Source organism: Wyeomyia smithii, chromosome 2 (assembly GCF_029784165.1).
Source record: "Wyeomyia smithii strain HCP4-BCI-WySm-NY-G18 chromosome 2, ASM2978416v1, whole genome shotgun sequence".
Lineage (NCBI taxonomy): Eukaryota > Metazoa > Arthropoda > Insecta > Diptera > Culicidae > Wyeomyia > Wyeomyia smithii.
Window position 1 is genome coordinate 108,221,526 of NC_073695.1, and position 139,259 is coordinate 108,360,784.

At 39.2% G+C, this 139,259-nt stretch overlaps 6 protein-coding genes across 7 annotated transcripts; 2 read left to right on the top strand and 4 right to left on the bottom strand.

The window, feature by feature from the left end:
* Positions 1–32,246: 32,246 nt before the first annotated feature.
* On the top strand, positions 32,247–35,671 carry LOC129725516 (pre-mRNA-processing factor 6). Its single transcript, XM_055681472.1, has 4 exons — positions 32,247–32,506; positions 32,573–32,632; positions 32,691–35,103; positions 35,171–35,671. Exons 1-4 carry the CDS (start codon positions 32,409–32,411, stop codon positions 35,393–35,395), a joined length of 2,796 nt encoding a protein of 931 aa, XP_055537447.1. The 5' UTR covers positions 32,247–32,408; the 3' UTR covers positions 35,396–35,671.
* Positions 35,672–36,737: 1,066 nt separating this feature from the next.
* LOC129725517 (uncharacterized) lies at positions 36,738–41,419 on the bottom strand. The gene is made up of 3 exons (XM_055681473.1): positions 38,443–41,419; positions 37,633–38,384; positions 36,738–37,570 (listed from the first exon to the last, which is right to left on the bottom strand). Exons 2-3 carry the CDS (start codon positions 38,373–38,375, stop codon positions 37,261–37,263), a joined length of 1,053 nt encoding a protein of 350 aa, XP_055537448.1. The 5' UTR covers positions 38,376–38,384; positions 38,443–41,419; the 3' UTR covers positions 36,738–37,260.
* A 9,059-nt stretch (positions 41,420–50,478) lies between these two features.
* LOC129725519 (HMG box-containing protein 4) lies at positions 50,479–52,076 on the top strand. 2 transcript variants are annotated; one of them, XM_055681475.1, is made up of 5 exons: positions 50,479–50,660; positions 50,715–50,884; positions 50,953–51,207; positions 51,262–51,810; positions 51,865–52,076. In XM_055681475.1, the coding sequence occupies exons 1-5, from the start codon at positions 50,636–50,638 to the stop codon at positions 52,039–52,041; spliced, it is 1,176 nt and encodes a 391-aa protein (XP_055537450.1). In that variant the 5' UTR covers positions 50,479–50,635; the 3' UTR covers positions 52,042–52,076. The 2 variants fall into 2 exon arrangements, with proteins under 2 accessions (XP_055537450.1, XP_055537451.1); XM_055681476.1 differs by having other exon boundaries at positions 50,724–50,884.
* A 31-nt stretch (positions 52,077–52,107) lies between these two features.
* LOC129725518 (ADP-dependent glucokinase) lies at positions 52,108–54,187 on the bottom strand. Its single transcript, XM_055681474.1, has 3 exons — positions 53,644–54,187; positions 53,362–53,526; positions 52,108–53,239 (listed from the first exon to the last, which is right to left on the bottom strand). The coding sequence occupies exons 1-3, from the start codon at positions 53,988–53,990 to the stop codon at positions 52,261–52,263; spliced, it is 1,491 nt and encodes a 496-aa protein (XP_055537449.1). The 5' UTR covers positions 53,991–54,187; the 3' UTR covers positions 52,108–52,260.
* Positions 54,188–68,897: 14,710 nt separating this feature from the next.
* Positions 68,898–105,217, bottom strand: LOC129725521 (phospholipase B1, membrane-associated). The gene is made up of 5 exons (XM_055681477.1): positions 104,825–105,217; positions 70,247–70,521; positions 69,857–70,185; positions 69,519–69,793; positions 68,898–69,457 (listed from the first exon to the last, which is right to left on the bottom strand). The coding sequence occupies exons 2-5, from the start codon at positions 70,466–70,468 to the stop codon at positions 69,015–69,017; spliced, it is 1,269 nt and encodes a 422-aa protein (XP_055537452.1). The 5' UTR covers positions 70,469–70,521; positions 104,825–105,217; the 3' UTR covers positions 68,898–69,014.
* An 8,293-nt stretch (positions 105,218–113,510) lies between these two features.
* Positions 113,511–116,393, bottom strand: LOC129725522 (uncharacterized). The gene is made up of 5 exons (XM_055681478.1): positions 116,167–116,393; positions 114,915–115,117; positions 114,616–114,850; positions 114,002–114,472; positions 113,511–113,945 (listed from the first exon to the last, which is right to left on the bottom strand). The coding sequence occupies exons 1-5, from the start codon at positions 116,267–116,269 to the stop codon at positions 113,521–113,523; spliced, it is 1,437 nt and encodes a 478-aa protein (XP_055537453.1). The 5' UTR covers positions 116,270–116,393; the 3' UTR covers positions 113,511–113,520.
* Between the last annotated feature and the right edge of the window lie 22,866 nt (positions 116,394–139,259).

The following is a 139,259-nucleotide window of genomic DNA, read 5'->3' on the forward strand; positions in this document are numbered from 1 at the left end:
TTTCTGCGGAAGAGCGGGGATTCACCTGTGGAGTTTACTAAACTCGAGCAAAGGATGGTCATGTTATAGCAGTTGACAAAACTGTCATGATTCACTGAATGTAGCTTTTCATAGCAAATGAGAAGCAGCTTGTGTAAGAAAGGATTCAGCCAGAATGTCAATAAACCTTGTATCAGATTATAGGTCAACGCTCTAATAAAAAGCCCTTCTGGATGTAACACTAATAGGTAAATGGGTCATTCAGCTCGTTTTTGTTTGAGCTAGCTTTTTCAAGTGTCACACGTGATCTCTTATTACAGGTAAACACAGTGACTTGAAATATAGCTTACAATTGTGCAGATTATTGTTCAAAAGCTGTTCATCTGTGTAACAGTATGCTACATACCGTGTTATCAATACTAGTGCTTCTGAAAAGCGCCTCACATGATGAAGCACTGAAAATTAGGACATTCTTTCCCTCGTGAGTATGGATACATGAACAAACACGAAAAGTTTCTTGCTGTCGCTTAGTGATGCTTCGACTTCAATCCTCTTAAGCGAAAAAGTGCTGCTTCACATCGTGCCTAGCTTTTGATCAAAAAATTATACGCCATCTTATATATATCATGTTGTACTCGTAACATGATAAGTAGTTGATACTAAATTTTCAATCATGGGATTTTAAACAAAAAAAAATAAATTTCATAAACTGATAAACATTCACAACTCTCATTCAAAGCATGGCTTGCTATTTAAGTACAAAGAAATTAGAATAATGAAAAGAGCAAAAAATAACTAACTAAAAAAGGCATTCTACTTCTTTACAAATATTACTGAAAACTCACTAACTTTGGCAAAACAATTAGCAATTGTAATTTACATAAAGCTTAATGGCCGCAAAGTTTCAATGTCTGCTTTGATAAGCGAGTAGTCATGCATGGGCTCAAATCTTATTAGAATCGGGCTATTCGATATCGAAGAACTTGTTTATTCTCAGGGTGCTCCACACGAAAACTTTTCTCCACTCTCAGGCTGAATGACTCTTATCCGAACCTTCGAAAATTTTATCCACCCATAGCACGTTATACCTCCCAATAACTCCTACTTGAGGCGATGATAAGGAAGATAAGAATAAGTGTACAGGGTCAAAGGAAAAAATAACAAAAGTGCAAACAGCAATAAAATTTCGGATAATGCCACAAATGATTAAAACTGCTGATCGCAATGGGGTCCATACAAAAAAAAAATCATATTATAGGTTCGTCAAACTACTTACAATTCAATTTTTTTTTTGATGTTCGCAAACATAAATCAATCAGAAGTATTCTTCCTGAACCCATAGTGCATGTTTTAATATGTTCTCGAATATCAATCTTTAATTAATTATGTCAATGTGAAAAATAAAAAAAGGTTCTAATAATCTGCCGCAATTAATTCTAGCAACAATACTCAGACTTTTGCATCTACACTCTCACATTTGTTAACATCAAGCTTATCTTAACAAAACTGCGGCATAGGCTTTTGATGTTTGAGGTTCACTTGTTTTTATATGGCCATAAAAAATGGCAATTTTTCAACCTCAGTTTAGAGTTATGAATATTCAATTACTGATCACTTGCGAGATTATTCGATCTTGGAACGGCAAACTCGATTGAAGTTTGACAATAATCAAAATGTCTGAATCCATGTGCTTTAGATCGAAAATATCACTTGTTGCGGTTGGGCAAAATCAACACGGTCTGTATCTCGGAAATTTCAACGGTTTGGTTTGGTTTGGAGACTGGTCTTTATGACAAAGCATCTGCTCCTGTATATGAACAACAACTCGGTGAACAAATGGAATTTCCTTGAACGAAGGAAACTTCTATTAAAACTAATTAATAGCTACATCATGACATGAGTGAATTACCCGCAATGGTTTGTTTGTCAATACTCTACTTGCTTGGATTCGAGGAACCTACCTTTAAGAGTCAAAAATCAAAACCCTAATTGAAAATTTAGAATTCATATTCTAGAAGCGGGCATTAGATCAATTATTTCGATCGTACAAATGATCACACTCGGCTGGTAAGTAGGAAGATAATTTGTATCATCCTTGCAGTTTATGCGACTGGGCAGCTAAATAAGGGCGGTGGGTGTGCGGTGAGGAGCCTTAAAGCCGTACAATGATGGGAAATAGTTACTTAATAATTTTGCTCTATATATTAATATCAGATCGGTGAGGTGTAAACAATGTGAAACAGATGACGATCTTGGAGCATCGCTAGACTAATCAGAAACCGGTGAGCTTGTATGAGTCGTAGCAATATATGCCGCACGACAGTGGCAAGCTTGAAGATCGAAAGTAAGTGTAGTACAGCTGAGTTACTGAGTTTACAGCAGCAGGGAGACAATCGTTGTTGACTTTGATCTGATAAGGCACACTACTCGCAATTTGCGATTATTTGATGCTAGAAATTCATAAGCTTTTTATTTATTAGAAACACTGCTCAAAACAATATTCTCTCAGTACAGTTATGAATCAGTTAGCTTGTTTTTATTACGGGTGCGATTTTTAAGATTAGGGTTTTTCTTATTGAGATTCTTATTTAGTGTCGATAAATTTTTACAATACGGATAAAACATTTTTTTGTTAAAATACCTAATTATTTCTCGATAGTGAATAGCTAATGAGCTTTCTGTTTAGCTACACACCTGCTCTAGAAGTACTTAGAATAGACAGGTCAGGAGACACCTTAGCAATATAGTATTGATTTCCATCTAACTTTCATTCGATTGTCGTATTCTTAGGTTTTTCTTTCAGTGATCTCTTGTTCCAGTATTTTTACATTCGCCTGACGATAATCCGATGTGTCGCTTCAGAGCAGCTGATTGCACATTTCATTCATGACCTAAATTTTGACAGACAGGAACTGATATGAAATTTATAGCTCATGAGCTTGAGCTTGAACGACCACACATTTTGTAGTTGTTGTAGTTTTCACTGTAGTTTTCATAAAATGGTTGACTTGGAATTCCTTCAATGAACAACAATTCAGTAGTTTCCGCGTCCTCCCCTAAGCGATCGAAAGGACGAAAGGACTCTGAAGATAACGGCGCCAACTGCGTCCTTAAAGTCGTTTAGGGGAGGAAAGAAGGAAGTGTTACAGTCGTTGTTGACGAAGATCTCTGCAACTCAATCGACTTTAACGGAAAGGAAAGTTACCTATTTAGTCATTGTGGTCCGTGATGGATTTTCATAATTTTACCCACTACACGCTTATATGTACACTCAACTACTGCTCTTTTTTACCGAGCACGAGGTCATTAAAACTGCTTGCAGAGGTTTCCATTCAACTGTATGTGACTTTTTCCTGGAATTCAGCGTGAGGGAAGGGTCTAGTAGGGGAATAGAAAAGCGCTTGAGAATAAACCTATGCGTTAAAGTTCCTCTGATATCGAACGGTCTGGTTCTACTAAAATTCGAACTCATTATCATTCACTTGTCAAAGCCTACGAGCTTTAACTTAGAAGTGAAATAATGGTGAGGTATTTCTCAAACGATCGTTTTCGGAATTGCAACATTATGAAAACTTTACGCAGAATAGGAAAAGTGCAGACACATAGGGCCGACTATCGCCAAAAGATAACCACACTAACGCCCTGGGCACGATGAATCCGGTTTACAATCTGGATATTTGACAGCGGTATAGAATACATAAACCTTTTGAGGTTGGGTTTTAAGCAGTACTAAATGCAAAATCGACCGCAAATCAAACTTTGCGGTTAGCTTTGCGAGAAAAAGAAAGCAAATCTTCCTTAATTCTTCCGAACATTATCACTCCAGGCAAACAAGCAGTCATTTTATATCATTTCACATATAAATATTCCGATGTGTTTAAGGCGAAACTTCCCACTACATGGACTGAGAAATCTTCGGTCTGACAAAGAGATGGGGTTGTGAATAAAAAATCTTTTAACTTCTCCCATGGTACCAAAGCTAGTTTACTTTGGTACCATAAAAATGTTTTTAAAACTTTGACATATTATTAACTCATTCTTGAGTCATTGCTTTCAAAGTAACGCTACTTCGGTTATTTCGTGTTTTGATGAAGCATTGCTCCCTGATGGGAGAAATACTGTTCAAGCGAAGCAATGGCTTGATAAATGTTACAAAATAGCTGTTCCAGCTAGGTTTGCTCAGTTTTGTCGTGACCGGGCCGCTATACAACCGATAAAGCTTGCTTCATTAGGAATCCGGAAATATTGTCAGTTGTAGAGAAGCACCTCTAGAAGCATAGAACAAACGCTTTGCGGACGTCATCGATATCGTCGGTGTTATTCGTAAAGCTATGAGGGAGGCTTTACGTCTCTCAGAAGGAAAGCTGTGAGAATTGGACTTACCATAAACACTGTCAAACCGAAGTACTGGCAGTTAGCATGGTAGTTCTACGGGCGTTGGTGCTGGGGTGGTGATGAATGAGGATACTTTCGAAATGATGGATTAAATTGTTTATCTTGGTACACTCGTAATGTGTGTTAAAGAAGTGAGTCAAGGGGTGAAGAGACGAATTGCGGCATCGAACAGGGTTAGCCCGCTTTGAAAATCGTTAAAACACTGAAATTCGCCAAATCAACTCTGTTTTAGCACATTAAAACGTTTCCGAGACAGTCTCGCAGTGGAACATACGATCGGTAACTTTAACTGGAATGTATTGAGGTCAATCAAGGTAAACCCAGGTTTTTCGGGCCGGAATATCGTCAAAAACATGGTGCTATCAATAGTATACTGTCCGGAGAATCCGTCTACGAGGCTATCGTTTTTACATACTAGTAAGCAACCCAATGCTTGCAACCGGAACCAGACGGAATCCCGAGCCTGGCCATTAAAACGGCCATAAAGGTTGCCCCCGGGATGTTCAAGGCGGTCATGCTTAGACGACTGCCTCTTCCCAAGTAAGTGGAAACAACAGACACTGGTTTTACTGCCGAAGGCCGAGAAACCACCAGGTGATCCATCGGCATATAGACCGATCTGTCTGCTAAACACAGCGGGCAAGGTGCTTGAGAGGGTAATCCTCAACAGACTTGTGAGATTCACCGAAAGTGAAACCAGTCTGTCAAGCAACCAGTTCGGCTTCCGCGAAGGAAAGAAGGCTGAGGTAGCACTCCAGCTCAAAAGAAGGGGCATTCGCTATTGCGCAATTATCACGCTAGACGTGAAAAATGCGTTCAATAGCGCCAGCGAAGTCTCGGTGTGCCGGTGCCACTGTACAAGATTCTGGAAAGCTACTTTTAGAATCGAGTACTGGTCTACAACACACATGAGGGTTAGAAATGCGTCCCGATCACCTCAGGGGTACCGCAAGGTTCCATCCTTGGTCCGGTACTGTGGAATGCCATGTATGGCGGTGTGCTGCAGCTGAAGCTCCCGCCGGGAGCGGTGATTATGGGCTTTGCAGACGATATAACTCGAGAGGTCGACGGCGAGTCAGTCAGCAAGGTCGAGTTGAAAGCCGCGCTATCCATACGCGTAGTTGAAGATTGGATGCACTCCAGAAAACTGAAGCTGGCGCATCACAAAACAGAGGTCATCGTAGTGAACAACCGTAAATTGGAGCAGAAGGCGGCGATTAGTGCTGGTGGGTGTACTATCGCCTCAAAGCGATCCTTGAAGCTCCTGGGGGTAATGGTCGACGATAAGCTCACGTTTGGGAGCCACGTTGAATATGCCTGTAAGAAAGCGTCCACGACTTTAGCGGCATAATCGCGCATGGTGTCGAATAGCTCGGCTGTATTAAGCAGCAGGCGAAAGCTGGTTAGCGTGCCAACGGCCATACTCAGGTATGGTGGAACCGTGTGTTCGAAAGCATTAGATACTTACAGTTACCGCGGTAAACTGGAAAGCACCTACAGGCTCATGTGCCTGAGGGTCGCATGCGCGTATCGAACCGTGTCATACGAAGCAATATGCGTCCTGGCTGGCATGATGCCCATCAGCCTCATTGTCAAAGAGGACGTAGAGTGCTTCGACAAACGTGACACGAGAGGTATACGAGCCACCAGTAGGTCAACTTTGATGGCCAGGTGGCAGCGGAAATGGTCCAATTCTACCAAGGGTAGATGGACATTAGGGTGGGGAACAGTTATATGGAAAAAACGAAACTTGATAGCAGAAGGCCAGAACCCATTTTTTTTGTTCTTTTTGGGGCCCCTAACAATCCTAAATTAATCGGAAGTCGATTGGTTTTGTCTCCGCTTGGCGCATTGCATTTCAACTTTATATGAAGATTTGTATGGAAAAACCAACTTTTTTGCATTTTCCATTCTAAAGAGCTCAAAATGGCTCAAACTAAAGGTTTCATGACTTCAAATGGTAGGTTTTTAGATGCCTAACAACTTGGCCGAAGACACTAAAGAGCTAGGGTGTTTCAAAAAAATACTAGAGCTGTTCAAAGTTGAGTATGTCCAAATTTTTGTTGCAAATCATTTTCTCTGCCAACACTGCCAGTGTACCGGCGTTAGTCAGGTTTCCATCAGGAGTAACTTCTGCAACACGTTGTAGATTCTACCTACGCCTAGAATATTGACCTGAATTTGTTTGTTCGATCCAGCTGAGTGTATAAACTCGTTACGACAGGTTGCTTCTGATGGGAATGCTACTGGCGCCAGTACATTGGTAATGTTGGCAGAAAACAAGATTTTCTGCATTTAAATCGACATACTCAACTTTGAACAGCTATAGCTCTTCTTATGGACACTTTAGCTCTTTAGTGTCTTCGGCAAAGTTGTTAGGCATCCAAAATCCTATACTTGAACATAATGTAGTGCATCATTAGAGTATTATTGAACTCTCTAGAAAGGTAAGTGCAAAAAAGTAGGTTTTCCCATATAAATTTTCATACAAATTTGAAATGCAATGCGCCAAGCGGAGACAAAACCAATCGACTTCCGGTAAGTTTAGGGTTGTTTGGGGCCCCAAAAGGAACCAAAAAAACTTGGTTCTGGAAAATCGATCATTTTTCCCCACCCTAATGGACATACCGACTCATCCCGGCGATAGCCGGATGGATCGAGAGGCACCATGGGGAAGTTCACTTCCACCTGACACAGATACTGAAAGGCCATGGCTGCTTTAGGCAGTACCTGCACAGGTTCGGGCTCGCGGAATCACCTATGAGCCCACAATGTGCGGGCGCAAAGGAAACCGCCGAGCATGTGCTATTCGTTTGTCCACGTTTCGCACAGGTGAGAAGCGAAATGTTGGCAGTGAGCGAGCCGGAAAACATAGTCCGAAGGATGTGCGAAGACGAGGGTACCTGGGGAGCAGTCATCACGGCTGCTTCCCAGATTGTTCTTACGCTGCAAGGCACCAATCGACGGAACAACCATCGAGATGCCACTTGAGCAGTAAAGTCAATATACTATCGAATTGTCGTAAGGTGCATTGAAAGCACACTCGCCCTTCTTCCTAAAGCAATGCCTAACGGCAGTACCCAAGAGATTCGGGTTCGAGAAAAATGGAGAACCGTAGTGTCTTGGACACACGCTCGAAGGTTGTACGAGGAGGTTCTGGCATATTACAAAAAATGTTTGCTTGTAGACGACGAAACATACGTAAAGATGTATTTTGCACAGCTTCCCGGGACAAAGTTTTATCGCGTCACAGCACGCCAAGTTCAAGTTTGTTATCACTGATGAATTGGAACGGACACTAAAGATTTGGCAAGAAATTTGCAGCTGGGGGCGGAAAATCAAGGTTAAGATCACAAACAAAAAGGTTTACAAGCGAGAGTGTCCCAAAAAGTGAGTTCTACCGTTTATTAAGGCACACAAAAGGCCAAAATTTTAGCCGGAATTTCCTAGCTGCCACTATATCCGGGATGTAGTTTAGTGGTACTGTGACAACCCAATTGCCCCAAATCCACCCAATTGAAAAGTAGTATAACCAAGAAGAAAATGGAGAAAACTGGAACCAGTGGTTGAAATTATCAATTAAGTTTCATAACATTGTAACTCAATATTTTCTTCATGTTGTTGATACACATTACCATGATAATCGGTTTCACTATCGGATATACGAGGTAAATCAAATTGTTCCTCGTTGCTTGACGTCTCAAAATGAATATAATACTCAACCAGAACGAAACAAAAGATGTTCAGATCAGTCCATTAATCAATTTAAAAATAGCAACAGAGAATATGAAACTCGAAAGATCAAAAACCAGCTTCGATTCGCGGTACAGATTTTTTTTTTTATTTCAAAGTGTATCTACAAACTAATCTATTAATTTCTAAAAACCCTTAAATTCTCTGCCCAGGCTCACAAGAAGGTGCTTTTCTCTCATGGAGTATCTCTTGGGAAAGAAACGCTAGAAAACATTTTTCAGATTCAGGGGGTGGTGCAGTGGGGCCTACGAGCTGAAACTAAATCTAATACTAAAACTAACATGGTTTTTTTTATTCGAGATTCGTTTCGCTGTTAAAGGGTCTCCTACGAAAGGCAGAAAATCAAAAAGCAGAATCACGAAAAGTAGAATTACGAGAGGCAGAATATTTAATGAGACAGAATAACGAATGGCAGAATCACGAACGGCAGAATCACAAAGAGCACGAATGGCAGAATCACAAAATGGTCTATTTTCTCTTTAACAACACACACTCGCGGCCTTTGGCCGACTATATTGTCCAAGTGTATGCTGTCCTTATTCGCTACCGCTCACTCGGACTTAACTAAGGGAAGGAAAACCTGTTTGAATAATCCTAGAAAACCAGTAGATCAGTCGTTTGTATGCGAGAGGCCGTCGCTTCCAACGGCAGGTCGGCGGCCGGGTCGGACCGCGGAAACCATGGCGGCTTTGTGCCGCCTCGGTTCCTTGCCCTCGTTTTTGCGTCTTCACCGCAGGAATTATTTTGTGTTAGTTATACCCAATAAGCCGTTGCGATTAGATATACCTAACACCGAAAAGTTACTCTCCGCGACGCCGTGAGAGTCTTGAGGATCTAAGCCAAACAAGTTTGCGCGTTTCGGATCTAATAATTAGGCTTGATTTGAACCTCCTATCAAAACTGGTCATTGCTTGCGTTGCGACCAGTTATTAAGTCTGGTTACAAATAATAATAAATAATAAATTTAGAGTAGCAGTTTTGGTACCGTGACCAGGACTCGCACCAATTTGCCATCACACACTTGGCTATCGTGAGTCAGGTTTTGCTTTCAGTGATTCTGCCTTTCGTGCCTTTCGAAATTCTGCCTTTCATATTTTCGCCTTTTGAAATATTCTGCCTTGTGTGTACCAGGGATGTTACGGATTTTGATCTGCAGATGCGGATGCGGATGCGGATTTGTAATTGCGGATGCAGATGTAGTTGCGGATGTCAATTTTCATGCGGATGTTCCGCATTTACGGATGCGAATGTGGATATCCGTTCCACCCCTTTTGACGTGGGACTACGTCTATCTTCACTATACTAAGGTACATTCTGGGAAAACTGGATTGAACATGTAACGTTTTTGGTTGGCGGAATGGAAGATTTTAGATGCTAATAGCGCTCAAACAACTGTTCCGATTTCAATAGTTTATATACCGTTGGAAAGCTAAAACATACAAGATTTGTATAACATGATAATTTTAGTTGCCATTCTCTCATTACTCCGTGAAAATTGCGGGAAAGTTTGAAGGTCGAATATCCACATACATTTTTCATACGATTGGTATATTTCCCTAACGCAGACTTCAAAAACATAGACAAAATGATTTCACGCATTCAATCATTGGCTAGCAATGCCAGCCAATTGGCATCGCATTCATCACCCAACGCAAGTGACGAAGAAAGAAAGCAGAGATGCTTCCACGTGATTGGTTCTTTCCCCAATCACCCAAGTTCCCCACACTGAGTGACGCTATAAAAGGACATTCCGTGTTGAGAGATCATTCGGCTTCCCTTCGATCTTAGTTGGACCCCACCAGTGGTAATCTAATTCAGATATCGTTGTTGGAATGCAGTCCGAAACTGGACGTGATCGGCACTGGGGACCATTGGAAGCCGTTGGAAGCCGTTGGAAGGGACCATTGGAACACTTGGAAGCCGTTTGTATGCTGCCGATAGTAATTTGTGTAGGTATAGTGTGTCGTATACCAAGTGTGTGTGTCTGAGTAGTGTTAGCGTGTGTATGTGTGTGTGTGTGTGTCTGAGTAGCGTTAGCGTGTGTATGTGTGTGTGTGTGTGAGTAGCGTGTGTATGTGTGTGTTTGTGAGTAGCGTGTGTATGTGTGTCTGTGTGTGTGAGTAACGTGTGTGTGTGTGAGTAGCGTGTATGTGTGTGTGTGAGTAGCGTGTATGTGTGTGTGAGTAGCATGTGTATGTGTGTGAGAGTAGCATGTGTATGTGTGTGAGAGTAGCGTGTGTGTGTGTGTATGTGTGTGTGTGTGTGTGTGTGTGAGTAGCGTGTGTGTTTGAGTAGCGTGTGTGTGTGAGTAGCGCGTGTGTGTGTGAGTAGCGTGTGTGTGTGAGTAGCGTGTGTGTGTGTTGATGTGTGTGTGTGTGAATGTTTGTGTGTGTGAATATGTGTGTGTGTTAATGTGTGTGTTAATGTGTGTGTGGTAAATTTATTTATGATAGAATACTTTTGTAGGCAACAAGTTAATTATTTTTCCTATTATTTTGTATGCTTTGGTTTATGACAGGTGTATGTGTTTTTTTTTTTGTTCATGGATTGTTGTGTATGGTATTTGTACGTTTGGTGTATGTTATATACTATGGCTATGACAGAATTAAATCTTCAAACCCACAATAGTCCCACGTCAAGCCTACGTTTGTGCACTCGAGCATATACCCTTTAACTTTTTGTTTTATTTTGCCTATTTCGCATGACCATGTCACTCCCCAGTGCAGAAGTTATTTAAGTGAGCAGCAAATACACCAAGGAAAATTTTTCTGCAAAATTTTATTAAGCGATATTTTTTCTCAACATCCGCATGGTATGATGCGGATGCGAATGCGAATGTTAATTTTCTTGCGGATGTTCCGCATTTGCAGATGAGGATGCGGATATCCGTAACATCCCTAGTGTGTACGGTTATAGAGTTCTGCCTTTCATGAGTCTGCCTTTCATGCTTCTGCCTTTTGCGATTCTGCCTTCTCTGGCGAACCCCTGTTAAAAGGGCACCTTGATGCTCTTCAAATAGCTATAAACAAGTAGCATGTATGTCAAGTTTCGCTGAGCGAGGATATCACGAACTGGCACATAGGGCTGAATTCCTTGGGCCCTGAGGGTATCAAAAACTAGAATTGAGACAAAACTGTCACAATATTTCTATAACCTTTCTTCAACTTCTATTTTTGTATGACATGTTCCTTAATTCAAATTTTTAAATACTGGAAAAGGGCCTCGACATATTACTTAGCCCCCGGGCCCACACAAGCCTTGAACAATAAAAAAAAATCATAGAAATACAGTACAGTACATTAATAAAAACCACTTTCATTTGTTTTCTGAGTATTCGTGATAAAATCAAGGGCAAAAATCACTTGTATATGTTTCTCGAGAGAAATTAAAATTTATACAACGTAAAAAACACATATCAAAAGTCGGCACGGAAAAAACTTATGATTCAAAAGTTAATTGAGAACTATCAACATACAAACTAAAAAACTAAATTAATCCACCTAGCGGTCAGACTCAGCCTTTCTCATTCAAACTTATTGTTTGTAAAAATAGATTTACATGAATGCTTAAATCCAAAAAGGTATATTCACTCTTTGGGTAATAAAATATTGATGTTGTAATTAAAGTATAAAATATGAAATTTGACGTAATGTTAGTGCTTCAGAAACAGCGAAATATAAGAAATGACTCTTAATTTCGAACAATTTATTCACAAGCGATACCGGGAACGTTCAAATAGTACGATACCACATTTAAATCATGTTGAGGCCATATATATTGATCAAAGCAGCTATAGTGTTGAATAGTCTTTGAATTTCTTTTCTTTACAAAACTTTTGAACAAACATCAAATTTTTATGAAGTTTGTTATTTGTAAGTTTGAGAGATGACTCGTTTGTATGACACTAGTTATGTTCAAATAAGTCGTGTAATACTTGAGATAATAGACTTTCGTTGTTTTACAAATTAAAACATATTGGTTGCTTAAGCTTGATTGCAATCAAATGAAAAGGGAACGTATGGGAGAGCCAAACTTTGAAACCACGTGTTCAATCATAATTTATCAGTTAACCCTTAACTATCCCGTTCATTCGATATCAATATTGTTCAAATCTGTTGTGTAGTTTCTAAGATAATGAAGTTTAGTGATTTTCACATTTCGATACATTACAGACGAAGTTACAGTCCGATTACAGCAAAATTCAATAGGGTGTTATGAGGCAGCTAGACCTTTCATTTGATGCTAATTCTGTGGAAATCGGTTCAACCATCTCTGAGAAAAGTGAGTGAGCCCAAGTAGTCATCAGAATATGTTTCTTTTCATAGCTGGATTTCACATTTTTAAACATAACAGGAAAAGTAATAATCCGTTCGCAAAAAAAAATCATTAGGGTCTTATGGGGCAGCAAGACTTTCCATATGACACTGATTTTATGAAAATCGGTCCAGCCATCTCTGAGAAACATGAGTGAGATTAAACAGTCTCCAGAGCACGTTTCTTTCTGTAACTTCTGAACCATATGTTCAATCTTCATAAAATTCAAAAGTTGAGAGTTTTTAGGTAGCCCGTTCATTTGAAACCAATTTTGTTCAAATCGGTTGTGTAGTTTCTGAGATATTGATGTTTCGTGATTTTTACATTTTGATACATAACCTCTAAACTAGAAATAAGATTACAATAAAATTCAATAGGGTCTTATAGCGCAACTAGACCTTTCATTTTCGATTTCATTGAAATGGATTCAGCCATCTCTGAGAAAATCGAGTGAGATAGGGAGAGCATTACACACACACACACACACACACACACACACACACACACACATGCAGAAAATGCTCAGCTCGTCGAACTGAGTCGAGTGGTATACGACATTCGGCCCTTTTGAGCACTTATATACCTTTAGTTTTTGCAGTGATTGCTATACCTTTCTAGGAGAAAGGCAAAAAGTGAAATGATAGAAATGACTTGTAATTTCAACTTTAATCCCGAGCAAGGCCGCAAACATTGAAATAGTACAATATTAAATTTAAATGATGTTGAAGCCACATATTTAGATCGTAGCTATAGTTTTAAACAGTCTGCGGGTTTCGTTTCTTTCTATAACTCTCAAACCACATGTTCAAACATTATGAAATTCATTGTTTAAGGGTTTGAAAGCCCATTTATTTTAATTCAACTATGTTCATAGCTTCTGAGATATAAGAGCGTTTTCCACATTCTGACGCAGCGCCAAAACTAAAAGTTTGATTACAATGAAATTCAACAGCAACCTAAGCGGCAAATAGACCCTTCATTTGACACCAAGATAGAAAGAATCGGTCAGACCATCTCTGAGAGAAGTGAGTGCGAAAAAAGGTGCACATACACACGTACACACCCACACTCTCTCACACACATATACACCTATACATGCATACATGCAGGAAATGCTCGATTCGTCGAACTGAGTCGAGTAGCATATGACATTCGGCCGTTTGGATCACTTTTCTACCTTTTATTTAGCCAGTGATCGTTAGGAGAAAGTCAATATGTTTACTTTCATTATATGATTTCACATTTTTAAGAACAACGGACAAATTTATAATCCGATTACAATGAAATTCAATAGCAACCTATGGGGCAACTAGACCTTTCATTTGACACTAATTTTGTGAAAATCGGTTCAGCCATCACTGAGAAAAATGAGATATTTTCGATATTTCGATTTTTAGATAAAATCGTTGCTGAAGCAAGGATTTGTTTTTCCTGAGCATACTTTATATGTGAGCTACTGTACTGGTTAAAATGAATGTTTCATTGAATTTTAGTAGAATAAACCTATGTTTAATAGCATTCACCATCAGTTGTTACCTATGAGTATCCAATGAGATTGCAGCTTCATTTTTTAACCGGATATTAACAAGACAACAGTTGCTTCCATACTTAAGAGTACTGAATCATTCTACTAACAAAGTATTCGAAGAGATTAATTATTCGAATCGTCCACTCCAGCCGTTCTGCCCGCATTGACGGTTAGCTAGTGTCATGCTACGGCAGTTAAAAATGTGCTCACCGGTAGACACTGGTGCCACAGCACAAGGGTCTTACAACTCACCGTTACATAATTTCGTGCTGTCTGTTCAGAACTGGAAGTGCTACACTACGAGGAAGCGATTAGATACCGAAAAGCTTGTAACAGCATCATCGTCTTGTTTCTACACTAGCCCTTATCGCGTCTTTATCTCTGTGCAAAGCCTGTCCAATCGTAGCCTGCATTTGTTATAACTCTAAAATAATTAACCATTCCTATCAACTGCAATCGTAAGCGTTATCGCTTTGTATAAACAGTGCGTGCTGCCAATTTGTGTCTTATTTAGCTTACGCACTCCAACACTTCCGATTCGTGATTCGGAAGAAGCTGAGCCGCATTCACTTTTTATCTAGTTTTGTCGGCTTTACCTGTTAGATGCTGGTACCGCCGGTTCCGCCGAGAACGATAATTGGAGAAATTATGTGCATAGACAATTAGAAGTTTTTTTTTCGCACTTTGACATGAGAACAATGCGCTTTCATTGTGAAGAATTTTCAGTACATGCACGCTAAGTGCATTGAATAGTTGTAACTAAGATCAACGGCTTGAACTGATAATTGATGCTTTGAAATTATTATTGCAAAATAGGCAAACTAAGTAGGACACTTTTAATCAGAATTCAAGTTTGTAAACTACGAGTAGTATCGTTATGTAATTTTGAATAAAAAAAACGTAATGTCGGGTAGTGGTTCTATTAGTGAGCAGGCATCAGAATCACTATTAAGGGGTTATATACCTTTTTAGTTTTCAAAAAACCGAAAAAAAATTTATTGTTTTATCTTCAAATACAACATCTTGAGAACATTTTCACAAATTTTCATAAAGATCTGAGCAATTGGAAGAAAGTTAGAGCGATTTGCAGCGCGCCTCGCCACGGCCGCATAAGCTAGACGTGAAACTGTACACGCGATAATCTCGGAATACTGATTTCCGAAAAATGACTTTGCCGTGATCCTGATTGCGGGAAAACTACTGAACCAATTTCCTTAATCTTTTTTTTTAAATTTTCGTTATTGAATTCGCCGGTCCTTGAACGATCGCTTTTCGAAACATACAGTTACATTTTACCGCAAAAAAAATTTTAATGCAATTTTTAGCGCTCAAAACGTGCATTTTTTGGGAAAAATGTTCCTATTTGCACTGAAAACAAGATACTCATAAAAGCGATCGTTCAAGGACCCGGCACACTTCTAAACTAATGAAATAATATGAGTTTTTTGATTTCGGTTGAACCGCTGAGTCTCTATCAGGATCACCGCAAGTCTCTGCAAAAAAATAGCGTTTCGGGGAAACGGACATTACTCCAGTAATAATTGGTATATCTGAAAATCAAACGTATTTTTTGTTGTTGATAAACTGTACTTTCAGAAAAATACCCCTTTGATGCAATGAAAATGGTGCTATGCACTTAAAAATAGATTCAAACTTCCCTCATTTTTCTCGACCAAAAAGGTATATAACCCCTAAATAAACTGATTGCCGTGAAAGTTTTCTCAATGGCATTATTTCTTATCAACTCACACTTTAGCTCCATCTGTATAGTGGAGTACAGGGTGATTCTGTCAGGCACAGAAAACAACAAATGGTTTAGATGTTAACAAAATAATGAATAATGGAAAATAATATGTTTTCAGTTTTGTCCGAAAAACCTTTATTTGTTAAAGCTTGAAAAACCATTATTAACTAAAGCTTGCCAATAGTGGACAACATCGCAATAATGATGTCTTCATGTGTAAGTTACACATTACTATTATTGCTTAAAACATAAAAGTAAAAGTTTTATTAAATCAACTTTATTCGCGTGAAAATATTTATTAAAAGTAGCATAACCATTTACATACATTTATTATAGGTACTTTCCTGATCAAAGTTCCATCAATCTCCACGGATTTATAATCGAGATGGATATAGCAATTATTGCATTATTGATTAGTTAAAAAATACGTTATTTTCACTCGAAGAACAAAATAATCCTGGAAAATAAATAAAACGGAACCCAGTTTCATTTTACCTGACACCACTCAATTGCTCACAATTATCAACGGAACCTGAACAGCGCACACGCACGCCCGAGCGTAATTATTTTCCTCGTCGCCTGTACATGCTGCTTTTGCGGTGCCTGTGGCTAGAGGCTGCTGGTCTTTCCGTGGGACACGTTAAGCGGTGAGGTGGCCACTTTATTCACAACAATAGCTTCAGGCGGGTGCAACTTCGACTACTTAGTCATGAATGAAGTTGAAATGATACTATTTACCAACAATAATTAAAGATTTCGTTTGAAACTTTTACATTGGTAACACAAATTTTCCCTGGAAAAATATTAACTCAGCCGGTAATTGATTGGTCATCACCTTGACGCTGATCGATAATGCATTATGCAGAATGGGAGCAAGCTTGCTTTTAAGGGTGCACATCTCGTGCTGTTTGCAATCCAGAATCGGAGATCTTTTGGCACTGGGGAACTAACGTTTAAACTATTATTTATCATAAAAAAGCAAAGCCTTAGTGTTACATTCCGATTCTGAACTCGACCTTCTGTTTATTATACACAGACTTCGAAGCCAACTGTTAAGTAAACAGGACAATTGCGGAGCCAGCGCTACGATCCTATTGACACTAACAGTCTCTCCTGAGTCGTAACTCGAACCTTCGACGATTGGCTTGTTGGGCCAGCATCGTACCTCGAGACCAGCTGGGAGGTCTATTATTTATCATGCAATCGTTCAATATCGAGGATATTTCTCGTAGCTATCGGAATATTCTACATGAAAGATTAAAACTGATTGGACAAAGTATAGTAGTAACCTAGCCACAAATAATAATATTACTTTAAAAAGCAAACTGTCATAAATTATTATTACTTCGAGGAACCACTCACAAAATAAAGGGAAACCCCACAAAATGCAATCGATGTTCAAGTAGCAGAAAGTTACATATTGATCGGATAAAGAAGTTCTTTGCCTTGTTCAAATAAACATGAGAAGAATATAAATTATATTTTTTCTCTATCTAGAAGCACACTTGTTGTTTCCTTTAACCAAAAACCTACGTCAAAAAATCAAATTTTAACACCACCTTCTGTACACTGAAGTCACTTTTATGATTTTTGGACTGGCTATTGTTGAGCAAATGCGGGATCAGCAGTTTTTTTTGCGAACTTCGGAGTGGCACGCATCCTCCGCATAAAGTCACTTTGGTGCACTAAGCAGCCCTTGATTTTTGCGCCCGATTTTTCAAGTTTCCGAACGATTTTATATGAAAAAATCCACTTTTTCAAAACTTATTCTCTAGAGATGTCCAGTTGACTCCTGAAATATATCAATACATGATATTTGTAGGAAATTTTCCTGGGAAAAACTCTTCTAAACGCCTTAAGGCGCAACGATGCTTGTAGAAAAAGTTATTCACCCCAAACTGATTAAATGTCTGACGAATAGCTCACCATTGCATTTTTCCTGCAACACTGCTACAGCATGCTGCTATTGCAAACTTGCATAAGGATGAGAAATCATTTCGCGTGGAAGTAAGCTTGTGTAAATTTCGTTCATAGTATCTTCGGAGAAGCCTCCAAGATAAATTTTACACGATATAATTTCTTATCACATGATTGAATTCGCAACAGCAGCATGCTGCAGCAGTATTGCTAGTAAAATTCAATGGTTCGAACAAAAACTTGCATTTTAAATGATTTAAAATTCATGCATCAATTTAACGTCAAAATAAGTTTATCTTTCCTGAGTTAATCGACTGCATATAACACGACAGGCTTTTTCTATGTCTAGAAGAGCAGTTTCAGATTTGTTAGCTTGTGTCATGTTAGTAACTGTATGTAATTGATGAGTAGTAGAATGCCCATGACGAAATACAAACGTTCATATGAAAAAAATTAACATACATTGATGTGTGACATTCTTGTAAGAATAATTTTCTCAAACAATTTACTTATCAAAAAAAAGCAAACCGAATGGTCGATAACTTTAAACATCAGCTGGATTCGTACATCTACATTTTTTCATACATTAGGAAAATGTTAAAGATTCCATCGTCACCAGGAGCTTTCATATTTTTGAAATTTTCAATAGTTGATTAAATCTTATTTCAGTTAGTTTCAATTGCTCCTGCAGGTAGAAATTTCTGAAAATTTTATTATGTGGGAGAGTTAATTAAGCTCACAAAATTTGAATTTTAATTATAAACACTCTTAAACTGCTGAGCAATTCTTAGAGATTTTCGTTCATTGTAATGAATTGGTTTTAAGTTTTCAACTTTAGTCTCAAAACTCAATTCCTCTAAAGAAGTAAATCTATGAAATGAAGGTCGTAAATTCAAGCTACCGTGTAAAGTTGATCAAGATATCCGTAAATAGTTATTTTCTGCCGTTACGCATACAAATAATTTAATACGATATATCTACTTATGCGTGCACTTACATGGATCTTTTGAGTTGTAGGAATAACAGTCACGTTGTTTTTTAGATTCGAGATTATAATATATTCCGAAACCCCAACACGAAAAGTCACATCGCTTGCTAGAATCTATTCCTGAACGGTGTAGAGAGAAACAACTAATCACAATATAATAAAAGGCGATTGCAGGTTATCAGTATAGCATTAATTCATCAAATTAGATTAATTAGTTAAATTTTGCACTGGAAACTGCACAATGTATTCCAGATTGGAACCACGTATGTAAAAGGTTTTCTTATGCAACTGTATTCGATAATGGATAATTTATCGGCTTCATCTCACGTCATTTTGACAATAAAAGTTTGTACTCCAAGCAAAATGATTGTTATGTATAATTGAACATTGAGCTTCGATCTAATTGAATAAAAAATACGACACATATTAACACTAATATTTCTGCAGCTTCACCATCTCGAAGCAGTATCAACTAATACTTCTATTTGAACTGCACTCAAAGACTTAATTTTTCTCTTGTTTGATAAAAGTTTTACCTCGCACTCGATGTTGACCCACCAGGTGCACTGTGTTTACTCATTTGCATAATTATAAGAGGCGACTATGATTCTCGATTAATTTCACATTATTGTTGGCGAATGGGATTATGATGGGATAAATCCTATGGCGTTGCGCCGTACTAAAGGAATAGTGCCCCCGATTGTTACTAACGTAGCGTAGTTGCTATATTATTCTACAGACCACTACAGTAACAAACACGAACAACTAAATTGTAAACAAGTATCTAGCACAACGAAAGGAAACTTCCGATGAGAATCGTAGATTCTAGATGAGGCCTTCATCCAATTAGGAACATCGAGAAAATCGTTAATCACCATGATCTGATAAGATCTAGCCTGATGTGATGCATAGTAGAGCGATATGCGGCAGAAACTAATGGAGAAATTTGCATCAACTGCGCTCTGCTCCGTATTGAGACAAGCTATTGTTTTCATTCATATTTTTTTTCTGTCAACAGTATGATGTTAGGGTCGCGTGGACTTCGAAGAGACTCAACTCAATGAAAAAAAAAAATTGTAATTGTTTACAGACTGAGGAACTACGAAATTATGATTTAGATATAGATAAGTTACGCAAGCGACTTCAAAGTCATATATTGAGTATTGCAGTGAAGAAAGAGGACTCAAAAACATGCGAAAAGTCCGGATTGCGTTACTGATACCTACTCCAATAAACGCGTTTCCAAACTAGTTTGACAATGCGTACAAAGTTCATCCAACAGAACATGATTTCCGTACTTTTGGAGCAGGTCCACAGTGGGATCGAGGGTAATGCACTCGCGACAGTCACCTGACAATTTCTGTAAAGGTGACGATTTCGCTCTCCGTCCCTTTTCGTCATTTGCAAAATATCAGCAATGCTTCTATTCAACAGAGTTTTCTAGTTGCGGCATTGCGACTTAAAGCGCCCAAAACGATACAGGCTTGCTATAATTTAGTCCATCTTGGTTTTGGCAATAAATCTCACAAGGCAGTGTGTGTGCTTGATCGTGGCATGCTAGAAACGGACACAATAATAGAGGATGACTCGATATTGGTCGTAGGGGAAATTATTAGCCTTGGGAACATTCATAAATGACGTAGAATTTAGGGAAGAGGAGGGGGTTTGCAGTTTTGTGACGAAATGTGACGAGGGGGAGGGTAGGGGGTCAAGCCAAGCTACGTAGCAAATATGAAACTTAGGAAAAAAGGTTTTTTTTCTAATTGTTCTATTTTATCGCTGTTTTATCTGTTTAGGGTTATTTTTATTACTTTCTTGTTTTTTCTTGTTCATTTATGTGTTTTTGGTAATGAAAACTGGCAAAAAAATATCATGAGAGGGAGGGGTGCTATGAAACTACGTAATTATCTAGAGGGGGTCTTGACTTTGTGACGAAATGCTACGATGGGGGAGGGGGGAGTCAAAAAAATCTAAAAAAAAAAGCTACGTCATTCATGAATTTTCCCCTTCCAGTAGTTTAATTGGCGAAAAAACCATGCCAGAGATACCGGAGATTACGCGTTCGAGTCCCGTCTAGTGAGACAAATTTCTTCCGCGTCTACATCACACTCTGTTCCCGTTTTTTTTTCTTTTTTTTTTTTAGGGGGGGATTTGTTAGTAGCTTAAGTATTTATGATAGATATTAGTAAGTAATGAGTATGTGAGTCCAATCACAAATGGTGACTTCTCAACACTGTTTTTTTTTATTCTCGCTTATTTACCGTCGGTCTAGTTCCACCACTGTTGTTGTGCCAATCACCGACGTCCGGGGAGGCGACTCCACCCAGGACCCTAACTCACGACCCGTTGATTAACGGACATAGCTTCTAATGGTTCAAAACCAGTAAGTCTATGTAATTCGAGTGTACCAAACCAAGGAGGACGCTTCAAATCATTTTCAGAATTTTATTCTGAATCCTTTGGAGCGTTTTCTTCCTTGTTGAACAGCAACTTGACCAGATCGGTACAGCATAAAGCATTGCTGGTCTAAAAATTTGTTTGTAAATCAAAAGTTTGTTCTTTAAACGAAGTTTAGAATTCCTGTTAATGAGAGGATATAAACATCTCGTATATTTGATGCACTTGGCTTGTATACTCTCAATGTGCTCTTTGAAAAGAAGTTTTCACTCTGTTCTCGTTCACTTATCGCATCCCAGTACTATGCTATCGCTGTCAAATCTCATATATTTGCTGCGTAACCAACATCTCAACGTTCCGCGGTTCTCCTGACAGATACGAAAAAAGTCCAGCAAAAATTTCATTTAACTTGAAATGGTCGCAGGAAGAACTCTTCACTCTCACATTAGAAAGGAATAGCATGATGTCATCCCCTTGTCGCATCCTCGTAACATTTTAAATAGAAAAAAAAAATATTAAACATCCTCTTTGTTGTAATACAATGCACAATCTGGGTTAGCGAAGTCGTTGAGTTTCGTCAATTCAACTGTCACCAATGACGTAATAACAGTGTTCGGAGGTTCATCGGCAGTCATGAAACCCCAATTGGATTAATAGCCGGAAACCGTAGCAACTACAAAAAGTAACTTTCAAGCCGAACTCCTACTTCGCAACAAGTTGAGAATCCATGCATCAAACAAACAAATGAGCCGAACTGTTGACTGATAAGAATAAAGTGACTTCACATCGCCCCGATAGGAACAAGTTGCCTATAATTCAATCCTCGAAATAAACCTGCAAACGTTTTCTACATTTTTAAAAAATTATTGTTCTTCATCATTTGTTAGTTATTTTTATTCAATAAATGGGATAGGTATACATAAAAAGGTTTTCAAGGAAAGAATGGAAGCAGAATTTGCAACCTGCCATGAGGTAGCACGCTATAAATATATTATTCTGCTGTCCGATTGATCCGAAATGTTGAAAGAATATTTTTTTCGATTTCTTCCTTATATGACTCCATGTATTTATAAGTCTGGAATTTTCATTCTCATACCGTCGGCTATACACCGCTAACCGAAAAACTGTTTCCTTTTAAAAGACCAATGAGTTATTGAACCAAAAATAAATGTCAAATTGTTTCTGAAGCAAGTCTCAATGTATAATTATAGTTCCTGTTGATGCTATCTATGCAGGTATACATTGAGTTGATGACGATTACGCTACATCTTGAACACTCGAAAATACAAATGCTGTTAGCTTTAAGGTGACCTTAGATCACTACAAACCAGTAAAACTCGCTTTATCCTGGTCTTATGAAAATTGGTCTGTTTATTTTGATATAATATATATTATTTTATTATGAATATAAATATTGCGTCAACTAAAATTCAAAAATTGACCTACCTCCTACACATAAATTATACTGCAAACTTTGAACTATCAACAATTATTATAAAGTTCGGATAATAACAACAATCTTAATTTACAACACTTGTTTGATTTCACCAAAGCAACATTATCGGTTTAATAATTCGGTAAGGAACGTAAACAGTTCTTAATTACACATGGGCATCATTTGATATTCTTTCAAAGGATAACGCACAATGTACCTTCACTAATTGCCTTCGATTTTCATATATATCGAATAAATAAACACAAATTCTTACAACAGCATACAAATGCAATATTTTAATAATTTACGAACAAAAAAAATTTCAAGTTCTCCCGCCATTAAAAAAAAATTAAAGCAAAATAATTACTGCCGCGAGACACCCGAAAAGAAATGCGCTTGAGCGGTAGGAAAGAGAAACGTTGCATCAGCTGTTGACCTAGCAAAATGCCGCATTAGACTGAATCTCTGGCCGAGTACTTCTAGCATTTGTGTGCAATTCAAGTGTAAGGTTAATTCTGGCAGCAGACTGTATCAGGGAGATGATTCTCTTGCTTTGCTCGTATGAAACCTGCTGGCGGGCAATTTTAATTTCACGAACCACGTTGTTTCCACTGCATTCTGTGACATGACGCGATGCTAAGGTTTGCTCTTCTCTCATTCTCACTTGTGCATGCTAGAAATGCACTGGTTTCTGTGTGATGGTTATGAGAAGATTTCACTCACTAGTAGAATTGATACATGATATTATTTTGTACATACATGAAATTTATAAAATCTGCCGTTAAAATATTAGGAAAACACAGTTCAAAAGAAATTGGTTAAATTATCAGGTTCGATTGTTAAAAAATATTATGAATTTTAAACAAATTAACAATAACCGATTAATATTATTAAACCATTCTTTGAATTTTGAACCATTCTATTCAAACACAGCCACATGCTGTTGTTGGATGACAGCACATTTGTTCAGCAATCGTACTATTTCGGTAAGGGACCGTTCCTAAACCACGTGGTCATAGAGAGGGGGACGGGGGGGTTTGTCAAAAGACCACGAAAGACCACGCATGGGGGTGGGGGGGGGGTTAACGAAATGACCACGTGGTCTTTTTTTCTGACTTATAATTTATTGTTGCCACGAAGTCAAGAGCAAAAGCTTTTGCATTTTAGAAATATAGAATGTACCGAATGTTTAAAAATAAAAATTTAAAAAATTTAAGCGAAGTTTTGGCACTAGACAAATGAAAAGACCACGCGGTTAAAGTCGCAAGGGGGGAGGGGGGTTGGCCAAAAGACCACGATAGACCACGGGGGGTAGGGGGGGGTATGAAAAGGGATCAAAATATGACCACGTGGTTTAGGAACGGCCCCTAACTGAGCGGAGAACTTCCTTTAACGTGAGATAATCGCAACATAACGAAATCTCTGAACAACCAATTCAGTGGCTTAGTGTTATCAGCAATAACAGCACACCAACCCTTTCTAGAATCAAAACGTACAACCGCGACGCTCCATGCAAGGTGATAAGGTTAGTTAAGCATGAAGGAGAAACTTGTATTACTTATACTTGCGAATGAAAGTCGTATCGAATAACGTAGCCCAAAAAACTTTATAGCTTTAAGGCAAATCAATCATATAAAAATATGTTAGAAACAGCATGTCTTGTTTATACAGAAAGAACGCTGAAGTTGAGGAATCTTTCTGATCCCTGCTTTTTTTTCTAATTTTAATACTATATCTTATCATGAAAAAAATATAGGTTTGCTTTTTTATTACCCAATTCTTTTTGTATTCTTAAAGCACTCTCGCGTTGGTCAAATATTGATCATGTTCGAAACGTAAGCAATGAGACGCCGTCCAACATTCTAATAGTGAGCGTCTTGCGGCTAATAACCAGTCGACAAAAAAATTGAATTTCAATTTATTCCTCAGGTCAGACACTCCTTTGCTAGAGCAAAAAGCGTTACTGTCTGGTTCCGTTTTTGTTTGTGTTATTAGATGATATCCATAAAACGACTGTACCAAATAATGTCAAACTGCAAATACAGTACGCAACGCTGGTCATAAACGAAAAATGAAAATGCACAAATTATTATCTATTATACACTGGTCGAAGTACAAATGTGAAAAGTTAGAATTTTTTTCAAACAGATTCAGAAACTGTTTTTCCTGCTTAATGCAGTTAAATAGATACATAATTAGGTGAGGGCGTTTGTTGAACCGTACCGTGCGAATGAAACACAACAGTTCTACGAGAAGCTGAACAGTTCCCGCAGTTATGTGCAACAAATTGACATATTAACCTGGACCTGGACGGCAACCTTCTCACGAACAAGTGTAAGGTGAATGAAAGACGAAAACAGTACTACGACGAGCATCTTCACAGTGATACATCAAAGAACAACGATGAAGTGGCAGTAGATCATGGTGTAACTCGCCTTCAGGAGATTAAAGAGGATATCAGCCGGCAGAAAAACAACAAAGTAGCTGGAGCTGTTGAAACATAGTAACGAAGCACTAGTTAAGGCGCTACCATGGGTTGTTGTCGAGATTTGGAAAAAGGAGGTAGTTCCGGAGGAGTGGATGGGGGTGGAAAGAAGAGGTACACACTTAGATATTATCTCCGAATACGGTAAAATAAACTACCGAGATCTCGGTTAAATTCTCGGTAATACATCAAAATACCGAGATTCCGTAATACCAAAAATTGCAATTGAACCCCAGCATCTACGTTAAACGTATCAGAGAGAGTGTTGTTGAGGAAGACCTGGAATGATCTGTTCGACAGATAATTCTTGATGATCTTCACGAGGAAGATCGGGAAGTTGAATCGATGCAGCTTAAGCACCAGACATTATCGAACGCCTTTCGATATCCAACAATGCCATGACAGATGTTTTACTAACGGACTTGTTCCGCCTTAAGATCTGAGCAACTCTAGTGAGTTGGTGGACGGTGGAGTGCCCTGCCTAAATCCGAACTGTTCTGGAAGATGCTATTCTGGTTTACGAATTCCAGTGAACGACTAAGAATCCACTTTTCGAACAACTTCGAGATGCACGATAATAGGCTAATGGGACGATAGTTTTTAGCGTTGGTAGAGTCCTTACCGGGTTTGTGGATGGGGATCACTTTAGCAAACTTCTAGCGAGACGGAAAGTAGCTGACCTCCAGACACTTATTGAAGATCGCTACCAGGTGTTCAAAAAATTCTCGACTCAAGTTTTTCAACTCAAGGTTGAGGACCTCATCAACACCGGTGGCCTTCATGTTCTTGGTGCGCTTGATGGCAGCTAACACCTCATCAGCAGATGTTTTAGGTTCATTGGGAGTGACTGAGGGAAGATCGGCTACTCTAGCTATTACTTCCTCGACGGCAAGCTCATGCGGGCCAACCATGGCATGACCCAAATTGTGAGTTGACAAAATGCTGACCAAGTGCATTGGCTTTTTCAGATGCTGTTAGAAGAAAATGACCGGGGATTGATGTTGGGGGTAATAGAGGGGGAATAGGTCTCGGTTTGGTTTTCAAAATTTTGTTAAGTTGGCTTTGCACGGACTGGGAGGGAGCGGAGATGTTGAGATGTATGTTTGTTTCCTAAATCCACCAACCTGGCTTTGAAGATTTTGTTGAGACGATTGATATTGGTCTTCAGGTAAGGCAGGCCAGAGCCCTGGTACTGTCGTCTTATAGAATTACGGAATTGTATATATCGTTTGGTTGTGTTGTCTAGGTTCAGGGAGTTACTCACCAGACTAGAAGCCGGCACATGTAGATCCCGTGCCTGGGACTGAAAACACTGCCGATGTTCTCTGAGGACTCCACGCCATAGTCAATTGTGTTGTCCACGCATCGCTTGATCCGCGTCTAATCGACTCGATGGTAGTTACGTCGAGAGACTTGGAATCGGTTGGTGAATAACCGGGTAAGTGGTGTTGCCCATATTGGAGATGAACAGGTCAATGGTTGCGTGTATTCCGGATCTGCTCAACCGGGTGGGAGCGGCCGAACCTAGGATGACAGCTTATTTAACGCCGAAGAGCAATAGCTACACCTCCTCCAGAAGAATATGCTCGATTCAGTCGTACAAATCGGAAATCGGTAAGAAGGACGTTCACCTCAAGTTTGAGTTGCGTCTCCGTGAGGATAGCAATGTCTATTTTGTGTACGTTGAGGAAACCAACAAGTTCGCAATTTTTGTTCCTGATGGAGCAAGCGTTCCAATTAGCAATCTTAATGATTTCACGGTCCATACTTGGAAGCGATCATCACCTCAGATTGCAGTTGTTCAGCTCTATTTTTGCAGGTACGAAAAGTGTTGATGCATTCCACGACCAGTGAAACGTATTGCTCCATGGTGAGCATGGGTTCGTTGTCAGTTGCAGCTTGGGAGAAAGTCATTGCGGACGAGTTTTCTTGGAGACCTGGTGGGGGTGAACGGCTATCGGATCTCGTTGCTTCAGCATACGTAGAGGCACCTGTGACGGGTCTGATGGTTGGATTCAGTGGTAGCGGGGCAGAAAAAGGTATGGGGTGTCGGGAGCCAATGACAGGGAGCTCCTTCCTGTTGTTTGGGGGCACCTTTCGGCGACCTGGCTGATTGTTGATGGAGGCCCGCTTTCAAATCTCAACGTACTCTGCGCGTTTCGGGCACGTTCCACTGGTTGCTTTGTGGGCAGCCCCACAGTTGGCGCACACCGGATCGGCGGTCTCCACCAGCTGGCCACTTGACGCAGCGGTATGTCATATGCATTGGGTGACGTCACGATGCACTGGTTTGTAGCGCTCCCAGGCTACGATGATGTGAAAAAGTGCTCGGATGGACTGCAGGTCCGCCAGGTACGTTGAATTTTTCTCCAGTTTTACGAGATATAACTGATCACGGTACCTTAGAGTTTTGTTGTGACGCGTCATCTTATGAATCTGGATTGGTTTGAGTCCTTTTACCTTCATCCTCCACTGCACATGCAAATGGTGCTTTTCAGTCATTTGTCAATATTAAACACTATTGTTTCACGCAGACCTTCCAGGAAGCCTTTCACATAGAAACACGGAATTTTATCCTTTTTTACTATTTCGGGATCCGTTGCGTTTTCCAGGACAGCAAATCTGTTGTTGGCCAAAAGCTTTTTAACCGCAGGTTCTAGTGTATTGTCAGGCCGAGGCCGTTTCCCCGTACTGGAACTGGTTTTTGATTCACCCATATCAGGGTTCACCGTAGCGCGTCGGTTTCAAACGCGAAAACTACTAACGAACGTACAAAGCGAACGAAGCGAAAATAAACAACTGTACTGCTCAACACGCTAGCGGAGAATGGTGATGATTAATGAGATCTGATCTGAATCAAAGAGCTCAATCGATGTCGTATTTATACCATAAAAATTATTTAAAATTAAAATTCTGATGTTCGTGTTAGAAAAATAACTTTTCAGTACAAAAGAAAGTGTTCGAATATTAATTTTATTTGGGGAATCGTTTTTATTACTACAAAATGTTCCAGAAGTTTCCGGCAGAATTTTCAAGATTCTTTCAATTTCGGCAAACGAAATGTCAATACTTGCGGGTTTACGGTAGATTGATATATTTGCTGAATGTCCGTTGAATATATTGCTTACATTTGCTAAAAAGTTCTCCGAGTTCGATCAGCTGTTGCGAAATTTGGTGAGATAAATTAAGTGTGCATATCTCTTATTTTTTAGATTTTTCAATAGTACAAGTAGTTTTTGCTGTAGTTAAAGATTAATAGCGCGATCGATTTTCGGCAACTCATTCTTTGAAAACGGAAACTAAAGAAAGATATTAAAATGCGGATAAGGAAAACGTTCGACAGCAAATCTGGAGTACTTCATGATAAGATCGTATGTCTGAACGTAAACAAAACGAGTGAGAAATGATATAACTCTCACTCTTTTTGTTTACGTTAAGACATACGAACTGATATAACATACGAAATGATATAACGCTCACCCGTTTTGTTTACGTTAAGACATACGAACTTATCACAAAGTACTCCAGAAATCTTCAGCAACGTCAGCTCAAAAAAAATTGCATCGGACAACATGATTCGTTTTTCGAATGTGAGATCACGGCTTAGTCTGTTTGGTTTATTGTTGTCTTCACAAACACTATCCAGTTTTTTTACGCACCATAATGGCGGTCGCTATAATGCTTTGGCAACGGCCGCTGCTGAGAAGTTGGCAACACAAGTGTTGCCAGATATATTTTTCTTTTGATATATGAAGACTAGAGTGCCTGTAAATATATAGAGTGGCGACACTGTCAAAATTGGAATGAAAATTATCTGTCAGTGTCATTCCAATTAAGCAAACAACCTATTAAACACGTGTGGGGAAAAGAGAAAGGATGTTCAGTGTTACCAGCGTTACTTTGGATGACACGGCGCCACTCTAGTTATATATAGACCTTTTTACGTACGAATGTGTTAGTTCAATTAGTTGAGGCAAATAGCTGTTTTGTTTGCAATGCTATGTTTTTAGCAGCTAGACAAATATTCAGTTGAACACTCTTTATATGTTTTAAACTTGTTCCTGAATAATTTTTTTGATTCGTGATCAGAAATCGGAAGAAGCTGCTGAACATAATCGACCAAAAAATGGTAAAAAGTGATAAAAGTCGAAGCAACGAGATGCGATGATTTTCAGTTTAGAAGAAACAAAAGCAACTTTACACGGGTTTACCCGTTCACTAGTGTGCGTAGGTGAAAAGTCACTTATCTCTATAGGCACTCTAATGAAGACTTCAAACTGACGTAAACAGAGTTGTCAAAAGGGTTGGTATCTAATTACGAACTTTGCATTATAGCGTCTGCCGTTATAGCGCGTAAAAAGCTGGATAGTGGCATACTTGCTGCAAAGATAAGATAACAAGACACACAAGTGTCAATCTTCTCATATACCTTGCGAACTTTATATTATGTGGCGCCCCCGAACGACTTCTAGAAACGCAAACCTACACTCAAAATACTTTTTACGTTATAATTACCGGAAAAGTTATGTGAATATTTTCCACTGTCATTTTCACGTAGATTTTACGTGATTGTTATTTTGAGTTCATTATGATCTGGTGAGATGATTTGTCCTGTGGATCTCATTCAGTAGACATATGCATTTCATGTGAGTTTCACGTAGAATTCAACTACCGTTAAAGTGAAAAGCATTTGATAATTTTCAATTGTGGTTTCCCAAATTCTTAAGAGACTAGGAATAGTTTTCAGAAATTACTGAAATATGTTACTTGATAAGTCGCACGGGCATGTAAAATCGCCAATTCGTAAATGAATTCAATGACATACAAAATGACAAATATTGCAACATTCGCCGGCGATAGTTACTGTTAGCTGCAACTGTTTCTGTTCAGGTAATCCCTCGCCATTTGAACTGAATCTGTGTGAAACCTGTAAGCTCAAGATTCAATGTCGAATTCTTATGGTTCTCCTAATGCTCACTAATTGGCAAGTCATCGAAAAATTCCAGTTTATGTTCAGAGAATGAATCAGGCAGCAGCTTCGCCATTTTGATTTCTGTGTATTTTCGCACAGAGAGTTCACGCGATACTTCATTCTGTTTGACGTTGTCAAGTTGACGTGGATGCTACGTGATAAAACATAGTATGCATGTGATTTTCACGTAGATGTTATGTTTGTCACATAAATCATGCAAAATGACAGCAAATGAAGAAGTACAGGAAATTTCACGTAACAATAATGTGAAAAATATTTTAAGTGTATAATACGCATACAGACACAATTGATGTTTCTTGGACGCGTTGAGGGCGTTTCGACCTTGTTTACAGTCACATGCAGGGAGCTGTGCGACTTGTTATTGTTCGTCATGGCTTGCAGCCTTAGTACTCTTCCCACTCTATTTTCACACCTACACACTAAAAAAAATCGCCGAATATCGGCAATATTTGTGCCGAGATTTGGACAGCCGGGTGTTCGGCAACCTTCTCGGCTGAATCTATTTTGCCAAGAATTTCGGGAAACCAGAGTTTGACAGATGTAATTTAATGCCGAGAGTCTCGGTGTGCATTTGACTGCGCTCACGGCAAATCTAACCGAGAGACGGCAAACTAGTCTAACGACCTTTCGGTTATATGAGCTGAATGTTTCGGCATAGTAAAGAGGCGATTTTCCAGCGGAATCCACAGAGAATAATTTCGAGAATTCAGTAGTTTTCTTTCAAAAGATAAATTATAAGATGAGTTTTGGTAAGTAAACAAATTTATTCATTTTGAGGATTAAATGTTTACGGAATATTTACGTTCTTCTCTTGCAGTTACTGTTGAGCTGCGTCCATTTTATTTCGTGGTGCTTTCTTTCGCTTGGTGCTCATTTGCACCTGAGGCGTTGCACGAGTTTCACAGCTACACTTCTGCCAGTTCGCACGAATCTGTCCTACACTATTGAACATCTATCGTTTGCAAAAATTTTAGCAAAACTATTATCTGTTTCCTGTGTGCTCGGTACACAATTCACTAATTTGTACACAGAAAAATGGCGGCCAACTCGTTCTTGAGAATGACAGCTGTGTTGCCGAAACTCAGCAAAAAACAAAATTCGTGCCGAGATATCAGCATTTTTGCTGACCTCGGTATCAACAGTGTTTAACGATAAACTCGGCAAAAAGCTCAGACGAGATTCGTTAAGCTTACTTTTTTTGGCGAAGTCTCGGCAAAATAATCTGAAGACTTTCGGTAGCCGGCTTTTTTACGGAAATATCGGTTGGATCCCAAGTTGCCGAGTGAACTTGAATTTTTTTTCAGCCGAGCTTGAAATCCAGTTTTAAATGTGTATATTTACCTTACTAAATGGAATTCACCACTGACAATTTCTGAATGGTGTAGATTTGTTAGGTTTGAGGTAAATTTCAAAAAGTAGAACAACAAATGACTTGTCAAACATTTTCTAAAAGTTAAAACGTTTTATACTGTTTTTGATCTAATAGATAAAGCAGGGCTTATAAATAGATAAGTCATTCTTAACTTTATGCATCATGTAACGAATATTGTTTTTTTTTAATGCTACAAGAAATCAACGCAGTTTTAGGGCAGCATTGTTCGATTCGAAAGCAAACCAAGACATCGCTTATAATGGAAAAGAGTTATCATCGTTGCTCTATGCTGCTGTGTATACACTGTCAAATGAATTCAAAGTTTAAACTCTTGCGATAAAAACCGGTGAGAAAATTTGTCATTGTTGTTATGTTGCCCAAATTTCACGAAAGAACGATAATGTCGAAGTAGAAAATTGAGAAAAATTGTACAACTTTTTACTATCGAATATTCATGAAATCTGCTTTTTTCAATATGCAAAAAAATGCTGTTGTATATGTAAATGCCAGGTTTATGCCGTTTATTCGTAACAGCAGGCTTTTAGATTTTATTTTAGTCCCCTGATGGCTCACAGCCATAGAACTACGATAGGTTGATTTTGGCAGTAAAACATTAGATGTTAGAATGAATTGAAGAATCAATTTTATCTTTGGGAGGATCGTTAGATTTTTAGATTTAACCCTCTAGTGCCCAATGCCGCCTTCTGGTGGGCTTTAGTCAAACCCCTAAAAAGCTTCAAAAAATACTTAAGAAGTGTTTATAATGATTCCTAGTGACTTAACCGAAGCCCATCTGAAAATTAACTTGGGCACTAGAGGGTTGAATATCAAAAGAGCTTTTTGCACGAAACCATTATGAAATGTTTGCATTAACATGCCTAAATATTCTCAGTGTGTATTTTAGAAATCTGTAACGTTTATTGTTGATAGCCTCCTTTCGCTGTGTCTGCTCTGCTGTCAAATTTATTTTGTAAACATTATCACTCGGATCGGATTTGCTTACGAAAAAGTGTTAGAAAAACGATTACAGATTTTATCTTAGTTTTTTCGTGCCTGGTTCAGTAATTGTAGCTAAATTATTAATTAACGCCCGATTGAACGAATCACAATGGCCCATATACCCGCCACCTCGTTGGGTAGCAAAAGTAAGAAGCATTTTCTTGGGGTTCCAGCACCTCTTGGTTATGTGGCCGGTGTTGGACGCGGGTAAGTTGAATCGTATACTCAAAACCCAAAATTTTCATTATAACACTTTTTCACAAAATTTTCCAGTGCCACCGGCTTCACCACCCGTTCGGATATTGGACCAGCACGAGATGCCAATGATGTTTCGTAAGTAATGATATTGTTTGAATTTTTAATTGAACATTCATAAACGTTTACTCCACAGAGATGATCGACATGCTCCTCCCGCTGCTAAGAGGAAAAAGAAGGAAGAAGAGGAGGAAGATGATGAAGATCTAAACGACTCCAATTACGACGAGTTTAGTGGTTACAGTGGTTCGCTTTTCTCTAAAGATCCGTATGACAAAGATGACGCTGAAGCAGATGCTATCTACGAAAACATTGATAAACGTATGGATGAAAAACGTAAAGAGTATCGCGAAAAACGTCTGAAGGAAGATTTAGAAAGATACCGACAGGAGAGACCGAAGATTCAACAGCAGTTCTCCGATTTGAAACGAAGCTTGATCATGGTGTCAGAAGATGAATGGGCTAATTTGCCGGAAGTTGGAGATAGTCGCAACAAAAAGCAACGAAATCCTAGAGCTGAGAAGTTTACTCCTTTACCAGATAGTGTATTATCTCGCAATTTAGGCGGAGAGACAACGAGCACTATTGATGCACGCTCTGGTCTCGCTTCGATGATACCAGGAGTGGCGACACCCGGAATGTTAACACCCAGTGGAGATTTGGATTTGAGAAAGATTGGCCAAGCCCGAAATACACTCATGAACGTCAAGTTGTCGCAGGTGTCCGATTCTGTAGCCGGACAAACTGTTGTTGATCCAAAGGGTTATTTGACTGATTTGCAGAGTATGATACCCACCTATGGTGGTGATATAAATGATATCAAGAAAGCACGTCTACTTCTGAAAAGTGTGCGTGAAACGAATCCGAACCATCCACCTGCCTGGATCGCTAGTGCTCGATTAGAAGAGGTAACAGGAAAGGTGCAAATGGCACGCAACTTAATTATGCGTGGATGTGAAGTCAATCCATTGAGTGAAGATCTATGGTTGGAGGCTGCAAGATTACAGCCTCCTGATACGGCGAAGGGGGTGATTGCACAAGCGGCCAGACATATACCCACTTCAGTCAGGATATGGATCAAAGCTGCCGACTTGGAAACAGAAGCCAAAGCAAAGAGGCGCGTTTTTCGCAAAGCTTTGGAGCATATTCCAAACTCGGTGCGTTTGTGGAAAGCAGCTGTTGAGTTAGAGAATCCAGAAGACGCAAAAATTCTGCTCTCGAGAGCAGTAGAATGCTGCAACACAAGCGTTGAATTGTGGCTAGCGTTGGCACGTTTGGAAACGTATGAAAATGCACGGAAAGTGTTGAACAAAGCCCGTGAGAATATTCCAACTGATCGACAGATTTGGACAACTGCTGCTAAGTTAGAGGAAGCCAACGGTAACAATCATATGGTTGAGAAAATTATCGATCGTGCTTTGACCTCACTCAGCGCTAATGGAGTAGAAATTAACCGCGACCAATGGCTGCAAGAGGCGATGGAAGCGGAAAAATCTGGCGCAATCAAGTGCTGTCAAGCAATTGTGAAAGCCGTGATTGCAGTCGGAATTGACGAAGAAGATCGCAAGCAAACCTGGATTGATGATGCCGATCATTGCGCTAAAGAAGGAGCATTCGAGTGTGCTCGTGCCGTGTATACATATGCTCTGTCAGAATTTCCTTCTAAGAAGAGTATTTGGTTGCGAGCCGCATATTTTGAGAAAAATCATGGAACGCGTGAAAGTTTGGAAGCTATATTACAGAAAGCTGTCGCTCATTGTCCCAAATCGGAAGTTCTATGGTTGATGGGAGCAAAATCTAAGTGGTTGGCTGGTGATGTTCCAGCTGCGCGCGGGATTTTATCACTTGCTTTTCAAGCTAACCCCAATTCTGAAGACATTTGGCTTGCTGCTGTGAAACTAGAATCCGAAAATTCCGAATACGAACGAGCTCGGCGATTGCTTGCTAAGGCGAGAGCATCGGCTCCTACACCAAGAGTTATGATGAAGTCGGCTAAATTAGAATGGGCGCTCAACAATCTTGAAGATGCTCTAAGCTTATTGGAAGACGCCGTTAAAGTGTTTCCAGATTTTGCTAAACTATGGATGATGAAGGGACAGATTGAAGAACAGAAGAAATTATTGGAACGCGCAGTTGAAACATACAATGCTGGATTGAAGAAGTGTCCCAATTCGATCCCACTTTGGTTGCTGTTATCCAGTTTAGAAGAAAGAAGAAAGCTGCTTACTAAAGCTCGTTCGGTGCTGGAGCGTGGTCGGTTGAAGAATCCAAAAAATCCAATACTTTGGTTAGCTGCGATCCGTATTGAAACGCGCGCTGGTCTGAAAGATATGGCAAATACTCTAATGGCGAGAGCTTTACAGGATTGTCCAAATGCTGGGGAGCTGTGGGCAGAGGCAATATTTCTAGAAGCTCGACCACAGCGAAAGTCAAAATCTGTAGATGCTCTCAAGAAGTGCGAGCATGATCCGCACGTGCTGCTGTCAGTTTCAAAGCTGTTTTGGAGTGAAAGGAAGATTCAAAAATGCCGCGATTGGTTCAATCGTACAGTAAGTATAGAAGATTGTCTTATTTCAATTTGAAGTTATTACAAGTATGTTCTATCTTTCTCAACAGATAAAAATCGACCCAGATTTCGGCGACGCTTGGGCTTACTTTTACAAGTTTGAACTACAACATGGCAACGAACAGCAACAAAACGAACTAATCGAGCGGTGCGTGGCTGCAGAACCGAAACACGGCGAGGAGTGGTGCCGCGTTAGTAAGGACATTGTCAACTGGTGTTTGAAAACTGACGAAGTTTTAAAGGCAGTGGTGAAAATACTACCTACACCAATTTAAAGTGTGTATACGGAATATGGCTTAATTCGCGACTACGAAGTTAAAGAGATCTTGAAGGCTGTTCGCACCTGGGCGAACTCTTATTGTCAAAATGTGTGTGATGACAAAAGCAAAAATATTTCCTTCCTTCGTTTTGTCATGCAAAAACAAACATATATCATCAGTATGGTGGTTGCGAATACAAGGGTATTTAGTTTGAAATGTATTTCTCGTTATAATTCATCACGATTAAGAACTTGGAATACAAATACTTACCAAAATGGTCAAAAAATTTCATAGTTAAGTGTTTTAATCGTTATCAGAGCTATCGATAGTGATAATATTCTCCCTTATTGTTGCTTACTACCGCATCGGATGGTTCCCTTTTTATTTGATTATAATCGAACTTAAGCAACCGTTATGTATTAAATTGTTAAAACAACGAAAGTCTATTATCTCAAGTATTACATGACTAATTTGAACATAACTAGTGCCATACGAACGAGTCATCTCTCAAACTTACAAATAACAAACTTCATAACAATTTGGTCCTAAAATTTTACACGGTTTTCTGATTTTTATATATAAGCTGAAAGAGTGCAATTTTCTGAGCAAAACGTGATTTAAAAAAAATGATTATCGTTTTTCTTCGATTTCTAAATGAAGAATAAAAAACTGCTCGAAAGGTCTTAAATGACAGTTCTCCCATATAGCGTACATGGGCAGAATGTCATTGAAGACCTTTCGAGCAGTTTTTTTTTATCTTTATTTAAAAATCGTAGAAAAACGATAAACATTTTTTGAAAATCGCGTTTTGCTCAGAAAACGCGGCTTTTTCAAATGATATATAAAAACTGGTATAGCTTTAGGACCCAATTGATATGTGGTTCAAAAGTTTTGGAAAGAAAAGAAACTCAAAGACTATTTAAAACTATACCTGCATTGATCAATATACATGGCCTCAACATGATTTAAATGTGGTATCGTACTATTTGAACGTTCCCGGTATCGCTCGTGATTAAATTGTTCGAAATTAGGAGTCATTTCTTTTATTTCGCTATTTCTTAAGCACTAACATTACGTCAAATTTCATTTTTTATACTTCAATTACAACATCAATATTTCAGAACCCAAAGGGTGAATATACCTTTATTGGATTTAAGCATTCATGTAAATCTATTTTTACAAATAATAAGTATGAATGAGAAAGCCTGAGTCTGACCGCTAGGTGGATTAATTTAGGTTTTTTGCATAACTGTAAGAGACTCGAGTCGACCGTATATTTCCAATGAGACGAATTTGTCGTGAGACGCAAATTTTCGCTTGATTTGTAATTTCTTTTAAATAAAAAATAAAACCTGTATTTAACGCCACCAAAATCTTTATTTAATGTCCATTGAATTATTACATACATAAATTATTTTCTCTAACATGTTTATCATAACATAAGCACAAATCTTGGAACTTATAGGGAAAACATACCACGTGTCATATTACTGTTACTAATACGATGTGTACTGCAAAGAAACAGACATCTATCTAGCAGTACTCCTAAATCTGCTGAAACTAACTTGTTTTGCTTATAGGGTGTCATTAGAGAGAGTTACTCTAAAACAGACCAAACCAGACGCAACTATCGCTTCAACTGTTTCATAAGCTTACTTAAGTGTAACACGTTTCTGTAAAAAACATTTAGAATAGCTGGTAAGTATAGATAGAAACTCTAAAACTAACTGGCGTTACATTTAAACCTGGCTGGCTGGGCTTGCACTTCGATGGTTTGCTCAATACGAACGAACTTATCATAACTCGCTAAAATTAAACGCTAGACAGTCGCTGTTCGAAATTACCTAGAACAATTCATATCCTACAGGCAACTGCATACTTTAATAACCCTCCAGTAGGTAGCAAAGTTGAACAACACAATCCTGAATATCCTCGCAGTCGACGGTCATTGCTTTGATTTTTTGCTGAAATTTGCTTAACCGTTCGTGGCCTAGTTCAGTGTGGCCATACTTCAGTGCAAAACTGGCGTGATACGATAGGATTTTGAAACAATGCTTTCGAACGGCGTTATGAGCTGGGTTGTCCCAAACCGGAGTGGATCGCACATAACCCCAGGCCATCATAACATAATCAAGCAACGCGTCCCAGTGTGTAGAATTGTGCAGCATTTGACTATGGTCGACAATCATTCTAAAATAACAAGTAAGTTTATCTCTACATTGTAGTGTATAGTTAACTAGAACAGTACTTACTTTTTGAACGTAAACAGGTGAGTAGCTGCTCGTGCATATGCCGGACTATCAGTTTTACTAATCAAGCGTGTCGCAGGTAGGCTCTTTGATATATTCTTTTTTTGGAAACTCAACTGTTCTTCAAGAGGAGCAATGTCGGCTATGGGCAGGTCACTCCGAACAGTCTGTTCTAAGCGAGGATTTTCACGTACCATACCAGTAACCATAGCAATTAGCTGCTCTTGACTAAGACCTTTTAGGAGAGTTTCCAACGGAATGTCTTTTCTCTTGCGATTTATTGATCCTTCTTCTATGCGCATTTTTTTAGCTGCACCTGGACTTGAATTTTTAGCTGGAGTGCTGCGTTTGGATGGTGATGCAGTCTGTGCTGCTTCCAAACCAGTTGGAACTTCGGATAGTTCCTTCATCAGTGAACGTTTTCTCGGCGAACTTCTTAGTGTCATTGCTGATATACTTTTTGTAGGAGTTTTGTGTGGTGACACATGGAACCCTTTTTCTGGACTCCACATAATGGGGACACGACGTCTGCCTCGTTGCTGGATTACTGCTTCTTCAGGAGACATTCTTGGCGATAAATAGCTGTCCGGTATGTTTGCGATCGGGTTATAATCTAGTCTTGGATTCAGACCGTTTCGTCTATTATTAACTCCGACCGGAGTGGCGACCCGTTGTGATGAATAGCCCGTTCTCACTGGGATTTCTGCAAGAATTGGGCGAGCCCGAGGGATCTCTGGATTGGCCATTGTTTTCGTCTAGTGTAGACAAATTTAATTATATTTTATTTTAAACATTACTTTAATCAATTATTACCTGCTTCAACCGTATACTATACTCGATTATTGTTCGATTAGCTTCACAACATGCAACTTATACAAACGACACAATTCATGGAGAACGCTTATTTTTCCAGATTTTCGAACAACGATTTTTACTATGTTTACATGTTCGTTTTCCCGCTCGAACTAACGAATTCTTTACTGCAGAGCAGAGATGCCAGATGTTTTTGAAAAATGTCTTCAACTGCTCGAAAACCCGGAAAAATGTGCTCGAAATCTGAAAAAAAATATCCGTGATCCGAAAAAATTTCACTCGCGCAGGCAAAAGTCTGTAAAAATCTGCACACATTTCAAGAAAATCTGCGCAAATATAAGTATATTCTGACAAAAATCTGCAGAAATGTGGAAAAACTGCAAATATCTGCAAATCAATATATATCTGCACACGGACTCCAAAAATCTGCGTTTTGCTGACAAATCTGCACATTTGGTATCACTGCTGCAGAGGTGCCAGATTTTTTTTAAAGTTGGCTGAAACTGCTCGAAAAACGGCAAAGATCTGCTCAAGGATGTCAGGTCATTTTTCCAAATGTTTTCGCTTCTTCCAACCTGAGATGGCCCATTAGGACCAAGGGAATGGTATGGTAGCCTTCAAGCGTTACGAACATCTATTTCTGTACCGTTTGTCCCAAAACTACTTTTTCTGCTGTCACAGTTTGCTTCACTTTGCTTTAAGACACAATTAATGTACTAAATATCACTTAGAATATCACATACCATGTGAAAACCTTAAGAAATTGCTCAAAACTGTCTGATATGCTATTAATAATTGCAGTCAACATTTGGCCGGTTTGCCCGAATCAACATAAGATAAGGGTAAACTGCCCATTTTTCGGGTGCCAGTGCCAGTGATGTTGGTAACGCGTCAAATGTATGGTAGCTGACAGCGATGCCATTCCCGTGATCAGGACCGACCAAAGACTGAAAAAGTTACCGGCAAATCAAAAACTGTCAAGCAAAAAAAAGGTCACCACCTCTGCAAAATGCGGGTCATATCACGTATTTTCTAATGTCTTCACATATTTTCGAATGTCTTCCATTTGTCTTCACAAACAAAGTGTCTTCACTAGAGATCCTCAGAGGGAGAGATAAGCGATGAAAAAAACCGCTGATTTGGCAACTAGGTTTCACATATCAGAGGTGCCATATCTCTTCTCAAAGCGCAATGTTCACTAACTTTTTCATTCGGCTCGTATAACTGATGGTGACGGTGGAAGTCCTGGGGAATAATAAAGTGCATCACAAAAACCGTGAAGGTGTTAAATTTTATGTTTATGTTTAATTTTATATGGTTGGCAAATAGCTGGACACGTGTAACTTGAGACCCTAATGTGGCCATTCACCTCTGTCCAGCAACTCCTATCCCAACCTCCACGTGGTGCCGACCGGAATACGAGTAACCTTAGCGGAGATCGGGTAACCAACCCCGGTGGAAACTATGGTCGTATGCTGACTGGGAAGGGGGTCGTACGCGGCTGTATCCCCATAGGGACGGCGTACAACAGCGTATCTCCCGAAGCGGGCGGCTGAATTATGGAATGCTGTATCCCGCCAGCTACACCTAAGATGGCAGCCCCATCAGCAGGATGTAGGTATCGCGACCCTGGTAAGGTGGCATACCGAAACCTTTATTCAACCACGAACAACGAATTTAGAAATACGGAACAGATCAATCGGCAAAGACCTAGGCTACGAACACGGAAAAAGGTTGAGGTAAACGATTGGAAATTGGGTACCCGGAACGTCCGATCTCTCAATGAACCGGCGCGGGCTGGCTTGCTTGCTCGAGAACTACAGCGGCAGGGAGTTGAAATCGCAGCGATTCAGGAGGTTCGGTGGCCAAATTCCGGAGAAAGGGAATTCTGTGCAGTAGACCCTATTGCACGCACTTCTTTAAAGTACCACATCTACTACAGTGGCGGCAAAGCAGCGGAACGGGGCGTCGGTTTCGTAGTGCTGGGAAATCAGAAAACAAGAGTTATCTGGTGGAGGACCGTAGATGACCGTATATGCGTGTTGAGGATTGAGGGAAAATTCTTCAACTGCAGTTTAATCAACACCTATGCACCGACAAACGACAAATCCGATGAAGTCGAAGATGAGTTCTATGACAAGCTTTAGCGAATTTATGACGAGTGCCCAAAACACGACGTAAAAGTCGTCATCGGAGACGCAAACGCACAGGTTGGGAGGGAGGAAGTCTTCCGTCCGGTCATTGGAAGGCATAGCCTCCACTCGTCAACAATGAAAACGGCCTGAGGCTGATAAACTTTGCCGCGGCCAGAGGGATGGCCATATGTAGCTCCTATTTTCCACGTTTGAATATTCGGAAGCACACCTGGAGGCATCCAAATGGAGAAGCCTGCTCCCAGATCGATCACGTACTGATTGACGGTCGGCATTTTTCGGATGTTACTGATGTTAGGTCTTTTCGGGGACCAAACATTGACTCTGACCATTATCTCGTAGTTTGTAAGATCCGCGCACGGTTATCGAACGTGCTGAAATCTCGCACAGAGAGGACGACGCGTTTAACATTCAGCGGTTGAAAGCTGATGGCGTGGTAACAGATTACGCCAGAGAGCTGGATCAACGGATCGCAGAACAGCAGGAGGAAGGAGTGGAAATAAATGGGCTGTGGAACAGTATTCACGGCGCCATCGAAACGACTGCGAGAGAGGTGGTAGGTACGACGCGTGGAAGATAGCCTAATGGCTGGTTCGATGGTGAGTGCCAGAGAGCAACAGATGAGAAGAACCGTGCCAGGAGCCGCATGCTCACTGCGGCTACGCGTCAGAACAGAGAGAGGTACAGGGTGGCAAGAGCTGCCGAAAATAGAACCCACCGTCGGAAGAAGCGCGAGTACGAGGAGCAGGTGCTCGCCAGCGCAGAGGACAGCTATGCTGAAAACGACGTGCGGAGATTCTCTATAGAGCTGTCAACAGAGTCAGAAGCAGGAATTTCCATGTGCCGGTCATGTGTAATGACAAGGACGGCAACCTGCTTACTGATAAACCGACGGTTGCAGCCAGGTGGAAGGAGCACTTTCAGGCGCTATTGAACGGTGAGGAGCCGGATGAGCAGAGCAGGAACAGGATGACGATTATGAGTGACGAACATGCTGTGGAGCCACCGACACAGGAGGAGGTGAAAAAGGCGATTAGTGAGCTGAAAAACGGCAAGGCCGCTGGGAAGGACGGTATCCCGGCCGAACTTCTAAAAGCGGGAAGCGAGCGGCTGTACTATGCGATCCATCAGATAATACTAAGAATCTGGGTGGACGAACAAATGCCGAACGACTGGTTGGAAGGCCTCATATGCCCTATCTATGAGAAGGGCCATCGATTGGATTGTGGCAACTATCGAGGGATAACGTTGCTCAACTCCGCATATAAAGTGCTCTCTCGTATCCTGTTCTTCAGATTGAGACCGCTAACGGAATCCTTTGTTGGCGAATACCAGGCTGGTTTTCGACAAGGGCGTTCCACGACGGATCAAATTTTCACCCTGCGACAGATCCTCGATAAGTTCCGGGAGTACAACTTATCGACTCACCATCTGTTTGTGGACTTCAGGGCGGCATACGACTCAGTGAAAAGAAACGAGCTGTGGCAGATCATGCTGGAACACGGTTTCCCTACGAAACTAATAGAGCTGAGTCGTATGACACTGGAGGGATCAAAATCGTGCGTGCGGATAGTTGGCGAGACATCAGCCGCGTTCGTAACGTTGGATGGACTGAAGCAGGGGGATGCACTCTCCAACCAACTGTTTAACATCGCTCTTGAGGGTGCAGTACGAAGAGCAAACGTAGAAAGAAACGGTACGATCATCACGAAATCTCACATGCTACTTGGCTTTGCGGATGACATCGATATCATCGGTATCAACCGTGGGGCCGTGGAGGAGACCATCAAACTTTTTAAGAAGGAAACAGCGAGATTGGGACTTGTCATTAACTCTGCCAAAACGAAGTACTTGGTAGCTGGCAGAGAGCGTGGAAGTCCCCGTGGTGTTGGTGCTGAGGTGGAGATAGATGGGCAACGATTCGAAGTGGTTGACGAATTCGTTTATCTTGGTACGCTTGTGACATGTGACAACGATATGAGCCGTGAAGTGAAACGACGAGTTACAGCTGCGAACAGGGCTTTCTACGGATTGCGTAACCAGCTAAGGTCCCGTAGTTTGCAAACTCGCACAAAACTAGCTGCCGATACTCCCGGTGGCCCTTTACGGACATGAAGCATGGACGCTGAAGGAAGCTGATCGACGAGTGCTCGGAGTTTTTGAGCGTAAAGTTCTGCGATCGATACTTGGCGGTAAACTGGAAGATGGAGTGTGGCGCAGGCGCATGAATCACGAGTTGTACCAGGTATACAAACATGCTGATATAGTGAAGGTAATACAGTGGGCTGGACACTTAGCCAGGATGCCTGACGAGAGAGCCGCCAAAACTATCTTCAGTAGAGAACCAGGAAGAGGCCGTCGACTCCGTGGTAGGCCTCGCACGCGGTGGATGTGCGCGGTGGAAGAAGATGCACGATCTGCTGGTGTACGGGGAGACTGGAGAACGGCTGCCCAAGACAGAAGAAGCTGAACATCTCTAATTCGTTAGGCCCTAGACCGGTGAACGGTCCGTTAGCCAAAAAAAGTAAAAATAAGTAAGTTCAATTTTATATACTTTCATCATTATTCTGTAGACCATACAAAGGGTTTGTGAACCACCAGTTAAAAATCACTGTGATGAAGCAACTTTGGAGCATTCTCAATTCATGTTTTAGCAATAAAACATGAAAAACGTGTAAAAATAATTATATTCTTTATTGAACCTTATTACAATACCTTTCGATGTGTAACCTTTCTTGTTCGTTTGGCTCGAATTTTGACATGTTCGTTTGGCTCACAACACTCTCTTCGCATATCTCTCCCTCTGAGTATTACTAGTCTTTCCCGCAGGGTAAATGTCTTCCATTTGAAGCCAATCTGGCATCTTCCAATCTGGCATCGCTGTGCTTGAAATATGAAAATATATTTTTTACCCGCTTAATTTTTGTTACTCTAAACTGAGTAAGATATTACTCATTTTTGTTGAAAGTGAAGGTACCCTAGGGGCTAGACAACTTTATTTTCATGGAAAATATTTCGAAATATTGTACATTTAAATAAAAATTATCAAAATGTCGCCGATAAACTGGCAGTCAGGCTCACTTCCGATTTTATTTTTGGTGTTCTCGCAACACTGTGGTGTTTTGTATCATTCTCCTAATGCTAGTGACCGCCGTTTTCTTGAAATATTGGAAAACTGGCTTGATGAATTTCTTGATTTGAGTAAAATAAATATAGTGACGGGCGATTTTAATATTAACTGGCGAGATGATGCAAATTCGAATCATTTGGAGCGTTTAGTTGAGTCTTTCAATTTGAAACAAAGTGTAGATGAATATACGCGTATTTCCCAGCGGAGTAGAGCTTTGATTGACCATGTTTATTGCAATTTTGATTCGATTCGTTCAGTTACGAATTCTGATATGAAAATAACCGATCATGAGACATTAGTAATTAATGTTCTAGAAAACTTGAATAATAAGAATGATTCAATAAAATTGAAATGCTGGAGAAAATATTCGAAACAGGCTGTTTCGAACCTTGTTGAGAGAAGCTTGGGTTTTCCAATCGCGACCGGTAGTTTAGATGAATCTGCAGCTGTTCTTACTAACATTTTGAAGACGTGTACAAATCAATTAGTTGAACATAAATTTGTAAAAACTCGAACAGCTGGTATAGTTTGGATCTTTTGCGCCTAAAGCGCAAGAGAGATAAACTGTACAACAAGTTTTGTAGATCAAACAATCAGAATCATTGGATTGAGTACACGTTCGCGCGTAATAAATATTCACAAGCGATTCAAAAGAAGCGTTGTGAATATATCCAGAGAAAGATTGTTCAACATCAAAATAACAGCAAAGAGTTATGGAAAATTTTGAAATCTTTGTTGAAACCTAGTAATTGTAAACCGCGGTCCATAACTTTTGAAGGCACATTAGAACATTCAGAACAAATTATTGCATCTAGATTTAATGATTATTTTGTCAATAGTGTTTCATTGATCAATCAATCCATTGAATTGGTCGAGGAACCCGACGAAATAAAACAGCCGATTAACAGTAGTTGTACATTTGATGGTTTTCACCCAATCACGTTAGATGAACTGAGAAAAATTTGTTTTTATTAGGTAAAACGGCTGGAGTAGATAATGTAAATGCTAGAGTTATTCAAGATTGCTTCAATGTCATTGGTCACACTTTGCTGGACCTCATTAATGAATCGTTGCAAACAGGGCACGTGCCTTTGGTGTGGAAAGAATCGTTGGTTGTTCCGATTCAAAAGGTTGCTGGAACGATTAAAGCCGAAGAGTTTCGTCCCATCAACATGTTACACACATTAGAAAAGATATTAGAACTAGTTGTTAAAGGCCAGCTTCTAGAATATTTAAATAGTAACTCGTTGCTAATTCCGGAACAATCAGGCTACCGGGAAGGCCACTCATGTGAAACCGCGTTAAACTTAGTACTAGCAAAATGGAAAGATAACTTAGAAAATAGAGACACAATATTTGCTGTTTTTTTGGATCTAAAACGCGCTTTTGAGACAATTTCTAGGCCCTTATTGTTGAACACAATCAAGCGCTTTGGAATTTCGAGTACTGCATTCAGATGGTTTGTAAGCTACTTGTCTGACAGAACTCAACGAAATGTTTTTATTGATTCTGTTTCTAGTCCCGTGGAGAATGATCTTGGAGTTCCACAGGGAAGTGTATTAGGGCCCCTTTTGTTTATTATGTATATAAATGACATGCGACGAGTTTTACGTTTTTGTGATATTAATCTTTTTGCCGATGACACCGTATTATTCATTGCAGCTAAGAACGTTGAAGAAGCCGTTTCACACTTGAACGAAGATTTACGTTCTCTAAGCAGATGGTTGAAGTATAAGCAATTGAAATTGAATATTGATAAAATGAATTTATGATTTTCTCGCGCACCGTTGTAAATGATGATGTCTCTGTTTTGATTGATGATGAGGCAATTGGTCGCGTTCGGGAGATTAAATATCTTGGCGTGATTATTGATGACAATCTAAAGTTCAACGCTCACATTGACAATGTCATCAAGAAAATTGCCAAAAAGTATGGAATTCTATGCCGTCTGAAAAACGAATTAACGATTAGTAGTAAAATACAGCTATACAAGTCAATCATCTCTCCACATTTGGATTTTTGCCCTACTTTTTTATACTTAGCCAATAATACACAACTATTGAGGTTACAGCGTTTGCAGAATAGAATAATGCGTTTGATTTTAAATTGTGATAGATTAACTTCCTCTGTTTTCATGTTGGACGCTTTGCAATGGCTATCTGTGAAGCAGCGAGTTGTTTATTTGTCTATGGTGTTCATTTTTAAAATAATTAATGGTTTGCTACCTCAATATTTGAGTGATCGAATTGAAAGAGGAAGAGATTTTCATAGATATAACACTAGAACCGCGGATGAAATAAGAACACCTTTCTTTCTAACGAGAGCTTCACAAAATTCATTGTTTTATAAAGGTATAAATTTTTTCAATTCGATGCCAAGACATGTTAAACGTGCACCAACACTTGCGGAGTTCAAGAGACAATGTATTTCACACGTGAAAGTTTCTATTGTATAGAACGATACTAAGTTTTACAAAATGATGTAGAGTTGACCTGACGAAGTTTGAACAAACGGATCTTAAATGACGAAGTTTTATACGAACGGATCTGATTGTGTTGTAAAATTTTATTTATATGTTTATTTTAAATTGGACTTTTCTAAATTTATAACAACAAAACTACTGTGTTCGTCACGGTGATGATGATGGATTTTATTTTCTTTTCATTATTGTTGTTGTAGCTTTAAAAATAATAGAAAGAGACTACAAAAGCTTGAGCCTCGCGCGCGGTTTTCAGATATAAATGATTTCTTTTTTTTTTTGTTTTGTATAACTGATTAAAATGTGATCACATTAATTATCTATAGATAAATCGTTCAGCTCAAACCTTTGTAGGGGTATGTGGCGGGACCATCATCATCATATTTAAAAAAAAAAATCACAAGAAGGTTGTATGCAAAGCCACGACCGCAAGGTTGAAGTAGAATACTTTTACAAGAAAGATAACCCGGCTGCTTGCGTGTCAGTTGGCAGTATTGTAATTTCTTTTTGTCTGATATTTTGAATGAAGTTCATTGAATATTTTTAAATTTTGTGCAAATGAGACGTTGAAGTGCTGCCGAATTGTAATATGCACATTTATTACGACATCATTAAACGGGAACGGAACAAAGGCTACGGTTATGCAGAACGCGAATGCCGGCGCGATGCGATTCGCCTTACCGTGGTGAAATGTACAGCTCTTTTTAAGGCGAAGTAGAGCAATACATTTCAACAGATTTCGTCTTGCCGAATCGCATCGCGCCGTTATTTGCGTTCTGCATGACCGTAGCCAAACACTAAGCGACGCAAACACGTAATAATAATCAGAGTATGCATGTAGATGAAGATAATTAACTTTGGATTATAGCGCAAAACGAGAAAATATTAACTCTTTAAATAATCATTTGTGTTCTTCAAATTTCAGTTGTTCAATTTAATATCCGATGAAATGTTTGTTTATTATCTGATGAAGCACTTATATAGGCCAAATGATGCATTCCCAATTTACTAGGTCCATAACTCTGCCGACCGTGCTTGGGAAAGCGCGGTATAACGACCAATCAGAGGTCGAATTTTGTGTTTTGACAAGGCTTAGAGTTTTCAATAGTACAATAGTTCGAATGATAAAATTGCAATTTCATGCATTTGGTAGGAATCTTAGGAAATTTTCTAATCGATTGCTGCAAAAACGAAGGAAATACATCGAAAACTAACCGATTTATTAGCATTTGAAATTTTTCTCACTTTTTTCAATTTTAGATTTTCATTTCACATCCCTATGTAGCCGAACTTCCTGAGAGAAGTATTCTAATTCAGAATTGAATCTTCATTAATTCATTTGTTGTCCTTATAAGGACAATTGTTCAATTTATCATAGGATGTAGTGTTTATCTTACATCTCTGTGTTACCTTGATAGTGAGGACTAAGGCGCACGGTCAACACAGTGAGAAAGGTGTTTTCACATTGAAAACTAGACACGGCTTGTTGGCAAATGCATCTACCGCTAATACCACCGCTATCATACGAAAGCGCGTCGTTTCATGTGGGGAATATCAACAACGAAAAATGACGCGCGTCTAAGCATAACCCGAACTGTTTCGCCGTGCTGCTCCCATTTACCTTTACATCGGCCTCAGGGAAGTACCGGCTACATCTGCATCTACCGCTGAGGCTGTCACTGTCTACTATGGCAGAGGCCTTAGAGAAAGTTGCTGGCTGATGTATTCACTGCATGCAAGCCTGCTGCTGATGCTTCCCGCTACCACGCTGAAACAGCATTTTAGTGAAGGGAGTGTCGTTGCATCAGCTGACCCTGCTACTATCGATGCTGATATACCCGCTGCAACAGCTATGCTATGCATAGCCATGCCACAGTTGTGGCCGCTATACGCTGGCCCAACTGCTGAGCAACTGCAACGCTATCCGCAGCCATGCCACAGTTGTGGCCGCTAACCGCTATCGATGGTACCCACCGCTCGCTCCCGCTGCTGCTAAGGGAGGACTGCTGTCGTCGCTGTTCAGAACTATTATGAGCGGCTTCGACTAAAACAGGCTCTTATATAGGGATGAAAATAGGAATGAATTATTTTACGTACGTGGTGGAATGATATAACTTGAAAAATATGTGTGACTTCATTCCGGCTCAGAGCGATCATTTGATAAGCTCCACCTCTTTTTTCAGTTTCTAAAGTTTTTCCTCAGTTTCGTAGTACGGATGCACAAAAATGATTTCTTGTCGAGCCGGACCGAGCCCTCTCATTGAAGCAACAAAATAACATGTTTTGTGTCGTGTTGTGCAGCTTCGTTGAAGAAAATGTTCCAGTCCCCGTGTCGCATGTAAACAGATTATTGCGTTCAGTAGACAGTAGATAGTGTATCCAGCGAATAAACACCGATGGTGCTCTCACACACGCAACGGTTTTAACCCGTATCTTATTGCGGTTTGTAACATCAAGCGATTTCGTTTGCTCGCTGTTGCGTGTTGCATCATGTTGCAACTTGGCAGCTGGGAGACGACGAAATTCTGTTTATGCTGATTGATTGAATCGACTACATATTAGCTCTGCATAGTCGAACTAACTGCTTTTGTGAATGCGTACTAACAGGGCAGTTTATTATTCAATGTCGGTTATGCTGATCGCAGCCTTTGCGCTGCCCCTACAGTGGGGAGTTTACTAAATAAAGTGAAAGTAAAAATTAGACAACTACAACAGAATTTGATTGCATCCCGCACAGAATGTCTGCTTGTGTTGATGCCAGAAAATTATTAACCTTCAATTATTTTTTTATTTGTCTTGAAAAAAGCATGTTGCGGTCAAGATCGGTTGCTAATTACAACCTTTGAGCTGCCCTAACATTGGGGGAATTAAGATAGACGGACAACATGCACTGTGGAAGCTATTTCACATTCAGTAAATTAGACGGGTGCGACAAATTTGAATTGCTAGGATGCAACACAGAATGCTTGCTTGCGTTGACAAAAATTATTAATTTTCAATGACTTGTTTATTTGCCTTAAAAAAGGCATTTTGATTTCCAAAATTGGATTTCCTGATGGCAATCTTCATTCTGCTCCAACACGGGGGGAATAATGGCTGTCTGGCGACACACGCTGAGAAATACCGCGCTGCTCCTGAGACGTGGTGACCAACCACAGGGCTAGTGCTGCTGCTAAGGAAGGACGACTGCTGTTGTCGCTGTACACACGCTGAGAAAAACCGCGCTGCTCCTGAGACGTGGTGACCAACCACAGGGCTAGTGCTGCTGCTAAGGAAGGACGACTGCTGTTGTCGCTGTCTAGAACTATTATGAGCGGCTCCGGCTGAAACAGGCTCTTATATAGGCCAAATAGCATGTTTTCAATTGCAAGGTATATGATCCTGTCGACCGTGCTTGGGAAGCAAGCATATAACGACCAATCAGAGGTCGAATTTTTCGTTTTGACAAGGCTTGACTATTTTCAATAGTACAATAGTGTGAATAATAAAATTACAATTATCTTATTTTGGGAAGAATCTTAGAAGATTTTCCAATCTATTGCTGCAAGAACGAAGGAAATCCATCGAATACTAACCGATTTATTAGCATTTGAAATTGGACATATTTTTCACTTTTTTCGGTTTTAGGTTTTCATTTCACATCCCTATGTAGCCGAACTTCCTGAGAGAAGTATTCTACTTCAAAAAAAAAAAAAAAAAAAAAAAACACTGCAACCATCTCAGCCGCCGCTGCGCTGTCAGTCCGGTTTATAAAAACAAATACATTGAAATCATTCCGCAGTTCATGTTGTGTGAACACGCAGTTGTTCTATGTGTTTGTAAAGTCGGAAGAAAGTTCGGAAGTCTGACTTCCGAACTTTAATTTAGTTCTGGCCACAATATTATACGATGATGGTTGATATATTTTAATATTTATCGTTGAATCGCAGACAGACGTCCAAGCTGAGTTCCAAACTTGTGTAAAGTTTTTTGTAGTAGCAATCCGTAACCAGATAGCGCTACCAGTACCGCCAGCCTCGTGCACCAGCGAAAAAAAATGTATTGTAACGATAAGGTCACCAGGCAGCGCTAGTGTACAAGTGAATTATAGCGCAATTTACTTTGAAAATTTACACGGAAATTTTGATCAATGTTGTTTTTGCTTGGACGTCGGTCTGTGGTTAAATCGCTAATTGCCAGAGCGAGCGATTTTTTTTCGAATCGTGGGTAGATTTTATTCAAATTTCAAGCTGATTTCTCCGGTTTTTCGAGCAGTTGCAGACATTTTTCAAAAATATCTGGCATCTTTGGTTGAGTGAGGTTGTTATTTTCAAATGTCAGCTCAAATGCAAAAATATGCAAATATATTTCTCGGAACCATAATTATTATATTATATTTTGGTGTTTAAATTCTCAACAAGTAAACGGTGCTTAGAAATACAAACGATCAATATGGAGCACACACCCAAAAATCACGGTAAATTTGTTTTCTGTTGACTTGTAAAATAATATACATTGCACGTTTTTTCAGCCGAATTAGAAGTAACAGGTGTGTCCCGCAGTGGAAGAGTTTGCAAGAAATCTTCTAAGTTAATGGATTTCCAGTCCCCGGACGACATCTCGGACGCAAAGCAGAAGAAAGCACAGAAATTGAAAATACAGTCTTCTGGGTCCGCAACCTTTAGTTTGGAGTATTTAGCGGTGAATATTAATGCTAATATGAAAAAAACTACACTACACACACAAACATAATTTGCATACTATAATAGGATATCGCAAAGATGGAACACGATTCAGACATCCCTTTGGATGATGGTGAACCTTTATCAGATTCAGGAGAAGACGAAAACGATTCCACTCTGGATTCAGACGACGACGATGCTTCTGACATTGAGGACTTGGAAGGAACACAGGAGGAAGATGAGAAAAGTGAAAGTGAGCTGCTTGTTGAAATGGCACCGAAGCGCAGTTTGTACATGTTGGAAAAATCGTCCAAATATAGAAAGATGCTCAAAGACGGAAAAGTAATTCATTCTTAAAAGAAAAAAATCGATAAAATCACTTGGGTATTTTTTTAGGTTGTTACCGGTAAAACTGAACGGAAAGATAAGGGAAAGCGTCGTTTCACTGCTTACATGTTATGGGCAAAAGAAGCAAGAAAGCAAATGCTTACGAACCCGGACCTTGATTTTGGCACAATTTCCAAACGACTTGGTGAAATGTGGGCAAATGTACCGAGCAATCAAAAACACAACTGGAAACGTCGCGCTAAAAGAGTAGCAAACAAATTCAAACAAAATAAGGAGAAAGCCATGGATTCACCTTTTGTCAAACGATACTTGCATCTAGAGCAAAGCAATACAACTGCTGTAGCAAGCGTCGTTACTCCTCCAGTAGCAAGCAGCATCAGTCCCGGATCAACGCGAGGGAAAAAATCTCAATTGAAGTCAAGTGCTGCTGCTGATATAAAAACATCAACTTTACAAGGCACACATCTCTCACCAGAGTCTCCGTCGAAAAGTGGACATACAAAACTTCCGGGCTGTCAGCCTTCCGACGTTGCGGCACATTTGAAATTACTCGGAGATAGTCTGACAATAATAGGCGAACGACTTAAAGAGCACGAGGTGAATATTTTATTTTTTCGCATGAAACGTTTAATAACACCTTTTTTTTACTAGGGTCAAATTGCTGTATCGGGGAGTCTTTCGGTTCTGTTGGATAGTCTACTTTGCTCACTCGGACCTTTGATGTGTCTGACTGTGCATATTCCGGGATTGCAGCCGGATGCTGAGCATCTGAAGGAAGTTTTTCAGAATACGCTAGACAACATCGCTTATGTAATGCCGGGATTGTAATCTGAATTACTGAATACATAAATCTAAATACATAATCAGGTTTCAAAATCATTCAATTATTTGCGGTTTATATTGTAGACTTTTTGCCTGTGTTTATTGTCGACTATATCTAAAAAATGCAACATTGCCCTAAAGCTACCTTAACTTCCTTACAATTCTAACGATGGAATGTCAAAGCAGGGATTTAGGATTGAGTCAGAAGGAGACGTTAAAGCTATGTTAAATTTGCAGTATTAGGCCTGCTCCAGAAATGTTATCACCAGCACCTGCGGTTTGTTTGGCAACCTTGCAAATCAACACAGGAGCCACACAGATTTCTACGTCCAACCGATGCGACGGTTCGTTGGTTATAATTGTTTCATTCCAGCATGAAACAGGATCATGCTCAGTAAAAGGAATCCGGGTTGATCCATCTTGCAGTGAAGAAGCGAAACTATCGTCCAGCAAGCGATAAGCAGCATCTGGGTTAACTATTTGACTAGCACAAACGTGTCGATGTGCAGTTAGAGATGCTTTTGCTGCTGCATTCTTTGTGTGATTCCATTTACTGCCACCGACAACTAAAATAGCCTGGAAAGCTAAAGTGTGCAAATGAATCCGTGACAACATTCGTCGTTTTGGATTTGTAACGTGATGTCTAAAGTAGTCTTCGTTAAGTATACGTATCACTGCTCTTGCCTGGTCTAAGGATTGAGCAACGCGAGGATTACAATCGGCCACCAGACTGATTTTGCCGGTTTCTAGAACATGTCGCAGGTTATCCAGTTCTTGTTCATTCATGCCTATTGAATCACTATATGGCACAACATGTCTCAGAAGAAGTTGCAATAACTCTAGTTCAACAAAGCTGGCCATTTCAAAGTGTACCAGCGCATCAGTGGATTGTGCTTGCATTTGATTGCTAACTTTTTTCAGTAAATTCTCACGAACTCCAGGTTCGTAAACATAGTTATCCATCATCTGAAGACCACTCACCACGAACAAATGTGGATTGAAACCTTGTAGACCTTGCTCGAACTCGTCCAGAGAGCTCAGATACGGATTATGGTGGTCGTTATGTAGAATGTACCGATTGGCACGTGGAGTACGCAGTGAGCCCCATTCATCACCTGTTTTGTACTCCAAAATTAGGTGAATATCATCGTCGGTGATTAGGCTACCGGTTAAGGTTATATCGGCTTTCAAGTGAGATTTGAGCCTAGAATTATAACATTTTATTATTAATATTTGTTTATCAGGGAGAGATTTTAACCATTTGGTCATTCATCACTCAATTATTACATTATAGACAATGATAAAAAAAATTTAAACTTAACTTACTTTGATGACATTTTGGCTCCGAGCAATACTTCAGCACCTTCTGCAGCTAATCGAGATCCTATGACAGGAGCATTTCCTCCCAGCGCCCATCTTGGTTCCGCGGAAGATGACTTTTTAGCCAATTTAACTAAGTTTTGAAATAGTTCTCGGTTAACGGTAAAACGCCTGAAATTACGAAAAAATGTTTGTGTCAATCATCTAAATGCACCATATGAATACATATTTCTATTAGCAGTTACTTATTTTATTACAGGAAAAAAATAAAATTATTGTAATACTTACTCAGCGGCAGCTCCTCTTTGAAAGTAGTAAGCAAAACTTTGTAAGAAATCATCTTCTGTATTTATATCGTCGACGGCAAATGTTTTTTGGCGTAGTAAATGCTCCAAATTATCGGTAAAGTTGAGAAAATTCACCGCTTTGACGTACAGATCGCTGCAGGACCCATACCCAATAGCAACCCGTGGTCTATGCACTGCATATTGATGCTCTAGGTTTTTCAAATTTTGCAAAATTACTGTCAGTGTTTTTAAATCATTAGAGGCCAAATATGCTTGATAGATAATGGCAAATAGGGCGGTGAACACACTAAGAGCGGTAAGGAATGCTAGATAAGAACTTGTTCCCATTGCCGAACTGTACACTAAATAGGTTATAACAGTCTTTTGATTGAAAGAAACATGGAATTAAATAAATATTACGGTGAATAAAAAAAACTTCAGTTACTACTATGATTTCTTAGTAAGTGAATTTCGTAAAAACCGCAAAAACTAATCAGTAGATGTAACAGAATCTAAAACTGAAGACGTTGCAGATAGAAATGTTTTGTAGGGATGGGCGATACTAGCATCGATACCAACGGTATCGATACTAAAGCCTGTATTACTCTTTGACCAAGCGTCAAATATTTGTCACTTTTTGACAGATAAAAATTTGGTCAAAGAGAGTTGTTTGTCACTCTCCAATTTTAACATGGGGCAAACACGGGCAAACAACAACCATGATGTCAAATAAATTTGACCATTATGTCAGAAGGTCAAATATTTGACCATTAGACAAAGAGTGTACTACAGGCTTAAGGGTCGTGGAACCGAGTATTTTAGCATCGATACTCACTGCGAGAGATGAGTACTGGTATCAATACTTTCTAAATGATGATTTTTGGAAAAAATTGCAGGTCTGATACCGATACTATCGAAGCATCTATAATCGATACTCCTTCAGCCGATACTTCGATACTTGGCATCGAAGTTCATTGAAGTATCGCGATACCAAAATATCGATAGTTTCGTCAGTATCGCCCATCCCTAATGTTTTGGTTTTGGTGACCAGAGATGCCAGAATTATAAGCAAAAAGCTTTTGGTTTTTGAAATATAGGAAACATTTGTGTAAACAATCAAACGTCAGAGGTTTAAAATTTTATTATTACTTATAATCGTATATGTTGAATGGGCTCGAATAGTGCGAGAACTCCTTCCAAAATTGGGTTGTTTAGCTGTTCACAAATTTCTAATTTTTATATATCAGCTAAAAGAGTGTAATTTTCTGTGCAAAACGTAATTTTTTTAAAGTTTTATATCATTGAATTTTCTGAGCAAAACTTAATTTTTTTAAAGTTTTATATCATTGACCTTCGATTTTTAAATGAAAAAAAAATCACTCCAAATCGCTACAATGACAGTTGGTATATGGGAAAACTGTCATTGTCGCGTTTTTGAGCAGATTTCGAGCAGTTTTGATTCGTAATTCAAAAATTGAAGGAAAACGATAGAAAATTTTTAAAAATCACGTTTTGCTTAGAAAATGCAGCACTTTCAGATGATATGAAAAACTGATATAGCTGAACAACCCAATAAGGTCCTAAAGTTTTAAACGGTTTTCTGATTTTTATATATCAGCTGGATGGGCTGGATGAGTGCAATTTTCTGAGCAAAACGTGATTTTTAAAAAATGTTTATCATATTCCTTTGATTTTTAAATGAAGGATAACAATCTGCTCGAAATGCCTTAAATGACAGTTCTCTCATATACCGTACATAGGCGAAACGTCATCTAAGACCATTCGAGCAGTTTTTAATTCTTCATTTAAAAATCGAAGGAAAACGATAAACGATTTTTGAAAATTTTTCAAATGATATATGAAAACCGGTATAGCTTTAGGACCCAATTGAGGGATGTAACGATTTTTGTCTAAAGTTGCTCATAATTTTATTCGCGACTACGAAGTTGAAAGAGGATTTAAAAGCTGTTCGTACCTAGAAGAACTCTCATATGCAATTGTCAAAATGTGTGTGATGACAAAAGCGAAAATATTTCCTTCCTTCTTTTTCTCATGCAAAAACCAAACAAATATCAACACCTTCGTAGTCGAAAATTTGACATAGTTTCTAACGTAACACACCAAAGTTTATCTTTATGGTACAGCGAAAGCAGCTGAAAGTGTATCAGCAAACCACTTGTTTACTGAATCACAGCATTTTTTACAAAAGTTTACTGTAATTCAGTTCTACAATTAACTGAATATCGTTCAGTAATTTTGTTTTTGCTGTAAACCAGTATTTCATTGATACATTTACTGAGACCCAGTAATCGAATCAGTGATTCGCGAAAATGCAGCAAAACGGTTTGCTAAACAGAAAACAGTAAATGAATATTTGCTGAAATCCAGCGAAAATATTGATATGCCAAAAACTTTTACGTCAAGCTGACAATAGTAAAACGCGCCGAATCACTGTCCAGCTGGTACGGGATCATCGCTAAGCTCCTGATAGCGGATATAGGACTATAGCTAAGTCACTATTGGGCTAGATGAACCTAAAACTTGAAATGATAATCATACATCTCTAGTTCAACAGTAATTTGGCTATGATCCGATGGGCTGGTGGAAGCTGGTGCCTGAGGGAAACATGGTTCCCTTGAACTAACTGGTTAACCAGTAAATTGATTTATGCTTTGCTGAATGTACAGCAAATTGTCATAGCTGACAACCAGCAATGGTCCATCTGGGAGATATTTACCGTCAAATTTCCACAAATTTTTAAAGTTTTACGTTGAAAATATGATCAAATTTGACGCCAAATTGATCAAAAAGTTGTGATGAGATTAATACAGGTAGGTACTAAGATGAATATAGGAGCGATTACCCATGTAAGGAACCATTCAAATATTACATAACGCGGAATTCGGCAATTCTCAATACCCACACACCTCCATGTCACGCAATTTTACATGTTTGCCACATGCAATATAACGCTTCGCTGAATACCCCCCTACCCCTGAGCGCGTTATGTATTATTTGAATGATCACTAATTGTCAAAATGCGCGTGATTTTTTCGCATGTAAAAGTCGTTTAAAAAATCAATTTTGATTGTCCTAGTAGAAAAAGAACAAAAAAAGTAGGAGGTTGTATCCAAGACACGACCGCATAACTGACGTAGAACTACGCACACTATTGACAAATGCATTGTTGTAGGTTTTTCATTAATGAGTCATAAAGTCTACTGATGCTTGCTTTGTGCTGCCTCAACAGCGAGGGAATAAAGACACTGAAAACACGGGCTGTAGAAGCTGTTTCACATTCTGTAAAATAGACGGCTGGTACAGATTTAAATTGCTACTATCTAGCACAGATTGCTCGCTTGAGCTGTCAAAAAATTATTAACCTTCAAATAATCGTTTTTTGCCTTGAGAAAGGCATTATGCTGCTCAAAATTGGATTTGCTGATGGCAACCTTTATGCTGCCTCAGTAGTGGGGGAATAACGGCAGTCTGACGACACACGCTGTGAAGCGAGAAGAACCGCGCTGCTTCTGAGATATGGTGGCCAACCACCGGGCAAGTGATTTGTTTAATTTAAAGGCAGCCACAGGCGCAACCCGCTGCTATCCACTGCAATCCGCTGTTACTGAGTGTTGATATCTGCTGCTACTGCTGACAACTAGCCAACTCACCTTCCGACTATTTTTTTTTTATTCTCGCTTATTTTCCGTCGGTCTAGTTCCGCCACTGTTGTGGCCAATCACCGACGCCCAGGGAGGCGACTCCACACCCAGGACCCTAACTCACGACCCGTTTATTAACGGACCGGCGCCAACGGCTTTACTTCCTCATGCGATGGAAGGCGTGATCCCAGAGATTTTTCGCCTCAGAAAATCTCCCGGTGTCGGCTAGGACTGAATCTAGACCAGTTGGGTTGGTTGTGAGTGGATCACGCCACCTCACAACCATCGACACCTATGTCGGCGGTGGGATTCGAACCCAGGCGTCGAGCGTGGTTGGCGGAGACGTTACCAACCACACTAGGCCCCCGCTCGACCTTCCGACTAATGAATGTAGTAGCTGATTTTACCACAAACACTTTTTTATAAACGAAGGTTGCTACGAAATACGCCACGCCTTTCTGTTCAGTTTTATTAATTTTTGTACACAACGAATAACAGCCGATGGTGCTACTCACACACCGATGGTGCTCTCACACACGCAACTATTTTAACCCGTATCGTGTTGTGGTTTGTAACCATCAAGCGATTTCGTTTGCTCGCTGTTGCGTGTTGCATCGTGTTGCAACTGAGCAGCTGGGAGACGACGAAATTCTGTTCATGCTGATTGATTGAATCGACTTCAATTTATTCCTGTAAAGTCGAATTAATCACATTTGTTAAAACGTTCAAACAGAACAGGGCAGTTTGTTGTTCAAAATTGGTAATGCTGATTTGCCTTGAAAATGGCATTTTGCTGTTCCAAATCGATTGCTGATCGCAACCTTTGTGCTGTGCTGATAGTGGGGAATAAGGCACTCTGACAACACGCACTTTGAAAGCTGTTTTCACATTCAGGTAAATATAAGGTTGCGACAAAATTTGATTGCTTAGATCCAGCACAGAATGCTGGCTTGTGTTTTATAAAAATATTACCCTTCAATTACTTGTTTACTTGCCTTGAAAATGGCATTTTGTTTTTCCAAATCGGATATGCTGATGGGGGAATAACGGCACTCTGACCACACACGTTGAGAAGTAACGAACTGCTACAGAGACATGTGACCAACCGTTCAAGTAGTATGTTCAATCCGAATGCAAATTCGGAAACCCAGCTACTAGCGCAACCCACTGCAGCTGCTACTGCTGCCGCTACTATAAGTCAATGTTGTGTAGACTGTCCATCCGGTTCGCCTTCCGCCTCAAAAATGTAGCTAGTTTCACCAGAAACACTCTTTTATAACCGAAGGGTACTTAGAAATAGGCCACGCCTTCAGTTGTCTAATTCTCTAATATTCTTTAGACGAATTATTCCACAATTCGCATTCGATATTTGTTTCCAGCGAATAAACACCGATGGTGCTCTCACACACGTAACGATTTTAACCCGTATCGTGTTGCGGTTTGTAACATCAAGCGATTTCGTTTGCTCGCTGTTACGTGTTGCATAATGTCACAGAACAGATATGCAACTTCGAACAAAACTCTGCAGCAAATCGGTGCCCAAGCTTTCGCATTCATTTTTTGCTGTTCCATCCTACATTGATTTTACAGTGCATCGTTCGAACAGTTCGCTTCAATAGTTTGAACATGTACCAAAAAACTAATTTTTTTTTTGCTTTAATGACCAGGCAAAAAGGTGATCTTGAATAGTTGAATCTATCAAAATCAAGTTAAGACAGGATCGCATTCATGAGATTTTTAAAGTGGAAATTCAGTAACAATTCACAATCAACGTCAATGAAACAAATTAAACTAAAAATCTTTCAACCATTCAAACATTGTCTAACAAATTTTCTTGGATCGTACACCTCACGACTGCTAAAACTATTTTAACCTGTTAGTTAAATATTTTCGTTGGACTTGGAAACCGAATTTCTCGATTAACGACAATATTTATGTCTCGTACCGTTTTTTATACCTAACATTGCTAGAAATGCATATCAGACGCGCTGTACAAGCACTGCTTACTTCATTAGGTACAATGTAAAAATTGATTGTCGTTAGTCAAGATATTCAGTTTTCAACTTGGGCAACAATGAAATTCATTAAAAAGATATCTACATAAAAACCGTTGCACGTATGCGGGTGGTACTGTACGTTTGTCATGAAAAGGCACCCTCGCTATACCAGTACCGGGAAGAACAAAGAACTCTCCCGATGAAAAAGCGGCGAGAGCTCATACAGTCCTTTTGTTGAATGAATGGAATATAAGCGTAATGAAATTTCGAGTGTAAAATGCATGCTCTCCACCGCTAGATGTCGATACTTAAAATAAAGAGATTTTGCCTCGTTTTTGGTTCTTCAGTTAAACAGATGTGATAATGTTGCAACTAAGCAGCTGGGAGACGACGAAATTCTGTACATGCTGTTTAATAGAATCGACTTCATATCAGTTCTGCATAGTCGAACTAACTGCCTTTGTGAATGCTTTCTAACAGGACAGTTTGTTATTCAAAATCGGTTATGCTGATCGCAGCTTTTGTGCTGTCCCAAATGTGGGGGTATCAACTAAATATGGTAAAATTAGACAACTACAACCATTTGATTGCTAGGATCCCGCAAAGAATGTTCGCTTGTGTTGATGCCAGAAAATTATCAACTTTCAGTTACTTGTTTATTTACCTTGAAAAAGGCATTTCGCTGTTCAAAATTGGATTGGCTGATGGCAATCTGCCCCAACAGTGGAAGGATAATGGTAGTCTGGCGACACACGCTGAGAAGAACCGCGCTGCTCCTGAGACATGGTGACCAATCCTCTGTTACTACTAAGTGCTGATATCTGCCTGCTGCTGCCAACGTTGTGGATGATCCAGCCAGCTCCCCTTTCGACTAATAAATGTAGTTGGTTTTACCAGAAACACTGTTTTATAGCCGAAAGTTGCTACGAAATAGGCCACGCCTTTCCGTTCTGTTTTACCATTCTGTAATTTTCTTTAGACGAATTATTCCACAATTCGCATTTGATTTTGTATCCAGCGAATAAACACCGATGGTGCTCTCATGTACGCAACGATTTTAACCCGTTTCGTATTACGGCTTGTGATCAAGCAAGCGATTTCTTTTGCTCGCTGTTGCTTGTTGCATCATGTTGCAACTAAGCAGCTGGGAGACGACGAAATTCTCTCCATGCTGATTGATTGAATCGACTTCATATCAGTTCTGCATAGTCGAATTGACTGCCTTTGAAAATGCGTTCAAACAGTTAGATAAATAAATAAAGTAATTTTTTTACCGCGACAGAATTTGATTGATAGAATCCAGCACAGCCTGATTGTGTTATTGACAAAAATTATTAACCTTCAATTACTTGATTATTCGCCTTGAGAAAGACATTTCGCTGTTAAAACTCTGTAAAAGCTGTTTCCGCATTCAGTAAATAAAACGGCCGCGACAGATTATGTTTTCTTGGATTCAGCACAGAATGTGTTGTTGCTGATAAAGCAAAACTTTATTGCGGGCAGAAGGCCGAAGCCCTTAACTTGCAAATCGAGACGTTTGGTCCTACCTCGCTGCTGCTGTGTACTGTGATTTGTGTACTGGCGCAACCCGCTTCTGCAGCTAACTAGTTATACTATTCTGACGACCTTTTTAGGGAAAAGCAGCGAGTGACCAATCAGAGGACGTAATTTGCGTTTAAACAAGGCTTGTCAATTATCAAAAGTACAATAGTTTGCATAATCAATCAACAATTTTCTACATTTGGGTGGATGCGTGTATAATTTTCCAAACAATTGCTGCAAAAATGAAGGAAATCGGTTGAAAACAAACCGATTTATAAGCATTTAAAAAGGAATATATTTCGTCCTCTTTTCGTTAATAGTTTTCCTATTTACATCCCTTTGTGGTTGGCTAAAGAAAAACGTAGTTCTACGTCGAAAAAAAATACTGAAATGATTCTTTTCTTAAGGATTTGTTCTTATAACTGTTTAATATTGCAGTTTACTGATACCTCGTACTGTTTCTGTGTCATAATCTAGTGTTCCCATCTAGAAGCCAAAGCATCCAATTAAATCATTCGGATATAAGGAGAATATACTTTTAGATCTAATTTGCCCTGATTTATATATTCATAGATCTAATGGTTTTATTCTACGTAAATGAGTTTCATAATAGTTGAACTTCTAGTTGGCATGCCATGAAAAAAAAATTCGATGAATTATTTCAGCTCATTACAATATCGTAGTGACTCAATAGTGAACCTTTCTATGCGACGTTAAGTGTAACAAAAGTCATTTTTTCGTTATATATTAGGCAGTCGAGTTAAGCAGAACACGTCACCAATATCCGGCAAGCCACCTTATCTCATCAGGACCACCATCATCGTCGCCAAATCAGCATAAAGCAGAATTCCCAGGACGAAAATAATCTATTTCTCACCAGTAGTGTTTAGTCTGCACCAGCACTATCTTTTGATTATACAAAGCATAAACAGGAAGCATAAACAAACACTCGCTGCGAGGCTATATATAAGAGTATTAAAAGAATTGTAGTTTAGTCTTAAGTCTCAAGTGAATAAAGATAGACGAGCAGAAGCTCAAAAAAATATATTTTTTTGCCTTATTTTGTGGCAGAAGAATTAACTGGCGCCCGAATAGGGACCAGTGTGAGTGTAAAGTGAATCAACAAGTGTAGTTTGCCACGTAAGAGTTCGCGGATACTTCTTTGTTGTGAAACAAAAAATTCCCGACCGCGTAAAGCAGCCGTACGGATTGTGCCGGAGTCGCCTGGACAGCTCATCACTCGCTCCAGGAAAAAACGGATTTAACAGCCGTGCCGGAAAGGAGGAAACACCACGGCCTGGTCTCAACCCACAGAATTCAGAAGCGTCACCGTTAGAGGCAGACGATTGGATTCAAAGAAGTACCACTGTAACAGGATTGGTATGACGGTTAAAATAATTATGTAAGTACTCCAACATTATTAAAATAGTGAAGTGTAAAATCAAAAAAAAAAAAATGAATATATTTAATAAGCAAATATTAGAAGTAAAAAAGTGAAAAAAGAAATATCCTTAAAAACCAAAAGAAAAGAGATTATATTTAAAAAGTATATATTAGAAGTAAAAAAGTGAAAAAAGAAATATCCTTAAAAAACTCAAAATAATAAATAATTAAAATGGCACAAAATCAAGTGCGCGATATAATCAATAGAATTGCCGCTCCTCTTCCGGGACCAGACTACAGCGACCCACCGCTTCATCTTTTTGATAGAGAAGGAGCTCGGGTAAACACGGATTCGATTGAAAGAATCCCAGATTAAGTTAAAGATTTGCCATCGTTTACCGGCGAGTCAAGAGAGTTGAATAGTTGGATTGACGATGTTCAAAGCATCATCAATCTCTACGAGACTAATCATCAAAGCCCCATAGAGGCCCAAAATAAATACCACATGGTCTGTAAGACCATAAGAAGAAAAATTAGAGGCGAGGCAAACGATGCCTTAGTAGCCTCAAACGTGAACATAAATTGGAAACTTATTAAGAAAACTTTAACAACTTATTATGGAGAGAAGAGAGATTTGGAAACGCTCGACTACCAGTTGTCGCATACGACACAGAAAGGTAAAACCCTCGAGCAGTTTTACGATGAAGTTAATAGATTGCGAATCATATAAAGACCGATGAAAGATTCAGTCATCCAGAAGCATCAAAGGCGTTGATCGAGTCATACAATAGGAAAGCTATTGACTCTTTCACTAGAGGCCTCGATGGTGAGCTGAGCAAATTCATCAGAAACTATCAACCAACGTCATTAGCTGCCGCGTACAGCTACTGCATTAAGGATCAAAACGCAGAGTTCAGATCCACAATGATCAGACCTAGCATGTAAGCTCCGCAGGTCCCAAGGAACTTGAAACCATTCTTGCCCCCTAGACTTCCTCCCAAACTTCCAGCACTAACAAGACCACCTAACAATTTGAATTCATGTAGACCAAACCCACAATATTACCAACGACCAATTCCACAACCACAATATCATCCAAGACCAATGCCACCACCTCCATACTTCAATCAACCCTTCCAACCTCAACCATTCAGGCAATTTAATCAACAGCAAAAACCCCCAATAACACCCAACAACCCATTTAAAAACACACCAGAACCGATGGAAGTAGATACCTCCATCCGAACAAATAACGTCAACTATGGTAACAGACCACAAAGGTCAGACCAGAGAGGACCCCCACTGAAAAGACAGAGAATGTTTAACATTTGCACAAATAAGTACGAAGAACCTGAGCCTGAAGACATAATTAATGAACGCTCAGATTATGCCCCATCAGAAGATGAAGAATATTACCCCGAATCAACACAAACTTTTGAAAGGTACATCAGAATGATGGAAGCCCAACGAGGTGAGGAACCTAAAGAGGAGGAGGCTGAGCTTAATTTTTTAGGATGAATTCCACGTTGCCTTATTTTCTTTATTATGGCAACGCGAGTACACCTCTGAGAATCTTAGTGGACACAGGATCGAACAAAAATTATGTTCATCCAAAGTATGCACGAGTCTCCCACAACACAGAGAAACCTTTTAACGTTTCTTCAGTTGGAGGAGACATAAAAATCGACAAATTTTCAAAAGCTAAATTTTTCCGACCATACTCAGACATAGACGTAAAGTTTTATCATCTTGCAGAATTAAAATCCTTCGACGCAATTATAGGGCACGATACGCTCAAAGAGCTAGAAGCCGTAATTGACACCGCAAAGGAAAAACTAATAATAAAAAATCGACACACCATTAACCTACTACAGCTCAAATTCGAGGAGGTAAACCAGATTGAGATTCGAGATGAACACCTCCCAGAATATCAAAAATCTGAACTTAAAAACTTCTCAATGACTTTAGAAATGTATTCCAACCACCTGATGAAAAATTGCCTTTCACAACAAGAATTAATGCAGAAATTCGCACCACCGACGAAAATCCAGTATATAGCAAAACATACCCATACCCACAAGCCTTGAAAGCAGAAGTTAATAAACAAATAGAAAAATTGCTAAATGATGGCATCATTAAACCCTCAAAATCCCCTTATGATTCCCCTGTATGGATCGTTCCAAAGAAGATGGACGCCTCCAGCGAAAAGAAGTATAGGATGGTAATAGACTACCGGAAACTAAATTCAAAAACGATCGGTGACAAGTATCCCATTCCTGATACCTCAACGGTCTTGGCAAACTTGGGAAACAATAAATATTTTACAACATTGGATCTAGCATCTGGCTTTCATCAGATCCCAATGACAAAGAAAGACGTCGAAACCGCTTTCTCTGTAAACAACGGCAAATATGAGTTTGTACGATTGCCGTTCGGACTAAAAAACGCACCCTCAATTTTCCAAAGGGTTATGGACGACGTCCTACGAGAACATATTGGCGAAATCTGCCATGTCTATATAGATGACATCATCATCAGAAGTGTTTTCGAAACCCTACAAAAGGCCAACTTCAAAATCCAGCCAGACAAATCAGAATTCTTGAAGACCGAAGTGGAGTTCCTAGGATTTGTTATTTCTGTAAACGGCCTGAAACCCAACATGAAAAAGGTGGAATGTATACAAAAATACCCCGAGCCAACAAATCTTAAAGATTTGAGAGCCTTTTTATGGACTCTCTGGCTATTACAGGCGTTTTGTGAGAGACTACGCAAAAATTGCGAAGCCCTTGACAAAACTTTTAAGAGGGGAAGATGGCCATCGCCAAATTCCTAAAAATCAATCGAAAAGTTTCCCAATTACTTTTGACACAGAGGCTAAACAATCTTTCCAAATATTGAAGGAAATATTATCCCCGAACGATGTATTAGCATATCCAGATTTTAAGGAACCTTTTATCTTGACCACCGATGCGTCAGATAAAGCACTGGGAGTTGTGATATCTCAGAAATTCCATGATGGAGAGCGACCGATCACCTTTATATCTAGAACGCTTTCCAGAACGGAAGAAAATTATGCTACAAACGAAAAGGAAATGCTTGCTGTCGTTTGGGCACTACACACACTCAGAAATTTCACATACGGAGCTAAATTAAAAATTTACACTGCCCATTTCCCACTAACATTTACCCTATCACCCAAAAATAACAACGTCAAGCTGAAGCGATGGAAAGCATTCCTAGAAGAGCATGACTATGAAATGCACTATAAACCTGGGAAGTCCAACGTAGTAGCAGACGCCCTATCCCGCATCCAAATAAATTCACTAACCCCAACACAGCACTCGGCCGGAGATGATGACAGTTCCTATATACCCTCAACAGAAGCCCCGATAAATGTCTTCCGCAATCAAATTATTTTCGTCATAGGAAGAAACTCTAGCTTTGAACAGAACCGACCATTTGAAAACTATCAGAGGCATATTTTTACAGAACCCCATTTCACAAATGACTACCTACAACGAAAATTGAAAGAATACCTAATCCCTGGAATTCTTAACGACATTTTAACCGACGAACCTACTATGGGTCGAATTCAAGAAATTTACAAAGAAAACTTCAACCCCAAAATTGTCAAAGCTCGATTTCCCCAAAAAAGGGTGGAAGACATAGAAGAGGCAGAACGACAACTTAAAGAAATTAAAAACACGCACAATTTCGCTCACCGTGACGCCAAAGAAAATTCACTTCAGCTCTTGAAAACATATTACTTCCCTAGAATGAACAAATTGATTCAAAATTACGTCAATACTTGTGAGATTTGCAAAACTGAGAAATACGAACGTAAACCGCAACCATACATACCAGTAAAAACACCAATGCCAAAATACCCTGGTGATATTATTCATATCGACATATTTGTTTACAATGCAAACTTTTTGTTCATTTCTTCCTTAGATAAATTTTCCAAATTTCTAAAAATAAGACCGGTGAAATCAAAGTCGATACAAGACGTAGGGGACGTTCTGGTACAGCTTCTTTATGACTGGGACGTACCGTCGCAGATTGTTATTGATAATGAAAGTTCATTTGTCTCAAATGTAATAGAACAACGCATCAAAAATCTAGGAATTCAAATTTTTAAAACACCAGTCAACAGATCAGAAACAAACGGACAAGTCGAGATGCCATTCAACAATTAGAGAAATAGCAAGGTGTATAAAAGCACTCAATCCAGATACTACAGTTAATAACCTCATTCAGGAGGCTACACACAAGTATAACAGTTCCATACATTCCTTTACCAAACAAACACCTAAGGCTATTTACATAGGAGAAAACACAGATAACTTAACATTTGAGGAATTCGCTAAACAAAAAGAGTAAAACAACCAAAAAATACTACAATTGTTTGAAAATAAGGAAAATAAAATAACACCAAAGAATTATAAAACATTTTAACCAGATACATACGCATATGAAAAAACAAGCTCTAATAACAAAAGAAAAAGTAGATATAATATAATAAAGATTAAGGAAAATCATGACACGTACGTCATCGATTCTAATAATAGGAGAATTCATAAAGTAAACCTTAGGCGAGACACTATAGAACAAAAATCATAATACCACTTCTTTCTTTTCACAGACTCGCCTTCTGCGTGTCAATCGCATACGCCAACATCCACATACACGACCTCACGAATAATCCACTAGCAATCATACCTTTAGGCAAAGCTAAATTCAAAACAGGATATGTAAGAATAGTACATCCAATAGACCTGGTGCAGATAGGTAATACGATAGCTAATGTCAATGAAGAAATTCAGGCAAACCCTTCAACCGATCCTTTATACGAATTAATGCAAATCAAAAATTATAAATTGTACGAAACCTTTCTTAAATTAAAACCCTTTGTAACAAGACACAAGAGATGGGATACAATAGGAACAGTATGGAAATGGGTAGCAGGCAGTCCAGACGCTGACGACCTACGAATCATCAACATGACGCTCAACTCCCTCATCACACAAAACAACAAACAAGTCATGATAAATCAAGCTATCAGCAAAAGAATACAAGAGGTCACAGATGTCACCAATCAAGTGCTAACACTAGAGAAAGAAAGAGCAAAAAACCACTCTCTCGAAATCAATCATCTTATGATCTATCCAATGTAGACTCACTTCAAGACCAGATAGAAACACTAGAAGAAGCGATCTTGATGGCAAAACATGGCATCCCAAGCAGCAAGGTACTATCCATGCGAGACTTCAACACAATCGCCACATTCTTAAACAGGCACGATATTTTCGTGTCATCGTTTGAAGAATTACTCTCACAATCTACAGCACAAGTAACATTAAACAATACTCATATAGTATACATTCTAAAAGTACCACAGTTTTCAAAAGACGTCTATGAATACGATTATGTAGACTCTATTATTAAGAACAACAGACGAATTTTGTTGTCACAAAACTACCTCATGCGCAACCTTACGCATGTTTACGAATCAAAACAACCATGCGAGGACCAAAGCAACTACTACCTGTGCGAAACCACCTCTCTAACATTACCCAATAACTGCATAGACCGGCTCATACGAGGACAACATTCCAATTGCACCTTCGAAAAAGTCTACTCAAGAGGCTTAGTCAAACGAATTAACGACGCCTCTATTCTAATCAATGACGCACACGTAGAAATTTCATCTAATTGCAGCAATTCAAATAAGCAGCTGAATGGCTCATTTCTAATCCAATTCGAAGACTGCGACATACAAATCAACGGAGAACTATTCTCTAATTTCGAAGCTATTATACCTGGACGACCGTATCACCCCACAACTGGCTTATTGGTAACCGAAACATACACATTAGATTCACCTCCCGCAGCTTATCTACGAAATCTAACACTGGAGCACCGAGAGAAACTTGAAATATTAAAACTAGAAAATTATTCACTAACATGGAAACTCAACATATTCGGATCATTCGGAGGATTAACGATAATTTCATCTTTGTGATAGGGATATATTTCTATCTTTCCAGAAAGACAATAATCAACACAAAAATTAATATACCAAGCACCGAGAACAAAGACATTGCACTTACAACAATAGACACTTCTACCACCAAAAAGGATGATCTCATCATCACGGACCAAGAGATAGCAACCACAGATTTATCAGAAGATCGAAAGAAGGAAATCGAATCATTCATCAATATGTCATCACCTTTTCGAACCGTTCAACTTTGAGGACAAAGTTACTTAAGAGGGGAAGAGTTAAGCAGAACACGTCACCAATATCCGGCAAGCCACCTTATCTCATCAGGACCACCATCATCGTCGCCAAATCAGCATAAAGCAGAATTCCCAGAATGAAAATAATCTATTTCTCACCAGTAGTGTTTAGTCTGCACCAGCACTATCTTTTGATTATAAAAAGCATAAACAGGAAGCATAAAAAAACACTCGCTGCGAGGCTAGATATAAGAGTATTAAAAGAATTGTAGTTTAGTCTTAAGTCTTAAGTGAATAAAGATAGACGAGCAGAAGCTCAAAAAATTAAATTTTTTTGCCTTATTTTGTGGCAGAAGAATTAACTGTCGTCATACTTAATATATAATTAATCGTACCATACCATACATACTAAGCTGATTCACTGATACTTGAGTGACATTGTATATATTTTTAATTGCACTTGCTTCCGATTAATCTCGAACTAAGAGATATAATGTATCACAGTATACGCTCACTCGTAATCAAATTTTTCCATCTCTTCCTGTTTAGCTATTTCCAATAGTACGAAAGTATGGCATTTCCGGAGAGGGACATTTAAAGTTGCTAAACTCGTGATCCCAACTGACTGATTTTCTTCCCACCGGTTCCAGCATATTGTTCCACAGAGCGTTACTCGCACGAGCATTCCCTTTTTGACTCAAATGAAAACAATCGGCAGACATATAACTAAAGTCCGTATCTCCGTTTGGTTTATCCGGAATGCTGATGTTCATAATAAAGGGTTGATTGACAACGGTGAAATCGGGTTTATTATGAAACTCCTTTCGGTTCGCTATGTCCATCTGTAGCAGATTCCATTGTTCTATAAGTTTGATAAAACGACGTCGTTGGGAAACGAATCGGGTTGCAATAAAGCAGGGGCATTCTACAACGTGCATTGTGACACATTCGTGTGGTTTTCTCTTCATATGGTTCAGGATATCTACATCTGTGCGCAAGAAATGATAGTAAAACTAGCAGTAATTGAATAAATTTTAAGCTCATCTTACTTGGACTTGAAACTAGATTTACGAAAGTACGAGGTAGGTAATCTCTGAAGATTCTTAAAGCAGTCAACATGTTCGACTCATGATATTGTAGGGCTTTCTCCGGTGGGTTTGTGTAGCATATGTTGGAACAAAAATCATTTCCGCCTATGAGTAGTGTGATTAACTTCCAATGATTTTTCATATCAACGTTAGGATCATGCAGCATGCGTTTCACCAAATTTCTTGCCATGTGAGGAATGTCCTGACTCATGGATCCTCCTTCGGCTGCATTGAATCTACAATGAATGATAAGAACAGATTTGTTCAAATGCTATAAATCAACGGCTTAGAAAAAATACCTTGAAGCTTTACTTGTCGATACCGTATCCCGAATTGCATATCCGTATAGATTGGGATTATATTGCTTTAGAATATTTGGCAGTGTTAAAAACTGTTTCCATGTAGACTGACCTCCAATACTCCACGAAATCCCTTTGTTTTCTACTAGAACTTCTAGGACCTTCGTGGCCATTGCGCCATTTCCAGCCGTTAGCGAATCTCCGATTGCTCCAATAATATCAATATCACCAGGACGCAGTTTGTCTACTGAGGATGGTACGGTTGCACTTCGCATTCCAGTAGTATTACAGAAGAATGGATAATCCGGCGGATATTGTTTTTGTAATTTCTGAAATTATAACGAATCAGTTAGTACTAATTATGAAAAATTTAGTATATTATCCACATACTCCCATCTTCAAGTTCATTTCAAACTTGTTGTTGTTGTTTCCCGTATTTCCTATTAGGTTGAGAGCCGAACGGCGAAAGCCTCTAAATTTCTCAATAAATAGTGGCGTGTCCAACGAAGTTATTTGTGGTTGACTGTAGCTAAGATAGTGCGGTAATATCCAAATCAGCAGCATTTGTGCTATACCGTAGAATCGGTACGGTTTCAACATGTTTGAGAACATGGTGAAGGAGGTTCTGTTGGCAAGTTAATTTTCTTGCACGTTACTTGTATGAACTGTTTGAGCGAAAATAAGAAATAAAACGTGTAAGAATAAAGGTTCCAAAATATGCATCTCTATAATATAATGGTTATAATCGCTGGTATTGTTTTTATCAGGTAATCATTATAGAATTGGTAGTTTTTTATCATTTTGCAAGGCAAATTACCCAACAAACAATGTTGTTGTCTGTTATGCAACGTAATTGTTTGTTGGATAGGGTGAGTGGATGCCCTTCGTTTTTCAGGTGAATTCGGCTGTAGAGTGGCCAAATATCCCCCATTATGGATATTTTGGAACCGGGATGACGTCCAGAGGAGAGAACCTTATTTCAAACAGTGTTTTGAAACCCAAGATGACGCCTTTCGGCTTCTGTAAAACAATCAATATTGGTATAACTAGAAACAGGATAATACCTTTAGGCCGGAGCCCGACCCAAAATACCGTTTCTCAATTTAAGATAGCGACTTCTGGTTTCTTTATAGCAGACTAAAATGGCCAAGTGTGGGTATTTCCGGAACCAGGATGATACGCACTACTGATACGAGTTGCGGATTGGAACAATCAAATTCTTTTCGTGTCGTATGGAAGTAGATACCAAGAGGGCAGTACCTTCAACCAGAACGCCATAACTGTTTTCGTCCGCAAGAACAATACCAACGGCCTTTTTTATTCTTGCTTATTTTCCGTCGGTCTAGTTCCGCCACTGTTGTTGTGCCAATCACCGACGCCCAGAGAGGCGACTCCACTCAGGATCCTAACTTACGACCCGTTGATTAACGGACCATCGTCTACAGCTTTACTTCCTCATGCGATGGAAAGCGTGATCCCAGAGATTGTTCGCCTCAGAAAATCTCCCGGTATCGGCTAGGATTGTATCTAGACCACAGTTGGGTTAGTTGTGAGTGGATCACGCCTCCTCACAACTATCGACACCTATTTCGGCGTTAAAATTCGAACCCAGGCGTCGAGCGCGGATGGCGGAGACGTTACCAACCAGGGCGGGGTCCTACAAACAGCCCTCATCAGAACTACCACATACAAGGTGTTAGGGAGCTGACTGAAAATCCTTTCAGGGGTGATAGAGGATCTTATTTGATGAAAAAAATTCTTCTAAGCATATCCCCAAAATTTAACTACTGCCGAGTTATTCACTTTTTTCAGTTTTCAGTTATGTTTGCCTTTAACGAGGTCTAACACAAGAAATATGATAGCTAGCTCAATTCTGTTGGTTTAGTTGGGAAATGTTTTTGATGCACGACCTCCCGTCTCATCGGTCATTACTTAGGTTCCCTTCGACGTTAGAGTCTCGGAAGGAAAGCACATCGATGACGTCTGAGAAATGCTGTCCGTCTTCCAAAATAAAGTCAAGCTAAAGGCAAGCTGTGCCATTGGCGTGTTACTATGTGTGTTTTTGGATATCTTTTTATGCAAAATATGTGCTACCGGCTGCAAGACCTCTGGCTGCAGCGAAAATTACCAATCTCAGGCTATTCTTATTACTGGTACGTGGTATTTAAAAGTCGTCCCCGCGAGAGGATTCATCTATCGGCGACTTACTTCCTGGATGGCTGCGACTTTTACTTACACTATTCACAGTTCTCTGGCTACAAGAAATGAGTTGAATTTCAGAAAGCAGTGACAAATACAACATGATTATGTGGTCGGCGTGAAGCCAAACCAACCCAAGCGCCAAAAACATTATTTTGAGTGATCGGATTTCAAAGTTTAATCTCGCCGTATGTGTTCTGCAGTCTGCTACAGAAAATTTTTGTTATAATATCAAATGACTTTATTTTTTTATTAAAAGATAGATTTTTCCACAGGGCAGGATTAAGGGTTGTGGGGGCCCGGGGGTCAGGTTATATATCGAAGCCCCTTTTTTCAGTTAGTATTGTCTAAATTCCATTTTTTTAAGTGTCACGAAATTTTTTGTTGGAAATCACTCTAAAAAGAAAAGGTTTGCATTATTTTATGAAAAGCACTAGTCAATGTCGAATATTATGAATATCGTTGGTTGCAATGTTGTGTTTTGAGCAGAATAATGAATGATTTCCTTAGGGTGACCGTCTTGCCCGTTGTTCCCCTACTGGTGTTAATATTTGTTTTAATGGCGCTTGGTTTGGTCTGGTTGTACGCCGATCATATGTCAATTACTTACATTTACTCATCTCATCATTATGATAATGATGTCTATACTTATTGCAGATGATTTAACGTTATCAACATTATGAAACATTATGAACATTATGACGATCAAATATCAATTGTTTGAAGAAACTTGCTTCCGTTTGTGAGAGTAACAATTTTATTTATCAGTTAAGTTGATATTTATTAATTTTCAAACCACGCTCGGAATAACTCATGTTTGCCTCATGAGAAAGAAATTTGGCGAATCGTCGAGGTGCTTTGGTGAATTCTTTTTTGAACATCGCGGACACCTGCGGGTGCTAGTCAACACTCAACAGTAGAATGCTAATTACAAATGTAAAGTTAAGCGGGTGAAAATACGAAGACCTTGAAGTTGCGTGACCCGATTAGAACTGGACGCAATATTCAGGATTATTTTTGATCACGGTTTAATTATGTGTTAGACATTGACATTGACCAGTGGCGTAGAGTGAAGCTTTTGCACCCGGTGCGTGAGAATCTGGTTCCAACCACTCCTCTTCCTCGAGATTTGTTGGTTGTTGGAATTAAAAACAGAAACGGATAAAATATTTTAAAAAATTATTGATATAGGTACTATTAAAATTATTGAACGGATTACACTTTAATAAAACCTGCATTAGAAAAATTGTTTTGGTTTATTGTGCACGGCCGAATCCTACCCGAATTGACGCCGCTGATATTGACATTGTTAGATATCCTACTCCAATGAGATTTCAAAACGAGGTCTTAATGTTCATTAACAAGGAACAACTGATTCTAAAAAATCCTGGTCGCAAGCGTTTTGCCTTCAAAACTGAACGGAAAGCAATGAATAAATAAAATTTAAAATCTATTGTAACATATTTTTAGCAGTTTGTAATTTATGATATTCTTCTATAAACTATCAAACCTGTTGCTGATAGACTTCGATACATGTTCAAAGTTCGCAACAGGCACTTTGGCCGTTTATCTAAAGAAATTGATCTGATTGATCATGAAGAATGAACAAAATTGCTCCATCGATGGCGCTCCATTAGGACGCTTATTCTAATTATAAACTAGTCTAATGGGAAAATTCTGTTTTGTCGGCGTTTTAACGATCAATTTTTATTACTTCATTCGGAACAGTAAATTGCGCAAAGATACATGATGTGTTAATCGGTTGCCATTCAAACGATCTTCATGTTTTGTCAATTAAAAAATTGACACTCGTGGCACGTAAAGTTTTAAACATTTTTATGACCGGAATGCAATATTCCCAAATGACTGTTTAATTTCAAAGATAAGAGTTGGCTTGTTGAAGCATCATTTCGCGTGTACAAAGACGTGCCATTTAGGTTGATAGTAACTAATTTGATCAACTGGGTGTTGCATTACACTATTGATTTATTCAATGCATTTTCTCCAGTAGATTTTGAAACTTTCATCATTGTATCAATAAAAAAAAAAAACATAATTTCATTCATCTTGTTAACACTGTTTACCCCTTTTATATACGTTAAACCACAGCTTGTTAGAGCTTGATAAAGCAAAGGTAGAATTTTACACGCCCATGGCACTGCCCTGCCGGTTTGTGTAGGCGACAGTAACCATATTAAACGGTACCAGACTTTTTGTCTGAGCCGGCTGTTGACTTGTGTTGTGATGCGAGATGCTACCGGAAAGGTGAGACTTGCTGTGAAGGGTCAATGTCGATGTCCGACTTTCCTTACATATGATTAATCTTGCGGATCCTTGTTAAACAAGCAGACTCCGGAAATGAGCGACACCACAAAAGTGTGCGCTCCGCTTGTGGTATCGTGTCGTGACGTGATGTCCCGTGATAAAGAGACACGCGATTCATACGATGAGTAACGCCAGCGAAGGGTTGCATTATATCTGCTAGAAGGTTTCGTACATACAAAAGCACAAGGTTTTATATTGACTTTACAGTTATATTGATGAGATTTGATTTGCTGAATTAAAAATAGTTGAAATAATGTTCTTCATTGTGCAAAGCAACTGATTTTTTTGGTTACAAGAATTGAAAGGAGAAAGTTTAGATGAAACAGACTTTTATATCTATTCAACAAGTCAGAGAGCTTTAGAAATATTTAAATATTAAAGTGACATCGCGCAACGGTTAAAAGTCTGTTCTTTACGATCAATATAGCTGTAAATTATCTAGCAATAAGAATGGCAAGTCTAGCAAGTTATAAGTAGTGTACGACAAATCAAATCGTGGTTAAACTAAACAAGAAATGAAAAAAAAGTTAATAACAACATAAAATCGTAACAGTGACTATCAACGTCTTGTTAGAAACTGAGCCAGATATTTTTTTTGCATTTATACTAGTGGTAAAGTATATCATTCTATTGACGAAGTAATTTTTTAAATATTTAATAAGAAATACCCATTACTAAAAAGGTGGGTTATAAAACAAAACTCAATGTTGAGACGACTATTATTTTAGTTTATCACACCAGCGAAAGATTTTGATATTCAAATGAACCAACAGTAAATTGAACATTCATGACATTTTTCTACTTAATCAGCTGTCCCATGTGACGTAAAGAACTATTTGCAAACAATTGCAACCATTTGCAGCAGTAAAACCGTACACTTTTATCATCACGGGTCGTAAATGTCTACATATCGTACTGAGCTGCTAAGGTCAAGTTTAAATGGTACCGTGCTGCAGGGTGACTATGTGTCCGATTGAAACGTAGATACCGTCCATTTGCACCGTGAGAAAAGTTTTCTGATGTGGCTATTGCTGGTGGAAGTTTTTTTTTCTTGAACAATTTTACTTTATTGCTGAGCAAAAACATTTATTATTTTTTATGCATCGTTACCACTAATGTGCGACATCGCTACTACTTGAGCAGTAAATGATATTTTTTACTCTCTCATACGCGCACACTAATGGGCGTAGAGCTCGAAATTTGTTTCCGCGTATGCAAAGCATCTGAACGGGGATTAATATGCGGTTGGTTTTGAATTCATAGCAGATCTTATTTCTGCCTTCGTCCAGAAGATGTGACTTCAACTACGCAGGTATCCATTATCTACATGTATCATAGACTGTAAATGATAAACTAGTTTGTCACTATTGGTAGGGCTTGTTTTGTGACACGATCAAAATTTACATTTAAAGAAATTTATATAGGTTGTCGAATGTCTTTAGCAGTGGTTTTTCTCGACCACAGTCTTATGCAAAAACCTGCCGAAGACGTTCGATACCCTATGTGACGCCAGTTGATTGTGTGATAAAAGAGGAAATTATTTTTTGAATGTTCGATGCAATTCGCAGTAGTAAAAATTTCGAGATTTTGCCCTAGAGTTCAAACTGAAAAAAAACGAAAGATTATTGCTTTTTAACCGTAGCTATGAATTTTGGTGGCCATAACAAAGTTTTTTTATATCTTTACATAACTTTTTTTCAGAGACCTTAATAAGTTTTGCTTACAAAGCAAACGTGGAAGCGACGAACCCGGCGAACAATTACACTGTGCTACAAATGGAAAAAAAATGCAAGAACTTCTGAAGTGACCTAGTGTAGGTTGTAGGTCTTGTTGAGTCTAACATTCGCTCATACTAGAAATTTTCCAAACATCCCCAAAATCTGAAGTTATGGTCAAAACACGGTTTTTTGGACCTCACTGCATACAATTTTTTTAACTCAGTCATTTCTCAATATTGTCTAAAAAATTATATTTAAACTCAAATAACTCAACATGTTTTAGTGATATTAGTACAAACCTGTAAATGTTTTGAAAGCTCCGTTTATCTTCTTTTCAAAACTGCCTAAATATTGAAAATCGGTTGAGAAAGGACTGAGTTAAAAAAAATGTATGCCCTGAGGTCCAAAAAACCGTATTTTGACCATAACTTCAGATTTTGGGGGTGTTTGGAAAATTTCTAGTATGAGCGAATATTACACTCAATAAGACCTACAACCTCCACTAGATCACTTCAGAAGTTCTTGTGTTTTTTCACCATTTGTAGCACCGCGAAATAACTGTGGTATAGAAGCCAAAAATTCTGGTTTTCTTAAAAAATATATAACTCAGTCAAATATTCACCGATTTTCACAAAACCACTTTTGTTTGATTCGTCATTGAATATAATTACAAAAAATTAGTGTACTTGTAGTATCTTTCTCACTAAAACAGGTGGCAAATTCCAAATTAAATTGAAAAATTGCGTGAAAAAAACTAAAAAATTATATTTAAACTCAAATAACTCAACATGTTTTAGTGAAATTAGTAGATTTTTTGAAAGCTCTGTTTATTTTCTTTCCAAAACTGCCTCAATATTGAAAATCGGTTGAGAAATGACTGAGTTAAAAAAAGTTGTGTGCCCTGAGGTCCAAAAAACCGTATTTTGACCATAACTTCAGATTTTGGGGGTGTTTAGAAAATTTCTAGTATGAGCGAATGTTACACTCAACAAGACCTACAACCTACGCTAGGTCACTTCAGAAGTTCTAAATCACTGTAGCACAGTGTTATTCTTCGACTCTCTGACGAACTTTTACATCTGTTAGGGGCAACTTGTTTGAGCTTTGGGGCAACTTTTTTTGCTTTTATCGAGAAAGGAATGTTAAACACGTATTTTTGTTTACCAAAACAAAAGGACACTGTACCTCTCGTATATTGTGAATGTAATAGCTTGCCTATTTTACTATTTTAATTGGTGTAATATGTTCCGTAACTTGTTGCTTCATTTGCATACCGGTAAACATGCTGGCTTGACAGGTTGTGATTTTCAACAGTCAAATGTGCGTACAACCACGATGCAGAGTGTGTCTTCTTAATTCACTTGAGCAGGTATATCAAAACATTTTCAGAGGGATGCCCCGAGGAGCTGTGGGAGCAATAACAACAATTTCGAGTTAGAAACACCAGAAGCTACAATAGACAACTATTCCCGATGCAGTGGCTCTTCTGCCCAATGCCCTTCAGGCATAGGAAAAAAAAAAAAAAAAACAACAGAACTGACCCATTGCACAATGTCAAATAATGTCGTATGAAAGAAAACCAGAACTCGTTTCTCCACCATTCGCTTCATTCTAAATTTTAAGCAAGCGTCATCAGATCATCAACTTTAGGTAAACTTTAGGTAAACGTTAGTTTCCTTTTAATAGCAGGCTCAACGCTTAATTAAAGTTGATGTTGGACTTAAGTACTATGCAAACCGAAACTTAGAGTGCTACATCCTGATTCCGAACTTGAATTTCAACTGGTTCAACACACTCTTTGCAACTTACTTTATTGCGCATGATACTACTAATTGTAACAATCGCTTTCAGCCGACATTCCATTACGCTACGACATGTGACCTAAAGACCAAACCAAATTGTATATCCAACCCAGCAGATAATTTTGTTGTCTATCAGCTTTAGTTCAACTGAAGTTATAGCAGCTTCATAAGCTGTAAATCAACAAAAATGTTGGTTGGGAAGTACCTAGGTACTTCAATAATAGTAGTTTGTCTCAGATGATCAAAAAATGAATTATATATACGTAGTATTGCGAATTTAACCATCATTGGAGTTTTGATTTTATGCTATAATTAGTATGAAAACTCGTTTCAATATTAATTAATTGGTCAGAAGCAGAAAGAGCACCTCTAGGAGAAATGAAAAGAACACATTAGAAAACATGTCAAGTGCGCAAAACTAAGGTGTTTTATTGTACTTCCAGCTAAAAATATGAGAAAATTTTTCCGTCAGTCATTGGATGAAATCGTGGTCTTTCTTTGGACTTTGCGCCATCATTTTCTGCAAATACACATCTGGTCCACCTCAGCGGCTTTCGATTTCTTGCCATTTCCCGTATCCTGCGACACCTTGCCAGGCTTCTTCATTTCCCTCCTGACAATTGCTCATGTTCGGAATGGTTCCATGCATGATATAACGGACAGCTTTTCAGGGACAGAATCATTCTTCATATAATGGAGTGGGCAATGCATCTCGTGGGCTCAAATCATGAATGTTTCATTCGGAAGTGTTGGAAATAATACCTTGCCGACTCCTGCAAAGTTGTTAGTGACCTCATTCAAGGTTATTCCTTCTAGTATCATATCTTTGCCGAAAACAAATACCAAAAAAAAATTTTGGCGGTAGAAAGAAGCAAAAGTTCCACAATTCCAGTAATTTTCTGTTGACTTTGTAAACTACAGCTATTTTTGATGGATTTTGCTGCCGTTTAATTGAATTTTGTTGACTTAGTTTAAATTAATCAAACATATTATTAATATGCCTTTGTAGAGGTAGCAAAAATTATCAGTTGCTGTTTCAAAATTGTATATTTTCCCAAATTATGGAAAAATGCTAAAATTACTCCGCTCCGGATAAGAAACCAGCTGAGGTTTCAAGTTATCGACCAATCAGTTTGCTTTCTTCGATGTTGGAAAGAATTATTGTTCACAGGATTATGTCGCACATCAATGAAAATTCATTTTTCGCAGATGAACAGTTTGGCTTTCGCCATGAGCATTCCACTACTCATCAATTGCTCAGATTTACTAATATGATACGAGCTAACAAATATGAAGGTTATTCCACTGAAGCTGCTCTTTTAAACATAGAAAAAGCATTCGACAGTGTTAGCCATTAAGGTTTGATTGCGAAATTGTTAGCTTGAAAGCTTTTTTTCCAATTTTTATAATCAAAATTTAAAAAAAATATCTATCTGGTCGAACTCGAAAGGTTATCTACCAGAATTAAAAAACTGATAGATTTTCCGTTAGAGCAGGTGTGCCTCAAGGTTCAGTTTTGGGCTCAGTCCTGAAGAACATATTTACTTCAGATCTTCCTGATTTACCTCCAGGATGCACAAAGTCATTGTTCTGCGATGACACAAGCATTTCTGTAAAAGGAAAAAGTCTTCGTGTCATATGCAGTCGATTGTAGAAAAGTTAAGAATTAAAACAATTAAAGTTAAGAAAATCTCTCCTAATGCTTCTAAAACTTAAATGATAATTTTTCCCCATAAGACTAGGGCTTCCTTCCTCAAGCCAAACAGTAATCACGTTGTCAAGATGAATGGGATTATTTTAAGTTGGTCTGACAAGGTTAAGTACTTGGAACAAATTTACGATGAAAAACTTATTGTTAAAGAGCACATTGAGAGTATACAAGCAAAGTGCATCAAATATGCGAGATGGTTATATCCTCTCATCAACAGGAATTCTAAACTTTTTAAACAATAAACTTTTTTTTTTCTTCATAAATCGTTTATTTGACACGGCACAAATACAATTTAATGTTTAACGGCGCCAATTATATCTGATGACTTAAAATCTTAAAGCAAATTTTTTATCCTCACTGCCGACTACGAGCTAAAATTAAGTCTATCTTAAAACTAGCATGTATTTTCAATCAGTGTTTTGTAGGTAAATGGCCGTCTCATGATCGTCGAATTGTCATGGATATGCAGTAATCAAACAATAAACTTTTGATTCACAAAAAAATTATAGACCAGCAATGCTTTATGCTGTACCTATCTGGTCAAGTAGTTGTTTAACAAGGAAGAAAATGCTTTAAAGGATTCAGAAGAGAATTCTGGAAATGATGTCTAAGAGTCCTCCTCGCTTCGGGACACTCGAATTACATAGATTTATTGGTGTTGAAGCATTAGAAGCTTAAATGAAATTATTACCAATTTTCGATAAAAATCGTTGCAATCCTCAATTGCTACGATAAGCTCTATTTATAGTCAATAAGTTACAAATTAAGTTAGTTGTAACATTATTTCCCTTTTTTTGATAAGTAGGGTTAAACCCCTACGAATAATAAGTCCTTATTGCAAAAGCAAACAAATTCTAACAATTAAAATTACAAATTTGTAACAGTGTTGAGAATTCACCATTTGTGATTGGTCACACAAACTCATTATCTACTAATATCTATCATAAATACCTAAGATACTAACAAACCCTTTCTTATTAAAAAAAATAGCTTCTATGGTAAATTTTGTCGATAGTCTCGAGTTTCATTGTTTTGCGGTTGCAATAACGGTGAACTGCACTCTTTGAGCTGGTCTTGTATTGGTGTCGAATTGATTAAGTCCGCCCAAAGCAACTATGACTGTATAAAGTATCGTCACGAGTCCAATTCTCCGGATCTATCAGGATTTTGAAAAGAAATCAGTGTTCGTTGCACCTTCTGATACTGCGAATTTGACTCCACATTAAGTGAGTACACATAGAGATTTCGGCAACACTGCTTTTAAAAGTGTAGAGTCAATCCTGCATCGGCTCGTAAAAAATCTTTCAGTGATGCAATTGAGACTGCGGAATCACGTGTGATAGGGGAAGTGAACACTTAAACGATGCTACTTAAAATAAGTATAGTGCACATGCGGGAGTGATCTTTTTGTTACTTCCAAAATTATACTTCATACATAGAAAGCGACAAAAGGAGCGTCATTTGCTTCCCACATAAAGACTTGCATTAAAGCTTGTGTGTAGATCCGAGTGGACAGACAGTGCTGCTGTTTCCACCGTAAATGGAGCAAACCCATTGCAAATAATTGTCCTTTTTGCATGTATATTTTAATTTATCTATAATATTTTTAGTTCAATTTTCTTTGTGTTGCAATTGCGGAGACGATCGTTTGACACATTGTTTATTACAAGTTTAGCAATTTGTCATCAAATTTTGGGTAATATTTCGATACATACATAGGTTTATATTTTTGTACGTATATATGGTAAGATTTATTCATTTTACTATTTGGCACTCCTCTAGACAATAAATATAACATGCTATTACATACAGTTCAATTTTTGCCTTTCTCCTAGAAAGGTATAGCAATCACTGGAAAAACCAAAGGTATAAAAGTGCTCCAAAGGGTCGAATCTCGTATATCATACGACTTAGTTTGACGAGCTGAGCATTTTCTGTATGTGTGTGCGTGTGTGTGTATGTGTGTGTGTATGTAACGCTCTCCCAATCTCACTCGATTTTCTCAGAGATGGCTGGACCGATCTTCATGAAATTAATTGCAAATGAGAGGTCTAGTTGCCCCATAAGACCCTATTGAATTTCATTGCAATCGGATTTTTAGTTTAGAGGTTATGTTTAAAAATGTGAAAATCACGAAACATCATTATCTCAGAAACTACTCAACCGATTTTAACAAAAAACCCTTTACTTGTGAGTTTCATGACGATTGAACGTGCGGTTCAGAAGTTATTCATAGAAACGTGTTCTGGAGAGTGTTTAATCTCACTCATGTTTCTCAGAGATGACTGAACCGATTTCAACAAAATCAGTGTCATTTGGATGGTCTAATTACCCCTATAAGACCCAATTGATTTTTTTTGCAATCGCACTATTACTTTGCCTATTATGTTTAAAAATGTGAAATCCAGCTTTGAAAAAAAACATATTCCGAAGACTACTTAAACTCACTCACTTTGCTCAGAGATGGCTGAACCGATTTCCACGAAATTAGTGTCAAATGAGTGGTCTAGCTGCCTCATAACACCCTATTGAATTTCAATGTAATCGGTCTGTTACTTTGTCTGTAATGTATCAAAATATGAAAATCAGGAAATCTTCATTATCTCAGAAAGTACACAACCGATTTGAACAATATTGGTATCAAATGAACGGGCTAGTTAAAGGTTAATTGATGAATTTTATAGTGATTAAACACGTGGTTCAAAAATTGTGAAAAGAAACATGTTCCGTTGACTTTTCAAATTCACTCGTTTTCCCAAAAATGGCTGGACTAAATTCAACAATCTTAGTGTCAAATGAAAAGTTTGGCTTTCCTATAGGTTCCCATTTTATTTGACTATAATCTCATTTTTATTCCAACCGTTATGTATTAAATTATAAAAACAACGAAAGTCTATTATCTCAAAGATCACACGACTTATTTGAACATATCTAGTGTCACTTGAACGGATTGTCTCTCAAACGCACAAGTAAGAAATTTCATAGCAATTTGATATGTGGTTCAAAAGTTATGAAAAGAAACGAAATTCAAAGACTATTTAAAACTGTAACTGCTTTGATCAAAACATATGGCCTCAACAAAATTTAAATTTGGTATTGTGCTATTCGTACGTTCCCGGTATTGCTCGTGATTGAAGTGTACGAAATTCAAAATCATTTCTTTTATTTCGCTATTTCTTCAGCACGAATATTTTACTCCCAATTAATAATTTTTTTAACTTTTTGCCTTTCTCCTAGAAAGGTATAGCAATCACTGGAAAAACCGAAGATATGAAAGTGCTCCAAAGGGCCGAATGGCATATATCACTCGACTCAGTTCGACCAGCTGAGCATTTTCTGTATGTATGTATGTGTGTGTGTGTGTGTGTGTGTGTGTGTGTGTGTGTGTGTGTGTGTGTGTGAGAGAGAGAGTGTGTGAGAGTGTGTGTGCATGTGTGTGCGTGTGTGTGTGCGTGTGTGTGCGTGTGTGTGCGTGTGTGTGTGTGCGTGTGTGTGTGTGTTTGTGTATGTTCAGATTTTTATTTTCACTCACTTTTCTCAGGGATGGCTGGACCGATTTTCATGGAATTGTATGCAAATGAAAGTTCTAGTTGCCCCATAAGACCCTATTAAATTACATTGTAATTGGATTTTTATTTTAGAGGTTATGTTTAAAAATGTATCTCAGAAACCACACAACCGATTTCAATAAAGTTGGTATCAAATGAACGGGCTATCTGAAAAACCCTTAACTTTTGAATTTTATATAGATCGAACATATGGTTCAAAAGTTATGATAAGAAACGTCTTCTAAAGACTGTTTAATTTCACTCATGTTTCTCAGAGATGGCTGGACCGATTTCCACAAAATCAGTGTCATATGAAAGGTTCAGTTACCCCATAAGACCCTATTGATTTTTTTGCAATCGGACTATGACTTTGCCTGTTATGTTTAAAAATGTGAAATCCAGCTATGAAAAGAAACATATTCCGAAGAATACATAAATTCACTCACTTTTCTCAGAGATGGCTGAACCGATTTCCACGAAATTAGTGTCAAATATAAGGTCTAGCTGCCTCATAACACCCTATTGAATTCTACTGTAATCGAACTGTAACTTCGTCTGTAACGTACCGAATTGTGAAAATCACGAAACTTCATTATCTCAGAAAGTACACAACCGATTTGATCAATAGTATTATCAGATGAACGGGCTAGTTAAGGGTTAACTGATGAATTATGATTTAACACGTGGTTTCAAAGTTTGGCTGCCCTATACGTTCCCATTTCATTTGATTATAATCGAACTAAGCAACCGTTATGTATTAAGTTGTTATTAAAACAACGAAATTCTATTATTTCAAAGATTACACGATTTATTTGAACATAACTAGTGTCATACGAACGAGTCATCTCTCAAACTTACAAATAACAAACTTCATAACAATTTGATATGTGGTTCAAAAGTTATGGAAAGGAAAGAAATTCAAAGGCTATTTAAAACTATACCTGCTTTGATCAATATATGTGGCCACAATATAATTTAAATTTGGTATCGTACCATTTGAATGTTCCCGGTATCGCTCGTGATTGAATTGTTCGAAATTAAAAGTCATTTCTTTTTTTTTCGCTATTTCTTGAGCATTTACATTACGTCAAATTTCATATTTTATACTTCTATTACAACATCATTATTTTAGAACAAAAAAGTGAATACACATTTATTGGATTGAAGCTTTCATGTAAATCTATTTTTACAAATAATAAGTTCGAATGAGAAAGGCTGGGTCTGACCGCTAGGTGGATTAATTTAGGTTTTATATGAATGTATCAAATAAATTGAAATTCTGAAAATAATAATAAAATCTAAGATTCTAATATTATTTTGAGGTGGGACTTACCGAATGGAAAACTACTCCGGAATGTACTGCAAGCACTCAGTCATTCTGCAAGGGGTCTTTGGAAGGTCGTTAGAGCTAACACCTTCTAGATCCCGAAACAAAGATGTTGCAGAAATTAAAGATAATTGCAACTGTCTGTCACACACACACACACACACACACACACACACACACTAGGGTGGGACAAAAACAAATGTTAGCTCCCATGCACTTTTCGTGTTCCTTATGGGTCCCATAATATCTGTGTAGCTTTTCAGATCGATCGGTGAAACACCCGATTTGCGCCCGATTTTTAAAGTTTCCATACGATTTTATATGGGAAAATCAACTTTTTCATAGCTTATTCTCGCCAGTTGCCTCCTAAAAATATATGGATACATGATATTTGTAGGAAATTTTCCTGGGAAAAACTCTTCTGAAGACCGTAAGGCGCTACGATGCTTGTAGAAACAGCTATTCACCCCAAACTGATTGAATGTCTGGCGAACGGCTCACCATTGAAATTTTTAAGCAACACTGCTACAGCATGCTGCTACTGCAAACTTGCTTAAGGGGACCCATAAGGAACACGAAAAGTGCATGGGAGCGAAAAAATAACACCATGGCTTTTTTCACATATAACCGTGTCCCAGTCTAACACACACACACACACACATACACACACATACACACACACATACACACATACACACACATACACACATACACACACATACACACACATACACACAGGCACACACACAGACACACACAGACACACACACATACACAAACCCTCACATACACAAACCCACAGATACACGTACACACACATACCTACATACACACACAAATACACACACACACACACACAGATACACGACACAGATACACACAACAACACACACAGATACACACACACGGGCACACACACAGGCACACACACGCACACACGCACACACGCACACACACATACACACACGCACACACACATGCATAATCGAGTTCGACCTGTATTAGTAAGAAGAGAAGTGCGGAATACAGCAGACAAACGGGCAAAAACACAACAGATCAATGCCTCTGGTCTCAGTGATATGTTTATGCAGGAAAAAAACATGCCTTTGTAGAAGTACCACAAACAAAAAAGATTTTTAGTGTTGATATGTCACCGTTTGTGGCAGAACACACAATAATATTTCTGAATAAATATTAGTAATTCATCACAAAACATCCCCCCTATAAAAAACCAAAGAATTTCAATTTTACAAGCTTTTCTCTCTATAATACAAAAAAGCAAAATACTTATTATACTCCACACAGTGACTGATAACTAGTTTTTGCTGTATGAATATAAATTGTAATTTCAATTAATATACTATTATTTCTTAATCTGTAAAAATAAACTTATGCACTCAATATTCCCCAAACTCCTCTATATTTACATAGTTGGATAATATGATGCTCTATTATCTATTTTCACTTACTTAGCGAAATTCGTGTGTTTTTGGCATTTTTTAAAACATTTATTGTTATTTAATTATTGTTAAACTATTTGAGTGCACGTAGATGAAATTCTAGGATCAATAAATGTTTCAAATGTTATTATTTCAAAACATCTTTTTTAAAGTAATATAATAATTTGTTATTCTAATTGAAATATGTATTTTATTCTACTTTTTTTTTTCTACTTTTATCCAGTTTAATAACATACTTTGTATGACTGTGCGCCAGAGACCACCGCAGTTATTGAATTAAATTGTGCATATATACCATATAACGTAGTATAAGCGAGGATTATCCTGGTAAAGAACACATTTTAATGTAATAAATTAAAACACTTTTTGTACCAGCTGTGGGAGTGTTCTGCATGCGTATTACATACGTGCGTTGCATGTTGGCCGTGTTCGTAGTGTAACTTCTGCTGTTTGCTACTTTGTAGTCATCACACGCATCTAGTTTTGTTTTCATTTTACTGAGCCTCAGACATATGCTGACAATATCTTAACAATGATAATTTCATGAGAACTTGGCAAAACTATCCTTAGCTTGAATATTGCACGTGGTTCTTGTATCTGTTGTTTGCGGCGTGTTTTTTTTTCTTCATCTATAATTTATTTGACACGGCACAAATACAATTCAATGTTTAACGGCGCCAATTATATCTGGTAGCTTACTTTCTAAAGTATCTTAATAACTAAAAGCAAATTTTTTATCCTCGCTGCCGACTACGAGCTGAAACTAAATCTAACTCAAAGCTAGAATGTTTTGTATTAAAAGCACTGATTTGTTGTTTGATGGTTTTCCATTGCCATAGGTAAGTAGCATATTGAATATGTTCCGCTGCTGGGCCAAGATATTACGGACTGGCATATTGGGTTGTCTCCCTCGGGGCCTGAGAGTATCGTGCGGGTCTAGTTGCTGTTTCCGGATCCGGGGTCTTAACGTGTTCTTGTCGTTTGGTTGGATGTAGGCGGAAGGGAATAGGATTAAACTGGGGCGTGGATGGATTTCAGGAAAACGTATATAAGGGACATGTAGGATAGGTCACGGCTCGCCAAGACATCACGAACAGGAACAGCCGGCTGCCTACTTTCGGCCTGCAGGGAAGCTATTAATTTAGACCTGGCGTCACGGTGTACAGGGCATGACCAAACCACATGCTCTATGTCGTGATAACCTTCACCACAGGCACAGATACCACTTTCCCCGAGCCCAACACGACGGATATGCGCGTCAAATCTATAGTGATTGGACATAAGCCGGGACATCACGCAAATGAAATCCCGACCTACATCCAACCCCTTGAACCACGGGTTCGTCGATACTTTGGGGATTGTGGAATGTAACCACCTTCCCAATTCCCCTCTGATCCAAGCATTCTGCCAACTGATGATCGTATTCTGACGTACAAGTGCGAAAAATTCATTAAAAGCAATTGGTCTTTCATAAATATCACCGTTTGTTGCGCCCACCTTAGCCAAAGAGTCCGCTTTCTCATTGCCCGGTATCGAGCAGTGAGAAGGGACCCACGCTAAGGTAATCTGAAACGATTTTTCGGATAAAGCACTCAGATGTTCCCGTATTTTCCCCAGGAAATACGGAGAGTGCTTAACATCTTTCATCGATCGGAGAGCCTCAATGGAACTGAGACTGTCCGTAAAGATGAAATAATGGTCCGTGGGCATTTTTTCGATAATCCCTAGGGTGTACTGAATTGCAGCCAATTCTGCGACGTAAACAGAAGCAGGATTATCGAGCTTATGGGAGACGGTTAAATTGTTATTGAAAATACCGAAGCCAGTGGACCCATCAAGAAGTGATCCGTCAGTGTAGAACATATTGTTGCAGTTGATGTTTCGATATTTATTGGAAAATTTTTTGGGATCTGCTGCATGCGTAAATGATCCGGGATTCCACGAGTTTCTTCTATCATGGATGTATCAAAAAAACACAGTAGAATCAGAAGTATTTGATAAGTCGACACGATTTGGAATATTCGAAGAAGGGTTAATATTTTGGGACATGTGATTGAAATACAATGTCGTGAAACGGGTTTGAGAATTAAGTTCGATTAACCTTTCCAAATTTTTCAATCACGGGACGGTTCAAGACCTCACATTTGATAAGAATACGAGAAGACAGGCTCCAGAAGCGGTTTTTCAATGGTAGTACTCCAGCTGAGACCTCCAAACTCATCGTATGGGTCGACTGCATGCAACCTAAGGCGATACGCAAACAACGATATTGTATTCGCTCCAGTTTGATCAAATGTGTGTTTGCTGCGGAGCGGAAGCAGAAACACCCGTATTCAATAACAGACAATATAGTTGTTTGGTAAAGCCTTATAAGGTCTCCTGGATGGGCTCCCCACCATTGTCCGGTTATTGTACGAAGAAAATTCACTCTTTGTTGACTTTTTTTCATCAGATACCTCACGTGACAACCCCAGGTGCCTTTAGAGTCGAACCAGACACCAAGATATTTGTGTACCAAAACCTGAGAAATCGTTTTACCCATTAATTGTGTTTGAAGCTGAGCAGGTTCATGCTTCCTAGAAAAAACTACTATCTCAGTCTTCTCCGGAGAGAATTCGATACCTAGCTGTAAATCCCAAGCAGACAAATTGTCCAAGGTATCTTGCAATGGTCCTTGCAAATCGGCAGCTTTGGCTCCTGTAACAGAGATTACACTGTCGTCTGCAACTTGTCTTATCGTGCATGAATTTGCCAGACATTCGTCGATGTCATTTACATAAAAATTGTAAAGAAGGGGGCTTAAACATGAGCCCTGGGGAAGACCCATGTAGCTAATGCGAAAAGTTGCCGAATCGCCATGCGTAAAATGCATGGGCTTTTCGGACAACAAATTGTGCAAAAAATTGTTTAAAATTGGAGAAAATCCTTGCCGGTGAAGTTTACCCGAAAGAATGTCAATAGAAACGGAATCAAAAGTCCCCTTAATGTCCAAGAACGCAGACGCCAGTTGTTCTTTGCGAGCATACGCCAGCTGAATATCTGTTGAAAGCAACGCAAGACAATCATTCGTCCCTTTGGCACGGCGGAAGCCAAATTGAGTTTCTGATAGTAGACCATTTGTTTCGACCCAGTGGTCTAAACGACGGAGTATCATTTTTTCCATCAATTTCCGGATACAGGATAGGATTGCAATCGGCCTATAAGAGTTGTGATCAGAAGCTGGTTTCCCTGGTTTTTGGATGGCGATCACCTTCACTTGCCTCCAATCCTGCGGTACAATGTTTTGCTCCAGGAACTTATTGAACAAGTTCAACAAGCGCGTCTTGGCATTGCCGGTAGATTCTTCAACAAGTTGAATTTGATTCTATCTAACCCAGGCGCGTTATTGTTACAGGATAGGAGGGCAACTGAAAATTCTGCCATCGTAAAAGGTGATTCTATCGCGTCGTGGCCCGGAGACGCATCGCGAACAATGTTTTGCTTAGGAACAGAGTCCGGACATACTTTCCTGGCAAAATCAAATATCCACCGACTTGAAGACTCCTCGCTTTCGTTGACCGCTACGCGATTCCGCATTCTTCGGGCTGTGTTCCAAAGAGTGCTCATCGATGTCTCCCTCGACGTCTCGTTCACGAGCCGACGCCAATATCCGCGTTTCTTTGCTTTAGCCAAACTTTTAAGCTTGGTATCAAGCTCCGAATACCGTAAATAGTCGCCAGGTATACCTCCCTTCTGGAAGGCCAAAAACGCGTCGGATCTTTGCGTGTAGACATCGGAGCACTCTTGGTCCCACCACGGAGTGGGAGGCCGTTCTTTGATCGTTACACCGGGATATTTCTTCGTTTGGGCTTGCAACGCGGTGTCGAGAATCAAGCCCGCGAGGAGGTTGTATTCTTCAAGTGGTGGATGATGTTGAATCGACTCGACCGCTTTTGAAATCATTTCCTCGTATAACTTCCAATCGACATTACGTGTGAAGGTCAATTGGTCGCATGCGAGTTGACCCGTTATTAATTGAAATAAGAATAGGCAAATGGTCGCTACCGTGAGGATCGAGGATTACCTTCCATGTGCAATCCAACCGTAGCGACGTCGAACATAAGGATAGATCCGAAGCGCTTGGGCGCGCTGGAGGTTTCGGGATACGTGTCATTTCACCGTTGTTAAAAATAGTCATGTCGAAGTCATCGCAAAGGTTATAGATTATAGAGGAGCGGTTATCATTGTAAGGGGAACCCCAAGCCACGCCATGAGAGTTGAAGTCTCCCAAAATCAAACGTGGCGAGGGAAGAAGTTCTATTAAATCAAAGAGCAGCCGTTGCCCAACCTGTGCTCTGGGAGGAATATATATTGAGGCAATACAAAGCTCTTTACCATGTATTGTCATTTGACATGCGACAACTTCGATGCCTGGAATCGAGGGGAGGTTAATACGATAGAAAGAATAGCACTTTTTAATCCCTAAAAGTACTCCTCCATATGGGGTGTCTCGATCAAGGCGAATAATATTAAAATTATGGAAGTTGAGATCAACATTTGAAGTTAGCCAAGTTTCACAAAGGGAAAATGCATCGCATTTGTTTTTATTTATCAAAACTTTAAACGAATCAATTTTTGGTAAAATACTTCTACAATTCCACTGTAAGACAGAGATAGAATCCTTCATATACGCAGTTGAATTAGGCATCGAAGGATACAATCGCTGCAAGGAGGGGCCATTGGGCAGTCAACTGCTTCAAAAATGATCTAACTGTTGGGAGGAATGCTGTAAGAAAAATTTTAATTGGATCGGGTACATTGAAAGTTTCAAAAATCCAGTCCACAATGTCAGAAAATTTCACTAATCCAGAGTTTGTTTCATCAACTGGGAGTGCAAAAGGAACAACTGGGGTTTTAGATGTTCCTGGCAGTTCTGGGAACTCCTTCTGGGACTTTAAATTTGCAAGCCCAGGAGGAGTTTGCTTCGGTTTTTCCGCAGCACTGTTTGATTTGTTTGTAACTTTCATTTCACTTTGGGAAATCTTAGGACCTTTTCTGGGAAGTTTAGGAGAGGAAATATTTTTCCTCTTTCTAGACTCCCCAGGATTGGCGTAAGATGTTCCCGCTGGTGAATCGTCAGAATCGGTTTCATCAGAGGACAACAGATCAAAAGGGTTTGATGTAATGGGAGAAGTGGTAACGGTCTTCTTCAGCATCTCAGCGTAAGAACGCTTCGAACGCTCTTTGAGAGACCTCTTTATTTTATCCCTGCGCTGCATGTACACCGCACATGTCGAGAGCTCATGCTGACTCTCCCCACAGTGAATGCATTTTTCAGCATTTTTACTGCAGGAATCATCCGCATGATTCTCCCCACACTTGCCACAACGTGCCTGATTGCAGCAGTAGGTGGCGGTGTGGCCTAACTGCTTACAACTCAGGCAGTTCATGACGCGAGGCACATATAATCGCACAGGGAGACGAACCCGGTGGATCGAGACGTGGCTTGGTAGTGCTGACGCGGCGAACGTAACTCGAAACGAGTCTGACGGAGTGTATACTGTTTTGACACCGATGATCGATGCTGACCGTAGTTGCTTGCAGTCGAGCACCTTTACATCGGGACATGTGTTGTTCTTAAAGCACCCTTTGGCATTTTGCAATACACACTCGACGGACAGACTCGAATCGGTTATGACACCGTCGATCTCCACGTCTCGTGCGGGTATGTAAACGCGATACTCGCGTGTGAAGAGCTCAGAGCAAGCTATGTCGTTGGCCTCTTTCAGGTTACTGACCACGACACGGAGCTTGTTAGGCCGGACCTTGGAAATTTCGGTCACGCCCTTGTACTCCTTCGTCAGTTCTTTAGAAATCTGCAAGATGTTCAACTGTTTCGATTTCGGTCCCGTCTTTGGCCGAAAATAGACAGTATAGCTGCCCTGGGCTCCGTCTGGGTAAAGCCTGGGGCGAGGGGGGACTGAAGAATGAACAGGGGAGTGGGTAACAGAAGGGTCAGTGTCAGAGGGGATCGGGGATTGTGGCGCGGGAGGCGAGGGATCTACATCCATCCCGCTAAGTCTAGCGCACTAGCGCCGACAAGAGGACGTACCTTTTTACTTCTCCCTTCCAGTAAGGTTGGTTGTCCGATCGTTAGAAGTTGCAGCCGTTACAGCCAGCAGCACCAATACAGCAGCACCAAACAGCCACCAGCAGCGAGCCAGGTGTGAGATCACTCCACACAGCGATACAACTCAACTGTCAACTGATGGCTTCTTCTTTTTCCTCTCTTGTGTCTCGTCCACTGCTGTAGCACAATTCAGCCAGCAGCCAAATCGGCTTACGCACCAGCTGGCAGTCACGATGCGAAACAGTTGCACAAAGGCGCGACCTTGAACCCGGATTTATTTCACTCGACCAGGCAAACAATGCCAACACTTGTTCACTCGTCTTTTGTTTTATATTCTATCGGACCGATCACCAAACACGTCCGATACTGATGCGTGTTCGGCACAGAATGGTTTGCGGCGTGTTAACCGGATATTTTACTATCGATGAAATTCACACTCAGGTGGAAGAGAGCAGATCACGTACGCAGGTCTCTCTAGCATTTTACTTGTCTGTAGTTCAACACAATAATAATCAACTTAGTAAAATCTCTAAGCATGGCTTTCGGTTTACACTTGAAACAATAAATACAAAAATATTCGAAGTTAGTTTTTAAACTTTTCTAACGTTTGTTCCAAGGTTTTTGACCAGCGCGATTCTTCAAGGAAGTAACGTACCCAACCAGTATTTGGTTACAAACCAATTAAAATCATTAGTGCTTAAAGCACTTCATTGCCCAAAACTTCTCTACCGTTAGTGTGCTGTGAGTTGTTTTAAGCTTGCAATACAGAACATTTAGGAATAATTTCCTGCTCAGTTAGCTCTTCGAAGCAAAAACACCTTCCGTTAATAACAGTAATCACTCGCATAGTGGAAACGCACAGCAATTACTCCGGATGCTTATACAGTGACTTGATAATTTCATAGAAGTGTACTTTGTTACATTATCTGAGCGAAGAGGTTGGTCGTTAATTAATACTGAATCGGAGATTGAACCAACAAAAAAACGAGACATTTTTAAACTTTGAATTACGCGAACTTTAGTGTCAGGATCTATCGTTTTAATTGCAGCTGACTATGTGAACTCTACTGTATTTCAAGTGCAAAAATGCAACGTATTAGCATGTTGATACCGTCACTTGCTTTAAAACTAGTCATGACTAGAAGAAATGATGATTGACATAGACTGGAACTGTTTTTTTCGAGCTCCATTCTTTCTGGAAGAACGGGTTCGCTAGTGACCTTTTGAAATTTTAACGATCTCGCATCTGATTGAGAAATATAATATTAATTGGTACTTTGGATGTGCTGAGAAAGGTATCAAAATTCAGTACAAGGCACATTTAATGTTAAAGCATTTTTCAAATGTCTGAAATACAAAAGAAGTGAATTGTGAACGATAAAGAAAAAATGATCTTTTGTTACGTTACGACGTTAAATATTGACATAATCATATACAAGAAAATATTTTTTATTTCTATGTTCCATAGCTTGGACGCTACTTGAAATGCGTCATCTATACCTACCACTTGTATAGCGTATTTTATTGTCAGCTGGAGATGGTTCAAAAACAAATGTTTTGCTTTGCTTCGTTTCGGAGTTTTTCGTAATTGTGCTCTCACAGTTTCTTATTGATGGGAGTGCTATTTTAATTTGAAAGATTTATGTTTTCTTAAAAGCCGCTATCGTTGCAGTTTTCACATCCTAAAAATGTGAGAACTTGAGAATAATCAAGCAGTTCGAAAGCCCCACAGAAAACGTTCTCTTCTTTGGTTGGAAAAATTATTTTTAGTGATACGGGAAGCAACTTATAGAGTAGTGCAGGACAAAAGTATGCACGGGGCAAAAGTAAGCATTCGCCTTTCCGAAACATACGAGTAAAATAAACTGGCAACATTGTATGAATTTGCAGCATTATTAAGCTTATCACGTATTTAAACACATAAGATTCCGTTTAAATAGTGCGAAGTTATTGAGTAAATTTTGTTTTGAATTATTTTGATCTAATTTTCTTAGTATTGAAAACTACGATTCACTCGAAAACAATAGAACCTAAAAAACTCATACCAGTTGGAAAACTCGTTGGAAAAAAATCATACCAATTGGAAAACTCATTGTGGGGCAAAGTAAGCATAAACTGCGGGGCAAAATACGCACTTAGTTTTTATAACCGTAAAAAATGTGTTTAATAACAATATTTTGTAGAGAAATTATCCGAGAACAATTAGTGATACAACAATACAATATCGCACGCTAGCCTGGGGGTAATGCGGTCTCGATCAACTAGATTAGTTGAGAGAATTCGTTATCGATATTGTTTTCAGCACATTTTGCATTTTTTAGAATAAGTACAACGATACACCGTGCCCCAGTGCTGAGTCGAAAAAATTTCCAGCTCGAAAAGATCCTCGACCTGATCGGGAATCGAACCCGATATCACAACCGTGAGCTAGCCGACCGACATCGCTAACCACAGAACCACGGGGTCCACTAGTGATACAAAGGAAGGTGAAAAAGTCGATTCTTCAAAGGTGTTTTTCTTATTCTCGGAAAACTGGAAATACATGAAAAAATCATACATAGAAGCCAAGACAACAAAATTGTTGCACTGTGTAATAAGCAAAATCGCATCGAACGGTCGAATATTGACCATTTTTGATTTGAATGCAACTTTGCACACGTATTTGGCTTAGCAAACAGAGTGTTTTTCACAGATTGAGTCAGTTTTTAGGTCCATTGGTTATTTTATAAAACGGCGTATGTGGTTTGGCATGGATTTTCATTTTAAAGCATTCAAAACATTGTAGCTCAGAACCCGTTTGTTGTATAAAAAAACTGTCTGAGAATGAGTTGTAAGGGAATTACTAATGCCCTGTAAAATAAATATACAACGCCCAAAAAACAAGTCTTTTTTTGACTAAGAAAAACATTAACAAAATTAACAAAATAAACACTACTTTTCAATTGACATAAATTTTTTTTTCTAGAGAAACAAAGTTATAACGCAACTTTTGATATAAACTCCAGGATGGAGAAATGGAAAACATTTTTTTATGAAAGGTTGAGTTTTTATACAAAATATTCAATTTCGACATTCTTCAAAATATTTGTACTCCAATAGTTTTGAACAATTCAAATAGTCATTCCAAATTGAAAAGCTCATAATAATTCGCCGCAAACCTTCGTAAATGCATCCGTTTTCAACTTATTTTGAATTTATGTAAAGAAAATAAGAAAATAAACACTAAACTATAAATTAATTTAACTTAAAGGGGGATAAATCTTGCACTCAAATATTGTTTTTTGTTGAAACTTGATATTATAATTTTTTTTGATAAAAAATTCTGGATGGAGAGGTTTAATGTAAACTTTTACTGGAAAGTTCAGTTTGAATGATTTTTTTGAATTTCACATTTTTGAGAATAATCAAATAATGCAGTATGATTTAAATAGTAGTTGCAAATCGTAAAGCTCGTAACAACTAACTTTCTACATGCATCCGTTTTTGAGATATTTCAATATTATCTTTTGATTAACTTAACTTATTAACTTTAAGTTTTCTATAAAAATACGTGCTTTTGTGAGTTGTTTGCGATTCTCCAGCAACAAGCAGGCATTAAAACCTATTCCACGAGACTTCTAGGATTTTTTCGAAAAAGAATTTTTTAAATGTTTTTTCTCAAGTTTTCGCTCGGTGATTTCCAATATCGTCTGGTGTGACCCAAGGTAGTGTTCTTGGACCGCTGTGATGACATCACTCACTAAAGCCTGCCCCGCTGTATTACCTTCACTATACCAGCATGCAACTCGTCGTTTTACTTCACGGCTCATATCGTTGTCACATGTCACAAGTGCACCAAGATAAACGAATTCGTCAACCACTTCGAATCGTTGCCAATCTATCTCCACCTCAGCACCAACACCACGGGGACTTCCACGCTCTCTGCCAGCTACCAAGTACTTCGTTTTGGCAGAGTTAATGACAAGTCCCAATCTCGCTGTTTCCTTCTTAAAAAGTTTGATGGTCTCCTCCACGGCCCCACGGTTGATACCGATGATATCGATGTCGTCCGCAAAACCAAGAAGCATGTGAAATTTCGTGATGATCGTACCGTTTCTTTCCACGTTTGCTCTTTGTACTGCACCCACAAGAGCGAGTAAGTTGGAGAGCGCATCCCCCTGCTTCAGTCCATCTAACGGTACGAATGCGGCTGATGTTTCGCCAGATATCCAGCTAACCGTTCAATAGCGCCTAAAAATGCTCCTCCCACCTGGCTGGAACCGTTGGTTTATCAATAAGCAGGTTGCCGTCCTTGTCATTACACATGACCGGCACAGGGAAATTCCTGCTTCTGACTCTGTTGACAGTTCTATAGAATCTCCGCACGTCGTTTTGAGCATAGCTGTCCTCTGCGCTGGCGAGCACCTGCTCCTTGTACTCGCGCTTCTTCCGACGCACATAAGACGGTCCCTATATAAAAGAGTGGCCAAAATCACCAAAATGCGAATTTCATATTCAGGATGTTTTGAGCACATGATTTTGTAGTGTTTTATCTATATTTTAATAATTTTTGAATGAAATCTTGGAACAAAAAACGGTTCATGTTGAAAAATGCCTTCAAAGTTACCTATTCCAGAAACGGAGAAAAATAGTTTTTCGGAATATTTTGGAATATATAAAAACCTACTAAAGCTATCATGATATGTTCACATATGATTGAAAGCTTATTAAATTAGTTTCCAAAAACAATATGGGTAATGGTATCAACCCTACAGAGTCAGTCGCAGGCCACATTGAAAATATGCGTAATGTTCCTAATTTTAACCATCAAAAACATTAAATGAAAGCACGTGTAAGCACAGCACCTGCTAGTGTGTCTGAGAGCCCTACTTGTGCCCTTCAAGAATATGTGTTAAAAGTTTGCGGAAAATTTGCGTTTTGGTAGAAAAAGATGATTAAAAATTTTCCATTTTTTGCAATTTTTGAATTTTTGGGTGATTTATCAACAAAGTTTTTCGTATATTATAGCAATTTGGTTCAAAACACACAAAAAAACGTGAAATTATTAGATTAATTGGTTTATTTTTTTTTTGTTCATCTATAATTTATTTGACACGGCACAAATACAATTTAATGTTTAACGGCGCCAATTATATCTGGTAGCTTACTTTCTAAAGTATCTTAATAACTAAAAGCAAATTTTTTATCCTCGCTGCCGACTACGAGCTGAAACTAAATGTAACTTAAAGCTATAATATTTTGCATTAAAAGCACTGGTTTACTGTATGATGGTTTTCATTGCCATAGGTAAGCACATGTTCCGCTGCTGGGCCAAGATATTACGGACTGGCATATTGGGGTGTCTCCCTCGGGCCTTGAGAGTATCGTGCGGGTCTGATTGCTGTTTCCGGATCCGGGGTCTTAACGTGTTCTTGTCGTTAGGCTGGATGCAGGCGGAAGGGGGTAGAACTAAACTAGGGCGTGGATGGATTTCAGGAAAACGTATATAAGGGACATGTAGGATAGGTCACGGCTTGCCAAGACATCACGAACAGGAACAGCCGACTGCCTACCTTCGGCCTGCAGGGAAGCTATTAATTTAGACCTGGCGTCACGGTGTACAGGGCATGACCAAACAACGTGCTCTATGTCGTGATAACCTTCATCACAGGCACAGATACCACTTTCCCCGAGCCCAACACGACGGAGATGCGCGTCAAATCTATAGTGATTGGACATAAGCCGGGACATCACGCAAATGAAATCCCGACCTACATCCAACTCCTTGAACCACGGGTTCGTCGACACCTTGGGGATTATGGAATGTAACCACCTTCCCAGTTCTCCTCTGGTCCAAGCATTTTGCCAACTGATGATCGTATTCTGACGTACAAATGAGAAAAATTCATTAAAGGCAATTGGTCTTTCATAAATTCCACCGTTTGTTGCGCCCACCTTAGCCGAAGAGTCCGCTTTCTCATTGCCCGGTACGAGCAGTGAGAAAGGACCCACGAATTGGTTTATTTGAATATCAATGTTTAAAAAATATGTTAAAAGTTTGAGTAAAATTTGCTTTTTTGTAGAAAAAGGTAATTTAAAATTTTTAATTTTTTATGTAATTTTTTGGAGTTTTATGAAGACTTATCAACGTATGTCATAGCAATTAAGTTCAAGAATATACTGGAAAAACTTAAAATTAGTGTGATTATTCAATTGTACACACTTAAGTAAAAAAAATATTTTTTTTCATTTTGTTTGAAAAAAAAGGTTAATATTAACAATAAATTGGTTTTCGCGTGTATCGATGTTTTTTTACCAACCCAAAGTTTTTTTCTGAAATTCATTTTGTTAACCCATTACAACATCGTTAAGAGACTTAGCGATTATTCATGTGAAATCATACTTAACCGAATAAAAAAATGAATTATTATCCCAAAAATGATTCCCAGTGTTTGTTTCATGAAAACAGGGCCATGAAACACCACACGCAAAACTTCTCTCACTAAACACAAATATCACTGCCAGAGTTAAACAGATGGTTCGAGCTTGCATTTGGGTATTTACTCGCCAGTTACAGCCGAAGTAGAAGCTGTGAACCGGATATGTCGGCATACAGCATAAACAAATGGAGGCTCTCATGGTCGAACTTTCCAACACTGCAGTCAGGTGTTTCATATACAAAATTGCATTGAGTTAACTGTCAATCTCACAACTACTCCCACACATAAACCCGCAATCTCACACATATTGTTATACTCTTGAATCATGCGGCTCATATGTCTTTTATAGCTGACTGATTCTAGTTCATTCCTTTGAGTCGGTCTGATTGCTTGTGTATGTGGAGGAAACAAAGTTTTTTGTGTGCTTTACAGTTCTGAAGTTTTATTCAAATGTTTTACGAAGAAGCGAGCAATGTCTTACGAGGATGTTCATAAGATCGATTTAGTGAGTTTGTTCATACAACCTAGAACAGAAAATGTTATAAATGATAGCATTGAATTGATTGATTGAACCGTTTTAAAACAGTTTTTTTTACAAACAAGACTATAGAAAACTGTATCAACATTTGCTGGCTCTACAATCGAGATTTGCTGAATCGTTTCGTCTTCGGTAGTTTTGTTTGAATTGAATAGCTTCACAACTTTCCTGAAGAAACCATATCTCTGGAATGCTCCTTTCAAAAGTTAGATTCGTGCGCCATCTCTGCGGACAAATCGCGAACTAACTCTCAAAGCCATAAGAAGCGTTTTACTATTATGTGCATCTTTGTGAAAACAGTAATCGTTTATCTCGTTCCACTAACGAGTTATTTACGTTTATTCGAAAACACAAGACATTTGCCTCAGTTTACGTGGTTTATAGACAGCCTCTTGTCAGTACAAAACTTTTCTTATATGTCATAATCGTCTGCAGTGGAAAACCAACAATTTGGCACAAAAAAATGAATTTTGGCCAGAAATTTCAATTTTCCGACCATTGTGCGACGGTGGGCTCTATTTTCAGCAGCTCTTGCCATCCTGTATCTCTCTCTGTTCTGACGGATAGCCGCAGTGAGCATGCGGGTCCTGGCACGGTTCTTCTCATCTGTCGCTCCCTGGCACTCGGCATCGAACCAGCCATTAGGCTGCCTTCCACGCGTAGTACCTGTAGTACGATGACGCGGTGGATGTTGCTCCACAGCCCATTTATAACTTCACATCTCCTTCCTCCTGCTGTTCTGCGATCCGTTGATCCAGCTCTCTGACGTATTCTGTTGCCACGCCATCAGCTTTCAACCGCTGAATATTGAAACGCGTCGTCCTCTTTGTGCGAGATTTCAGCACGTTCGACAACCGTGCGCGGATCTTACAAAAGACGAGATAATGGTCAGAGTCAATGTTTGGTCCCCGAAAAGACGTAACATCAGTAACATCCGAAAAGTGCCGACCGTCAATCAGTACGTGATCGATCTGGGAGCAGGCTTCTCCATTTGGATGCCTCCAGGTGTGCTTCCGAATATTCAAACGTGGAAAATAGGCGCTACATATGGCCATTCCTCTGGCCGCTGCAAAGTTCATCAGCCTCAGGCCGTTTTCATTGGTTGACTAGTGGAGGCTATGCCTTCCAATGACCGGACGGAAGAATTCCTACGTGTGCGTTTGCGTCTCCAATGACGACTTTGACGTCGTGTTTTGGGCACTCGTTATAGATTCGCTCAAGCTTGTCATAGAAGTCATCTTTGACTTCATCGGATTTGTCGTTTGTCGGTGCGTAGGTGTTGATTAAACTATAGTTGAAGAATTTGCCCTTAATCCTCAAAACGCATATACGGTCATCTACGGGCCTCCACCGGATGACTCTTGTTTTCTGATTTCTCAGCACTACGAAACCGACGCCCCGTTCTGCTGCTTTGCCGCCACTGTAGTAGATGTGGTACTTGAAGGAAGTGCGTGCAATAGGGTCCACTGCACGGAATTCCCTTTCTCCGGAATTTGGCCACCGAACCTCCTGAATCGCTGCGATTTCGACTCCCTGCCGCTGTAATTCTCGAGCAAGCAAGCCAGCCCGCGCCGGTTCGTTGAGAGATCGGACGTTCCAAGTACCCAATTTCCAATCGTTTACCTCAATCTTTTTCCGTGTTCGTAGCCTAGGTCTTTGCCGATTGGTCCGTTCCGTATTTCTAAATTCGTTGTTCGTGGTTGAAGAAAGGTTTCGGTATGCTACCTTACCAGGGTCGCGATACCTACATCCTGCTGATGAGGCTGCTATCTTAGGTGTAGCTGGCGGGATACAGTATTCCATAATTCAGCCGCCCGCTCCAGTTCAGATGCTGTTGTACACCGCCCTCATGGGGATACAGCCGCGTACGACCCCTTTCCCAGTCAGCATACGACCATAGTTTCCACCGAGGGTTGGTTACTCGATCTCCGCTAAGGTTACTCGTATTCCGGTCTGCACCACGTGGGAGTTGGGATAGGAGTTGCTGGACAGAGGTGAATGGCCGCATAAGGGTCTAAAGTGCAAGTGTCTAGCCATTTGCCAACCGGTCGATTACTCCTCTAGTGCCCAATACCGCCATTTGGCGGGCATCAGTCAAACCTCTAAAAAGCTTCAATAAATACTTAAAAAGTGTTTATAATGGTTCATAGTGATTTTATCGAAGCTCGTCTAGAAATTAATTTGGGCACTAGAGGGTTAAAGCATGCCTTTATTAAAATCCACACAAGTAGAATAATTTAGTTGTTAGAATATTATAGAATAAGTATAGGTTGGGCCATGCATTGGAGGTGTGTAAAATTTTTTATCAGTACCCGATCAAACGATTATTACAAACGGGTATCACAAATATATCTAAACTTGATAGAAATAACAAAGCCTGTAATATTCTTGATATACCAGAATGATAAAAAGTACAGAATTATATCAAATTCTGTTATCATATACTTGAATGTTCAAAAGTGTGTTTTTCTAAAGCATATTTATAACAGAATTTGTAATTCAATTGACAAAAAAGTGTACATTCTAACTAATTATGATCTTTTTCTACCGAAAACCTTACAAAACTTGCTATAATTTGTTATTATCAGTAAGTAATTTTGATAGAAATTTTGATATTTTAATTATTAACGAGACCAAGTTTAGAAAACAAGTTGATGCAAAAAGTGCGTAAGAAAATATCAAGATTTGCTATGATCCTGATATTTTTGACTGATTTGGGTAATCACTAGTAAATATCTCACAATTTCAAACAGGGGGCAGACCACGCCGTACACTGAAATCCGATCAATTTTCGACGCAGCGAAAACAATTGAAAGCCCGATGAGCGACACTAGAATTGCGAAACGTATAATTATGTTATCGTCTCAGTTTTCGCAAGTCATTCTTGGGTTGATTTTACTGCTTCGAGTTCAGCTCCGTTTGCTGTTAGCATGAAGTTGCCACTGCTGTTCGTTTCTATATGAGCATGCGGCGTGAAAGGTTCTTGAGCTGAAGAACCATTGTCAGTGTTCTTGTGCAAACAAGTCTTGGAGGGTTTGAAACTGCTATATTTTTATTGTAGAATAATACGGAGTCAGAATTGATGATGATGATGGGGTAGCAGCTGATTTTGCCACGCGTCGGATGGCGGCTGCGGTTGTTGGTGGCGTGCCGAATAAGTGAATGTTATGGACAAGTACGTGAGTAAGTGGAATTAATCGGTTCATCTCGTTGACTGCAGATGGATTTGTTGATTGCATCATTAAAGGCGGGAATAATGGAGGAAATTTCTATGCCAACTTGGCTGCAACTAACTTGTCAAGTTGTGTGCTATAGGTCGACTGTAGATGGTACTAATAACTTGTTAAGGTTAGGCCATTTGAAGTTTTTAATGGTCCTTAGATTATTGTATACTAAATGACAAATTGTACTACTGTGTTTTTTTTTTATTCTGGCTTATTTTCCGTCGGTCTATTGCCGCCACTGTTGTGGCCAATTACCGACGCCCAGGGAGGCGACTCCACACCCAGGTCCCTAACTCACGACCCGTTTATTAACGGACCGGCGCCAACGGCTTTACTTCCTCATGCGATGGAAGGCGTGATCCCAGAGATTTTTCGCCTCAGAAAATCTCCCGGTGTCGGCTAGGATTGAATCTAGACCAGTTGGGTTGGTTGTGAGTGGATCACGCCACCTCACAACCATCGACACCTATGTCGGCGGTGGGATTCAAACCCAGGCGTCGAGCGTGGTTGGCGGAGACGTTACCAACCACACTAGGCCCCCGCTCAATTGTACTACTGTTGTCGTGATTGTTTTTAATGTTTTCGAAAATATTCAACATAGAAATACATTCAACATAGATTCTGTTTTGTTACACTGTATTTTGACTTGCTTTCAAACGAAACAGTCAAAATATTCACATATCGTCAGCACAACTCAAAATTCATAGTTTCGAGAAAACGCGTTTGAAAATTTGCGTCAAAATTTTCTATTTTCATTTTCGTGAAAAAATTTAATTTTAAGATTTCCCATATTTATTGAACTTGTTTGGGTCTATCATGTGCATGCAATAAGTAAGTTATAAGAGTTGTAACCTCATTTTTCTGTCTTTTGAGGGATATTTTAGATTTGTGCAATAAAGGCACATCTACTTATATTTCTGGATATATAGTGAATTTTAAAACGGATCTTTGTGAGATGAAACTTAACTAAATTTCGCATCGTTTGCCATCAATAACTCAAAACTGCAAAATTTTGAGTTGTGCCAGTTTTGAATTCAACTGACGATATGATCTGACGAAAGTAATGTTCTTGAAGAAAGTGGAGCTGAATCAGACATAATGTTCAATGTTTGTCGCTCAGGACACCTGAACCTTTATGTACCCGGGTATTTTTCCAGAATTTATGGCTTTAAAAAACAAGGATAACCTCAACTCAGCCAGCTGAAACTTATAGAATGCTTCTAATTAGTGTAAACAAATCATTTTCCACCATCAGACTGTTAATAACTGCAAGGGGGTTGAAGGGGGGCTTCGAATTCGTTCACCCCATAAGTACTCGGCACGGACCCGGTTACTCACATAATGAAATGCTTTCTGCTTCTTCATTTCTTGACCGATTTTCGATCATGGCCTGTCAAAAGATTGGAAAATCTGTCTACTTTCAGGATCCATCTGGTTCTTGTAAATCCAGATCTTCGGGAGCATGTTCCGGTGAGACAAATTAGTACAAATTTTCAGAAAAAAAAACAACAACATTGGTATCAAAATTCATGAAATCACTCCAGGAGTTGATTTTCATTCATTTTGAGTCCATCTGATAAGTTGTCCGAAATGGCCACTTCGGAGCAGATTCCCGATTTTGAACATGGTCCCGAAGATCCGGTGATACGGGAACCATATGGGAACCAATGGCCCTTTAGGTTCCGTATGTTTAAAATAGACAAATTTTCCAATCTTTCGACATATCAAGATCGAAAATCGGTCAAGAATTGACGAGGTAACCCTGCCGAGTACTTACGTGTGTTAAAATTGCCGAGTACATACCGGTTGAAGAAGGCAAAAAGCGTCAAATCCGGAAGAATTTCGAATACTATTTTGATCAGATAAACAACTATTCTTTCAAATCAAATTTGTTAGCAATTATTACAAATGATGCTTTTTGACAGAACAAATAATTTTTTGTATGGGTTCCTTTAATTAAATTGCAATGTTAGGTGCTGCAATGATAGAGTAGTTTCAATAGTTGGTTAATGTTTACGAAACACCAGAGTACGTTTTTGGCCACTAAAAACAAGGAAGCTGTGTGATGGTAACTCGTTCTTGTTCAGTTCACTATTTAACAAGTTGCACTTTTAAAATGAATATGAATAAAACTTATTTTATTAAGTTTAGCATTTTATCAATCCTCAATATATATGAAAAAGAGTGGAAACAATTTGTATCATTCTATGATTCCATTGGCAAAGACATATAAAACTTAAAAAATACAATGTTTCGGAAGCTACTGTGCATTTTACAACATAATTTCCACTTTTTGTTTTGAATTTAGCTGTGACAAGTTTTATAGTTTCAACATTTCTCACCGTTTCTATATTTACTGTTGATCAGCTGATACAGAATAAGTAAAGCTCCCATAATTGTCATTTGATGTATGTTGACATTTGCAAGACTGCGAGACTGGTGACGAATAAACAGAAGGCACAATACTATATTTTCTACCACAACCAGCGTTTTAAAAAAAACTTGACACATAAGAACATTACATTTGGAATTAAACACTACATTAGTTATTATAATTTGGTAACAATGAAATAATACAAATCACTTACATGTGTTTTATTTCTGCACAATTCGAAACGGTCAGGTTTAGTAATCTCTCGCAGTTTTTTTTTATCACAACACTTTTAGAACTTTTAGAAAGATTACCGCCAAATCTTTTCCCTTAACACTAACTTATAACAGCTTACGAGCAACAATATGGGACAACAACTAGCACTGCACTGGAGGAATTCAAACTTTATCAGCAATCGTGATGAGCCTATATCGAACCGAACCGAACCGCGTATAATGCTCCTTCGCAATAACAACAGCAGGAAACGGTCCGCACCCGGCGCACGCTCCGTAGAGAATAAGTACCTTCGATTAGCGTCTCGGGAACGGAATGGAATTCTGCCGCTATCGTTTTAGCGAGATGCTAACAAATCAAGACAACTTTATCTACCTGGCCACAGCGAGCGATGAGCAACGGGAGAATGATTCAGCATCTCCCAGTTGTTGTGGAACTTTTATAGCCTGTTAACCATAGAGAGCATTGTTCTATGACTCGAGTTCTGGAGAAGAGCATGTTTAATGGATTCCGGTGGTAATGATTTTCTTCATATCATAGGAAGGATATTTAATTACAATGACAGCAAAAATCACTAACGAAGGCAAGATAGAGGATGCTGCGCAAGGATGATCGTCATTTTTCTCCTTGTGCAGTGGAACAAACGCCTTTGGGTGGTATTCCTGCTTGTGGAATAACTAGTGTTAATGATCTTGTTAATGAAACAATTATTCTACTCGCCGTTGACTGGTACGATCATGCTTTAAGGCGGACTTTGCTCTGGTGCTGGTGTTTGGTTATGAGATAATCAAATTATAGGCACCCCACCTATAATTAAGTTGTGCGAATGTACTTTCATTAAATGCCAAAAATTGCATACTTTATTCTCTTATTTTCTTCTACAAGATCATTTTATATCAACTTCTTTCAAGTCAGCTGAAAAACCGGGCGTGAATAGGTTAATTACGGTGCAGGCTGGTGTGAGTTTCAGATGAATCAATTGATGACGACCTTGAGTTCAGTGAATTATATGCTCCAGAGCATTTGTATTGTTAGAGTGATAATTATTGTAATGCAATATTGATCCGGATGTGCGCTTTGTATCGTAGTAAGATACGAATATCTGAATGGATCACTCATTGAATGAGAAATATAAATATGTGCAGTCGAATCACATTTTTGTGTACAAAAATGAGATAATGGCATAGAAAGCTTAGTTCACACGGAGATTCATTGCCAAAGAATTTTATTGATGAAATTACAGCTTCATTCCAGATTTGAATCAAACGAAGTGAAGTTAAATAGATACTCTTCTCACTCGACCAATTAATCAATCTTCTTCATCACACCAGGAACTGATATAGCAAATTCCATGTTGAGCTGGTGTCAACAATCTCACGAAGAAAACCGAGCGAGCACGTGCTTGATCCGATCGAGCACATGGGTAACCAGTTCGTGTGCCGTCATCGTTCGTGTCTTATAGCATTCGGGTTTTTATATCAAGCGGTCTTTTGTATTACGCTTTTAATTTCTTTGCAATTTGTTTATTTTTACTAACATCTTCTCTCGCTTTTTTGTGTCTTCCTATAAATTGCTGCATAAGATGAACGCTATCCACGCTACTTTTTAATGACACCGCAAGGTCGAATTCCAAACGGCGTTTGTTTACTTAAGAATTGACATGTTCTTGTGAATTAGCGTTGGGACGTTCTAATATGAACGAGCCGACAGATTTCCGTTATGTTACTTGATCCATCACTTATTAGGGCCTGGTATTGCGGAAACGAAGTATTATTTTCTGTGATGTTGAAACTAACACGAGTTTACGATAAGATAAGGGTAAACTGGTCATTTTTCGTAATAGTATACTGATTTGCGATCCCCGTGGTTTACAAAGCTCGAGTCAACTATTATCTGGACGCACTGTTACTGAAGCGCTCCTAGTGGTCGGCTTTGGGGTGTTTTGACAGTAAAATTAATTTTTTTTCTTCTTTTAGTGCTGAAAACTTTGTCACGTTTCATTTTCTTTCAGTGAAATTATTCTTGATGGTAACCGCGAACCGAAAACCGAAATATGTTCTAAAATTGTAAAACCCCTGCGATTGGGTAAAATGATCGTGTGCAGCGTTGCTGAATATTTTCGTAAGCGGTAAACTACACTGTGCTACAGCGATTTAGAACTTTTGAAGTGACCTAGTTAAGTTTGTTGGTATTGTTGAGTATAACATTCGCTCATACTAGACTAGCCAAAGGTAAAATAACAAGGTTTTGACCATAACTTATATTTTTCGAGGTATTTGAAAAACTTCAAGTAAACGCGCAAGTAACAGTTGACTAAAGCTGCAACTCACACTAAATCACATCAAAAGTTTTTGCATTTTTTCATCATTTGTAGCTCCGTGAAATAATTTTGCGATAGAAGCCAAAAATTATGGTTTTCCTAAAAAATATATAACTTAGCCAAATATCAACCGATTCTCACAAAACTACTTTCATTTGATTCGGAATTAAAAATACTTTCAAAATTATAGTATATGTGTGGTATGTTTGTTATAAAAATAGACGACAAATTTCAAATTAAATTGAAAAATTGCATAAAAAAGTCTAAAAAATTAGATTTAAACATAAATAACTCAACATGTTTTATTTATAATAGTAAAATCTGTATATATTTAGAAAGTTCTACTTGTCCCCTTTCTAAAACTGCTTAAATATTGAAAATCGGTTGATAAACGACTGAGTTAAAAAATATTGTATGCGCTGAGGTCCAAAAAACCGTATTATGACATTAACTTCAGATTTTGGGGGTGTTTCAAAAATTTCTAGTAAGAACAAATGTTACACTCAACAAGACCTACAACCTACACTAGGTCACTTCAGAAGTTATTGCATTTTTTTTTCATTCGTAGCACAGTGCTATCGATCGGCAGAATCATAGTAAGCATCATAATTAAACTAAGGATCGGAAGCTGGATTCAAAGAATTTGTGAACGATCAGGGCAAACGCAGAACTTTCGGATTATGATATCGCCTAGAACTTCAACCGTCAGAAGGTTGGAGATGGATTTGAATCTTTTTGTACCAATAAGCAACCAAATTGAAAAAGAATCGACTAATGTCATGGAAAACAGTAGCTCAAAACACCAAGGGCAGCCCGTTGCCCATGAATCACAGACCAAAAAACCTATTGCATTCTTCTAAAAGCGATTTATTCAAGACCGTCTTTAGCGAAAAAAAGCGTCAACACAAGGAAATTTGAATTGGAAAATAAAATAAAATAGAAAACTACAAACAGAGCTAGTAATAGGTGTAGTTGAATTTATTCAGATGAATCTTAACAACGCGAAGATCAGCAAAAGATTTGCCAACAAAAAACTGGATGTGGGTTTAACTTAAGAGCCTTGGGTTAATAATGGGAGAATATCAGGTTGTTCTTTGCCTTATTGCTAGCTTTTGTACATAGAGAGTCTAGACCTAGAACAGCCATTTTAGTAAAAAGGAAGACAAAGCTTGTTCCTATAATTTACAAATAAAGATATAGATGCGATACAGGTTGAGAAACGCCAAATTAATAATAAAGTTCGATGTAAATGTCCATCAGATAACAATAAAAAAGGCGAAAATCTGCTGAATCACATCTCGTTCAACTACATTGATTTATGTAATAGCGGGGTTTCGCCTACATTTATAAATTCTAATCGGAAAGAGGACTCAAAATGAATTCATCATATCATGCTAGTTGTTCTGTTCAACCTAGATCATCCCGAAGAAATGTTTTCTGGTGGAATGAGAAATTGACATAATTAAGGAACAAATCTAGACAATTTGTTCAAACGAGCAAAATTCTTCTAAGACTAGGACCAATGCAGAAAAAAAACCCTAGCTGCATGCAACAGAGAATTGAGGCATGCGCATGCCAAAAAACAGGAGTGACGACGAGTTTGTGAAAAGATCAATAAAGCTCCAATAGCTGCGAGGCCGCACAAAATTCTTTCAAAAGATCATTCAAATGGCGTTGGTAATCTTAAGAAGAGGATGCCTGTTACTGTTGATTTGTATGAAACTCTGGAAGTAATGTTCTTATCTTTGAATCTCTGGATTTTAATGTTACTACCGCAAGAACTGTTCAAATATACAGAGATTACGTCAATTTTGACCCAAACGCTATAGCTACCGCCGTCAACTGTAACTCGTGGAATCAGTTTTATGCTCTCAATGATTTCAACGAGCTAGTTGAGTTTTTTTGATGAGCATATTGTGAAAATTCACAATGAATACATCCCGCTTCGCGTTGTGAGCAACAGGAAAAAATCAAATGCGTGGATTACTTCAGAAGTGCGTCTATGACCGATCCAGAGAGATATGGCTCATGGTGTGGGCCCCTTTCGAACAAAAGCATCAAGCACGACAACTCTACAAAAGACTGAGGAGCCGAACGAATTGTCTGGTCTCCGCAGCGAAAGCATGATACGTGAGCCAATTGTTTGACAGTAGAATCTCTTATGAAGTTCTCTGGCAACGGGTAAAAAACTAGGGTGTATGCAAACAAACCCTGATGAAATCGTACGTGTGAAATGTTGGTAAGTTATTATTGCTGCTTGTGACGTGCAATCGAATGCAATAGGACTGGATGACTTGAGATAAAGTTCGTTAAAATCATATTACCGTTAGTCGTCGATCAAATTACACATATCTTCAACGTTACGTATAACTGTATTTTTCCCACTTGAAGGGAACATGCAAAAATAATTCCTGTCCGAAAGCAACGCCATTTATTTTCAAGATCTAATTTGAGAGTTATGAGCATCGTAATGGCTAATGTCCACGGTCCATACATTTTTTTAGAATTTATATGGGCAGTTGTCCACGCAGGGAGAGGGGGGGGGGTCAAAATCGTTTAAAATCTGTCCACGTGGTATGTGGATGGCCCCTTTAGGTCTTGGAAAAAGTGAAACGGTTGAAACGGTAAACGAAGACCAAGCAAAGATTACACAATGAACTCGACAGAAAGGATCAAAACCAGATCACGAAATGCTGCTCAACACAATATACTGACATATTTCATTATGGATGGAGGAGTGATCCGATGGACGAAGAATGCTACGGCTACGTTTTCCAAAACAATCTTGAATGGGATGGGCTTATACTACAACATTGTGGGAAAATGTATGCTGGATTACGAACAATACATAGCTGTGCCAGGTCTGCTCCAGTTAGTAGCCGTCCGAAACTGTTTAAAAGGTTTGATCCTCTCTCATTTCCTATTTGGAGATGTGCTTCACATCAATCCCGGTGCCCTGAGCTGCCGTGTAAGATTTGTGTACGTTCTAAATCGTTGTTCACGAGTAAGGCATCTGCATCAGAATCTTATTGAATGCCCACTGTAGAAACTTTATGCGCTCCGTTCCTGTATATTTTTAAAAAGGCTAATGACAGACTGCACATCGTCAACGCTACACCGAAATTCGAGGTCGTCGTTCTTAAAATCCGACACAGGGTACCAAAACTGCAGTATTCCCAACGACTAACGAGTGCAGTAAAAATCTTCAATGAGGATATTCTGCCACAGCATTCGGAAGTCTCTTCGGGGACCAAACATTGACTCTGACCATTATCCCATCGTTTGTAAGATCCGCGCACGGTGGTTGAACGTGCTGAAATCTCGCACAGAGAGGACGACGCGTTTCAACATTCAGCGGTTGAAAGCTGATGGCGTGGCAGCAGAATATTCCAGAGTGCTGGATCAACAGATCGCAGAACAGCAGGAGGAAGGAGTGGAAGACATGAATGGGCTGTGGAGCAGTGTCCACGGCGCCATCGAAACGACTGCGAGAGCAGGTGTAGGTACGACGTGTGGAAGACAGCGTAATGGCTGGTTCGTTGCCGAGTGCCATAAAGCGAAAGATGAGAAGAACGCGTCAGAACAGAGAGAGGTTGCCCCCTTGGGGCAAGAGCTGCCGAAAATAGAACCTACTGTCGGGAAAAGCGCGAGTACGAGGAGTAGGTGCTCGCCGGCCCAGAGGACAGCTATGCTCAAAACGACGCGCGGAGATTCTATAGAACTGTCAACAAAGTCAGAAGCAGGAATTTCCCTGTGCCGGTCATGTGTAATGACAAGGACGGCAACCTGCTTACTGATAAACCGACGGTTGCAGCCAGGTGGAAGGAGCATTCTCAAGCGCTATTCAACGGTGAGGAACCGGATGACCAGAACAGGAACAGGATGACGATTATGAGTGATGAACAAACTGTGAAGCCACCAACACAGGAGGGGGTGAAAAAGGCGATCAGTGAGCTGAAAAACGGCAAGGCCGCTGGGAAGGACGGTATCCCGGCCGAACTTCTAAAAGCAGGAAGCGAGCGGCTGTACTATGCGATCCATCAGATAATACTAGGATTTGGGCGGAGGAACAAATGCCGAACGATTGGTTGGAAGGCCTCATATGCCCTGTCTATAAGAAGGGTCATCGACTGGATTGTTGCAACTATCGAGGCATTACGGCATTACGAGGCATATATTACTCCGCATATGAAGTGCTCTCCCATATCCTGTTCTTCAGATTGAGACCGTTAACGGAATCCTTTGTTGGCAAATACCAGGCTGGTTTCCGACAAGGGCGTTCTACAACGGATCTAATCTTCCCCATGCGACAAATCCTCGATAAGTTCCGGGAGTACAACCTGCATACGCACCATCTGTTTGTGGATTGAAGGCGGCATACGACTCAGTGAAAAGAAACGAGCTGTGACAGATCATGCTGGAACACGGTTTTCCGATGAAACTGATTAAGTTGAGTCGTATGGCGCTGGAGGGATAGAAATCATGCGTGCGGATAGCTGGCGAGACATCAGCTGCGTTCGTAACGTTGGATGGACTGAAGCAGGGGGATGCGCTCTCTAATTTACTATTCAACATCGCCCTTGAAAGTGCAGTACGGAGACCAAACGTGGGAAGAAACGGTAAGATCATTACGAAATCTCACATGCTTCTTGGTTTTGCGGACGACATCGATATCATCGGTATCAACCGTAGGGCCGTGGAGGAGGCCTTCGTATATTTTAAGAGGGAAGCAGCGAGATTGGGACTTGCCATTAACTCTGCCAAAACGAAGAACCTTCTACGGACTACGTAACCAGCTAAGGTCCCGTAGTTTGCAAACTCGCACAAGTCAACCGCTGTATAGGATGCTGATACTCCCGGTGGCTCTTTACGGACATGAAGCATGGACGCTGAAGAAAGCTGATCGACGAGTGCTCGGAGTTTTTTAGCGTAAAGTTCTGCAATCGATACTTGGCGGTAAACTGGAAGATGGAGTGTGGCGTAGATGCATGAATCACGAGTTGTATCAGGTATACAAACATGCTGATATAGTGAAGGTAATACAGCGGGCAAGGCTCCAGTGGGCTGGACATGTAGCCAGAATGCCTGACTAGAGAGCCGCCAAAACTATCTTCAGTAGAGAACAAGATAGAGGCCGTCGTCTCCGTGGTAGGCCTCGTACGCGGTGGATGTGTGTGGTGGAAGAAGATGCACGATCTGCTGGTGTACGACTGCCTAAGACAGAAGAAGCTGGACATCTTTAATTCATTCGGCTCTAGACCGGTGAACGGTCCGTTAGCCAACAAAGTAAGTAAGTAAGTATTCGGAAGCCACATAGAACCTTGAGAAGCTGCAGTCCATAGTGTATTGCGCAGCTGAAGTCGTCGTGAGAACCTAGGGACTGCGGGCCTATTCCCAAGGTAACGGTGAAGGTCGTGCTCGTCCCAACGAGCAAAAACCTGCATGGATGCGACGACTGAAGCCAGGATTGCAGCTTTGCGGGTAAAAATCAGTCGGTTAACTCGACACCTCGACACCCATGTACAACGGTTGAGTGCTTTTGCAAAACGGATGCGGCATTATGAGAATGTTAAAGGTGGAAGAAAAAATAACCGGATGTTCAACACGAATGAGAGAAAGGTCGTAACACGGCTAATCCAGCCAAGTACAGACCAACAACATATAATTCAAGTCTATACAAAGTGCTTTCGTCGGTAATCATCGACGCAGTTGTTGTTGGCCAGACAAGCCGAAGCAAACGAAACCTCGGAATGGCGTACATCGACTATAGAAAGGCGTACGACTCGGTTCCTCACTTCTCCTTCATTAATGTACTGAAGTTGCATAAAATAGACGATGGCGTCATCAGGTTGATGCAGCTAGCAATGGGAATGTGGAGCACGTCACTCCACGTTACCGACGGAGCAACAGTGTTACGGTCTAGAACTCTGAGCATAAGACGGGGGATCTTGCAAGGCAATACCTGCAGTTCGCTATAGTTTTGCCTTGCGATGAACCCCCTTAGCAAAGCACTCAATTGATGCAGCTATGGCTACCAATTAAAAAGTGTGACTACAAGTACAAAAGTAACCCACACCATCTACCTGGATGATTTGAAGCTGTTTGCGGAACCAAAGGAGAAGCTGTGCCATCTGTTACAAGTGGTGGCAACGCTTAGTAGCGACATCCGGATGAAGACGAATGCCGACTGGTCAACGTTTATCGAGTGTCCAAAAGCTGATGAGTAAATTGTATATTCGATTTGTTTGTTACAGCAGATGAAATTTTACATACTGTCATGAAACGTCATAATAGTAATAGCCATAAGTTTGATGTAAGTACATTTTTTATTTAAACGAACATATCTACCATCAAAGTTTTCAATACTCAACCAAAATTTCTCCTCCTCTAATTGAGTGCTCACTCCACTCGAACGGGATTTTCAACATCTTTTCATTTTCCAATATTTTACCAGGAGTGATACTGCCCTTGTAGGGACCGCGACCAATGTACACCGCTTCGCCCCACCGTGTACGGCCACATAGAACCGCTTTCGGGGGAATAACGCCATTAAACGGAATCCAGGTTACTCTAGCGTTGCACAAAGCTTCGTAGGAGATCATCTCTAGTTCCTTACCTTGGTGACAGGTATGACATAAGCCCTTGCGCGGAATCACTTTTGCTGGTAGTTGGTTTCCTTCGAACGTTACACGGCCCAGATAGATAGAAGATTCATCACTGTCGTAGCCTGCTAGGAGAGCACCTTTTGGGACGGGTAATTTGTTGGTGCTGGGACACCAATTCACTGCTTAGAAAGTAATTGTTTATAAAAAATTATTAATACAAAAATTCTGATCTTACATGACTGAGTAGGAGTATTTGAGTGGCTGTTATCAACGAGGACGTCAAATTCTCTGAGAGGAATTTCTTTCCAGTCAAACGGAATCTTCAACAATTTACTGCACTCAAGAACTTTCCCTGGCGTCAAGCTGCCATTGTAACGACCTCTACCAAAGTACAGCTTCTCTCCCATTCTGTCACGTCCGCATTCGATTGCATTTATCGGAAATACACCATGAAAAGGCATCCAGGCTACGTTTGCACAGCAAAGTACTTCATAGTCGGCCATCTCGAACTCCAACCCTTCGTCTCCAGTGTGGCACATCCGTTTGCGAGGGATCACTTTAGCTGGCAGGGTCTGTCCATGGCGGTAGACTCGGCCCAGATAGATTGGCGTACCATCACTATCGTTACCAGCCAAAAGAGCACCCGGTGGTACGGGACCGTTACTTTTGGCAGGAACCCATTTGCTACCAACACTTTGTTGTCCTGCTGCAATGTTGAGACTATTTTATATAAATGCGAGAACTGAACCTGAAGTGCTTGAACTTCAACTTCAACTTGAACTGCGAGAGATAGTACAATTTGTGGTACAAAGGTGGGGAACAGCAGCGTATGAAGACTTGGTTACTTACATTTTTTAGTGTCAACTAGGACTTCGTAGTTAGGATGTGCATGTTCGTGGCCGCCAAACGGTATGTAAAGGCAACCATGTTTTGGATTTATCTTACCAGGTGTCAAGCTACCGTCATGATGGGCTCGACCAATATATATTGGTTCACCGGTTGATGTATATCCACTGCAGACAGCCCCTTTCGGCAGATCACCCTTTTGACTGGGTACCCATGTAAATCCTAGACCACAAAGTACCTACAATTGGTATTAGAAAATGTAAATCAACGCACGGAAATTTAAATCTCAGTAACATACTAACTTCGACATTTGGACAGAATATTTCAACTCCATTGTAGGAAATGTATGCTACACGACGAATAGGAATAACTTTTGCAGGAAGCATATTCCCGTCGTGATTAAAACGCCCTACGTATATCGCTGAGCCATCGGAGTCCTTTCCAGCTCGAACTGCGTTAAGGGGGATAGCACCTTGGCTTATTGGACAATGGACCCAGTTGTAAACTGCAGATTATGAATAAAAAAATATTAGGGAATATTAATACCACCAACGTACAGTTTTCGCGTTGTCCTGAACTATAGGCCCAACGTATAAGGCGGCTCAACAAGGTGAGTAACAGGCGTCAATTTTTTTCAGTGTTTACTTTCATAAGACTCTGTGTTCAGTGTTTTCTTTTATAAGATTTGTATGGGATAAGTGAAGGAAACGCTCTAATTTATATGGCCTGCTGTCCGGAACAATCTATGTAATGTTTTGCAACACCGACAGACTCAATTATGCTATATTATATAAACTTCATGATCCGTTTAATACGATCAACTATCACTGCTATTAACGACGTGATTATATTCGCTCATCTGCACAGCCCAACGTACTACAGTATAACCTATACAGGTAAGCTTCTAGACTGTTGTGAAATAACAGATTTATAACGAAATGTGTTCTGCGTAACAAAACAATTTCAACGAAATTGTCGAAAGAGATCTGAAATTATCCTACATTTAAAAAAAGTCTTCCATGAAAAAAAGATTATTTGGGTTTCAAATTTTTTACCATTTTTTATAAATCATTACGCGAATTCAGTTTTCATGCAAACAGCATTATTTCTCAAATTGTGTCAATCGAATTGGTTACTTTTCAAGGTACGCCTAACTCATTACCACTAGTCAACACAACAAAGTTAATTTCAAGTACACGAATACACATAAAGTTCCATTGACCTATGTTGTGCTGTTAAAATTCAAATTATTTTATAATATTATTGTTTATATCCTTCAACAGAACTGATTTTTAAAATTATTTTTCAGAACACATAAAATTTTAATTAGAGCACTCGTATGCGGTTTAGTATCACTTTTATCAAGCCTTGTGTATAATATGTTTTCATCACTAGAACCTTCACTCAATCCGTTTCGTTCAGCTTGCGCTTTATGTGCGGCCAGGCAACATTGAATAACAGATACAAGGTCAATTGTTTTGAATATTCAATATACATCATTATTGAATTTTAGACCACTACACTCAACCTCTATGAACAATTTCATTCTCTCACCCGGAGTGTTTAGAGGCTCTTCGTCGAAGCTAGCCTTTGGTGATAATCCATATGGATCCCGATGGCCCCAACCAGGCCTGTGTCCATGCCGATGGGGAAACATTTCACTTAAGCAGCTCGGGATCAATCCACGGGAACGACTAGCTTGCGACTGAGACTGTACTATTGAATGCAATTACTAAACAGCACCAGTCCCTCGTCATCCCATTTATATCACTGATATACGTTTCTGATATTGTCTGTTCACTTTTTGCTGCTCCACCGTAGAAAAATTGCCGAAAATAATACCCTGAACAGATGTGAATCGTCGGATGGCGTAGGTTCTATTAATAAGCCGGAAGGTGCTTCAGACGCGGACTCAACCATGAGCAATTGTTTTGACTTCTATAGATATATTTTCTTGTTAAAAGAGGTAGTTCTTGAAATTGTGAACAAAAATTTTTCAATAACATTCGATTCGATCTGTTACTAGAATTGACCCTAGAATTTATCTTTCGGTTTGCGATACAAATACAGAATAGAGTATTGTACAACAACGATATGGTTTGTCTTTATTGAAACGAACATTTCGATATGAATCTATAATTGAGTAACATGGTTTTGCGTTAATATTTTGTTTTGTTTTGGTATTTCCATGATGTTTTGCCTTATGAGAAACAGAGCAGTTTTTAAATTTGCTAGCGTTACTGAATCTATATTTCGAGTGTTGTATACTGCAAATGATTAACGGGTATTCCATTTTGAACAAAATTTGAATAAATGAATAAGTTTGCAAAACTACCGTGTTGATCATTATGGATAACAGTTCACTCCAAACTACCATGAGCTGAATTAGGTGAGTTTCAAAAGATGAATTTCGACCAGGTTACACTTATAGTGCGACGTGAAACTGGTGGACCATGTGTGTGCAGGGATTTCCCAGACTGTGGATGACAGGCGCGCAAAATCTCGCGAAATAATATTCACTACTGAAATATCCCGTGTAGCATGGCAACGTCATGCAACTGAATATAATAGATGTTTTGTGGCGAAATGACGGTACTAAATGCCGCGCTGCCAGAGAGATTACTGTAAAAAAAAATACGCGTGCTATCCAGCCGGTTGACTTCGCGGTGCGGTACCAATAACAAAACAATAATTAGGAAAATTTCCAAAATATGCAAAATAAATACAAACGTAACAGAAACGTGCTCTGAAAAAAATGTGTAAAAATTACATTTATTTTTTTTTCATCTGAATAATAATTGAAAAAAAAAATGTCAAAAGAAATATTAGTAGTCGAATAGCAGAATGAAATGGGAAAAATTGGAGGGTGGTATCCAAGACACGACCGCATAGTTGACGTAGGACTACAATGGTTTTATATTTCCTTTTAAAGCTCTGTTTGATTTGAGCTCGTTTCACTTTTGCCACGGTTTGATTTTGGCACACATGTGTCAATAACGAGCGATTATTTTTAATCACATTTTTTTAGTTTTGTTGATATTTAAAACCAATTGGGTCCTAAAATTTTACACGGTTTTCTGATTTTTATATATCAGCTGAAAGAGTGCAATTTTCCGAGCAAAACGTGATTCTTAAAAAATGATTATCGTTTTTCTTCGATTTTTAAATGAAGAATAAAAAACTGCTCGAAAGGTCTTAAATAACAGTTCTCCCATATACCGTACATAAGCGAAATGTCATTTAAGACCTTTCGAGCAGTTTTTTTATCTTTATTTAAAAATCGTAGGAAAACGATAAACATTTTTTGAAAATCACGTTTTGCTCAGAACACGCGGCTTTTTCAAATCTAAACATATAAAAATACAGCTCTGTCTGTCTGTCTGTTCCATATAGGCTTGGAAACTACTGAACCCAGCCGAATACTACTACATATGAATATTTCCGTAAGCGAAATAATGTATAGAAGCCAAGCATTGACCCTGGACACCATCTTGAATTCGAAGATGACCACTTTCAGTTTCTAAAAAAAACGAAAACAACTGAATACCACCCAATCTGAGTATTTCCGGAATAGCGGTGATGTACTAAAGGCAAAGGTCGAGGATGTTGTCATTCCGATTAAACCAATAATTTCTAACGATATAAACAAATCGCAAGAAATCAATAAATTTGAAATGTTATTATAAATATATAAATTATTGAATTAAACTCAAAAATAGGCGGGACGAAGTTAGCCGAGTCAGCTATTATATATATATATATATATATATATATATATATATATATATATATATATATATATATATATATATATATATATATATATAAATATATATATATATATATATATATATATATATATATATATATATATATAAATATATATATATATATATATATATATATATATATATATATATATATATATATAAAATATATATATATATATATATATATATATATATAAATATATATATATATATATATATATATATATATATATATATATATATATATATATATATATATATATATATATATATATATGTATATAATATATAATATATATATATATATATATATATATATATATATATATATATATATATATATATATATATATATAATATATATATATATATATATATATATATATATATATATATATATATATATATATATATATATATATATATATATATATATATATAGTATATATATATATATATATATATACAGGGAGCTAGCCTAGGTCGTGGCGAGATTCAGGCACTGGGCCGCTGAATTCTCGCAAAAGCCACACTGGCCGGAAGCAGCTCCGACGGAGCGAGTAGTGCCGCTCCCATCACCCAAATGCTCTATACCGCCCATTGGGACTGATGCCAGTAATGTTCCCAATTACGGCAACTGGTCGCATCACTATAGGATAAGAGTCGGATTTCGTTTTCGTACCATGATTTTGGGCTGGCACCTGCGCCGAGCTCCCTTAGTAATGTCGTGTGATAACGGCTTGAAACGGCGAGATTACAACCGGTGCAGGGGTCTCCGTCCCGTAAAACCTGGCAGGCCTTCCAGTACGTTCCGAGTCCATTGCCTGGTGGGAACCCGGCAGGAGTAGGATCAGATGTCTTTTCCTGACTTGCGCCGTTCGGGGGTGTCATAGTTGCCCATAAGGCGCTATGGCAGCCGCCTCTAGCCATGGCCTCACTGCTCCGGCATAGACTACCTTGGGACCATTTAGGCGACCACTCCATTATGGATAAGGATAGCGGCTGGTAGGGGGACCCAATAAACAAAAATGCAGCAAAACAAAACTCTGGAGATGGGGGCAGATGGGTTGGAAAACCCATTTGCGCGAGGTGGCATCCAGCGGTCTCCGCCTAGAAAAGTGGAGACGGATGCAGTGAAGGTCGCCTGCGAAGACGGTAAAGGCAGTACGCCTACCGGATCTACGCAAGACATCGCGGTGGCTGGTCCACAGCTATTTAAGGCGGTCGGAAGACAGCGGGACACGCTACCGAGGGTAGTGGCCCTGTCTGAGCAGCTCGATGCTATAATCGAGTTTGCGAAAAGTCGCAGCAATACAACGAAGTACTTGAAGCAGGCCCTCTACATGCTTCGGTCCTCAGTCGATGCTGCGAAAAAGGAGCATGCCGATCTCATAATGGAAGCTGCGGCTGCGGAGAAAGAGGAGACGAAGGTGACCGAGCTGGCGACGAAGTCGGTCCAAACGGACGCCAGCACGTTTGCGGCGGTTTGCGCGGCAGGACCAGCTGCCAAACGAACGCGACAGTCCCCGGGAGAGACGGCCCCCGGGGGCACCAAGAAGCGTTTAATCGCAAACAGCCCTCAGACCGGTGTAGGAGTGGCGCAAGCAACGCCCACGGTGGCAGCCAAGGAGCAGAAGGCTCCCGGTAACCCGTGGGCAACGGTTCCGGGAAGGAGTAGGTACCAAAAAGTGGTGGCCAAAAAACCGCACCCGGTTACAAATCCTGCGACGAAGAAAGTTAAAAATAAGGGCGACGCACTCAACCTTAACACAGAAGAGTCAAAGTACTCGGAAGTCCTTAAGGCAATGAGAGGCGATGCGAAGCTCAAAGATCTGGGGGCAGATGTGCGTAGCATCCGCCGATCCCGCAAGGGAGAAATGATCGTCGAGCTCCGCAAGGAAGCCAGAAACAAGGGCCCAGCCTATCGGGCATTGGCCCAAGAGGCGATTGGAGATAGAGTGCAGGTTCGGGCACTCACGTCGCAGGTAACCCTACAACTTAAATACCTGGACGAAGTCACCGAGGCATGCGAAGTCGTGGATGCCCTCAAGGAGCAGTGCGAAGTGGTTGTGGCACCAGAGGCAGTTCGACTGCGCAAAGGCCCAGTAGGAACCCAGACCGCCACTGTCAGGCTTCCGTCAGTAGACGCAAACCAGGCGCTAAAGGTAGCGAGGCTCAAAGTGGGCTGGTCAATGTGCCCACTCAGCATCTACCAGCCGCCGGAGGTCTGCTTTCGATGCTTCGAGCAAGGACACAAGTCCTTTAGCTGCAAGGGGCCTGACAGGAGCTCCCTATGCAGGCGGTGCGGTGCTGCAGGCCACAAAAGCAAAGACTGCGGAGAGCCCCCGAAGTGCTTGGCGTGCGCCGGGAAGCGTGACGCAAAGCACATAATGGGAGGCCCGAGGTGCACGGCCGGTAAGCCGACTAGCAAGCCACGGGCGTGAGAGTGACACAGCTAAATTTGAACCACTGCTTCGCGGCTCAGCAACTGCTATACCAAGCAGTCACTGAGTTGTTGTCGGACATCGCCATAATCTCGGACCCCTACCGAATTCCTTCCGGAAACGGTAACTGGATTTCGTACGGGTCCGGTATGGCGGCAATATGGACGACGAGCAGGTTCCCGGTTCAAGAGATAGTGTCAACTTCAAACGAAGGATACGCGGTTGCCAAGGTGGACGGAGTGTACTACTGCAGCTTCTATGCTCCGCCTCGTTGGTCTACCGAGCAGTTCGCAAGGATGATCGACCGAGCCACCGGGGAGCTGATCGGTCTATCACCGTTGGTAGTGGCGGGCGACTTCAACGCATGGGCAACTGAGTGGGGAAGTCGACGCACAAACCAGAGAGGCCGGATCTTGTTGGAGGCTTTGGCGAAGCTCAACATAGATCTGGCCAACGTCGGCTTGAAGAGCACCTTCAGTAGAAACGGCGTGGAGTCGATCATCGATGTGACATTCTGTAGTCCATTGATCACGAACTGGAGGGTAGACGATGGCTACACTCATAGCGACCATCTGGCGGTCTGTTATAGCGTAGACTGTAAAACGAGACCGCATGTGGCGAGTAGAATTAACACTCCAGCTCCTCGCGGGTTGAGGATATCACACTTCAACGAAGAGGTATTTGCGGAAGCAATTAGACTAGAACATGAGGCGAGCAGAACTCGTAACCTGAGCGCTGATCAACTTGTTGCATTACTTTCGCGGGCGTGCGACGCCACTATGCCTAGGAACCGCCAGCCTAGGCATGGAAGGCCACCAGTCTACTGGTGGACCGACGCGATAGCGGACCTCCGCAGAGCGTGTCTTCAAGCGAGAAGAAGGATTCAACGTGCGCGAACCGACGAAGAAAGGGAAGATCGTCGAGGGGCATTCAGTTCCGCAAGAGCGGCGCTTAAGAGAGCAATAAAAGCTAGTAAACGTGCGTGCTTCGAAAGACTGTGCGCTAGTGCCAACACTAACCCGTGGGGTAACGCCTATAGGATGGTGATGGCCAAGACTAAGGGTGCGATGGCGCCCGCAGAAAAATCACCAGCGATGCTTGAGCGGATCATAGAGGGAAACTTTCCACGCCACGAGCCAAATCCTTGGCCTCCGGCTGGCGAGTCACTTCACCGACGTTCCAGTATCTCAAACTCAGACCAGAGGTGGTCGGCCAATCTGCCGAACACCCAATATATGAGTGACGGCGTTAGCCGTGCCGAGGCAGAGGAGGCGGAAACGGTTACGAATGAGCTCCTAAGCGCGAGCGCTATGGAGTCCCAACTGGCGCTATTGAATGCATTCTTCACGTCAAGCGTGACGATTGCGCAATAGCGAATGCCCCAACTCTTACGCTGGTGTGCTACTTCTGCCGTCTTGGTGACAGAGAGAATAGCATCCAGCGTGGATCTACCTTTCCGGAAGCCGAACTGGTTACTTGCCAGACCGTTTACACCCTCTGTGTACTTCACCAGTCTGTTGAGGATAATCCTCTCAAGCACCTTGCCCGTAGTGTCCAGCAGACAGATAGGTCTGTATGCCCCTGGCGGTTTCCCAGCCTTCGGCAACAGCACCAATCTCTGTCGCTTCCAACTGTCCGGAAAGAGGCAGTCATCCAGGCACTTCTGCATGACTGCTCGAAATAGATCGGGGGCCACTTTCATGGCCGTCCTGATGGCCAAGTTCGGGATTCCATCCGGTCCCGGTGCCTTGCTCACCTTTAGGGAGTTGGCGATCACGATGAGTTCCTCATTCGTAACCCTTACCTCCTCCACAACCTCTGCACGGCTGCCGTCTCTCACGGATCGGATGCCCGGCAGGTTGGCCGACCATCCCTGGTCTGTGTCTGAGATACTGGAACGTCGGACGTGAGACTCAGCAACCGGAGGCCAAGGATTTGGCTCGTGTCGTGGAAAGAGTCCCTCGATGATACGCTCCAGCATCGCTGGTGATCGCTCTGCAGGCGCCAACACGCCTTTGGTCTTCGCCATTACGACTCTGTAGGCGTTGCCCCACGGATTCGTATTGGCACTCGCGCATAGCCTAACGAAGCAGGTCCTTTTGCTCGCCTTTATCGCACTTTTAAGCGCCGATCTTGCAGATCCGAATACTACACGGCGCTCTACCCTCTGTGCATCGGTACGTGCACGTTGCAACATCTGTCTTGCACGGAGGCACGCGCTACGGAGGTCCGCTATCGCGTCGGTCCACCAGTATACCGGTGACTTACCATTCCTAGGTTGGCGGGTCCTAGGCATGGTGGCGTCGCACGCCCGCGATAATGTGGCAACTAATTGGTCAGCACTCGGGCGGAGCCAACTGCCCCCCTCGCGTTCTCTTCTCATTGCTTCTGCAAATACCTCGGCATCGAAATGCGATGTCTTCCACCCGCGGACGGTCGGAGTATTGGCTCTACCCGTCGCCTGCCACCTCACGTTCTGGACTACGCTATAGCAGACCGACTGGTGGTCACTATAGGTGTAGCCATCGTCTACCCTCCAGTTCACGATCAGTCCTGGGCTGGAAAACGTCACGTCGATGATCGACTCCGCACCATTTCTGCTGAATGTACACTTGGTTCCAACGTTGGCCAGATCTAGGTTGAGCTTTGCCAAAGCTTCCAACAAGATCTGACCCCTCCGGTTCTTGTGGCGGCTTCCCCACTCAACAGCCCAAGCGTTGAAGTCGCCCGCCACTACTAAGGGTGTTAGTCCCGTCAGCTCCATAGATAACAAATCGACCATCTGGGTGAACCTTTCGATAGACCAACGCGGTGGAGCATAACAACTGCAGTAGAACACTCCGTCCAACTTGGCAACCGCGTATCCTTCATTTGAGGTTGACACAACCTCCTGAACCGGGAACTTGCTGGTCGTGCATATGGCCGCCGTACTGGACTTATCTGCAACCCAATTACCGTTTCCGGGAGGAATGCAGTAGGGGTCCGATACGATTGCGATGTCCGACCGCGACTCAGACGCTGCTTGGTATAGCAGCTGCTGTGCCGCATAGCAATGGTTCAGGTTCAATTGTGTCACCCTCACGCCCGTGGTTTCGTGGCCGCCTTACCGGCTGGGCACCGTGGGCCTCCCATAAAGTGCTTGGCGTCCCGTTTTACAGTACATACCAAGCACTTGGGAGGCTCCCCGCAGTCTTTAGCTTTATGGCCAGCACCACCACAACGCCTACATAACTGACTCCTATCGGGCCCCTTGCAGGTCCAGGACTTGTGTCCTCCCTCGAAACACCTGAAGCAAACGTCCGGCTGCTGGAGTATGCTCAGGGGACATACTGACCAGCCAACCTTAAGTTTGGCTGTCTTCAGGGCCAGAGTTGCATCGGCCAATGCAAGCCGGAAAGTGGCCACCTGGGTCCCCGCTGGACCCTTTCGGAGGCGAATTACCTTAGTGGCTACTTCCACTCCGCACTTCTCCTTGAGGGCCTGTGCAATATCGCACCTCTCGGTGATTTCATCCAGGTTTTTGAGCTGGAGAGTCACCTCTGAGGTGAGTGCCCGAATTTGCACATCTTTCCCGAGGACCTGCTCGGCTACCGTCTTGTAGGCAGCGCCCTTGTTTTTAGCATCCTTACGGAGCTCAAGGATCATCTCGCCGGTGCGAGAACGACGGATGGTCCGCACATCCGCTCCCAGATCCTTGAGCTGGGTTTCGTCTCTAATTTTCTTCAAGACTTCGGAGTACTTGGACCCCTCCGTCTTGAGTATGAGGGCGTCGCCCCTGCTTCGCGTCTTCTTTCCCATTTTTGGACGATTTGTCGCCTTCTCGTCGTTGCGCTTGCTGTCTTTTTGGCGCTTCCTTCCTCCCACGGTAACCCAAGGGTTTCCCGTAGCTGCCACTTCGGCAGACTTTTTGGCGGACTTGGAGGCCGTTGGTGTGCTATCTCGCGGGCTTAGCACAACCAACCGTTTCTTGCTGTTCTCGGGGGCTTCCCCCGGAGACTGCCTTGCTCTTTTTGCGGCTGACCCGGAGGCGCAAACCGCTGCAAACATGCAGGTGTCCGTTTGGACCGACTTCGTCGCCCTTCCGGTCACCTCCGTTGCATTCTTCTCTGCAGCCACCGCTCTTGCCTTGAGCTCGGCGTGCTCCTTCTTCGCAGCATCGACGGAGGACCGAAGCATGTATAGAGCCTGCTTCAGGTACTTCGTCGTGTTGGTGCGACTTTTCGCAAACTCGATTATGGCATCGAGCTGCTCCGACACCGCTACTACCTTCGGTAGCGTGTCTCGCTGTCTTACGACCGCCTTTATCAACAGTGGACCAGCCACTGCGATGTCTTGCGTCGATCCGGTAGGCGTACTGTCTTTGCCGTCTTCGCAGGCGTCCTTTACTGCATCCATCTCCGCCTTTCTCGGCGGAGACCTCTGGATGCCTCCTCGTGCAAACGGGTTTTTCAACCCATCTGCGCCCAATTGTTGATCTTCATTATTACTGTTCATTTTTGTTAAGTGGGTCCCCCTTCCAGCCGCTATCCTTATCCATACTGGAGTGGTCGCTATCTGGTCCCATGGTAGTCTATGCCGAAGCAGTGAGGCCATGGCTAGGGGCGGCTGCCATAGCGCCTTATGAGCAACTATGACACCCCCGACCGGCGCAAGTCAGGAAAGGACATCTGATCCCACTCGGGCGGGATGGTTCCCACCGGGCAATGAATTTGGAACGTACTGGAAGGCCTGCCAGGTTTTACGAGACGGAGACCCCTGCACCGGTTGTTGTCTCGCCGTTTCAAGCCGTTGTCACACGACCTTACTAAGGGTGCTCGGCGCAGGTGCCAGCCCAGAATATATATATATATATATATATATATATATATATATATATATATATGTATATATATATATATATATATATATATATATATATATATATATATATATATATATATATATATATATATATGTATATATATATATATATATATATATATATATATATATATATATATATATATATATATATATATATATATATATATATATATATATATATATATTTATATATATATATATATATATATATATATATATATATATATATATATATATATATATATATATATATATATATATATATATATATATATATATATATATATATATATATATATATATTTATTTATATTATATATATATATATATATATATATATATATATATATATATATATATATATATATATATATATATATATTTTCACATTTCGATACATTACAGACAAAATTACAATTAGATTACAGTAAAATTCAATAGGGTGTTATGAGGCAGCTAAACTTATTAATTGACACTAATTTTGTGGAAATCATGTCCGCCATCTCTGAGAAAAGTGAGTGAGTCCAAGTATTCGTTGGAATATGTTCCTTTTCATAGCTGGATTTCACATTTTTAAACATAACAGGCAACGTAATAGTCTGATTGCAAAATAAATCAATAGGGTCTTATGGGGCAACTATACCTTCCATTTGACACTGATTTTATGAAAATAGGTCCAGCCATCTCTGAGAAACATGAGTGAGATTAAACAGTCTTCAGAACACGTTTCATTTCATAACTTTTGAACCACAAGTTCAATCTTCATAAAATTCAAAAATAATGGTAAATAATGGTTGCTCATTCATTTGAAATCAATTTCGCTCAAATCGGTTGTGTAATTTTTGAGATAATGATGTTTCATGATTTTTATATTTTGATACATAACCTCTAAACTATAAATCCGATTACAATAAAATTTAAAAGGGGCTTATGGGACAACAAGACTTTTCATTTGCAATTAATTCCATTAAAATCGGTCCAGCCATATCTGAGAAAAGTGAGTGAGAATAAAAATCTGCACATACACACACATACACACACACATACAGAAAATGCTCAGCTCGTTGAGCTGAGTCGAGTGATATATGCCATTCGGCCCTTTGGAGCACTTTTATACTTTCGGTTTTGCAAGTGATTGCTATACCTTTCTAGGAGAAAGGTAAAAACTGTTCGAAATGTCTTAAATGACAGTTCGGCCATGTATAAAGGAGAACTGTCATTAAAGGCATTTCGAGCAGTTTTTTATCCTTCATTAAAAATCGAAGGACAACGATAAACATTTTTTAAAGATCACGTTTGCTCAGAAAATTTTACTCTTTCAGCAGAAAACCGTGAAAAGCTTTAGGACCCAATTGAAGTAGTTATTATTTTTTTTGCCACTTCCTGAACGTTGCTAGTATGTAATGATAACAACTTTGAAATATCGCTTTTCTTTTTAAATTTGATACATTGTACAGATAAATTGCTTTGTTTATTTTTGAACTCTATACTCTGTTTTTCTCAGATTTATTAAAATAAATAAATATAGAGTATTTAAAAGACAATACAAAACCAAAATGCTCCATACATATCTTTAAATAGGTAAATAATAAATTAATTCAATATGACAATCCTAGTTGCATCCTGCGGTGGTGGTATAAAGGAAAACCAAATTCATTTCATGTTGATATTAAAGTTCCCACATTTGTACTTGTATTTTTCAATAAAATTTTTTTTTACATTACTATCTTGGAGAAAATATTACTTTCTATAACCTTATTGCACAACACTATGTGAACATTTATTGCTGTTGTTTATCATCCTAACCCGGTTTATTTTTGAAGATAACAAACATATGACTTTCAAATATGGCATCTTCGTTGTTTTTTGGTATCTTAAAACTGATTCATATTTTCTGATTCTGTTTACTGATAAAATGTTTAAATTGACCTGAATTGAATGGTAACTTGTTTATAAAACTCTATGTAAATATTAAATTTTCTGTGAATATACATTTTTGTCTAAAAACTGTAATTTTTATCGAACTTCTAACTGCAGGAAACTTTTTTTTATGTGACATCTTTGTCGCTTGACGATCGTGGAGTGAGCCATCTTTTACAAGGCAAATAAATATAGAAGGAAGTTTAATTTCTACTTAATAGTACCTACTCAATTTAGATTGCCTTTTCGCGTATCGAATAAAATTGACTGTATTATGATGTACACCTTTCATCACCTTTTATCATATTAAATTAATTAATCATATTTCATCAATATTAAAGAGAATATTTTTTCTTCTAAAATAGAGTGCTGCAAATTAATAATCGAAATACAGACCCCGTTGGATGTTAGCAACACACCAGATTTTTTTTCTGTTGCCTAGATCGAACCATGCCAAAAATGAACGGTTCCCTTTTCATGATTTTTTTTTTATTTTTTAAGCGGCCAAAGACGACATTAACAGTAGATATGGCCACCAATAAACTAGTTTTATTTCCAAGTTGTTTGAGGTGTCGCTTGACGAACTAAGGCTGACGACCTAGATACTTGATATTACTACCCGAGTAAATAGAGGCCCACAATATATCTAACTAATGGTAGCAGTGGTCATAGGCTCCTACAGGAAAAAAAAGAGGCATAGTAGGGGTTCATGGGGTAAAACGCACCTGTTTACATAGGCAGAGTATGTTAAAGCTGAGACCTAGAACCAATGTTATATACTGATCAAAATTTAAAAACCCTTATTTATTTGTTCAAACTCGCATCCGATGCTAAAACATCATAGAAAATGCATAAAACATATTTTCTTAAATGAGTGTAATAATTTATAAAAGTCGTCAAACGAGGCAAAATGCACCCGTGCTGGGGTAAAATGCACCGCAACAAAGGGGCAAGAAGCACCATGCAAATGAGGTAAAATGCACCCCGTCAACAGGGCAGAATGCATTACAATATTGGGGCAGTACGGCTCATTTTGTCATCTAATAAATAATGGCAAAATTGTTTTCTTTGGAATTCCATACACTCGAGCGGCATGATTTTCGGAAATACCGTTTTTGTTTGCCTTTAGCACCGATCGTAGCTGTTCAACGGTTCATGACCGCCGATTAGACTTCTGGACAATGCTGGAAACAAATGAAATGTAAGCAAAAAATTTGTTTACAAAGAGTCTTTTTGCCCCGAGCTACGGGAAGCGTTATGCCCCGAGCGTTACAAAAAAATGTTTCAAGTTACATAACGGTAATTCTCATTGAAACTTACCGACATTTAATCAGGAGTATGTTGCTCGACGTTTATTTGATGCAATAACTCTTTCCGCTGCTGAGAAATAACAATTAAAGAGCTAAAAACACCTAAATCAACTGAGAAAAAAATTAGACCGTATGCAACAAAAACACTTTTATGTATTTATTTACATTTTCGGACATTGTCGTGCTGCCAAATTTACAGGGTGACTATAGAAAACATAGAATCAAATAACAGAATTATCATTTTGTTAATAAAATGATTCTCCATTGTAAATCGGAAGGGGTGCATCTTGCCTCAACGGTACTTATTACCCCAGGTACCCCTACTGCTTCGATCAGCATGAAAAACAAAAATACCTTTCATTCGAGGATGTTGAGCTTAAATTGGGACCTAAAGCTATACCAGTTTTTATATATAACTAGCTGACCCGGCAAACTTCGTCCCGCCTATTTTAGTGTTTAATTTAATAATTTTAAACATTTCAAATTCATTGATTCCTTGCGATTTGTTTATATTTGTTTGGGTTTTGTACATCACCTCTATTCCGGAAATATATTGGGTGGTATTCAGTTATTTTCGTTGTTTTCCAGAAACTGAAAGTGGTCATCTTCGAATTCAAAATGGTTTCCAGGGTCAATGCTTGGCTTCTTTAGATCATTTAGATTACGGACATATCCATATGTAGTAGTACACGGTTATTTTCGGCTGTTTCTCAGAAGTGTCTGAGGTCAAGTTTCATATAAATATATATATATATATATATATATATATATATATATATATATATATATAGATATATATATATATATATATATATATATAAATATATATATGTATATATATATATATATATATATATATATATATATATATATATATATATATATATATATAAATATATATATATATATATATATATATATATATATATATATATATATATATATATATAGTATATATATATATATATATAATATATAATATATACTATATATATATACTATATATATATATATATATATATATATATATATATATATATATATATATATATATATATATATATATATATATATATATATATATTTATTTATATGAAACTTGACCTCAGACACTTCTGAGAAACAGCCGAAAATAACCGTGTACTACTACATATGGATATGTCCGTAATCTAAATGATCTAAAGATGCCAAGCATTGACCCTGGAAACCATTTTGAATTCGAAGATGACCACTTTCAGTTTCTGGAAAACAACGAAAATAACTGAATACCACCCAATATATTTCCGGAATAGAGGTGATGTACAAAACCCAAACAAATATAAACAAATCGCAAGGAATCAATGAATTTGAAATGTTTAAAATTATTAAATTAAACACTAAAATAGGCGGGACGAAGTTTGCCGGGTCAGCTAGTTATATATAAAAACTGGTATAGCTTTAGGTCCCAATTTAAGCTCAACATCCTCAAATGAAAGGTATTTTTGTTTTTCATGCTGATCGAAGCAGTAGGGGTACCTGGGGTAATAAGTACCGTTGAGGCAAGATGCACCCCTTCCGATTTACAATGGAGAATCATTTTATTAACAAAATGATAATTCTGTTATTTGATTCTATGTTTTCTATAGTCACCCTGTTAATTTGGCAGCACGACAATGTCCGAAAATGTAAATAAATACATAAGAGTGTTTTTGTTGCATACGGTCTAATTTTTTTCTCAGTTGATTTAGGTGTTTTTAGCTCTTTAATTGTTATTCCTCAGCAACGGAAAAAGTTATTGCATCAAATAAACGTCGAGCAACATACTCCTGATTAAATGTCGGTAAGTTTCAATGAGAATTACCGTTATGTAACTTGAAACATTTTTTTGTAACGCTCGGGGCATAACGCTTCCCGTAGCTCGGGGCAAAAAGACTCTTTGTAAACAAATTTTTTGCTTACATTTCATTTGTTTCCAGCATTGTCCAGAAGTCTAATCGGCGGTCATGAACCGTTGAACAGCTACGATCGGTGCTAAAGGCAAACAAAAACGGTATTTCCGAAAATCATGCCGCTCGAGTGTATGGAATTCCAAAGAAAACAATTTTGCCATTATTTATTAGATGACAAAATGAGCCGTACTGCCCCAATATTGTAATGCATTCTGCCCTGTTGACGGGGTGCATTTTACCTCATTTGCATGGTGCTTCTTGCCCCTTTGTTGCGGTGCATTTTACCCCAGCACGGGTGCATTTTGCCTCGTTTGACGACTTTTATAAATTATTACACTCATTTAAGAAAATATGTTTTATGCATTTTCTATGATGTTTTAGCATCGGATGCGAGTTTGAACAAATAAATAAGGGTTTTTAAATTTTGATCAGTATATAACATTGGTTCTAGGTCTCAGCTTTAACATACTCTGCCTATGTAAACAGGTGCGTTTTACCCCATGAACCCCTACTATGCCTCTTTTTTTTCCTGTAGGAGCCTATGACCACTGCTACCATTAGTTAGATATATTGTGGGCCTCTATTTACTCGGGTAGTAATATCAAGTATCTAGGTCGTCAGCCTTAGTTCGTCAAGCGACACCTCAAACGACTTGGAAATAAAACTAGTTTATTGGTGGCCATATCTACTGTTAATGTCCTCTTTGGCCGCTTAAAAAATAAAAAAAAAATCATGAAAAGGGAACCGTTCATTTTTGGCATGGTTCGATCTAGGCAACAGAAAAAAATCTGGTGTGTTGCTAACATCGAACGGGGTCTGTATTTCGATTATTAATTTGCAGCACTCTATTTTAGAAGAAAAAATATTCTCTTTAATATTGATGTACACCTTTCATCATAATACAGTCAATTTTATTCGATACGCGAAAAGGCAATCTAAATTGAGTAGGTACTATTAAGTAGAAATTAAACTTCCTTCTATATTTATTTGCCTTGTAAAAGATGGCTCACTCCACGATCGTCAAGCGACAAAGATGTCACATAAAAAAAAGTTTCCTGCAGTTACAAGTTCGATAAAAATTACAGTTTTTAGACAAAAATGTATATTCACAGAAAATTTAATATTTACATAGAGTTTTATAAACAAGTTACCATTCAATTCAGGTCAATTTAAACATTTTATCAGTAAACAGAATCAGAAAATATGAATCAGTTTTAAGATACCAAAAAACAACGAAGATGCCATATTTGAAAGTCATATGTTTGTTATCTTCAAAAATAAACCGGGTTAGAATGATAAACAACAGCAATAAATGTTTACATAGTGTTGTGCAATAAGGTTTTAGAAAGTAATATTTTCTTCAAGATGGTAATGTAAAAAAAATTTAATTGAAAAATACAACTACAAATGTGGGAACTTTAATATCAACATGAAATGAATTTGGTTTTCCTTTATACCACCACCGCAGGATGCAACTAGGATTGTCATATTGAAATAATTTATTATTTACCTATTTAAAGATATGTATGGAGCATTTTGGTTTTGTATTGTCTTTTAAATACTCTATATTTAGTTATTTTAATAAATCTGAGAAAAACAGAGTATAGAGTTCAAAAATAAATAAAGCAATTTATCTGTACAATGTACCAAATTTAAAAAGAAAAGCGATATTTCAAAGTTGTTATCATTACATACTAGCAACGTTCAGGAAGTGGCAAAAATAATAATAACTACTTCAATTGGGTCCTAAAGCTTTTCACGGTTTTCTGCTGAAAGAGTAAAACTTTCTGAGCAAACGTGATCTTTAAAAAATGTTTATCGTTGTCCTTCGATTTTTAATGAAGGATAAAAAACTGCTCGAAATGCCTTTAATGACAGTTCTCCTTTATACATGGCCGAACTGTCATTTAAGACATTTCGAACAGTTTTTACCTTTCTCTTAGAAAGGTATAGCAATCACTTGCAAAACCGAAAGTATAAAAGTGCTCCAAAGGGCCGAATGGCATATATCACTCGACTCAGCTCAACGAGCTGAGCATTTTCTGTATGTGTGTGTGTATGTGTGTGTGTATGTGCAGATTTTTATTCTCACTCACTTTTCTCAGATATGGCTGGACCGATTTTAATGGAATTAATTGCAAATGAAAAGTCTTGTTGTCTTATAAGCCCCTTTTAAATTTTATTGTAATCGGATTTATAGTTTAGAGGTTATGTATCAAAATATAAAAATCATGAAACATCATTATCTCAAAAATTACACAACCGATTTGAGCAAAATTGATTTCAAATGAATGGGCAACCTGAAATACCATTATTTTTGAATTTTATGAAGATTGAACTTGTGGTTCAAAAGTTATGAAATGAAACGTGTTCTGAAGACTGTTTAATCTCACTCATGTTTCTCAGAGATGGCTGGACCTATTTTCATAAAATCAGTGTCAAATGGAAGGTATAGTTGCCCCATAAGACCCTATTGATTTATTTTGCAATCAGACTATTACGTTGCCTGTTATGTTTAAAAATGTGAAATCCAGCTATGAAAAGGAACATATTCCAACGAATACTTGGACTCACTCACTTTTCTCAGAGATGGCGGACATGATTTCCACAAAATTAGTGTCAATTAATAAGTTTAGCTGCCTCATAACACCCTATTGAATTTTACTGTAATCTAATAGTAATTTTGTCTGTAATGTATCGAAATGTGAAAATCACGAAACTTCATTATTTCAGAAACTACACAACCGATTTGATCAATATTATTATCAGATGAGCGGGCTAGTTAAGGGTTAACTGATGAATTATGATTGAACACGTGGTTTCAATGTTTGGCTGCCCTATACGTTTCCATTTCATTTGATTATAATCGAACTTAAGCAACCGTTATGTATTAAATTGTTAATCAAAATACGAAAGTCTAGTATTTCAAAGATTACATGACTTATTTTAACTTAACTAGTGTCATACTCTCGAACTTACAAATAACAAACTTCATAACAATTTGATATGTGGCTCAAAAGTTATGGAAAGAAAAGAAATTCAAAGATTATTTAAAACTATACCTGCTTTGATCGATATATGTGGCCTCAATATAATTTAAATGTGGTATCGTACTATTTGAATGCTCCAAATTCATTGATTCCTTGCGATGTGTTCAAAGTCTGCAAATGCACGACGAATCGGCCATAGGAGCAAATAACAAATCGTTTTATCGAAATGACAACATCCTCGACTTTTGGCTTCTGTACATCGCCTTAATTCTGAATATATATATATTCATATTGGGTGGTATTCGGTCATTTTCAGCAGACTTTCTGGCATCAATCTGACACCGGAAATACCTATATTGGGAGGTATTTAGTTAGTTTGGTTATTTTCCACAAACTAAAAGTGGTCGTCTTAAAATTCAAAATGGTGTCCAGGGTCACTGTTTGGTTTCTATGCATCCATATTGAGTATAATTCGGTCATTTTCGACTGTTAGCAATTCAAAATGGTGCCTGAGGTCAATTGTTAGCTCATTGCATCATTCTGGTTCCAGAGATACTCATATTGGATGGTATTTGGTTATTTTAGGCTGTTTTTCACAAACTGGAAGTCGCCATCTTGGATTTCAAAATGGTATTTAAGATAATTTCTGGCCTCTAAGCGTCATTCTGGTTGAATGTTTTAAGAGGTAACAAATATGTCCATAATGGTTCAACGCCCCTCCCTCTTCTTGAAGCACATGTTCCCGGGAAACAGCCGAAAATGATCGAATAACACCCAATAGCGGAAGTCGCCATCTTAGAATTCAAAATGGTATCTGTGGTCGATTTTAGCTCCTGTGTATCATTCTAGATCCGGATATTGTAATATTGGGTGGAAATCGGCCATTTTTGGCTGTTTTCCAGAAACCTGAAGTTGCCATATTACAATCCAAAATGTTGCCTGAGGTCGATTATGGAACATATTTGTTACCTCCAAAAACATTCACCTGCCAAATTTGGTTCTATTTAGTTGGTTAGCTCTCGAGATGTGCAGAAATTTGTGTTTCATTTGTATGAAACACCTTTCTTCCAGAAAAGGAAGGGGTGTCGAACCATTATAATCATATTTGTTACCCCTAGAAATATTCACATGCTAAGTTTGGTTCCATTTGCTCGGTGAGTTCTCGAGATGTGCAAATATTTTTGTTTCATTTGTATAGCACCCCTCCCTTCCAAATGAAGGAGGGGTGTCAAAACATCATGGACATATTTTCACCACTAAAAATATTTACCACTGAAAACATTTACCTGCCAAATTTGGTTCCATTTAATTGATTAGTTTTCGAGATGTGCAGAAATTTGTGTTTCATTTGTATGGAACCCCTCCTTTCCAGCAAATGGAGGGGCGTTTAACTATTATGGACATATTTTTTACCTTTTAAAACATCCACATGCCAAATTCGGTTTCTTTTGCTTAGTTTGTTCTTGAGTTGTGCAGAAATTTATGTTTCATTTGTATGGGACCCCTCCCTTCCAGAAGAGGGAGGGGTCTCAAACTATCATAGTAACCTTTATCGGCACCAAAAACCCCTACATACAAATTTTTACGTCTATCGGTTCGGTAGTTTTCGAGTCTATATGGATCAAACAGACAGACCGGACTGCATTTTTATATGTATAGATTACAACATCAATATTTTAGAACCTAAAGAGTGAATATACATTTATTGGATTGAAGCGTTCATGTAAATCTCTATTTACAAATAAAAGTTTGAATGAGAAAGGCTAGGTCTGACCGCTAGGTGGATTAATTTAGGTTTTTATTCTTCATTTAAAAATCGAAGAAAAACGACAACCGTTTCTTTAAAACCACGTTTTACTCATCTAACGCGATTTTTTCAATAATATATAAAAACTGGTATAGCTTTAGAACCCAATTGTATAATTTTCATGCACAAAAAAATAAGGATGCGTAATCAATTTAACATCTATAATTCTTTGCCAAAAAATAGATTGACGGAATAAAATGAAATTTTAATGGTGATGTTGGTCTGTCTTTGATTATTGTAGAATCAGCTCGTCAAACTGAGTCGAGTGGTATACGACATTCGGCCCTTTTGAGCACTTTTATACCTTTAGTGACTATTAATTTCAACTTCAATCCCGAGCAAGGCCGCAAACATTGAAATAGTACAATATCAAATTTAAATGATGTTGAGGCCACATATTTTGATCGTAGCTATAGTTTTAAACAGTCTGCGGGTTACGTTTCTTTCTATAACTTTCAAACCACATGTTTAAACATTATGAAATTCATTGTTTAAGGGTTTAAAAGCCCATTAATTTGAATTCAACTATGTTCATAGCTTCTGAGATATAAGAGTGTTTTCCACATTCTGACGCAGCGCCAAAACTAATAGTTTGATTACAATGAAATTCAATAGCGTCCTGAGCGGCAAATAGACCCTTAATTTGACACAAAGATAGAAAGGATCGGTCAGACCATCTCTGAGAAAAGTGAGTGTAAAAAAAGGTGCACATACACACGTACACACCCACACACAAACATATACACTTATACATGCATAGATGCAGAAAATGCTCGATTTATCGAGCTGAGTCGAGTAGTATATGACATTCGGCCATTTGGATCACTTTTCTCCTTTTTAATTAGCCAGTGATCGTTAGCAGAAAGTCAATATGTTTACTTTCATTATGTGATTTCACATTTTTATGGACAACGGACAAAGTTACAATCCGATTGCAATGAAATTCAATGGCAACCTATGGGGCAACTAGACCTTTCATTTGGCACTAATTTTGTGAAAATCGGTTCAGCCATCTCTGAGAAAAAAGAGTGAGTTTAAACAACCTCAGGATAACTTTTCTTTACATAACTTTTGAACCATATGTTCAATCATAACGAAATTTAAAAGTTAAGGGTTCTGGAGACAGCCCAATCAATTGAAACCAGTTTTATTGAAATCGGTTGAGTGGTTTCTGAGATATTGATGTTTCGTGATTTTTACATTTCGATACATAACCTCTAAACCAAAAATCCGATTACAATAAAATTTAACAGGGTCTTATGGGACAACAAGACCTTTCATTTGCAATCAATTTCATGAAAGTTGGTCCAGCTATCTCTGAGAAAAGTGAGTAAGAAAAAAAAGTTGCACATACACACACACATACACACACATACACACATACATACATACATACAGAGAATGCTCAGTTCGTCGAAAGGGGTCGAGTGGTATATGACATTCGGCCATTGGGACCACTTTTGTACCTTTGGTTTTTCCAGTGATTGCTATACCGTTCTAGGAGAAAGGCAAAAAGTAATTTTTGCCTTTCTCCTAGAAAGGTATAGCAATCACTTGCAAAACCGAAAGTATAAAAGTGCTCCAAAGGGCCGAATCACTCACTCTATCACTCGACTCAGCTCGACGAGCTGAGCATTTTCTGTATGTGTGTATGTGTGTGTGTATGTGCAGATTTTCATTCTCACTCACTTTTCTCAGAGATGGCTGGACCAACTTTCATGAAATTGATTGCAAATGAAAGGTCTTGTTGTCCCATAAGACCCTATCAAATTTTATTGTAATCGGATTTTTGGTTAAGAGGTTATGTATCAAAATGTAAAAATCATGAAACATCATTATCTCGAAAACCAAACAACCGATTTGAACAAAATTGGTTTTAAAAGAACGGGCTACCTGAAAAACCTTTGAATTTTGAATTTTATAAAGATTGAACTTGTGGTTCAGAAGTTATGAAAAAAACGTGTTCTGAAGACTGTTTAATCTCACTCATGTTTCTCAGAGATGGCTGGACCGATTTTCATAGAATTAGTGTCAAATGGAAGGACTAGTTGCCCCATAAGACCCTATTGATTTGTTTTGCAATCGGACTATTACTTTGCCTGTTATGTTTAAAAATGTGAAATCCAGCTTTGAAAGGGGCATATTCCGAAGACTATTTGAACTCACTATTTTTCTCAGAGATTACTGACCCGGTTTCCACAAAATTAGTGCCAATTAATAAGTCTAGATACCTCATAACACCCTATTGAATTTTATTGTAATCGGACTGTAACTTCGTCTGTAATGTAGCGAAATGTGAAAATCACGAAACTTCATTATTTCAGAAACTACACAACCGATTTGATCAATATTATCAATATTATTATCAGATGAGCAGGCTAAGGGTTAACTGATGAATTATGATTGAACACGTGGTTTCAAAATTTGGCTGCCCTATACGTTCCCATTTCATTTGATTATAAGCGAACTTAAGCAACCGTTATGTATTAAATTGTAAAAACAACGAAAGTCTATTATCTCTAGAATTACACGACTTATTTGAAAATTTCTAGTGTCATACGAACGAGTCATCTCTCAAACTTACAAACAACAAACTTCATAAAAATTTGTTATCTGGCTCAAAAGTTATGGAAAGAAAAGAAATTCAAAGACTATTTAAAACTATACCTGCTTTGATCGTTATATGTGGCCTCAACATAATTAAAATGTAGTGTCGTACTATTTGAACGTTCCAAGTTCATTGATTCCTTGCGGTTTTTTTGAAGTCTGCAAATGCACGACGAATCGGCCATAGGATATGATCAAAGTCAAATAACAGCTCGTTTGAAATGATTGGTTTTATCGAAATGACAACATCCTCGTCTTTTGGCTTCTGTACATCGCCTTAATTCTGACTATATTCATATTGGGTGGTATTCGGTCATTTTCAGCAGATTTTCTGGCATCAATCTGACACCGGAAATACCCATATTGGGAGGTATTTAGTTATTTTGGTTGTTTTCCAGAAACTAAAAGTGGTCGTCCTTAAATTCAAAATGGTGTCCAGGGTCAATGTTTGTTTCTAAAAGAAGGTGGGGCATATAACAAACACATGTAAAAACATTAACATATCAAATTTGGTTGTATTGACTTGATTGGTTCTTGGGCTGTGCAAAATTTGTGTCTCATTTGTATGGGACCCTTCCCTTATAGAAGAGGGAGGGATGCCAAACCATTATGCACATATTTGTTACCTCTGAAAACGTTCACCTGCCAAATTTGGTTCCATTTAGTTGGTTAGCTCTCGAGATGTGCAGAAATTTGTGTTTCATTTGTATGGAACCCCTCCCTTCCAGAAAAGGGAGGAGCATCCAATTGACTTCCCCTTTTCTGACAGGTAGGTTTTAATCCCTACGAATGATAAGTCCTAATTGCGAAAGCAAACAAATCCTAACAATTAAAATTACAAATTTCTAACAGTGTTGAGAAGTCACCATTTGTGATTGGACACACATTCTCATTACTTACTAATATTTATCATAAATACTTAAGCTACTAACAAATCCCCCCTTTTTTTAAAAAAAAAACAAATTTTCACGTCGATCGGTTTGGTAGTTTTCGAGCCTATATGGATCA

Excerpts from the sequence above, each read along its gene's own strand:
- LOC129725516 (XM_055681472.1), top strand. The coding sequence starts at position 32,409 with ATGGCCCATATACCCGCCACCTCGTTGGGTAGCAAAAGTAAGAAGCAT. Across the intron at positions 32,633-32,690 it reads CGAGATGCCAATGATGTTTC|AGATGATCGACATGCTCCTC; the intron begins GTAAGTAATGAT and ends TTTACTCCACAG. Across the intron at positions 35,104-35,170 it reads GCGATTGGTTCAATCGTACA|ATAAAAATCGACCCAGATTT; the intron begins GTAAGTATAGAA and ends CTTTCTCAACAG.
- LOC129725522 (XM_055681478.1), bottom strand. The coding sequence starts at position 116,269 with ATGTTTCCCCATCGGCATGGACACAGGCCTGGTTGGGGCCATCGGGAT. Across the intron at positions 115,118-116,166 it reads AGAGCCTCTAAACACTCCGG|TTTACAACTGGGTCCATTGT; the intron begins GTGAGAGAATGA and ends CATAATCTGCAG. Across the intron at positions 114,473-114,615 it reads CCTAGTTGACACTAAAAAAT|CAGGACAACAAAGTGTTGGT; the intron begins GTAAGTAACCAA and ends TCAACATTGCAG.
- LOC129725517 (XM_055681473.1), bottom strand. The coding sequence starts at position 38,375 with ATGGCCAATCCAGAGATCCCTCGGGCTCGCCCAATTCTTGCAGAAATC. Across the intron at positions 37,571-37,632 it reads CACCTGTTTACGTTCAAAAA|AATGATTGTCGACCATAGTC; the intron begins GTAAGTACTGTT and ends TTGTTATTTTAG.
- LOC129725518 (XM_055681474.1), bottom strand. The coding sequence starts at position 53,990 with ATGGGAACAAGTTCTTATCTAGCATTCCTTACCGCTCTTAGTGTGTTC. Across the intron at positions 53,527-53,643 it reads CAAAGAGGAGCTGCCGCTGA|GCGTTTTACCGTTAACCGAG; the intron begins GTAAGTATTACA and ends TCGTAATTTCAG. Across the intron at positions 53,240-53,361 it reads GGAGCCAAAATGTCATCAAA|GCTCAAATCTCACTTGAAAG; the intron begins GTAAGTTAAGTT and ends TTATAATTCTAG.
- LOC129725519 (XM_055681475.1), top strand. The coding sequence starts at position 50,636 with ATGGAGCACACACCCAAAAATCACG. Across the intron at positions 50,885-50,952 it reads TTAGTTTGGAGTATTTAGCG|GATATCGCAAAGATGGAACA; the intron begins GTGAATATTAAT and ends ATACTATAATAG. Across the intron at positions 51,208-51,261 it reads AGATGCTCAAAGACGGAAAA|GTTGTTACCGGTAAAACTGA; the intron begins GTAATTCATTCT and ends GTATTTTTTTAG.
- LOC129725521 (XM_055681477.1), bottom strand. The coding sequence starts at position 70,468 with ATGTTCTCAAACATGTTGAAACCGTACCGATTCTACGGTATAGCACAA. Across the intron at positions 70,186-70,246 it reads AAATGAACTTGAAGATGGGA|AAATTACAAAAACAATATCC; the intron begins GTATGTGGATAA and ends TTATAATTTCAG. Across the intron at positions 69,458-69,518 it reads AAATCTAGTTTCAAGTCCAA|ATGTAGATATCCTGAACCAT; the intron begins GTAAGATGAGCT and ends TCTTGCGCACAG.